Consider the following 143539-nt stretch of genomic DNA (forward strand, 5'->3'; position numbering starts at 1 on the left):
ATTGAAAATTTTAGATGGAGTGTCAAACAAGCAGGCTTCTGTCTCAAATAGTGTCGAACTTCTTGACTGTTGTTGGAACTGCATCCAGACAAGTGGAGAATATTCCATCACATCCCTGGCTTTTGCCTTGTGGTTGGTAAACATGCTTTGAGGAATCAGGAGGTGAGTCACTTTCCACAGAATTCTCAACATTGACCTGCTCTTGAAAGTATTCATGTGATTGGTCCTGTTCAATTTCAGGTCAAGGGTGACTCCTAGGATTCAGTTAGAGTAATGCTATTTAATGTCAATTGGCAATAGATGGATTCTCTCTCGTTGGAGATGGTCATTTCTGGATGCTTGTTTGACATGATCTTTATTTGCTGACACACAGGCCAAACCTGGATGTTGTCGGGTCCAGGTGCATTTGAATACAGACTAATTCAGTACTCAGGAAAACGAGTTATTCTGAACATTGCAAGTACCCCAACATCTGACCTTATGATGGAAGGAAAATCATTGAAGCAGCTGAAGATGCTTGAGCCTAGGATATGATCCTGGTTAACTAAGAGCTGTTGTGGTAAAGTCCCTGCCTCAGAACCAGGAGATGTGGCTTCAAAACCCACTTGCTTTAAAGGTGCATAATAACATTACTGAACAGGTTGATTTAGGAAACTCTCTACCCAGAGGAGCTTCTGAAAAGATGCCCTGGAGCTGAAATGGCTGACCTTCATCATCTGCAAAGGCTTTACTTTGTGCCAGGTATGACTGCAAACAGCATAGAGCTTTCCTAAATTCTTATTAACTCCAGATTTGCTCTTGCTCCTTGATGGTAAACTTGTTCAAATGTTGCCCCGGTGTCAAGGGCAGTCTCTCTCCCCTCTGGAATTCAGCTCTTTGCCTATGTTTGAACCAAAGATGATTTGTGCTCAGGAGTTGTACCCTTGGTGGAATACAAATTGAGCATCAGTGTAGCAGATTGTTATTAAGTACTGTTTGAAAGCACTGTCACATATGCTTTTCAATGCTTGTTTTTCAAATAATTGACAGGAAACCTACAGGGCTGTAAACAACCGGGTTGGATTTGGCCTGATTTTGTGGATAGAGCCTGGGAAATTTCTCACATTTCTGAATGGATTCCAGTGTTGAAATTTGGAGCTGTTTGGCTAGGGGTGTCACTACTCAAAGAGCACAAATCTTTGGTTTTATGATCAATCTATTGCCAAAGCCCCTAACCTTCGCAGTATTCAATATCTTTAGATATTTATTGGTATCACCTGTGTGGCAATGCTGTCGCTTTGGAAAGGTTATCTTGTCATTTTTTTAAAGAGAGGTTATGAAGGCAGAGGTAAAACTACCTACTGAAAATGGCTAACTAAATAATTTAACAGGCCTTTAGGTTGTTTTAAAACAGTTGGAACAACGGAATGAGACTGGCCAGCTCTCATAGGCCAGACTTTCTAGATTTTTTTTAGCTGTAGCAGTCAAAGCTGTTTGGGCTCCCAGGAGATGTGGAAGCTTCAGCAAATGACTCCTAGCTGCTACTTTCTCTGAAATCTCTCTTCATGTTGTTTCCTCCTGGATTGGAGAACTGAATGTAAGGATCTGTATCTGAGTTTACCTTTTTAGGCCAAAATGTGTGTTTATGGCATGTTGCTATATTAGAACAGTTAACTAGTAACAGATACTGTATCTATTATTCTGTTAAGTTTTCGAACAGTTAAGTTGTTCTAAATGCCTCTTCCTTTTGTTTGTATTTTAACAATAGTGTTTAAATAAATAGCATTTTGCTTGACATCGAGTAGTTTGACTAGTCACATTACATCTGGAACATGCATTTCTCATCTACTTTTCAAACTACGAACATGTTAGGGTCTAGGCTACCTTCTTAAAACATTTTGAGGGAGTGTGGTCTGGTCCATAACACGACGAGTATATTGAATTGTCTGAAGATTGGTAACTGTGATGCTGGGGATCTCAGGACACAGAGATGGACTGCTCAGTAGTATTTCGAGCTGAAGTTTGTTTTAAGTGCTTTAGCCTTGTCTTTTGCTGTAATGTCCTATGCTCAATCAATATTAGGCCAGGGGATATATGTGGTGCTACCTCCACTGTTTAGTTCGTCTATCACATTCGGGACTGTCTGTTATAAGATTGACGAGCCTAGATTTGATCTATTGGCTCTGGGATCACTTATCTCTGTATCTCGCATACTACGTTTGCTGCTTAGAGTACAAGTTGACCACGTTTTACCTTCAGCAGGATGACACCTCTTTTTTAGTTATGCCTGTTGTTGCTTCTAACATGCTATTCCACATGCTTCATTAACCAAGGTTTGATTCTCTGGTGGTAATGGTAGAGTGTGATCTGTCAAGCTATGAGGTTACTGTTTATTTGATTATTTTTGAATACAACTCTGCTGCTGTCAATAGCCACAAGGTTTCAAGGATGAAGAGTCTTGAGTAATCATAGAGTCATAGAGATCTATAAGGCTGAAAAATGTCCTTTGGCTCATTGCGTAGTGGTCGCCAAAAGCAAACACCTAACTACTGTAATCACATTTTCTAGCATTTAACCACTAGCTTCAATCACTAGTACACATCTAAATAATACTTAAATGTTATGAGGGTTCCTTCCTTTGCCATCTTTAAAGGAGTAAGTTCCAGGCCCCCTACCCTCTGGTTGACAATGTTTTACCTCATACCTACTCTAAGTGTTCTGCTAGTTACCTTAAATCTATGGTCATTGATCCCTTCATCAAGGGGAAATGTTTCTTCTTACCTACCCTATGCATGCTCCTCATAATTTTATGCATCTCAATCATGTCCCCTCTCAACCTCCTCTTCTGTAAAAAGAGACAAGATGAGTTTAAACTCTATTCATAACTGAATCTCTTCAGTCAAGGTAACATCCTGACAAATCTCCTCTGCACCCTGTCCAGTCTTATCACATCCTTCCAATAATGTGGATTCCAGAGCCGCATATAATATTCTAGCTGTGGCCAAAAGAATATTTTTTACAGTTTCAGCCTCACCTCCCTGCTATTAAACTCTCTGGCTCAACAAATAAAGGTAAGTATTCCATACGTCTTCCTAAACAGTGTGCCCACTTGTCCTGACATCTTTAAGGAACTGGTTACATTCACACTAACATGTTGCTGGTCCTCAGTACTTCCCAGGGCCTTGCCATTCATCATGTATTCCCTTGCCTTATTGTCCTTGTTGCTAGGTCTGCTCTGAAAAAGTAGCCTGTAATCTTGCTGAGAAGTTGGAGGAATGTAACTCCAATCTTTCATCTGAGAGCTATTTTAATTCGCTAAATGGTTTTAGGCTGCCTTCTCGGTGCTTAACCTCCTGCATTGCTCCATCAAAGTCCAAAATATGCACAGTGAGCAGCACATTACCTTTCTTTTAAGCACATTACAATCTTTTAGACATGACATTGATTTCAAGCATTCTAATTTCTGCCCCTTTTTTTGCAGCATTTTTCATGCAGACACATTAGTGTGACAATGCGTGCACAGGTGAATACGTAGATGGGTATGGTGAGTGAGGTAGGTGAACAGTGAGATGGATAGATGAGTTGAGTGGGTGGGGTGGAAAATGGATAGGATGGGCAGGGTGCTGAATAGATTGTGTGGTAGATTGCTGGGTAGTGAGTTTGGTTTGTGAAAAGTTGGGGGGTCATGGTGAGATGCAAGTCATGGCAGGGGGTAGTTAGGAAATTGGCTTTGACAAGGTGCTGGGGTGGGCCAGAAGAGATGTGTTAAATCACAATTGGGGCTTTAGAGTTCAGTTGAATGATCTGAGGGAGTTTGGGTCAGAGGGGGAGTTAATGGTCATAGCAGAGTCAGGGGAAGTGAGGGGGGATTGATGAGGAATCAATACAATTGTGGAGGATTAGTGTAAGTGATAGGGGGTGGGGGATTAAATTGTGTATTACCCAGGAATTAGACATAATTATAATCCAATATTTCCTAGATAACTGTCCAGTTAAGTTACTTGGAACACTTTCAAGTCTCTGACTCCAACACATATTTGGAGATATTTTTGTAGAGTGTCAGGTAGACCGGGAACTGCCCATCCTAAGTTTAAACATTCCAGCCAATTTCCACTGAGTCAGTAATTCAGGAATTCTCAGCAGTCCCAAAGGATCTCTAACTAGCTAGAGACTAAAAGATCTAGGACATAATTTGGAAAAAAAAAACTGAAAATATAAATAAAGCAGCATTTGACAACCCTCTTTTTGGAAATTCAGCTGTAACTATGACTCTTTCCATTCTAATAGGATCATGGCTAATGTAGTACTCAGCCAAATGACCATTCTCCCTGAAGAGTAATTTACATAGTATGAAGTGGTACTCTTGCATTGGCAGTTCACAGTAAAAATTATCAGACATTACTTCAAAAATCCATTAAAATGCCAATGGGGATTTCTCTAAATACAAGAAGGTTGACATTTTATTTAATCTCGTGCAGTAATGGGCAATAGTTTACTGACAATAAATTGCATTGCCCCAGATAACAATATACAGGAAGATTCAAATTTGGTGGCTTTGATGAAACATATTATGGACTGTCAGGATTCTAACAGTATTTATAAGTAACCTTGTTCAAGAGAGCTATCAGCTTAGGGTGCTCACCTTAGATAGCCGGCTGTATCAGCAATTGCAGTCCAGAAAATCTTATACAAAAGCATCTTTGCTGCACTCTAATGCCATCAACATGAAACATGCTGATCATTAGCAGCTCCAATGCCTAGAATGTTTTGTGTACAAGGTTTCTACTCATTTCTCACTTTCTTTCATGCCAGGCCAACACCTATAAGCACAGCAATGTGCACACACCTAATCTAGGTGACAATTCACTTGTAAACCAAGACTTGAGACTTATCAAATTGCTCAAATGGAATCACTGACAGTCAACTGCATACTGTCCAATGGGAGAAAAAATGAATATATCAGTTGGGATGTCGAGCACTAAATTAAACTGCTGCAGTTGTGATCTGTTTAAAACAAATATTAAATTTACTTTCAGATCCGCAAGACTTCATTATCACATATAGTGCATTAATCAACTCAGTTATTAGAAATTTGTCTTAATAGCTAGTAGATTGAAGCATTGATACAAAAAAACCCATTCCTTCTAATTGATATCATGTATAATGGATTTATTTTGCATAGTATTTCTCCTATTTAACTCCAGGCTTTCCTTGCTGAGTTGCTCCACCTCTCAAGTTCCAACTTTCACTTTGTCATCTCTCCCAACATTTTGTTCTTTGCCTTGGTGTATTTTGTTTACCTCTCTGTAAAGTGCTGGATGCATTTTTTACACAAGTGGCATTCAAGAGGGAATTGGAGAGTCATGAAGTGGAAAAGAAATCAAGGTTTCAATGAAAAGTAGGATTTCAGAGTAGCTCTTACAAAGGCAGCATAGATAAGACAGATCTTCTGCTGTGGTAATCCTTTCTGAGTATGGCCTCTTAGCTAAATCTGCATTATGTGGTGTGAAATGAGAAAATAACTACTTTTTTTCAAAAGGATAGTTGGAGGATTGTTACATCTTTTGAAGGCAAGCAATCTGACAATCACTACAAGCACTTCATACGTAGCTGTTTATTCAAGCAATGGTTAAAGTGTTATAGATGAATTGGAGCCAAGGAATTATGTACAGATGGAACTTGGTTTGTACAAATTGCCCATTGGTCTGTGGACTAGCAACCCGTTATCAATGACAAAGCACTGCTGTCTGTCCACAACTGTGGTTGGCTGCCAGATAGCTGAACAGCTTGGGGCTGTGAGCAAAATAATGAGAAGTCTTCATACCTCTATTGGCTCAGGAGCTCCCTCTGTTCTCTGCAGTAAAAAACCACCTTATGACTGAAAGAAACCAAATTATTTTCCTCCAGCAGTTACCGTAAACTGTGACTTTTAATTAATATGTCAAAGACTTTTTCAGAAATGAATGAAATACCCTTTGCTTCTTGCAAACCAGTGGAAGCAACAAGAAAAGGAAGACTGAGATGCAGAATTCTGATCAGCAGATCATGAGAATGGAGGCCATTCCATAGCCTTCCCACCTTCCAGAAAATCATTTATCTTTCAAAGATCTCTTTTTTTATTAAAAAAGCATTTTGTTTTATTAACCTATTTTTCCTAATAGCATGTTGAGAGATGTTATTACACAACTTTGCAGCAGGTGAAACTTGAACCCAGGCCTCCTGATATAGGAGTACCACTGCACCAGAAATGAGACCCTAAGGCACCACTTGGATATGAATTCAGATCCTCTTGTTTACCAGGCAGGCACTTACCCTAACTAAACCATGGCGCTGCCCATCTATGTTTTCTTATCCGGCGTGTGTGCGCACGCGCACGTGTGTGTGTGTGCATGTGTTGAAGGAGGGGATTAGAGGTTAATTGGAGGTGAACTAGTTGTTATCTGCCAATGCTTCATAATTTTTTACACGAGCCAGAGTTGACATACTTGTAATAAATAGTGATTCTTGTCAAGTCCAAAAACCTAGTCTTTGCCTTTTTATAAATCAATCTGGTTCTAAAAGCCAGGGAAATTGAGGAATTCTATATACTTTTATTTTTGGAATGACTCTGACGTACACTGTGTTACCCCAGTGAGACATGACAGGACAAGTGTAAACTCTTACAGCAGAACTGGATGCCCTCATTATGATTGCTTAGTGTAACAGTTAACGGAATGTAATGTACAAAATGAACGTGTGTTGATTGTGAACTTCCCCAGATGCTTGTTTTCAACTTAAGCCTCGAGGTTATATTTCAGGTGATAAGTGCTCACTTCTCAAAGCAAAAATATGTAAATTTTACTTAATTACATAATCTTGACATGCGCATTGCCTTTAATTTGTTAATATTTAATGACAAGCCATGCAACACTTTAAAATATTAATGTACCACAAGGTCACGTGAGTATCCCCGACTGAGTACAGTAGTATTCTGACAAGAAGAGTCTGTCACTATAGATGAGAATATTCCAGAATTTTTATTGGTATCAACAACTATAATGCTGCTACAGCTGTTTTAATTACACATATTGTTTAAAACTTTACATTAAACTGTCAAGATGTGCATCAATACCCTAACAGTGCAACACGTGTGCATGGAAGTTGGAAACCTTGAGGTCAGATTTCAAAGCAGGAAGTACATCTGTGATCCTTTCAATGGCACTAAGGTAACAATACTAGTACGTACAACCCCTGCGCTGTAATAGCTGTTTGTAATTTTTGCTAACACTCATAAAAATGTCAACTTGTCCACTTAAGAAATATTTCAGTTTCAGAAGATGAATCTGGGACGAAGAGGGAAAATACTAAATGTAGACTATGCATGTCCTTATGGTTAACAACAGAAAAGGCTAATTCAAGGCCACCACCTTAAGGTTCTTTAATCCAACCTGTCTCCTAGACATGGTTACATGCAGAACTGGCAGTGACCTAGGGCCATGATATCATATTCTCTTTGCTGGGCAATGATGTGAATAAAGGGGAAAGCAACTACAAAACAAAAAGTGTGGAGTTGTATGTGAAACAAAGTTATCATATCTCTGTCAAAATAATCTCTTATTAATGGTTCTCTTCATTAGGGTTAAAATTCTTCAATCAGCTGAAATTACTAAATTTCCTCTAATAGGAACAGTCTATGTGGTAGCAAAAGACATAAACAAGAGAGGGATGAAAAAGCACTGGAAACATACATCCAGAATCTGAAGATTTAACACAAAAAAATGTGTTTAATTTCTTGATTTACTTCTCTCCTTGTTAAGTCCTTGATTCTCCTTTTTAAAAAATTGACATTTTTCCAGAAGTATTAATGTTTAATAATTGCAGCTACTCTAATCATAACACAGATTACATGATACAATGGAAATAAACTATGGATAAATGAGTTTGTTCAGGACTTCTTTATTTCTTTGCCCTCCAAATCAGGAAAACACAGTGCTGAGCAATGTTCCAAAGCTGTAAGTGTATATTAGCCTGACTCCAGTGCAAATCTAACTTTGAAAGTGCTTTTTATTTTGGCCACATTTTGTGCCAAGAAAACAGATTAGCCATTGAGTTTGGCTTGCTACAACAATTCATTTAAAATACACTTCTCCAAAACTACAGAAAACAAAAGTTTTAAAAATTCATAGCAATTTTGGCCCAGGAATTAAAACATGCACCCAATTTTCCATTACCAATCTGTGTAAGACATGCTTTAAAAATTACAATTTTCCAATTAACCATTTTTACATGTGACTTTTAATGATCAACAGAAGAAAATGCCTATCATACTATTTACAGATAAAGGTAGCCTACCCAGTAGACCAAGTTAAACAAACCAAAAGCTGTAGGGAAGAAAATACGAGCATATGAATCGACTTTGGTGATACGGATGTGTAATCTCCCTTGCCTCCATGCTCCTGCGCGACACTCATCAAAACAGCAAAAGAAACTGGTGCAGTCTTTGCCATCCAGACACTCGTATCCATATTCTTCATCCCTCTCTTGCAGGTGTGAGGCATTGTTCATTTGGACAGCAGATGATCCAGGGCGGATATCCACAGTAGGTGCCTATGATTATCACAAGCAAAATAAATTAATTTGGTTATTGAGGAGAATAAAGCATATTATAAAGAATATTTGTGCAGTTCTCTGCTCTTTTAAGATGCAAGGTGTCCTTGCTGACAAGATTTCCAATATCGAGCAAAATTTGAGTGATTGTAGTTCGACACGGGATTAAGTTTCCTGAACTGCATCTCGAATGTGCCTTGGCCTGACACTTCAAAGGTAACACTTCATTCAGATTTTGTTTTAAAAAGTCTAAGCTGTGTGCACACACCCATAAGAAACAAAATGTAACTCTCTGGCATCAGACAGCATGTCTACTCTTTCAGTATATGTTACTGAGGGAATGCTGTATTGTCAGTGACCAATTCTGTCCTGTCAGCAACATATCCCCTGGACTAAATTCAAGTTAATTAGTATCACTTGAAAATACCCAGTTACTAAACAGTAAATGTTAAGTTGTGCTCACAGTTTCCAAATAGTGCCACAAACACCCACCATCCAACAGTCCTCCTTTCCTTAAGCTGGCTGGTTAGGTATCTGTAGTCAGCTCCATCTCACACAGGTAAGTTTGAATTTTATTGTGAAATAATTATCATTTGTTGTAGGTAGGTTTGAATTTTAGTTTGAAAAACTATTGTTCATTATAGGTAGGTTTGAATTTTAGTTTGAAATAATTATTGATTGTTGCAGAACACCATTGGAAAACAGCACACAGGCATGTAGTGTAATCATGCTAAGCATTCATTCATGAGCTTCACCTATCAAAGTTATACTATGTTTAAAATTCAGTTTCAGAGGTTTGAGAGGTTACATAGATGATTTGGAGTTGGGGACTAAGTGCGGTGTGTTAAAATTTGCAGATGACACTAAGGTGAGTGGTGGAGCAAAGAGTGCAGAAGGCACTGAAAGTCTGCAGAGGGACATAGATAGTCTAAGTGAGTGTGCAAAAGTCTGGCAGATGGAGTGCAATGTTGATAAGTGTGAGGTCATCCATTTTGGTGGGTATAACAGCAAAGTGGCCTCTGTTTTAAATGGTAAAAAATTGCAGCATGCTGCTGTGCAGAGGGACTTGAGTGTCCTTGTGCATGAATTGCTAAAAGTAGGATTGCAGGTGCAACAGGTAATTAAAAAGGCAAATAGAATTTTGTCTGCCATTTCTCGAGGGATGGAGTTTAAAAACAGGGAGGCTACGCTGCAGCTGTATATGGTCCTGGTGAGACCATACCTGGAGCACTGTGTGCACTTTTGGTCTCCTTAGTTGAGAAGGGATAAACTAGCATTGGATGGGGTGCAGAGGAGATTCACTCGGTTGATTCCAGAGTTCAGAGAGTTAGATTATGAGGAGAGACTGAGTAGACTGGGATTATACCCATTGGAATTCAGAAGAATGAGGGGAGATCTTACAGAAACATATAAGATTATGAAGGGAATAGATAAGGTGGAGGCAGGGAGGTTGTTTCCGCTAGCAGGTGAAACTAGGACTAGAGGGCATCGCCTCAAAATAAAGGGAAGCAGATGTAGGACTGAGGTCAGGAGGAACTTCTTCACCCAAAGGGTTGTGTATCTGTGGAATTCCCTGCCCAGTGAAGTGGTTGAAACTACCTTGCAGAATGTTTTTAAGGCAAGGCTAGATAAATTTTTGAACAGTAAAGGAATTAAGGGGTATGGTGAGCAGGCGGGTAAGTGGAGCTGAGTCTCAAAAACATCAGCCATGATCTTGTTAAATGACGGGGCAGCTCGAGGGGCCAGATAGCCTACTCCTGTTCCTAGTTCTTATGAGAGGTTGGTAACGACTATGTCTTGAATCATACATTGAGGGGTTTTTTTGTTTTGTATTTTTGGGCACTTTTGCCCATAAGCCAACAATTTGCCTGAATTTTAAGATGAAATAATAAATGATGTTGTACAGAATTGCCTTTAACAATAAGTTAATGGAGTAATGCTAACTTCCGCTGAAATTTAAGGTCTTTATCATAATATTTAAAAAATTAATCAATCTTTTATGTTTGGCCAGTAAGGCCTGTTGAAGACGTGGAGGGAAAAAGAAACAAACTGCATCTTTGCTACATTCTTCACATTTTTCTGCCTCTCACCATCTTAAACAGGGTTGGGCTGCCTGTACTAGAGAAGAAGGGGTCTAACTTAAGTAGGGAAGTTGTAGCCGGATCACATGATTGATTAGGACTAAAGGTACCATTTAACCACATTCTGTCTCTGGTTGCTTCAATCTTGGACCTGCCAACAATCTGACATGATGTCATCGCATTGCTCCTCAAGTCACCATAGTCATCTGTTTTGTATCACTGGATCCTTTAATTCTGCCACAGGGGACACCATTCACATTTCTCAGGCTGCAGGTCTAAGCTGCATTAAACAGGTTATCAATGACCTTTTTGCAAAGGACCGGGAGATTTTCATCATCTGCATTTTCTTGACATTCGACAGGGAAAAGTTTTAAGTTTCATATTGGTACCTGGTTTCCCTGCATGCCTAGTGTGATTGACTGCACGTAGCATAGCCTTGAATTTCCAACATAATGTACTTGCAAATACAGCTTCCTGTTGGGCATGAAGCAACCTGAATAAGCCTGATTGGGAAAATTAAATAGTATGCTATTATGTTTGAAATAAAAGACAGCCTTGGAATCTTCCCAAATGGGTTTCAATCAATTCTGTGGTAAAACTGAAATTTTGCACAATTCATCATAGTATCTCACAGCATGTATTTATAAAAATATCCTTCCTACTTTCCTGTGTAATAGATGTCTTTTTAGTAAAGTTTTTAATTATAGAATAGATTACTGATTTCAGGCAATAGTAATAATAAGAAAAGCCGAAGGATTCAAGAATAGCTTGATCTAAAATTACAATGCAGTACAATAAGTAACGTAAAAATCAACTTAGATTTTTTTTAAAAATTCCATTATAGAACCATAGAATCCCTATAGGGCAGAAGCAGGCCATTTGGCCCATCAGGTCCACACCGACCCTCTAAGAGAAACTCATCTAGACACCCCCTCCCCACCCAAATAGCCTGTACGTGACTGGGTACTATGGGCAATTTAGCATGGCCAATTCACTTAATCCGCGCATCTTTAGACTGTGAGGAAACCGGAGCACCTAGAGGAAACCCAAGCTGACACGGGGAGAATGTGCAAACTTCGTGCAGACAGGGTATACAAGATTATACAAGAATAAGAATTCAAGATGTTTTGGAAGTTGTAGTTTTATCTGATCTGATTGACATTTGAGATGAAATCTGGCCAATCAGCTGGAAAAAGCAAATTGACTCTGAGGGACAGAGGAGAAAGATTCAATAGAGAACAGAAGTTCTAATTTTTTTTTATTTTTAGGACACTCATCATCTCCTCGAGGTCCATTCACTAAAATAAGTGCCCAATCTTTAATGCATAAATGAGGACAATTAGCATTTAATTATTTTAAATTATTTTTGAGTGATATTTGCACATAAATTTCCATACATAATTTTTTTTTGAGTTTTGGAAGTACGAGAACATCTTTTTTATTAAATTACCCCTGGTTTAAAAGCACTACCTTTAGCTGTGAGGAGCATTAGTATAATGTTAACACATTAAGTATGATTCACTTCTTAATGTTTTTCCAAGAGGTGATGAGTAGCAATTTTAAAAGGCTTTTTTTTGTACTTTTGTTGCAAACTAGAATTCCTCTCTGTTGAAGTAAAGACAAAGCCAGGAAAAAGCAGAGAGCCCTGAATTCACACTGATGCAGGATGGATGTGTAAAGGGATTGCATGTTCATGGGGAAGAGGAGATGGCTGGTGTCTGCAAACTGGAAATTTTGAAAGCAATGAGTTGCAGAAGTGGGGAGAAATTTGACAAGGAGGGGAAAAAATTGAATTGAGATAGGAAGAAATAAAGTTCCACAGAGGAATAGGCAGAAACAATGTATCTCCCCAGGCAGTCCGCTTTGTGGATTTTGGGAAGACAGCAGAAGCAGGCTATAAGGGTTTAGTGGACTATCAGCTGGAAGGTTGTCCAAGGGAGATCCCTAGATGATACGAGGTTGGTGACAGTTGTGGACTCAATGGCTTCAAGCTTGGTGGGGTCTTGGTCTCGGGGAGATAAGAGAGCTAGTGCTGAGTCTCCACAATATAAAGGTCAGTCTGCCAGACAACAACTGCACCCCATTTGTCTGCAGGCTTGATTACAAATGCTGTAGCTGATTTCAAATGACGCTGATAAGCCCTTGCATGCATAAATCAGGTTCCCATCCTGTCAGGAATTAAATCCAAAATATTCCACTCCAAATTTCAAACACTTAATACTGTTATTGTTTATCCTCTAATCTTTCTGATCAGAATACAATATTTAACTTAAACTGCATATTGACATCTTGCTTTGAAAAGAAGTTAAAGATAAAACACACTGGCTGGAGAAAAAAACACAGCCTTAAAAATAGCACTGATGGTTAGTTTCCAGTTACAGAAATCAGATGTGCTTTTGTAGAAATGAAAACCGTCTTTAGAGTAAAGAGTTAATTGTATCTTTTCTCCAAGACGAGCTACTGAGTATGTGCAAAAGGAAGTGTGTCATAGTGGTGGCAGTCAACATGGATCTGGAGTTTCAATAAGACCTCGGGTCCTCTCTTGCTATGACTTGTAAAAACAGTTCTGTTAATATAGCCTGTTAGAGCTCACTGTGAGATTATGAACTTCACATTTCTATTTGATGGCTCACAGTGACCAGAATTATAGAACTGGAGCCAAGATGTGAGAAAAGACTGAAGTGAACTCCAGCAACAGTAGTTGTTAATGGATAAATAATGAGGTCAGCCTAGCAATATGATCCCATCTGCAGTGGTAGGATACCTGAAGATGAGGCATTGACTGGGTGAAGCCATCAAACAGGACTACTTGAACGCCAAACAGCGAAAGCAGCAAGTGATAGATAAAGCTAAGACCTCACAACCAAATGGATCAGATCTAAGCTCTGCAGTCCTGCCACAACCAGTTGTGAATTGTTGTGGGAAATTAAATAACTCACTGGAGGAGGCGGCTCCACAAATATCCCGATTCTCAATGGTGGAAGAGCCCACCGCAAAAGTGCAAAAAAGGCTGAAGCATTTGCCACAATCTTCAATCAAACGTGCTGAGTGGATGATCCACCTCAGCCTCCTCCAATGGTCCCCAGCATTAGCGATACCAGTCTTCAGTCAATTCCATTCACTTAACGTGATATCAAGAAATGGATGGTGACACCTGGATACTGCGAAGGCTATGGGCCATGACAACATTCCAGCAATGGTACTGAAGACTTGTGCTCCAGAACTTATTGGTCCCCTAGCTACGCTGTTCCAGGACTGTAACTGGTATCTACCTGGCCATGTGGAAAATTGCCCAAGTACGTCCTGTACAGAAAATATAGGACAAATCCAACCTGACTAATTACCGCCCCATTAGTCTTCTCTCAATCATCAGTAAAGTGATGGAAGGCATCATCAACAGTACTGTCAGGTAGCACCTGCTCAGTGACGCCCAGTTTGGGTTCTGCCAGGGCCACGCAGCTCCTGATCTCATTACACCCTTAATCAAACACAGACAAAAAAGCTGAATTTCAGAGGTGAGGTGAGAATGACAGCATTCAACATCAAGGCTGCATTCGAACAAGTGTGACATCCAGGAGGCCTAACAAAATTGGAATCAATGGGTATCAGGGAGCAAACTCTCCGGTGGTTGGAGTCATACCTGATGCATAGGATGATAGATAACAAAGTGTGGAGCTGGATGAACACAGCAGGCCAAGCAGCATCTCAGGAGCACAAAAGCTGACGTTTCGGGCCTAGACCCTTCATCAGAGAGTTGTGGTTGTTGGAGATCACTGATCGCTGCTCCATGGCATCTCTGCAGGAGTTCCTCAGGGTAGTGTCCTCGGCCCAACCATCTTCAGCTGTTTCACCAATGACCTTCCCTCTATCATAGGGTCAGAAGTGAGGATGTTCACCAATGCTTGCACAATGTTCAGCACCATTCACAACTCCTCAGATGCTGAAGCCATTCATGTTCAAATGCCACAAGATCTGGACAATATCCAGGCTTGGGCCAACAAGTGGCAAGTAATATTCGCGCCACACAAATGCCAGGCAATGACCATCACGAATAGAGACAATCCAACCATTACCCCTTGACATTCAATGGTCTTACCATCACTAAATGCCCCATTATTAACATCTTGGGGATTATTGTTGACCAGAAACTCAACTGGGCTCACCACATAAACACAGGGCTACAAGAGCAGGTTAGAAGCTAGGAATGCTGCGGCAAGTAACTCATCTCCTGACTCCTCAAAGCCTGTCCACCATCCACAAGGCACTAGTCAGGAATGTGATGGAATACTCCCTACTTGCCTGGATGAGAGCAGCCCCAAAACACTCACGAAGCCGTCCAGGACAAAGCAGCCCGCTTGATTGACACTACGTCCACAAGCAGCCACTCCCTCCACCACTGAAGCTCAACTACAGCAGCACGTACTATCTACAAGATGCACAGCAGAAATTCACCAAAGATCCTCAGACAGCACTTTGCAAACCCAAAGCCATGTCCATCGAGAAAGACAAGGGCAGCAGATATATGGAAGCACCACCACCTCGAAGTTCCCCTCCAAGCCATGCACCATCCCGACTTGGAAATATATTGCTGTTCCTTTACTGTCCAGGTCAAAATCCTGGAATTCCCTCCCTAATGGTCAACCTATAGCTGGTGGACTGCAGCGGTTCAAGAAGGCAGTTCATCACCACCTTCTCAAGGGCAACTAGGGATGGGCAAGAAATGCTGGCCTCACCAGCGACACCCACAACCTACAAATGAATAACAAAAAAACTGAAGCTCACCAGTGTTACAGAGGATTACATAGTGCACAGACAGTGACCCTAGGTTACCACAGCTGCAGCAACAGCACAGTTAAATCCAGACTACTGTAGCCTGCGAGCCTGCCTATCACAGCACAGAATACAGAAGGGTTAGATGAACTCTTTGTTGGGGACATGGCAGGACTACTGCAAGATTACAAGTTCATTAATTTCATAGATCTGCAGAATATATTCTGTTAGCATAATTAATGGTAAATAACAAAATTAATCTTAAACTGGCACAAGGGCAGATACATTGATTCTTGGCCGTGGTTAAGGAAAACATTTAACTTCTCCACTCAAGTTTGTAATGCCAGAGATGTTAAAATAAGAGTAAACAAGCAGATGCATGCTACATTTCGCAATAATGTGAGGCAGATCACCCTGAATGTTATTCCTAACCACTACAGTTCCTTATTTTAGATGGAACTGCATGTGTAGCAAATGCCAGAGTTGCTGAAGTTGGTTCAGCATACCAGGAATTTCTCTCCACTGCAGACATCTGGCCCAAAGATTGCCAATAGGTAATGCAGAACTTCTACTTATCAAAAGAGATGCTTGAAATAATGTGGAGGAGAAGAAGTTGACAAGAACAAAAGTGGCGAGCCACTAGCAGTATTTCTGGACCTTTGCTTGCCTTTTCAAGCAATAATAACAGAGACTCAGGCTGTCATTTAGTGGAGGCTGAATCTTGTTCTCTTACATCTGGGTGACACTGTTTTCAAAGTCTCTGCTGCCTCTTTGAAGAGAATCATTGCTTTGCTTTCTTGAAGAAAGGGGAGATACAGATGCAGCAACAGCCAACCTAAATTTAAATAGAAATTTCTCCCTGTGTTACAGGTCAGAACAGTAAAGGGATGCAGGGACAAAGCCTTATTCAAGAGCAATCACTAATAGAAGCAAGTGAAACTTCAAACATTCTACAATCAAAATGCCACTAATATCGATTACAAACCCACCGACTCCCACAGCTACCTAGACTATACATCCTCACACCCCACTTCCTGTAAAGGCTCCATCCCATTCTCTCAGTTACTCTGTCTGCAGCGTATATGTTCAGATGAAGCCAACTTCGACAAGGGATCCTCCGAAATGTCTACATTCTTCCTCAACCAAGGATTCCCCAGCTCTGTTGTCAACAGGGCCTTCAACTGAGTTCGACCCATCTCCCGCATTCCTGCCCTCACCCCTTCTCTTCCCTCCCGCAACAGCGATAGGGTTCCCCTTATCTTCACCTACCATCCCGCCAGCACCCACATCCAGACGATCATCAGACACCATTTCTGCCACCTCCAGCAAGATGCCAGCACCAGTCACATTCCCCTCCCCTCCCTTGTCCGCCTTCCACAGGGACTGTTCCCTCCAGAACACCCTGCTCTATGCTTCCTTCACCCCCCAACACCTCCCCACAGCCCTACGGCACCTTCCCCTGTAACCGGCAAAGGTGCAACACCTGCCCATTTACCTTCTCCCTCCCCAGTATCCTAGGGCCCAAATATACCTTCCAGGTGAAGCAACACTTCACCTGCGCTTCCCAGAATCTAGTCTACTGAATTTGCTGCTCACAATATGGTCTCCCCTACATTGGGGAAATGAAGCGTAGACTTGGTGATCGCTTCGGAGATCATTTCTGTTCTGCTCACAAAAAAGACCCTGAACTACCTCTTACCTGCCACTTCAATGCATTACCTTGCTCCCTGGGCAACATCTCTGTCTCCGACTTGCTACAGTGTTCCAGTGAAGCCCAGCGCAAACTGGAGGGACAACGCCTCATTTTCTGCTTGGGGACCCTACAGCCCTCCGGACTCAGTTTTGAGTTCAATAATTTTAGGGCCTAAACTCTCCCTTGTCTCAGGCCCCCACCCCACACACCAGGCCCTGTTACCACACAGCCTGCCACTACACACGCCCTGTTGTTAGTCACTAACAGTCCCCATTAACAACTACTCACCCTCCCAGCCTGATCATTAGCAACTCCTCTGTCTGTCCAACTGTCTTTCTCTCTCTTTGGGCTCTATCCTATCACTTACTCCGTTCCCCACCCACCTCCATATTTTCTGCATATAAACTGATGTTTTCCCAGCCATCGTTTTAAGGAAGGGTCACTGGACCCAAAACATTAACTTTGTTTTCTCCTCCACGGATGCTGCCAGACCTGCTGAGCTTTTCTAGCAACTTTGTTTTTTTGACGACCAAAATCCTTTCTAAACTTTACAGAAAACTATCATTGAGAAGGCAACCCTTATTAGGAATGGAAATCACCTTCATTATATGAATAGCTGGGGGAGAAAATAGCTTAGAATCACACTGGGAATTAAATGAACTGGTTATCCAGGCTGCAGACCATACTGCAAAAGCACTTCCATTTTCTGATGCAATTTCAGAGAAGTTTTTGTCTACAGAGAAGTGGCTACCTTACTCCATGCACGTGTTTGCCCTCCCAACAATGACAAGTGAGCCCATGCATTCTGTAGATCCTCCAGAGAGCTGAGAATACTGTTGAAAATTATTGCCTTAACCCGAAGACGGGTAATGGGGGGACTGCAGGTAATATTCATGTAAATGGGGAAATGTGGTACTGTAAAGGAGCTTGGGCGAGCTTACGATATCTTTGCCCCTTTCAAGCACAATTAATATATATTCTTGTAGTAAAGATATAGTGGTGTTAGATAAAAAAAGAACCTGGAGCCTGAATCTGTAGAATATCTTTTTTTCTCACGACTTATAAATAGATAGACTAATAAAGCCTGTTAATTTTCATGAAGCAAGAAGTGTGGATTTCATACTTTTATATCATTTGGTTTCTACGATGGACTTTTCATTGGTAATGTTCATTGCAGAAAGATTAAAAATCTATTTCACAGATTTTCTTCTTGCTTTAAATGGCCAGAAAATAACAGGGTTTTGGGGGAGGTGGGTATATCAAAATGAACAACCTATTCCAGGAGATTATCACCCAGGCACAGAAGGCAAAATATCTACCTCATTATACTGTAAGGAATTAACATTTGCTTTTTCCATTGACTCCAGTAGATGGGCTTTGTGGAGATTTGTTAACGTGTAACATTTTTTGAAGTCTAGAATTTAGCACCATGTCACAATTAAGATATTAAGACAGTGGAACTCACAATGGCACACCCAGTAGGACCTTACAAACCTACAGTCTGTACCATCTCAAGGGATCAGGCCAGTAGGTGTACGGGAAAACTACTAACTGCGAGCTTCACTCAAGCCTCCTGACTTAGAACACCATCACTTGCCCGAAACCCCAGAACAACCTCTTTGTCAGAAATGTGGGAGTATCTACAACTCAAGCACTGCAACAGTTCAACTTGCAGCTCACAACCACCTTCTACAAGACAAATGAAGATGGTCAATAAATGTTGGTTCAAGCAAAACCCTCATCCCACGATTGAAGACAAAGTAACACTTTAGAAGTAATGCATTAATTTAGAAGACTTTGAGACATCCTAACACAGTGAAAAATGATATATATCCAGCTATGCTCACTGTGAGTTATGTCTTTGGCTCTTTCCATTACAACAGGTTATTGCTACTTTTAGGAATATTTACAGTTACCACAATAAATAACTATACACAGACAAGTAAATGGTTTTGAGAGAAGGAATCATGTTCAGTAGCAGTGATAAACACGTAGTTATAAAGAGATAGGAAAAATAATTACAGAATTACAGAAAAGAACCAATTTGTGTATTTTTGTGACACCATCCATGACAGATAGCAGTACTTGGGTTTGAAAACATATCATATCGGCAGCCTGCCTTGTTTCATCAGCTATTAAAAGTTACACGTAGAGCAACACATCGATTGGACAAAGAATTCAAAGCAATTAAATAGATTAAACTCATCCCAAAAGATAAAGGCACGTTTTCCTTGCTATATAACATCAGTATTTTGACAGAAATTGACCATATCTCTGGGAATAAGGTGCACTTTCAAACAAGAAACACTGTTTCAGTAAACAACATTTTATAAAAATAAATATAAGTACCTTTGATGAAAACATCCGAAGAAGCTTTTTTAAGAAACAGAATAAAAATATTTAATGAATACTTAAAGGAACACATTATGATCAAAATGCAATTGAAATACTTTTGAAGGATGTGTAGATATAATTCAGAATCAATAAGTAGCAAGAAACTCATTATAGAACAGGAAACAGATATATGTTGAATGACCTAACATAGCCAATGATGGACTTCAGAGGGCATTTGGATTTGAATGCCTGGTGCTGAATATAAATATAATTATTTATATTTACAAAATGCATCTTGCTACTTATATGATGTACAAGACATTCTCCTTAGTTCTTAACTGAAAAGTCTGAAGGCATGATTACACTCAACTATTTGGTAATAATAATCATCTTATTGTACACTGGTTAATTCTTACGTCAAAGATTGTAAAAACTGATCAAGATCTAATGGTAGGTTTGTAAGGTATGTAGGCAACAAAAAGAAGAGGGATGTTTTGGCAGCAAATTTTAGAATTACAGGCTTTCCACTTTCTCATGATGATACACAGTGAGATCACTAATACTCAAAAAAGATAACTCAATTATTTAATCAAGTGATCACATTTAGTAAAATGGACTGTATTTCCGTTCTAATTGGAAAAAGAGGAGGAGCTCCTGAAGGCAAAAATGTGCAATGCCTATACCCAAAGGAAATAGATCTTTCAAATGTGTGCTATACTTCAGCACCTTTATCTATTTAAAACAAAGAGTCGCATTACAATCTTTGAAGGAGTCAGTGTTAAAGCAAAACACTCTGACAAAGGTTTTGAAGAAGTATTTCTATGCCCATCACCAATTGTAGTGCTGTGTTTTTATCACACTTTTATTTTCAAACATCAATAACAATTTTTAAGAATATTCTTATGATAAGAGTACATACGTGATTCTTCTTCTTTTTGTCTTTGTCTTTGCTGGGCTTTCTATTACTGACAAAATAATGCAAGGTCCCATATTCAATCAGTGCAGCAAACACAAATATAAAGCAAACAGACACAAAGAGGTCCATAGCAGTCACATAGGAAACCTTGGGCAGGGATTTACGTGCGATCGTGCTCAGTGTTGTCATAGTCAGGACAGTTGTGATGCCTGCAATGAAAGCCAGATCTTGAAAATGCCATCAAACTCCCGTAACCTTTATTTGACACAATAACATGCACCCAAGAAGTAGACAATGAAACTTTTCATGCATTTACGTTTTTCACCTTTTTAATTAGCATTACCTTGATTCTACACAAATGGCATGTTATTAATGTGAATTTAATGTAAAGTGCATAAATACACTTCATTTTATTCTGAAACGACATCTTATTGAGCAAATAATTTCCTTCTTATGGAACATTTGATACAGTCACTGCTGTTACTTGAGCTAGTAAATGGTCACACCTTAAAATATATTGGTTGAGATTTAGTGGGAAAGTAAACGGTCCTTGTTATTTTTTCAAAAAAACTGATTTAATTATCCCTGAGGTATGGACTTAGCTTTCCACGTATTAATTGGACTCCGGCAACAACCCAAGAGGATCTACAGACATCCGTCAATGGTCATAAGCAATGGTTAATAAGCAACATAAACAGTCCTTCACAATGAAGAATTCTCACACAGAACAAGCCATTAAGTTGTATGCATTTATTTTTCCTATTTTATAAAGTTTCTAGAGACAGTAATAAAGATTGGGGCATACATAGGTACAGCAGAAATACTGTAAAAAAAGCTTTAAAAATACCTTTTATTGTAGGCACAACTTATGAAACTTTTGTCATAATGGAAAAATATGACAGATAGATATAAAATTATTTTACCCGAACCATCACTTCTTCAGAAGTAGTTATGATCTTATACAGCATTAATTCCCAGTTATATGTCATTGCTAAGACCATTAATTTTAACACTGATATTAGAGCATAAGAAAAGTTCTTAATAGTCGGACATTTCTAATTGATTTCCAATCAGTGGGGGACTTTAACAGTTTACTTTGTGGAGTAACAGAATATCGCTGTCAGCAGCTTTCTGTGTTCATCTATGCACATGTAAGTATAATTTGACAATTGTAATATTGGTGAACGGTGCTGGTTTTGCAATCAGTACAACTGGAAAATTCAGGGCATCACAAACTGAGGTTCTCTATGAATAGATACTAGTCAGCAATGACACAACTAATATTCAAAAAATGGGAAAGAAGCTTGTCTCTGTTTTTAGGCACTGTATGTTTTACTATTGTTTAGAAACGGTGCACATTTTGGATGGGAAGTGTGGTGGATGCTGCCTTGGTTAAGGAGCTTGTAGATTTGACTACTTTTTTTTGCCCGGTATTCTGGGTCCTGTACTCATGTATTCTCACCAAATACAGATCCTCTTCTGCCCTACCCTTCCAATCACACAGTGTCAGTGTCAAAGTTATCATCTACAAAAGTAAGATCAAATGATGCTATATTTTCATCATCACTACCATCATCATTTTTCTCTACTGGCTAGAAAGGTTCCATTTCTTGGATACCTGACAAAAATAGATTAATGTTAGTGCAATGAAGAGACAGGAGAAAGAAACAAGTGTCTATCCACACAGCTTGTGGAATGACAGAAAGTTGAATCAGATAAGGAGCAGTTAGGCAGAGGCCCTGGTCATTGATCACCACCAGAGGCCACAGACTCAGTGATGGCCCATTCCATTGTGGGAAGCACTGTTTTTACATTGGTTTTCCTCAAGTTTATTTCCTCTCTGCCCTGGTATGTACTATTTTCTCTTGAATGAATAAGTGTATTAATGTCCTGTAAGATGTCTGGTTGAGATGGATGTCATATTTGAACATGAAAGCTGTGAACTGTGCTTGCAAAGCTTGTAGCAGTGGTAATTGTGCGAGGTAGAAGTAAAGCCACTAATGTTAGGATTGAATGGCAATTGAAATAAATTTTTGGTAGGTCGGTGATGATGTTTTAGTAAATTGAGCAGAGAATGAGAGTTTGAGGTGCAATTGATAGGATATGAAATTTGAAGATGACCTCACTCACATTGACAGGATTTCTTTCTTAATTGTGCCAAGACCTACAGCATAGTGAAAATCCTTGGATTCGCCTCCTCATGTGATCAAACATCATATATCTTAGCCCAGATTTCTTTTTAAAACTTCCATCATTTCATAGTCACAATTTAAGTGGTGCAGGCTGCAATTAAGTATTGCTAGCCACTCACTATCGCAGGCTTTTAGTAAAGGTCACTAAATGATGAGAATGAGATAGATAAAGAAAATTACAAACAAGTTACAGAATGATGCAACAACAATGATTATAATATGAGGACTTCAATTCCCCTAATATTAACTGGACCATCGGTATAAAAAGGAAAAACAGGATGGAAATTTTGAAGTGTGTACAGGAAAAATTTATTTGGTCAGTGGGTTACTGGAGGAAGAAAAGAGTGGCAAGTATAGTTATGAGGAGTGAAGTGGGGCAAGAGGGTCAAATTTCAGGGAACCGTGATCATCACATATATGTTTTAAAGTAGTAATAGAAAAAGACAAGTAGCAATCAAGCATCAAAAATATTCAACTAGAAAATACAGAAATGACCTTTGAAAGAAAATGAAAGTGGAAAGAAGATACTAAGAATAGATTTAAGGCTGATCTAAAAGAGATACTCAGACATATTTTACAAACACATAACAGCAAAGGATAGTTAAAAGAAAGAAAAAAGTAACTAGGAAACATAATGGAACAATTCATGATGGAAAAAAATAAAAGCAAAGGACATTGCAACAATGCTAAATGAGTGCTTTATATTTGCTTTGAGTAGAGAGGAAAGGCTGTTAATGTAGCAGTAAAGAAAGACAGCGTAGGAGTGTTGAAAATAAATGAAAATGACGAGGAAGCTCTTTAAATGTTCACAACACAAAATAAAATCATCACCACTCCAGATAGGAAGCGCCCAGGTTACTAAATACAATCTTCGAACCTTCCTTTGATATGGGTTGGTGCCTGAGAGTTGGAGAACTAGAAGGGTGAACAAAACAGAAATTGCTAGAAAAGCTCAACAGGCCTGGCAGCATCGGTGAAGAAAAAATCAGAGTTAATGTTTTGAGTCCAGTGACCCTTCCTCAGAACGCAGACACGAAATGTTAACTCTGTTTTCTCCTTCACAGATGCTGCCAGACCTACTGAGCTTTTCCAGCAATTTCTGTTTTGTTGCCTGATTTACAACATCCGCAATTCTTTTGTTTTTTTAACTAGAAGAGTGACTCTTTTCTTCAGAAAAATTAAGTGAGGGATACATTTAGCAACTATAGACCAGTCAACTTAACATCGGTGGTGAAGAAACCATTAGAGACAAAAGTCCAGGGAAGAAAATAATTCACACTTGGAAAAGTATTTCAGAATAAGTCAAAGTCATTGTGAATGTGTTAAAAGCCTCTTTTGTTTGATTAACTTGATTTAGTTCTTAGATGAAGTAATGGAGAAAACACGATGAGGGTAATGCAATTAATGCATACATAGATGTTCAAAAGATGCTTGACAAATTATCATATAATAGACTTGTTAAAAATCACTTTTGGAATTAAAGGAATAGTAGCAGTATGAATACAAAATTAGCTACAGGGCAGAACACAGAGATTAGTGGTGATTTGGTACTTCTCAGATGAGTGGGAAGCATGAAATAATGTTTCCAAGCATTGGTATTAGGAACACGCAATGTTAATATATTACTAACATAAACCTGAGTGTACAAGGCATGAATTCAAAGTTTGCACATTACAAAAGAAAACCTCTGCAAACCATGAGCAGGTCATAATGAACTTCATAAAATACAGACAATGGCATTGTAGATAAAATTGCTCCATTTTAAAGGGGGCATGGTGAAATGGGGACTTGTGTGTGTAAGTACATAAACTTTTGAGGTTTGCAGAGCAATTTGCTTAGAGCTAGATTTTCAGGGCACAGCCTTTCTGATGACGCGGACTAAATTAAAATAATGTGTGTGACCGGGATCCAGAAGTTCTGCCCCTATTTCCAACAAATCCAATTTCTGCCATTAAGGTCGAGGGCCAGAATATGATTGATCTGCCTTGGTACCCATCTATTCCTGTGACTGCTTACACTCTGCCTCTGAGGTCAGCAAGCCCAACCCTGTATCACTCAAGCACAGTCCCCAACTCTGCAGTGAAAAATCACATGTTTCTGGATTTGTCCTATCAAGAAGGTTTGAGCTTATTAGGTGAAATTTAATCAACTTGAGCAATTGGTTTTAATATCAAAAGCTTGCTTCAATGAGAACAAAATCTACAAAGAATTCAGTAGTAGTTATTTGTTACTACAGACTTTGGGTATTGCAGGAACAATAGGCTCATTTTCTCAAAACTTACTTTGAGATACCAAGAACTATAGATGCTAGAGTCAAAGTAAACACAGTACGGAGCTAGAGGGACACAGCAGGCCAGGCAGCATCATAGGAGCTGGAAGGCAGATGTTTCAGAAAATGAAGAAGGGTCCCAACCGGACACATCAACTTTCCTGCTCCTCTGATGCTGCCTGGCCTGCTGTGTTCCTCTAGCTCCATACTGTGTTGTTTTGTCAAAGCTTTTTGTCTTCAATCATTTAGAAGTTGTTGATTTGTGGGAAAGCCAGTGGAGTGCTGATCGTTTCACAAGTGCATTCTGATTGCAACAGGCACGACATGGAGAATGCACTAGTTAATCATCATTACCAGTTAATTGCCAAGCTTTGTTTCAACTTTAGATCAGGCCATTTGACTTTCATTGGTCAAGGAATTGTTTTAAAATATAGAACAGAAAAAGGTTTTGAGCTTTTTTGTTGAGTTGAATCAGGCACTTCATGTGTGCAAATACACTTTCATCTATAAAGAATATGATGTGCCACACTGAGCCCAACTGACAATCCCAAAATGATTTGTCAGCATATTTCTTTGAACGCTTAGGATTGTTCAACAAATGTTTTCCAGTTACAGAATCATTCTAATGTTGGACACTGCAGAGTTTTGCAGGTGCAGGCTGCTTCAGCACAGTCAGCAGTTTGCTTTTGTTCAACATATTCTGCCAGGCTTTGTAACATACAAGCGATATACCAGCAAAGAAATTTATACACCAGATTATGCTGCCAACCAAATTATAGAAACATGAAAATATCATAATAAAAATGACTAGCTTATAGGGAGATATAACTATCCATTTCTACCCCACTTTATAATTAAAAGTGTGACTCAAATTGTATTGCACTTTAGTTCTCCAGCATCGTAGAAGCAAGGGTCTGCCCCGTCTCTTTCAAAGAGCAGGTGGGAGTATAATATGACCGGAGGCAATAATTTGGTTTTCCAGGGCAGGTTGAAGTTTTTCTATTAAGTTCTTGGAACCTTTCAGATAGATCAGCTTTTTTATAGTGAGTATCCGATTTTGCATTAATTATCATGCAATGAATATTAAATACCCCAACCTGTGGAATTACATTAATGGGTACAATTCTCTAAGGTCAAATTGGGAAACATGTATTCACAAATCTGACTACATATACAAAGCATGTACTTGGGGATCATTTCTTCCTCCAAGCTGCTGGCAATTCAAGATTCTTGAGTAGAATGGATATTTGATCACCAAGTCATTTTTTCGTACAAACAATTACAGTGTAGGAGATAACATCTGTCTGGACCAATCAGCACATTAGATATTTAATCTTGCTTGTTGTTTTTAAATGCTTACTGTATTGAGGGTGAAGTCTGACCAGGTAAATCAGCCCATGACAGGTTGCCACACTGGCTGACACCAGCAAATCAAACCATTGAGTCAAAGAGTTGTAGAGCACAGAAACAGACTCTTCGATTCAACTTATCCACGGCGACCAGATGTCCTCAATAAATCTTGTCCCATCGCCAACATTTAGCCCATAAATCTCTAAACCTTTCCTATTTGTATACCCATCCAGATGCCTTTTAAATATTGTAATTGTACCAGCCTTCAGCACTTCCACTGGCAGCTCAATCTGTACACACACCACACTCTGCAGGAAAAAGTTGCTCTTTAGGTCACTTTTAAATCTTTCCCCTCTCACCTTCAACCTATGCCCTCTAGTTTTGGACTCCCCTACCTGGGGATAAAGACCTTGGAAATTCACCCTATTCATGTCCCTAATAATTTTCTAAACCTCCATAAGATCACACTCAGTCTCCGACGCTTCAGGGAAAATAGCCCCAGCCTATTCAGCTTCTCCCTATAGCTCAGACCCTCCAACCTTGGCAACATCCTTGTAAATTTTTGTGAACCCTTTCAAGTTTCACAACATCCTTCTTATAGCAGGGAGGCCAGAATTGCACACAGTATTCCAACAGTGGCCTAAGCTGTACAGCTGTAACACAACCTCCCAATTCCTATACTCAGCGCACTGACCAATAAAGGCAAGCATGCCAAACACCTTCTTCACTATCCTGTCTGCCTGGGACTCCACTTTCAAGGACCTATGATCCTGCACTCCAAGGTCTCTTTGTTCAGCAACACTCCCTAGGACCTTACCATTATTGTATAAGTCCTGACCTGATTTGCCTTTTCAAAATGCAGCACCTCACATTTATCAAAATTAAACTCCATCTGCCACTCCTTGGCACACTGACCCATGTGATCAAGATCCCATTGTACTCTGGGGCAACCTTCTTCTCTGCCCACTACACCTCCAATTTTGGTGTCACCTGCAAACTTACTAACCATATCTTGTACGTTCACATCCAAATAATTTATATAAATGACAAAACGCAGTGGACCCGACACCAGTTCTTCAGGCACACTGCTGGTCACAGGCCTACAGTCTAAAAAGCAGCCCTCCACCATGACCCTCTGCCATCATCAATCTTCTTTGTTACTTCTTCAAAAATCTCAATCAAGTTAGTGAGACACAATTATCCACGCACAAAGCCATGTTGACTGTCCCTAATCAGACCTTGCCTTTCCAAATATATGTAAATCCTGTCCCTCAGGATTCCTCCAACAATTTTCCCAGGCTTCATTCCCTAGCTTATCCCGGCCACCTTTCTTAAATATTGGCACCATGTCAGCCAACCTCCAGTATTGCAGCACCCCACCTGTGGCAATCGATGATACAAATCAGACAAACCGGGTTTTACTCAAAAGGGGCATCAACTCAAAAGGCTCAGAAAAATGCTGGTTAGGTAGAAACAATTGGTATGGAATGGAAGTGAATGGCTATGACTATCACAAGGTACTGGAGGGATCCAGGAAAATGAAGGGGGGAAACTGGGATGTAAAGGGGAGAGTCACGTGATCAGATAAGAGTGCAAAAGGGAGGGTGAGTCTGGAATATTTAGTTTGGAACAAAATGGCACAATTAGGGCAGTGGAGAGACAGAAAGAGCAAATAAACTGAATAAATGATGGTGAGAGGCTAAGGCTGGGTAAGGGGATCTGGATGGCTGTGGAATCAGGCAGAAGAGCAGAAACATTAAGGTAGATGGTGAAAGCTCTGGTATTCACAGAAGGATATTGAAGAAGGATGTAATGAATGCTAGAAGAAAGAAGTGTTGGGGGTTCAAAGTATGCTTTAGAAAAGAAGTTAATAAAATGTGAGGCTGGATGAACACAGCAGGCCAAGCAGCATCTCAGGAGCACAAAAGCTGACGTTTCGGGCCTAGACCCTTCATCAGAGAGGGGGATGGGGGGAGGGAACTGGAATAAATAGGGAGAGAGGGGGAGGCGGACCGAAGATGGAGAGAAAAGAAGATAGGTGGAGAGAGTGTAGGTGGGGAGGTAGGGAGGGGATAGGTCAGTCCAGGGAAGACGGACAAGTCAAGGAGGTGGGATGAGGTTAGTAGGTAGCTGGGGGTGCGGCTTGGGGTGGGAGGAAGGGATGGGTGAGAGGAAGAACCGGTTAGGGAGGCAGAGACAGGTTGGACTGGTTTTGGGATGCAGTGGGTGGGGGGGAAGAGCTGGGCTGGTTGTGTGGTGCAGTGGGGGGAGGGGATGAACTGGGCTGGTTTAGGGATGCAGTAGGGGAAGGGGAGATTTTGAAACTGGTGAAGTCCACATTGATACCATATGGCTGCAGGGTTCCCAGGCGGAATATGAGTTGCTGTTCCTGCAACCTTCGGGTGGCATCATTGTGGCAGTGTAGGAGGCCCATGATGGACATGTCATCAAGAGAATGGGAGGGGGAGTGGAAATGGTTTGCGACTGGGAGGTGTAGTTGTTTGTTGCGAACTGAGCGGAGGTGTTCTGCAAAGCGGTCCCCAAGCCTCCGCTTGGTTTCCCCAATGTAGAGGAAGCCGCGCCGGGTACAGTGGATGCAGTATACCACATTGGCAGATGTGCAGGTGAACCTCTGCTTGATGTGGAATGTCATCTTGGGGCCTGGGATGGGGGTGAGGGAGGAGGTGTGGGGACAAGTGTAGCATTTCCTGCGGTTGCAGGGGAAGGTGCCGGGTGTAGCATTTCCTGCGGTTGCAGGGGAAGGTGCCGGGTGTTTAGAAAAGAAGTGTAGTGTATGAACTAACCAAATGTAAAAAGCACTACCTTTCTGAAAAATCAACTCATATAAAATGGCCAATGCACATGGGCGCTGTTTGCACATGTTTCTGCACAAACAGATTCAACTGTGGGATTTGACGTAGAAATCGAAAAATATCATGAGCTAAATGGAAGCACTCACTACAGACTAAGGATGAATTAGAACAACCAACTCCTAACAATAACAGTCTAACCATATCCCATGAATCATTTAACTCTGAGAAGAACGGCACTTTAAAATCACCAATAAGGATTTTACTCGTAGGTGAATGAGGACCAGGAGTAAAGAGATATTTCGCATGCTGCTACACAAGAATATTCACAAGCCTATGTACCCGAATGTTAAAGATATGGTGACAAAACTGTTATGTAAGCTATATATTCCAAAGTTGTAGGGCGATACCTCTGAACAATTGTCTGATTGAGCTGATTGCTTTCCATGAACATGGAAATGTAAAAATCACATTGGATTGACAAGAATCAGAGAACAGCACACAATTATCATAAGTTAGATTGCCGTGCCATGAAATTTTACTCCCGAAATTACAGTTTTAATACTGAAAAATTCACTTCCTTTGGTCTGAGGAAGGGTCACCGGGTCAACCTGAAATGTTATCTCTGATTTCTCTCCACAAATGCTGCCAGACCTGCTGAGCCTTTCCAGCAATTTCTACTTTTGTTTCTGATTTACAGGATCTGCAGGTTGTTCAATTTTGATTTTTATCTTCTTTGCATATTATTCATTTGGAATAATGATCAATCTTCAGGCTTTAATGCATTTGTTGTAATTAATCAGAATTGTCTAAGGGTCCTAATTTGAAACGTCAATTTTCCTGCTCCTCTAATGCTGCCTGCCCTGCTGTAGTCCTCCAGCTCCACACTGTGTTACATCTAAAGAGCTATGCTATTCCTATACACTATAAATAAACTTTCAGTCATGTATCTATCAACAACAGAGACTGATGACCTCTACCAGCATACTGGCTCCAAGGAAAAAGAGAGTAAGCAAATTTGGTTTAGTTCTACTAGTGATTTGGAAAAAAGTGAGAGTTTCTTATTCATCAATACATTAATTTATCAATTATTAACTTCAGGAAATTATAATTGTACATTTGTGACAAGAATGAGGGGATTTGATGGACTAATGGAGATTTGCGCACAATTCCTTGTGTTTTGCAAAATATTCCATAAACTTCAGTCCATGTAAAACCAAAATAAACGAATACCAAAAAAAATGACGTAAAGGTCATGTGACATTCTTTGGCTTTCACTCAAGATTCAAGAAACCCTACTGACTAAATTATATGTTAAACTTTTGAATGAAAACTTGCATTAAATAGATGTAAACAGAGATCAGATATCTCAGATCTCACCATTTTAGGACTGAATCAATCCAACAGCACAATGACTATCCATCTCCTATACTTACTCACATCAACACAAACATATTGTCTTCCCACCACACAAACTGCAGAGTATTTCCATTTGCACACTTGCATATTATACATGGAAAGATGTGACAGATTTCATATCGACTGTAGTTTACTCAATGCTAACACAGATACCAATACGATCAAACAGAATGCTGTAATCAACTGCAAGGGTGAGGCCATGTTAGTAACAGAATTTTAATTTAGTTATTAAACATAGAGGAGCAGATTTGGTTTACATAGGAGGTATAGCTGTGTGACACATTCTTCAGACAATTTCTTGGATCAGGTAATACCAAGTGTCATGCGCTGAATGGATATACATTATTCTTCTTCATTGATATTATTGAAGGACTGTGCAGGTATCAATCTGTGTCACAGCCTGCCTGCATGGAATAAACATGACTTGGTGAAATGGGAAGCAGTGCAATACACAGTAATTCCTCCCCTGTATACTTATTTTTAAAAGAGACAGTTAGAAGGGATAAAAACTGTTATTGTTTTGTCACGAAGCTAAGTAGTCAGTATGATATAATTACCTAATGATGTTCTGGCTGGTACTGCATCCTTATTGATCCAAAATGATACCCAGGATAAAACAACAGTCAATGTGCAAGGGATATAGGTCTGAATAGTGAAGTAGCCCATTCGTCTGCTGAGATCGAAGTACACAGACATCACAACATAATCTCCTGCAAAAAGATAAAAATAGAAGACAAATCTTTCATTCATAATAAAGAAATATTGGCTTGGAGAATGAATACTACTAACCTCACATTAGGCATACAGCTATCAAATGAATTAAGTGTGGTAATTTAAAGTAATTAGAAAATCATTTCAGTGCCCTTTAAAGGAAATATTGGATTTGTGCAAGCAGGGCAAACAACTGCATTTCCCTTCCACCAATTTGTTTGAAGAATCCTGACTATGACATGCAGTTTAGGAGTTAGAATGTGTAATTCAACATCATCAGATGGAGAAAGTGAAATATCCACTTAAATCTGAAATCAAAAACACAAGGTTTTTTTTTTCTGGTGTGATTATTGGGTATCTAACAGATACATACCACAATATCATCTTCTCCCTGAATCTCTGGGCAATGTACTGATGTAGCATGGCTTCCACTCGAGCAGGCAAATCAGTCAGGAGCTTTGAACTTCACATTTTACACTTGGCATGTTTCAATGTTAGAACTTGTTATCAAAGTTACCCCATAATAATTATAAATATCAATAGCATTGTTATTACCTTACTGTATAACATGGTATAATTTCAAATAATTATAATACTGTTACTATATTTACGATCGAGTTTTCCAACAGGAATATTTCTGTCTACAGAGATGGGACAAAGTAACTTTGGGGTTTTGGAGAACGATTTCAGGTTATGCAAATAAATGGTATACCACAGAGAGGGGACACGCAAAATAGACGTACAATTTTTTTTCATCTATTAGTGAAAAATTAATAAGTTTTTCTTAGATCCTTGCTCGATTTTCTGAGAGAAGTTTTGTCTCCAGTTATATGGTCAGAAGAACATTACACTGAAACCAGGCCCAGAAAGATATCATATGTTGATTTGCAACATCTGTATTTCATAAATTGTGTTCCAAATATTAGTCAAAAATATTCTATTGTTCCCAACTTACTTTGTGATCAGAGAATAAGCAAAATTAGTAAGTAACTTAAACAAAAGCTATACATGGGTTTCAAAAATGGTACTAAAAGAAGGGTCCAGACCCAAAACGTCAATTTTTCTGCTCTACCGATGCCTCTTGGCCTGCTGTGTTCGTCCAGATCTACACCTTCTTATCTCAATGAGCTGATGCAACGCTTGTTTTCCCTTCACTTCATATAGAACTGAAGTGGTAATAGAACATCCAAATAAAACATGACATAGGTCAGCAAAATTGAGATTGCTTAGGTTTTTGTTTGGAAGAAGTAGAAGTCGACTCAAACACAAAAGTGGTAAACACTAACTCACATCTCAGTCAGGAAGTTATCCAGAGATGTCAGCACAAATCTCAGCTGACACTTCAGGATTACTGCATTATCAGAGATGGCATCTTTCAGATGAGATGTTAAAGCAAGGTAATAAATGTGTTGGAGAAATTCAGCAGGCCTAGCATCTGTGGAGAAAGAAACAGAATTATATTTTCAAATTGAAAGACTCTTCTTTGTTAAGATCCACAGGATGATTTTCTACAATATTCTGTACAAGATTTCTGGAGAGGAAGTGGGAAAGAAAATTAGCTGAAAAGAAACAGCAATTAAGAATAAACAGCATCAAATGCTGAGAATATGCAACACTGAAATAGTGGACTCATGCATAAAATTAAAAATCCTGCAACTTTGACACAAGAGACTAGAAAGTGCTTTCTTTTTCTGGAGTGATTACATGGAATTTAATGTCTGTAAAATGAGTTATTGCTATTTTGAGAAAAGAAAAGTTTTCGTATATAGAGTTATTTAAGAATCATGATAGAGATAGAAATAAGAAAAAATGCTTAAGTAACTCCTTGACAATAACAATCTTTTGCTTACTTTAACAATATTAATATGCACTCAAAAACCAGAATATGTTCAAGTTCCACCTCTTAGTAAATGAAAACAACCAAACCAAAAGAGCATTCGGCACTTAAAGGGTTAGCACTGTGGGTTTTCAAACAGGATCAATTCCTGGAACAGCCTGTGTTGGAATTTCTATTCATGTACACCATTTTATTGAATCAAGATACTGTCCTCAAATAGCAATAAACTTAATGTTACTCCGTTGATGTGGAATTTAAAGTTAGACAAAACTGTCAGATTTATGGCAGTTATATTGGAGTAAATAACGGGTGCAATATTCTCCTTTCTCCTAAGGCAAGATTATTTTTTGATCATGGGATGTGTGTTTCACTGGCTAGGCCTTCATTAATTTTTCAGCCTGAACTGACCAATGGGCTGTGAACAATCAAGCGCTTTACTACGTGTCTAGGGTCACATATAGGTCACACCAGTTAAGGGCTGCAGGTTACCTACCTTCGAGGAAGCACTTTAGCGAATCAAATGAGTGTTTATAACAACTGACAGTCATTACATGGTCACTGTTGGGTACTTTTTCTATTCCTGATATTTCTTAAATTCAAATCTCACCATCTTTCATCGTGGATTCAAATGCACAGGCAGGAGCATTAGTCTAGCATTCTGGTTTACTGGTCCAAAGATATTACAATGTTGGCACTACCTTCCCATGTTGTAAATATTCTTCCAAGTTCTTGAATAAGGGTCACTTTCTTCAAACTTCAAATTTCAACGTAATATTTATATTTAAATATACATCTCACGGAATATGCTTACATGAGATCACTAAGGATGTCAACAATGACTTCCTATAGCAAATCTCTTCACATACTAATTGTACTTTATGAAATGACTTCCTATAGCAAATCTCTTCACGTACTAATTGTACTTTTTGAAATGACTTCCTATAGCAAATCTCTTCACGTACTAATTGTACTTCATGAAATGCTTGGAAACAAATCTGGATCATTAACTGATGGACATATATACGATTAACTGATCTTTGCTCAGCAATTTGTCTAACATCTGTTATTCCACAGGGAACTTTAAGAAAATCCTTCAATAAATTTGTTAGGTCATGCTTACGAAGTCATAGATCTTCATCAGTAAAAGATCAATAATTTGAGGCATTCATTCCAAAATATTTACAATGGCAGAAAAGGCAACGGTGTCAATATAATATTTTCAACACAGATGTGCTGTGTAGGTGAATGCCTAAGCTGAGCAATAGTATGATTCAATTTTGACTCAGAGCTATGGTATATCTTCTGAATTGTAGGCAAAGTATTTTAATGCATGAGGTTCTTGGCACCAAGACCCATGGCAACCTTTCACATGCAGTTCTCTGGCCATCGTCTCATTAATGCTGTGATTGATCACATGGCAGGAGAGGTAAAAATTCTTAACGCTGCTGGGATTTTACCATAATTTACCAATGTTACCATAATTGGCATCACATTTAAAGCCCAGTTCCACAACGCCTCAGCTGCTGCAAGCCAGGAACTGCTCTTCACACGGTGGTCCTGCACTGTCATCTCCAAGGATATGGAGTAGAAAGGCAACTTAGCTGCCCAGTTTGACGTTCGATAGGCAAGGTGGTAAAGGACAGCAGTAGAAAGGTGGCAAGGGTATCAGATATATCCGCATGGCCTGAAATAGCAGCCTGAGTCAGTGCAGTGTCTTGTGTGAAATGCCATTGCAGGAAGAAGGTTAATGTTCATCTGTGGTCTACATGGGGAAATGCAACCATTTTATTTCTACTACCTCGTAGGGGCCACCATTCACTCTAACTCTGCCACTGTACATACGCACTATCAAGGTTTATGAAGTTTATATTGACACCGTTGACTTGCTCTATTGCATGCATTATGTTTACTTAGTGACGATCCCCCCATCTCATCCTCCAAAAGAACGCATCCTTTCTACCTTCTGTACTTTCTACTCACTCACTGGGGAGACCTCACTACCTCTCCTGTTCCTGCATCACCACTAACTGCTTTTCTATCCACAATCATCATACACAGTCTATCCTTTTGTCTCTTTGAAGGAAAAACTAGTCAACTCACTGGATAGATATCTCCACAGCACAATGACTGACATACCTGTAATACCCAGACTAATTTCAATTGATTTGCATGACTGGTTATGGTCCAAATCCTGGACTGCACCTGGTAGGACCAGGTGCCACACTAACCATGGTCAGAGCTTGAATGGGACAAGCCTCTTAACTGATTGCGACAGTACTCCTGACTGGCTGAAGTTCCTGTAGACCCCATCAAAGACTGATCTCCTCTGATTTTCACACATAACCAATTGGTTGAAGTACATGCAGTACATATGCTGTAGATGTGATATTTACAAGGAAAGTGCCATGCTGCAGCAGTATGTCCATTTTTTTGACTGTTCAATCCTCCAAACCATTACAAGTTGTTGACTTGACCTGTACAACTAAAAAGTAATACAAGCCAAAGACTTGCAGCTTTCAAATAAATGGTATGTGATTAAGTCCTAAGGAATGAAGCAAAGAGCTATAAGGTCCATCCTGTGTCATTGCATGAGATACACGCATTTGTACTTACAAAACTATCCTGCAGAAACATGTAAATTGTAAATATCCCTAAGATCTAATTTGAAGTTCTGAAGTGCAGTATTGGCCCTAGAGCAGGCAGGGTGATGTAATGAGCCTGGTGATTTGCCCATGCTATCTTGTTAGATGGAGGGCGGAAGAGGATAGTATCCATGGAGCATGAAGGGGTGTTGTAATGAAGACAGACTTATGTGAAGGTCAGAAGAAGCAACTGGCAGACTGCTACCAGCTGCTCACAATGCTGACTATTACACTGGGCATTGAACTTTAGGGGAAACAGAAAAGAATTTGAAACTGCTTCGAAATAAGGCTGGTTGGGCTTATGAGACATGAATATATGGTAGTAAGATTGACATTATTAGTAAGATTCTGAGCTTACCATTTAAAGTTTAAGGGAAATTTGGAATTTCTCTTCTCAAAGTCAAGATTTTGACTTTTTTTTCATTTCTCATCATGAGTTTCAAGAGAACAGCAAATTCTGCCCATACTTCGAGAAATCAGCTGATCCTTCCGTTGTTTTCAAAGTTTAATTCATAGAACGACCACTCATCCCATTATAAATAGTACTCTTTGAGAGCTCAACATTGTAGGACATGGTATGGGCAAGGTCATAGTCTCAGAATCATAGAGATATACAGCATGGAAACAGACCATTTGGCCAACTCATCCATGCTGGCTAGATATCCTAAATTAATCTGATCCCATTTGCCAGCATTTGGCTCATATCACCTTAAACCCTTCCTATTCATGTAGCCATCTAGATGCCTTTTAACTATTGTAATTATACCAGCCTCCAGCACTTCCTCTGGCAGCTCATTCCATACACACACTACAATCTGCATGGCAAAAGTTGTGCCTTTGGTCTGTTTTAAATCTTCCCACCTCAACTTCAACACATGCCCTGTGATTTTGGGCTCCCTTACCTAAGGATAATACCTTGGAAATTCACCCGATCCGTGGCCCTCGTGATTTTATAAACTTCTTTAGTCACCCCTCATCCTCTGACACTCCAGGGAAATTAGTCCCAGCCTATTCAGTTTCTCCCTTTAGCTCAAACACTTCAACCCTAGTGACAACCTTGTAAATCTTGTTAAGTTTCACAAAATCTTCCCGCCAGCAAGGAGACCAGAATCGCACACTGTATTCCAAAAGTGACCTAATCAATGTCCTGTACAGCTGCAACATGACCTCCTAACTCTGATACTCAATGCACTGACCAATAAAGGCAAGCATGCCAAAAGCCTTCTTCACCACCCTGTCTAACTGCGACTCCACTTTCAAAGAACTATGAACTTGCACTCCAAAAAGTCTCTTTGTTCAGCGACACTCCCTAGGACCTTACCATTAAGTGTATAAATCCTGTTCTGATTTTCCCTACCAAAATATAGCACTTCACATTTATTTAAATTAAACTCTGTCTGCCACTCCTCAGCCCATTTGCCCAGCTGATCAAGGTTCTGTTGTGCTCTGAAATAACCTTCTTCGCTGTCCACTACACCACCAATCTTGGTGTCATCTGCAGACTTACTAACCTCCGACATTCACATCCAAATCATTTACATAAATGACAATAAGCAGTGGACCCAGCAGCGATCCTTGCAGCACAGTGCTAGTCCCAAGCTTACAGTCCAAAAAGCAATCCTCCACCACCCACCTTTGTCTCTTACCTTCAAGCTAATTTTGCATCCAAATAGCTAACTCTTCCTGTATTCTACATGATCCAAACTTGCTAACCAGTCTACCTTGTTGAATGCCTTATCGAAGTCCACTTAGGCAATGTCCACCACTCTGCCTTCATCAATCTTCTTTATTACTTCTTCAAAAAACTCAGTCAAGTTAGTGAGACACAATTTCCCACATACGAAGCCATGTTGACTATCCCTAATCAGTACTTGCCTTTTTAAATACATGTAAATCCCATTCCTCAGAATTCCCTCCCACAACTTAACCACCACTTGTGTAAGGATCACTGATTTATAGTTCCTTGCCTTTTCCTCACCACCTTTCATAAATAATGGCAACCTGTTAACCAACGTCCAGTTCCCAGCACCTCACTCGCAGCTACTGATGATACAAATATCTCAGCAAGGGGTTCAGCAATTGCTTCCGCAGCTTCCCACAAAGTTCTGGGTGCAAGCACTAGAATGTTTCTGCAAGATTTAAAGATCTGCACAATATAGAAGAAAGATACAAAAATCTTGCTTGATGGACACTGCAAACTTTGTTTTCCTGAGAAATATAGAACATAGAACATAGAACATAGAACAGTACAGCACAGAACAGGCCCTTCAGCCCACAATGTTGTGCCGACCATTGATCCTCATGGATGCACCCTCAAATTTCTGTGACCATATGCATGTCCAGCAGTCTCTTAAATGACCCCAATGACCTTGCTTCCACAACTGCTGCTGGCAACGCATTCCATGCTCTCACAACTCTCTGCGTAAAGAACCTGCCTCTGACATCCCCTCTATACTTTCCACCAACCAGCTTAAAACTATGACCCCTCGTGCTAGCCATTTCTGCCCTGGGAAATAGTCTCTGGCTATCGACTCTATCTATGCCTCTCATTATCTTGTATACCTCAATTAGGTCCCCTCTCCTCCTCCTTTTCTCCAATGAAAAGAGACCGAGCTCAGTCAACCTCTCTTCATAAGATAAGCCCTCCAGTCCAGGCAGCATCCTGGTAAACCTCCTCTGAACCCTCTCCAAAGCATCCACATCTTTCCTATAATAGGGCGCCCAGAACTGGACGCAGTATTCCAAGTGCGGTCTAACCAAAGTTTTATAGAGCTGCAACAAGATCTCACGACTCTTAAACTCAATCCCCCTGTTAATGAAAGCCAAAACACCATATGCTTTCTTAACAACCCTGTCCACTTGGGTGGCCATTTTAAGGGATCTATGTATCTGCACACCAAGATCCCTCTGTTCCTCCACGCTGCCAAGAATCCTATCCTTAATCCTGTACTCAGCTTTCAAATTCGACCTTCCAAAATGCATCACCTCGCATTTATCCAGGTTGAACTCCATCTGCCACCTCTCAGCCCATCTCTGCATCCTGTCAATGTCCCGCTGCAGCCTACAACAGCCCTCTACACTGTCAACGACACCTCCGACCTTTGTGTCGTCTGCAAACTTGCTGACCCATCCTTCAATTCCCTCGTCCAAGTCATTAATAAAAATTACAAACAGTAGAGGCCCAAGGACAGAGCCCTGTGGAACCCCACTCACCACTGACTTCCAGGCAGAATATTTTCCTTCTACTACCACTCGCTGTCTTCTGTTGGCCAGCCAATTCTGTATCCAAGCAGCTAAGTTCCCCTGTATCCCATTCCTCCTGACCTTCTGAATGAGCCTTCCATGGGGAACCTTATCAAATGCCTTACTGAAGTCCATATACACCACATCCACAGCTCGACCCTCATCAACCTTACTAGTCACATCCTCAAAAAACTCGATAAGGTTTGTAAGGCATGACCTACCCCTCACAAAGCCGTGTTGACTGTATTTGATCAAGCCATGCTCTTCCAGATGGTCATAAATCTTATCCCTCAGAATCCTTTCTAACACCTTGCAGACAACAGACGTGAGACTTACCGGTCTATAATTGCCGGGGATTTCCCTATTTCCTTTCTTGAAGAGAGGAATTACATTTGCCTCTCTCCAGTCCTCAGGTACGACTCCAGTGGAGAGCGAGGATGCAAAGATCTTCGCAAGTGGCGAAGCAATTGCATTTCTCGCTTCCCAAAGCAGCCGAGGACAAATCTGATCCGGGCCTGGCGACTTGTCAATCTTAATGTTTGACAAAATTTTCAGTACATCAGCTTCCTCTATCTCTATCCATTCCAGCATGCACACCTGCTCTTCAAAGGTTTCATTCACTACACAGGTCGTTTCTTTCGTAAAGACAGAAGCAAAAAACTCATTTAGGGCTTCCCCTACCTCCTCAGGCTCCACACACAAGTTCCCTATGCTATCCCTGATCGGCCCTACTCTTTCTTTGACCATTCTCTTATTCCTCACGTAAGTGTAAAATGCCTTTGTGTTTTCCCGGATTCCTTCTGCCAAGCCTTTCTCGTGCCCCCTCCTGGCTCTCCTCAGACCATTTTTGAGCTCCTTCCTTGCCTGCATGTAATCCTCTCTAGCTGAACTTGACCCTAGCTTCCTCCACCTTATGTAAGCTACCTTCTTCCTTTTCACTAGAAGCTCCACCGCTCTCGTCATCCAAGGTTCCTTTATCTTACCCCGTCTTGCCTGTCTCAGAGGGACATATTTACTCATCACTCCCAACAACTGTTCCTTAAACCATCTCCACATGTCTATAGTTCCCTTACCATGGAACAACTGCTCCCAGTCCATGCTTCCTAACTCGTGTCTAATCGCGTCATAGTTTCCTCTTCCCCAATTAAATATCCTCCCATTCTGCCTAATCCTCTCCTTCTCCATAGCTATGTAGAATGAGAGAGTGTTATGGTCACTATCACCAAAATGCTCTCCCACCACAAGATCTGATACCTGCCCCGGCTCGTTTCCGAGCACCAAGTCTAGAATGGCCTCTCCCCTCGTCGGCCTGTCAACGTACTGCGTTAGGAAACCCTCCTGAACACACCTTACAAAAACAGCTCCATTCAAATCTTCTGCTCGAAGGAGGTTCCAATCAATATTAGGAAAGTTAAAGTCACCCATTACAACAACCCTACTGCGTCCACACTTTTCCAAAATCTGTCGACCTATGCTTTCTACAATCTCCCTGTTGCTATTGGGGGGCCTGTAGTAAACCCCTAACGAGGTGACTACTCCCTTGCTGTTCCTAATTTCCACCCATACTGACTCAGTAGGCAGATCTTCCTCGACAATGGAAGCTTCTGTAGCTGTGATACCCTCTCTGATTAGTAGTGCTACACCCCCTCCTCTTTTTCCCCCCTCCCTATTCTTTTTAAATGTTCTAAACCCTGGAATATCCAGCAACCATTCCAGCCCATGAGAAACCAAATATCTGTGAAGGTGAGAGAGCTGCAGGAGGTTTCAAACACAGATGCATTTTTCCATGAAGTTGAGCATTATCTGCATGAAGTTGCATCAGCTTACATGGAGATTGGCTGGTACATAACGTTCTAGCTATTACGTCATGTATGGCAACTTAATGTTACAAGAGAAGTAACTATCAAGCTCAGATAGGAGTTGTGAAAGGCACCTGCTACACCTCTCAATAATGGAGCTACAGCAAATATGTTAACTGTTTTGCAATAAGCCGTCTTCAATCTCGTGTCCAAACTAGAACAGCTCCAAAGAACTTTTACTGGCTACGTTCTTTGATTCAAAATCACAAGCAATATTACCATTAAAAACTGTAAAATGAATCTAATTGCTCACTGTTTGCATTTGTCAAGTGCACAATGTTGAATGTGAACAGTTTTGTTTCTCATTCTCTCCTTTCAAATGCAGGCTGCATTGTTTCCTAGAAACCTGAACAATGGCACTTCATGATAGTTATACAGGGACTGTCCTACACACACACACACACACACACCTCCACCCAGTGGACGAGAGTGATCGGGTACCAGAGAAAACGATTGAAGAAATATGGTCTCTTGACCCTTCAGTCCTACCAGTCCATGCCGAATATGATTCCAATCTAAATTTGTCCTACCTGCCTGCTCCTGGCACATATCCCTCCAAACCTTTCCTTTTCTTGTACTTTTAAACATTGTAATTGTATCCCCATCCACACGTTCCTCAGGAAGTTCATTCCACACACAAACCACTCTGTGTAAACTAATTGCCTCACATTTTGTTTGATCTCTCTCCTCTCAAGTTAAAACTGTGCCCTCTGGACTTGAAAACCCCATTCTAGGCAAAAGACAATTACCATTTACTATATCTATACCTCTCATTATTTTATAAACTTCTAAAAGGTCACTTCTCAACCTCTTATGTTCCAGTGAAAAAAATGCCCCAGCCTATCCAGCCTTTCATTATAACTCAAATGTTCCAGACCTGGAAACATTACGGTAGATCTCTTCTGAATCCTCTCCAGCTTAATAATACCTTTCGTACAACTGGGTGACCAGAATTGGACACAGTATTCCAGAAGAGGCTTCACCAATGTCCTGTATGATCTCAACATGGCTTCCCAACTCCTATACTCAAAGGAAAGAGCAATGAAGGCAAGCGTACTTTTACCTTTTTAACCATTCTGCCTATATGTGATGCAAACTTCGAAGAATTATGTACCTGCACTACTAGGTCCAGCTGTTCTACAATACTACTCAATGCTCGACCATTAACTATATAAGGCCTATGCTTGTTAGTTGTACCAAAATGCAATACTTTACATTTATCTGGATTGGAGTCCATCTACCATTTTTCAGCACACTGACCCATCTGATTAACATCCCTGTATAATCTTAGGAAACCTTCTTCACTGTCTAGAGTGCCACAGATTTTTGTGTCACCTACAAGCTTACCAACCATGCTTTCTATATACTCAGCCAAATCATTTATGTAAATAACAAACAAAAGTGGACCTAGAACTGTTCCTAGTGGAACACCGTTGGTGACAGGCCTCTAGTCCGAAAAGTAATCCTCCACCATTATTCTTTGTCTCATGCCATTAAGCTAATTATGTATCCAATTGGCAAGTTCATCCTGAATCCCATGCGACCGAACTTTACTAATTAGTCTACCATGCAAAACCTTGTCAAAGGCTTTATTAATGTCCAAGTAATCATCTATTACTCTCTCTCTCATCAATCTTTTTGGTCCTCAAATAACTCAATCAAGTTTGTGAGACATGATTTTCTTCACCCAAAACCATGCTGACTGTCCCCAATAATTTTTTGTCACTCTAAATATCTATAAATCCTATGTTTTAAAATCATTCACAACCAAAGTCAGGATCACAGGTCTATAGTTCCCTGGATTTTCCTTACAACCTTTCTTAAACAAACGTACCACATTAGCCACCCTCCAGTCATCAGGCATTTCATCTGTAGTTACAGATGATACAAATATTTCTGCAGGGATTCTCACAATTTCCTCATTTCATTCCCACAACTTTCTGGGATACATCAGATCAGGTCCTGGAGATTAATCCACCTTTATGATCTCTAAGACCTCCTGAATGTCCTCTTCTATTGAATTGAATCATTTATTGCCATGTGTATTCAATATAAAATAAACTGAAAATTGAGTTCTGTCGCCGTGCATAGGCATCATTCACATTAACTTAGAATAAAATAATTTTTAAAATCTTAAACGGAGTCCAACTTTTCCTTCTCTGCTACTGCAGTCCCACTCTAGGCCTCCCAGGCCATGCCATGACACCGGGGCCAGGCGCTCACTCCACACAGAAACAAGCATCCTGCTCTATGTTTCATAAGCCGACTGACTGACACTGTAGTCACACTCCCTCTGAAGACACTGCTGCCACTCTGGAGCCCCTCGAAGCAGCCTTTCCACTGGAGAACTCTCTTCATCAGGTAAGTTTGAGAAAAGAAAGGGGAAGAAGGGTAAATAGAAAGAAAAGAGCGAAAAAGAAAAATAATGCAGATGGGGAGACCAAGCCTGGACACAAGAGCCCAGACACTGTCTACTCCACGGTCACCATCTTGACTAGATGTAAATTGTTTTTAAAACATCAAAATTTATTTTTCTGCATTCTCTAGCCTCCATTATTTTCTCCACAGTAAAAACAGATGCAAAATATTCATTTAGTATCTCTCCCATCTCCTGGGGTTCAACACAAAGATCTTAAGAGGCCATGCCATCTCTCTTTAGTTACACTTTTGCTCTTAATGTATTTGTAAAATCTCTCTGGATTATCTCTAACCTTATCTGCCAATGCTATCTCATATTCTCTCTCTGCCTTCCTGATTTCTTTCTTAAGAATGCTCCTGCACTCTTTATATTGATCAACAGTCTCAATTGAACCAAGCTATCTATACCTAAAATAAGAGTCTCTTTTATTCTGGACTAGAACCTCAATATCTCCAGTCATCCATTATTGTTTAATCTTACCAGCCTTATCCCTCACTCTGACAGGAACATAGTGCCCCTGAACTGTTGTCACCAAACTCTTGAGAGCCTTCCACTTGTCAGACATCCTCTTTACCTGTGAACAATCTACTCCAGTTAACTTTTGAAAGTTAAAAACCAAAAGAACTGCGGACGCAGTAAATCAGGAACAAAAACAAAATTGCTGGAGAAGCTCAGCAGGTTTGGCAGCATCTGTGAAGGGAAAAACAGTGTTAACATTTCGGGTCCGGTGACCCTTGAACTTGTTCTGAGGAAAGGTCACCGCATGTGAAAGGTAAACTCTGTTTTGTCCTTCACAGATGCTGCCAGACTTGCTGAACTTTTGAAAGTACTTGCCTCATACCATTAAAAGTTGCCTTACTACAATTAAAATCTTTAACTTTTATGGAAGGCTTACTCTTTTCCAAAACACTGTGAAAACATTTTCAACTGGAGAGCCTAGTATTTTGTTTTTTATTTCACATTTCTTTTGAAAGAGGTAAACACAGCTGCAGGCATTTGCTGACAAAAATGGTGGGTCAAATGATAAAACCCTAATCAGCTACTTTCACTGAGTACACAAGAGGACAAAGGTGTGTCAGTCAATGCTGCTGATCAACTGCAAGATGCAGCTTGCAGCCAGCTGATCACATTTGTTGCTGTAAGGAAAAGGCTCTCTCAGTTCAAATATGATTACTTTGGCAGGAATATGATATGCACTTCAAACACATTTAAGAATTATATCATACATGAGTTTCAGAGTTCAAACACCATGTTCTGATGCCAGGATGAAGCATGATGGCATATTAAATACAGTACACAAGTATTTTGTTTTATTCTTCAGAGAATGGGGGCAATTGCAATGTCACCTATCCTTAATTGGCTTTCAGAAGCTGATCATCTTGAAGTCCTGCAGTCCATGTTGTGCAGGTGTTTCCACAATGCTGTTAGGAATGGAGTTTGGATTTTGATCCAGTGACAGTGGAGGAACAAGCAATGTGGTTTCAATCTGGATGAAGTGCGATTTGGAGGGAAACCCACAGGTAGTGTATTCCCACGCATCTGCTTCCCTTGCCCTTCTAAATGGCAGAGGTTTTGGAAGGTGCTGTTGTTGGTTTGATACAATTCATTTTACACACTACTATGGTTGTTCATCAGTGGCAGAAGCAGTGAATGTTCAAGTTGGTGGATGCAGTGCCAATTCATATGATTGACAAATTAAACATTCATTGCATCCACTACTAACGTCTAATCATTTGGATTGTTCATTCTCTATGGTACCAAGCTTCTTTGACAGCAGAAAGTAGAAGTAATCACTCTCCTACCTTGTGCTTTGTAGATAGTAGAAAGGCTTTAGGAAATGTGGAGGTAAGTTACACACCTCATAATTTCCAGTCACTGACCTATTATGAAAGTCACAGTATTTAAATGGTTCGTCTAGTTCAGTTTCCGGTCAAAAAGTAACCCTCAGGATGTTGACAGTTGATGATTCAGCAATGTCAATCAATGCCAATTAATGTGAAGGAGAAAATATGAATTCTTTATTGTTGGAAAAGGTCATTGCCTGTCATGTATGGCATGAATATTACTTGTCACTTTTTAGACAAAGCACAGATGTTAGCTAGGTCTTGCTGCATAATGGATACAGACCAATCCAGGATCTGAGGTTTTATGAATTGTTCCTGCTGTAATAAAATGTACTGCATCTTTCAAGGACACACTTTAAAATGCTGTCAATCACAGTATTAATGTACGAGTGATATGCAGTAGTCCTTTGATTCTCAATTCAATCTAGTTTTGTCAATTTAGATAATTTAGTTTGCATCAAAGGATCCTTAAGCCATGTTGTCTTGTTGCGCAACTACAAAATTCACTTACATTTGTTTGAATCTATATATCTGGAGGCAGATTTTCTGAAGGAAAAATTATTGAAACAATAAATAATTGTCATTTTTAGTGAGCTCCTTCAAATTTACTAGTTTTTTCTTCGTTTGTTTTCTTGGTGCTCACTCACTTTGCATCTACTTAAATTCTAACAGCACCTGTGTCTTGCTTTGTTTTACCTTTTGGCATTCTGCCAGCACACTAAGAACATGCAGTCTGACATACTTAGAGTCCTTGCTGTTCAGTGCAGTCACAAAGCTAAGTATTTTATCATGGTTGTCAGCAGTGATCAGTTAAAGGACATGTTGCTGTGTGAAACCATGCTACACCAATGTTCACCATCAGCATGTGACAGAAGCTTAAATAGCAAACATACCGTACATCAGCCAAACGGCCGTGACTCAAAGTCAAAGAGTAGCTGATCTCAATTATGTCATGGGGACTGTCATCAGTCAGGATTACACAATTAGTCTAGGACAGCATCTGATCTCTGTCCATGGGCTTGGATACATTCAGACAGTGGTATAGAGTAGTCACAGTCAGGAATTTTGTACCATTGCAATCCAGACAGTTGACCACGGTCAGGTCTACTGGGTCCAGTACAACTAGTCTAGGGATTGGCCGGAATAAAGAAGGGAGGTGCACAGAGATCAGTCTGCGATCCAGCCACTTATCGGTTGAGACTGCTCATCCAAGGCAGTCAAGGGAATGTGCCACAGTTAGTACTTGAAATCTGCTTATTAAAATTGAAATGGGTAACAGGGCAATTTTAATGAAATGATATTGTAGCAAAACTACACCATTTCAGTCAACAGCTGAGTTCACCAGCAGGGTTAGCTCATGATGCTCTTATAAATATTGCCTGTATATTTGCATTTATGCAGTGAGGAACAAAATTGAATGGAGGAGGATATTCTTAGATCAACAGGTTTCCAATCCATTTGTAGTAAATCTACCAATGTGACCAATGAAAAATAACAGGATAACATTGCCAGAAAATATTTTTGTCATGAATACACTTGTAATATTTTACTGGCAGGTTTCTAACATCCATGAACATTCACAACAGACAGAAGATCCTTCTCTGCTGAATTGCTTAATAATAACAATTGTTAGGTTTTTGAATCAATGTTTTTCCAACTATGTCCATGGACTATGTGAGCAGATTAGAAACAAATTTCTCTGATCTGTGTTGCCACAATATATCATGCTTGCCACCATTAATTAAGTCTATGGTCATTGTATGTAAGCCATGAATAATGTATTCCAAATGTCTTGCAGCATCAGCATAATTCTGTTCATCTAAGCTTCGTCTATATCTCTAATGGCGCAGGAAGAAATTTGTGCCTGACAGATAAAAATACAAATATCACAAATAACTTTTCAGCACTGTAGCATTAAGTGACTTGTATGATTTAGTCTTGTCGTTTGTTACCTGCACATGAATAGAATGTAGTCGGTGAATGGAATGTTGTGGATTATCATGAACTATAAAATTGCTGTTGGAGGAGCAGATAGGCACATCTATGTTATTATCAAGAGCCTGCACTTCTGGAAATTCTGCCACTTGGCTGGAAATTCTGCCACTTGGTGAAAATCTGGACTCTTTCCAGTGCTTGAAAAAATCAATTCTGTTGGCAAAGAAAATTTTTGCTTCTTTTTAATGCATCGGTGCACAAAAGATGAACAATCTGACAAACATCATCAGTGATGGCTTGGGATGACCCAATAGGACAAAACTGTAATGCCCTGATCACCTTCACATTTACAGTGCTGACCCTTGATGGAAATTGTCTTGGGGTTATTCCTGAAGAAGTTCAATGACAGCGTGCCATAGAATGCATAGACAATGAAGGTAGATTTCTGCAAACAAAACTAGGCTTAATATATTGTTCTTGGCTGACAATGTCTCGAGGATAACTGCACCTGCCTTTCTTCTCTCCTCAATAAGTCTGCACTGTCATGGGAATTCCTAAAGGAAATGTCACATTGCACAATTAGTTAGGGTCTCCTTGATAACTAAGTCAGTCTGATATTATACGAGAACAGAGTGCTTTGTAATGAAGCACAAGCAGATTGACTCAAAACAGTCCAGACCATTCTAAGCTGGTGTAGTCTTCAATGAAATAGTAATTGAATGGTGCAGGAAGAATCCTTTACAGTCCATGGTGAGTCTTATTTTGCTTCATTGTGATTGATTATTTAATTGATCTACCAAAGTTAATTTACTCTGAATGGACAGTCCTTTTCTTCACCTATTCTGATAATGAACAGTTTTGAACTGGAGCTCCTACAAAACATACAATACCGTGGATGCAGAAAATCTTCAAAATGTCATATTTGTCTCAGAATATTAATATTGGAGAGGGAGAGAAACAGATATTGCCAGATTTGCTGAATATTTCCAAATCTTTTTGGTTTTATTTTTGACCTAGAACTTATTTATTTGTCTAGTGCTAGCCAGTGTTGGTGCTTTATTGAATTTACTATGCATTGTGCTAATGTTTTGACCACCAGATTTTTAATATTTCCACTCATCTACTCAGTTCAGTGCTCAACAGTAATTCCAGCACGTGAACACAAAAACACACTGTGAAACGTAATTGTGATTTTCCAGCTAAATGCTAAATTCTGCACCATTTGGCATAGAATATGTACTATACATGACACCCACATATGGGATGCTTTTGCACTCATTTATGCCTCCGAATGGGTTCTGGAGTTAACCAACTTATAAGCCATTCAATGAATTTTAGAGGCAGTTAACAATTGTCTCTGCACCAGGATTAAAATTATTTGATGTTTAGTAACTTAAAACTCCAGATTTACTCAAATGCTGTGTTAATCATTCGAAGAATGTATTTTTCTCTGACAAGGACAGAAATAACTCGCAACACTCAGCTGATCAATCAGTATCTGTGGCAAGAACATATAAGTTAATGAGTAGGTTCTTCATTGGATTTTTAAAGCTCTTTGGAAGGATCTGTACCTAAAATGTTAATTGACCTATATAAAACCAAAATATCACAGAAGATGCTGGAAATACGCAGCAGCAGAAACAGGATTTGTAGAGAGAGAAACAGAGTTATTATTTAACATCAATGACCTTCCTGGCTTGCTGAACATTTCCAGTAACTTCTGTTTCATTAGATTTCATTCATCTGCTCTCTCAACAGACATTGATAAATCTTTTGACTGTTTTCAGTTTTTGCTCTTTCTATTTCGTATTTGCAGAATTTTGTTTTTTATTCATTCACTGGATATGAATATCAATAGCCAGGCCAGTATTTGTTGCAACTACATTATTGTGGGTCTGGAGGCCACACTAGGTAAGGCTAACAAATGTCCTTGTCTAAACTGCATTGATGAATCAGATGGGTTTTTCATTTTCCCGACAATCTGCAATGAATTCATGGACATTATGAAACTTTTAACACCAGATTTTTTCATTTAGTTGACTTCAAATTCTACCATCTGCCATAGTGGGAATTGAACCTGGGCTTCTGGACTAATTGTCCAGTGATAATACCAGTAGGCCATCGCCTTCCCTGAAATAGGGATTAGTAGTTTTGTTTTATATTTGCTTAGCTTTCTCACTAACATTACCAGTACTGTCATTTTAGAACTGGCACTTGACAGCCAGCTTATATCAGCATATACAGGTATGACTGACAACTGGAAAGATATGTATAGTTTTCAAAATTGTGCAAATTAGATATTATTGCTGGAAAATTCTAACTGCAAGTATTCCAGCAATTCCTTCAGTTGAAAAGGCTATAATTAGGTCACAATTTTCCACATGATTTATGAATACAACATATTTTAATTCCCCACTTCATAAAAATGAACTGAATCATTTAATTACTCCTTCATAACTGTGCTACTATCTAGCATTTCCTCTGGGAGAAGTTTTAGTTTGGGTTATGTCGTGCAGATAGAACAATTCATTTGAAACTCATTGTAGCATGAAGATGTTTCACTAAACTGAACATAACAGTTTTCCCATTAAGTACAGTGTTATTTGGAACTGTATACAATTCTTTGTTAGAAATACAGGGAAGAAAAATTACTTTTAGCTACCTCTCTATCACTCACCTTTTTAAATCTATTTGCTTCTTTGAGCTTCCAGTAGATCAGCCTGCAAATATGGAACAACCACATATTCTTGAGCCTGAGAAAACAGATGTAACTTGACAAGCATTTCCATGTCACATTTCAAATCATGAACAATACCCAAGAAATGGCTGCTATTGTTGACATTAGACTTCAGATGCCCGTCTTGTGAAGTAACCTGAAAAGAAATTCTTCATTTCTTTGACACTGAAGCAAGAGGCAAGAAATAATTTGGGTTTTGGAAGCAATGTGGAATAAGGGGGCCATTACTAGATCAGTAATGCAGAACTTTAGGCCTTTTCTAATGACATGGGTTCAAATTGCACCAGGGCAAAGTGAAATTTGACAGATCAGCCATGATCCTACTGAATGACAGTGCAGACTAAAGGGATCAAACATCTTGTTCCTGCTTCTAATCAGATCAGCCAGAATCTTATTGGAAAGCAAAGCAGGCTTGATGGCCCTACTTCTGCAAATGTATGATTGTCGCTCAACTCCATTAAATGAGCAGATAAAACTACAGGGAATCAACCAAATCACAAATTGAGGAACAGTTGAGAAGTAACATGTATAAGAGTTAAAAGCTTTTATGTACCTGTGAGAATTATTGAGAGTGTAGTCTTGGCTTTACAGATATGAAAAAATTGCTGGGTTATCCAGTTGTACATGCATCGAAGGAGCATGGCCAGGCAAAATACCTGAATTAGTCTTAAGTAATCCTGTCAGAATGAGATCAAGTATCTGGTTATCCTCTGCTACCTGCATACCACCACATTTCCAGCTTCTGCCTTAGATGTGCAAGAACCTTTCCAAACATTTCAAACTCATTAGACCAGATGTTCCAAACCCACTAAGCAAGCCATGTCAGAAAAGCAAAAAAAAGCTCAGGTGTGGACAATGCAATTTCAAAGCTGCAACGCCACTCTGCCACCTATTGTCCAGGTTGGGGAACATGGCACAATTGGACCAACAATTTGAATTCCTGCTAGAAATTCAAGTTTCCTTTCCCAAAAGAGGTGGTTTTCTGTGGCTGTAGGAACTCTTCCAGATAAATCAGGCTGTGAACCTAATGGGTCAAGTTCGCTAGGTAAGTTTAAAACATCATGCCTATGTTCCTCATATTGCCCTTCTCCTCTCCATAGCTCTTCTACTCCTTCCATTCAACTCTCATGTCCATTAGCATCCCTATACCTATCCTCCAGTATCCAAAACTTATTGAACCAATGAGCCATGTTATCCATCTGGAAAATCAATGAAACAGCCCTAAAACTGACACAAAAGCAAGCACACTTTGAAAATCTTTTTTTTGAAGAAGAAAATTGCTCATCTTACAGCTTCTTCAAACTGATAATCAAACACAGACTTTCATAACGTTAATACAACTAACTAATTAGTGATAGGCAGGGATACGACCACGACACCACACGAGCCCCTGTAAGTAATGAATCTAAACTTCTAATCTTGCCCATATTGGTCATGAAAACCCAAAGCAAAAGACATAATTTATTATAGCTTTAAAACAACCAAACCAAGTTCGGGCCTCTTCCTTGCAACTACGTAGAAGTTGTCTACATGGCTGAGTCTGTTATCCATTCTTGGTACACAGTCAAGCATCTTACAACTATAATCAATAGAAGCAAGCTGGGCAATAACTTCACTCATGAGTGCCAACACCAAGAGGAAAATCCAGCCTAGAGCATGTTAAGAACAAGAATAGCGAAGACAGTGGCATAGTGGCAAAGTTGCTTGGCTGGCAATCAGAGGCCTAGCTGCTGTGAATTAAAATCTCACCATGGCAGCTGGTAGAATTTAAATTTGGTCAATAAATCTTAAATTATAAAAAATTGGTCCCCAATAATGGGCTTTGAGACAGCTATGATCAAATTGTGTAAAAGTCCTTCTTGTTTCCTTCAGGAAAGGAAATCACTCAATCTTACCTGGTCTGGCCTACATGTTTCTCCAGATCCACAGCAATGTTATTGATTCTTCACAACTCCTTGAAATGTCTTATCTTGTCACTCAGTTCAGGGACAACTTGGCCACAGCCAAAAATGCAGATTTTGACAGCAATGGCCATATTCCATTAAAGAATAATAATAAGACCGGGTCACTCAGTCTGTCAAGGCTACCCTGTTTTCAATTAGAGACTAGCTGATCTGTATTTTAACTCTGTTTTAGCTTTTGTTCCAATTTTCTAAATATTCTTGTTTCAGTAGTCAGTTATGTTCAACATAAAGATTGGCGATGGTGTGGATCTCAATTTATTCCAAATGTATGGAGGATTTTCAGTAGGCTGAAGAGAATAGTGTTATCCTGTAAAAAGCCAACTGTACAAACTGTCGAAGTGTTTGATGATAGTTCACGCTGCAGAAAATATCACTCGTTATTCTTTGGGAAACAGGTATTTGCATGCAAAATTGTACTTCTGTTGTCAGGAATTGCTGTCATATTTATACAGTGTTTATAGGAATGTTGTTTATAAGCATTGTTTGGGAGAACCTTCTGGCTTATGAGACCACTGGGTTCTCAAATCGATCCCTCATGATATTACTGGATCCATGAATGCCCTGCTATTTTGAAAAGATCTATGTACTCTACATCAAATGGATTCTTTCCCCCTTGGAAACTGCTGAAGTTGCCCTCTTTCATAAACCTGGCATTTATCATTTCTATGACAAATCTCTACACTATGTAGCTAACTCCCCACTGATATGGCCTGGAAATATGCTGTGTAATAAAAAGTTAAAGCTGTTATGACATTCAGAGTGACTGGGAAACCAATATATTTGTGAAGGTGGTCTAGTGACCAGCCTGCAGCAGGTGGTATAGTTCATTCACTGCATTTCTTTTGAAGTGATAATAATAGATTTACTCAGACATGGGATGCCAGAAGAGTTGGTTAGTTTACCCTCTGATATTCCCATACACTTGGAGGTTGTTTCTCCTCATAAATTGTTTCTTTTCATCTAGGATATGAAGGCCAGTTGGAATCCCCAAAGGAAATTTCAGTCTCCCATCTTGGCTGGTAACACCTGCTGCAACGACTATAAATAGGAGTGTAGCTGAGCGTGATTGGCAGAATTTCAACTTTCCATCAAAATAAAGTTTTTATAATGCTCAAAGTGGCAATATAGGTTGTTAAAATACTTAGTGGGATAAATTGTGGTAAAATTGATACAATTCAAACTGGGGGGAGCAACCTTTAATTTAATCTTCAAAGAAAGCTGGATAATTCAAAATAAATATTCCATCACACAAGGATGAACAAGACACTGAGGGAACAGTGTGCTACATCACATATCGAACCTCAACATAGGCAGTTGCCCAAGGCTGGAATCAAACCTAGGCCCCTAGCACTGTGAGGCAGCAGTGGTAACCAATGAACCACTGTGCCATTTTGTGGTAAGTTATACATCTCCTGGTTCCTCAAAGCCTATCCACAACTTGAAAAGTATTAGGAGTATGATAAAATATTCTTTATATGTCTTGATGGTTGTAACTTCATCAAAATTCAGGAAGATTGACACCATGAAAGGCAATTACAACCAGTGGCTGACATTCCACACCACAACCCAAATTTTCTCTCCCTCTACCACTGGTTCACATAATTGCAGTATGTACCACCTACATGACTCATTACAGTAACACGCCAACAATTCACTGACATGGTACCTCCTAAATCTGCAAACTCTACTAAGGAGAAATACAGGAGCAGCAGGAGCAAGAGAACATCACACACTTGCAAGTAAACAAGATAACAAAGTGTGGAGCTGGATGAACACAGCAGGCCAAGCAGCATCTCAGGAGCACAAAAGCTGACATTTTGGGCCTAGACCCTTCATCAGAGAGCTCTGCAGAGCCTCTCTGATGAAGGGTCTAGGTCCGAAACGTCAGCTTTTGTGCTCCTGAGATGCTGCTTGGCCTGCCTCGTTCATCAAGCTTCACACTTTGTTATCTTGGATTCTCCAGCATCTGCATTTCCCATTGTCTCTGAACACACTTGCAAGTACCTGACCAAGTCTCACATTCTCCTGATTTTGCTTTATCATTGCTGGAATGAAATTCTGAACTCCCTCCATACTGTGGGAGGACCTTTACCACATAAATTACATGCTACATTTTCAAGAAGAGATTTGCAATCACCTTCAAGGGCAACTAGAGACAAGAAATAAATGCTGGCCTTTCCAGTGATACAACATGTGAGTGAATACATTTTAAAACAAAATTTTCCAGCTCTATCCCTATAGCCCCAGAAATTTTCTTTTTGACATACACAGCAATTACGTTTTAGAAGTTAATATTGAACCTGCTTCTACTTCAGTCAGGTATTTCAATTAATAACTTAATACGCAACAAATTCTCATCATTTCTGTCGAGTTTTATCAATTATTTTTCAATCTGTCTCTTCTGGTTACTGATGACGCTCTAGACATTGGGAACCATTTCTCCTTATAACCTCTGTCAAAAACCTTCAATTTCAATAATTGTGTAAAGCACCTCTTCCTACAACTTATACCTGTACAGTGCCTTTGACATAATGAATTGTCCCAAAGCACTTCACAGGAGTGAAGAGCCATGTAAGGAGATATTTACACAGATTATCTCAAAGGTTTTTTGAAACAGGTCAGTCTTAAGAAGTGTCATAAAGGAAGTAGAGTGTGCTCCTGAGATGCTGCTTGGCCTGCTGTGTTCATCCAGCCTCACATTTTATTATCTTGGAATTCTCCAGCATCTGCAGTTCCCATTATCTCTCATAAAGGAAGTAAGCAAGTTAGAGAGGTGCAAGGTGGGTAGTCCAGAGCCCGAAGCTTAGACAAACAAAGCATGACCACCAATGAGGAAGCAATTAAAATTGCATCAGAAGGCAGAATATGAGGAGCATTGCTACCTCCAGGGGAACAATCCCAGCTTCCGTGGTTCATCAGTCAAAAGAGCTTATTAATCTAAACTAGGTCCAAGCACTTTTGAGGCATGTATTGATGATAAAATAATGAGGAGAAACCAAAGAATTTAAGTATACTGAGATTCCTTAATTACTAAGTAAATTATGAATGCCGCCTCCCAAAATTCAAGACACAAACTGCTATGGTTCAAAAAGGCAGCTCACCATGATCTTCTCAAGGACAATAGTGAATGGGAAATAATTATCGAACTCACCAGTGATACACAAACCCCATGAATAATTATGAAATCATAATGTACCTTGGTGATCTTGTCAGTTTAATCCTTTACAAGAATCTGTTACATTCTTTTTTTAAAAAAGACTAATCAGGACATGGAGCATCACTAGCAACACTAGCATTTATTTCCCTTGGACAATGGTGTTGACCCACCTTCTTGACAACTGAGTCACTTCCTAGTTCATTTTAGAAGAGCTAAAGACCTGACTACGTGAAGAATTCTTCCCTAAACAACATTACCAAACCAGACAGGTTCTTTACAACAATCCAGTCATTACACGGTTAGGATTACAGATACATTTTTAAATTGTACGTTTATTTCATCAACTGAATTTAAATTCTCCAACAATCTCTGTTGGATTTGAAAGAATCTCTCTGATTTTCTAGTCCAGTAATATCTACCATACCAAACCCTTACAATTAGCACTCTATTAAAATCTAAGTAAATATAATTAATTAGTATTAAATTGAACATGATTTCTTCTCTTTCTGTCTAATAATATTGTTTTGATTGACTATTTTTGTTCAAATATTGAGTGGAGCAACATTACTGTGGAAATTGTTTGCAAGGGTTGCCAAAAAACAAAAGAAGCTGAATAAATATCAGTATGGCTAGTCATTAACCCTGCATGCATCAAACATATTATCACTCCCACCAAGCAGTTCTGCCAATAATTACACCAGCAGTCAACCCTGAATGAAATATTACTTAGAAATGCATTGAAATTCTCAATGGCATGCTTAGAAGGATTTCCAACAGCCTATTGTATCATGCAGTTTAAAACAAAAGAATACGGGGACAGAGCAAGAAACTGAGACAGAAGATCAAACATGAACTTATTGAAAGGTGGAGCTACTGCAGGACCATGTGGCCTACATCTGTTCATATTCCTATAGATATTTGCTCTTAGCTGTCTGCGAAGAAGTGGATCAAGAGAAAAATATCGCTTTCAAAATCATGGTCTTCTGTGTCATTAATTAAAATGATCAATCTACTTATGACTAACCATAACATTACATTCTGAAGATCACATGTATCATCCAAATCAGATTTCCACCTATAAAGGCAAAAAATTACACTTGCCTTGCAGTAGGATAAAAATAATAGATTAATTTATTTATCAGTAGATTTCATTGGACACTGCTTGACACAAAGAATGTCTCTTCCTTCAAAAATATATTTTAAAAATCAGTGCACAAGAGAGTAACTGTTTTCTCTCAGAGAAGATTTTTCATATAAATCATAGATCTTTCAGATGATGCACTAATTCACAGATATGCATAACTATAATAGCATTATAGAAAGAAGCAAGCAGGTGTAGGCATAAATATTATCATGGATCTGTTGGGATGAATGGCTGATTTGGGCTGTAAATACTAAGTAATGCTATTTAATAATAATTCAGAAAACATATGCTACAGCAATGCTACCAATTATGCTACTAACTTTGGTCATGGACCCAGCTGGAGTTTGTACAAAGAACAAATAACAAAGAAAGTTACAGCACAGGAACAGGTACTTCGGCCCGCCATGCCTGCTCTGATCGAGATCCTCTGTCCAACCTGTCAACTATTTTCTAAGGGTCTGTGTCCATTTGTTCCCCACCCATCCATGTACCTGTCCAGATAAATCTTAAAAGACGCTAATGTGTCTGCATCTACCACTTCCGCTGGCAATGCATTCCAGGCACCCACCACCCCCTGTGTAAAGAACTTTCCACGCATATCTCCCTTAAACTTTCCTCCTCTCACTTTGAACTCATGACCCCGAGTAATTGAGTCCCCCACTCTGGGAAAAAGTTTCTTGCTATCCACCCTGTCTATACTCCTCATGATTTCATAGACCTCAATCAGACCCCCCCCTCAATCTCTGTCTTTCTAATGAAAATAATCCTAATCTACTCAACTTCTCTTCATAGCTAGCACCCTCCATACCAGGCAACATCCTGGTGAACCTCCTCTGCACCCTCTCCAAAGCATCCACATCCTTTCGGTAATGTGGCGACCAGAACTGTACACAGTACTCTAAATGTGGCCGAACGAAAGTCTTATAGGATCTTGTAGGATCAGTGTGAGAAAGAAAACATAGAAGCATAAAAAATAGGAATGGAAGTAGGCCATTCAGCCCTTAAAGCCTGTTCTGGCATTCAAAATGTTCATGGCTGATCATCAAATTCAGTACCCTGTACCTACCTTTCTCCATATATCCTTTGATCCCTTTATCTTCAAGAACTATATCTAACTCATTCTCAAAAATATTCAAAATATTGGCCTCAGCTGCTTCCTGTGGCAGAGAATTTCACAGGTTCACCACTCTCTGGGTGAATAAATTTCTCTTCCTCTCAATCCTAAGTGGGTCACAATGTGTTCTTAGATTATGACCCCTGGTTCCAGATCTCCCAGTCACCAGGATTATCTTTCCAGCATTAACGCTGACTAGTTCTGTTAGGAGATCACCCTCAATGTTATAAATGACAGTGACTATAACTCGAATCAACCCAGTCTCTAATCACGGGTCGGTCCTGCCAACCTAATACTCAATCTGGCAAACCTTCTTCACATTCTCCCCATAGCCAGAACATCTTTCCTCAATTAAGGAGATCAAAACTGCACTCAATACTCCAGGTATGGTCTCACGAGACTCAGGCACAATGTCGCTATGTAGGGCAACATACCATTTGTTTCCTTCGTTGCCTGCTGTACCTGCATGCTTACTTTCAGGGACTGATGTACAAGGACACCCAGCTATCCTTACATCTTATCCTTTCCCAATCTATCATTATTCAGTTAATAACCTGCCTTCCTGTCTTTGGTAGCAAAGCAGATAATCTCACATTTATTCACATTACCCTTTATCTGACAAGCATTAACCCACTCATTTACATTGTCCAAAACAGTCTGAAGAATCTCTGCATCCTCCTCACAGTTCACTCTCTCACCCACATTTGTGTGGTCTGCAAACCTGGAGACATTGTTTAGTTTCCTCATCTAGATTATGTTCATGAACATCTAGGAACCTCACTGTGGATGCCTGTGAAGTACCACATAGAAAAATATTAATTGATTCCTAGTCTTTGTTTCCTGTTTGTCAACTTGTTCTCTGTCCATGTTTGCATACAACCCTGAATCTGATGTGCTTTAGTCACAGAGTGATAGAGATATACAGCACAGAAACAGGCCCCTTGGTCCAACTCACCTATGCTGGCCAGATATGCTGAACAATTTTAGTCCCATTTGCCACCATTTGGCCCATAACCCCCTAAACCCTACCTATTCATCGACCCATCCAGATGCCTTTTAAATGTTATAATCGTACCAGCCTCCACCACTTCTTCGGGCAGCCCATTCCATACATGCATCATCCTCTGCGTGAAAAGGTTGCCCCTTAAGTCCCTTTTAAATCTTTCCCTTCTCACCTTAAACCTGTGCCCTCTAATTCTGTTCTCTCTAACGCTAGGAAGAAAAAAATGTCTATTTACCCTATCCATGCCCCTCATGATTTTAGAAACCTCTATAAGGTCACCACCCAGTTTCCGACGCTCCAGGTAAAATAGCCCCAGCTTATTCAGCCTCTCCCTATAGCTTAGACCCTCCAACCCTGGCAATATCCTTGTAAATCTTTTTCTGAATCCTTTCAAGTTTGACAACACCTTTCCCATAGCAGGGAGGCCAGAATTGATTGCAGTGTTCCAACAGTGGCCTAACTAACGTCCTGTACAGCTGTAACACAACCTTCCAATTCCTATACTCAATGCACTGACTGATGAAGGTATGTATGCATATCAAACACCTTCTTCACTATCCTAACTACCCGTGACTCTACTTTCAAGGACCTACGAACCTGCACTCCAAGGTCTCTTTGTTTAGCAACACTCCCCAGGACCTTAGCATTAAGTGTGTAAGTCTTGCCTGGATATGCCTGGATATGCAACACCACACATTTATCTAAATTAAACTCTACCTGCCACCCCTCAGGCCATTAGCCCATCTGATCAAGATCCCATTGCTCTCTGAGGTAACTTCTCTGCTGTCTGCTAGGCCTCCAATTTTGATGCCTTCTGCAAACTTACCAACCATACCTCTTATGTTTACACCCAAATTATTTCTATAAATGATGAAAACAGTGGACCCTTCTGGCACATCACCAGTCACTGGTGTCCAGTCTGAGAAGAAACCCTCCACCATCACCCCCTGTTTTCTACCTTTGAGCTAGTTCTTTATCCAAATAGCTAGTTCTCCTTCTATTCCATGTGATCTAACCTTGCTAACAATTTCACATGTTAATCTCTTTTGTGGGACCTTATTGAATGTTTAAGTAAACCACATTCACTGGTGCCCCTTATTAACTCTACTGGTTCCATCCTTGAAAAATTCCAATAGATTTGTTGAGCATGATTTCACTTTTATAAATCCATAGACTCAGTCCAGTCTTGTTACTGTTTACCAAGTGCTCAGCGACCAAATCTTTTAGAATGGACACTGCTATTTTCTCAACCACAAATGTCAGTCTAACTGGTCTGTTATTCCTTGTTTTCTCTCTACCTCCTTTTTTTAAATAGTAGTTACATTTCCAATCCATAGGAAATGTCCTGGAGTCTATGGAATTTTGAAAGCTGACCTTTAACACTTCCACCATTTTTAGGATCACTTAAGTAGTCTGGGATGTAAATTATCAGGCATGTTGGCGGGGGGGGGGGGGGGGGGGGGGGAGTTATTGGCCTTGAGTCCATCAAATTCCCCAAACGACTTCTCTACTAATACTACTTTCCTTCAGTTCCTTCCTCCCACTAGTCCATGTGTTCCCCAACATTTTTGCAAGGTGATTTGGGTCCACCTTTCTGAAGGCAGAGCCAAAGTATGTATTGAACACACCTGTTTGTTCTCCATTACAACTTCTTTTGTTTTGTTTTCCTCTTCATATTCTTGTAGAAGCTTTCACAGTCAGTTTAAATGATGCTAACAAGCTTATTTTAATGTTCTATTTACCTCCCACCCCACCCCTTTATCGCCTTTTCCCAAAATCTAAACTGTTTCCAATCTTCAGGTCTACTGAATTTTTTGGCCAATTTGTATGCTCCTTCTTTAGATCTAACATTATCCCTTATTGCCTTTGTTAACCATGGTCAGACAACCATGTCCATTTTCTTTTTGAACCATACAGGAATAAGCAGTTGTTGCAGTTATTCCATCAACTCTTTAAATGTTTGACAAGGTGGCTCAGTAGTTAGCACTGCTGCCTCACAGAGCCAGGGACCTGGGTTCGATTCCAGCTTTGCGCGACTGTTTGTCTGGAGTTTACACAATCTCCCCATGTCTGTGTGGGTTTCCTCCAGATGCTCTGGTTTTCTTCCACAGACCAAAGATGTGCAGATTAGGTGGACTGGCCATACTAAACTGCCCACTGTGTCTAGGGTGGGAAATATAGGGATGGTGTAGGGGGTAGGCTTGGGTGGGATGCTCCTCAGAGGGGCAGAATGGCATGCTAGCACACTGTCAGGATTCTATGACAAATTGAATACTGATAAACAAGGAAGGTCTGTTCATAGATTTAAGTCAAAAGTCAATATTGGAAGGCGAGTCACTTAGCCTGGCATCAGTTGTTGGTAGACTCTACAACTACGTACAATGTACTTTACATATCCTTGTGATTGAAGCCAATCTGCTGCAGATCCTGTTTCTTTCCTGTGACAAATAATTATTCAGATGTTCAGCACCACGGACAGCTGTTCAGCTGGCACGCAACCAAAGCAAGAACATATACACGGAACAAAAACAGCCTTTCACTGTGCTAACCGTTTATGTTACATCGGTGACATTTTAATAGCAAATTTTACTTAAATTAGTACATTATGGTTGGGTACAGTGTTATTCCATTATTGCTGGTTTAAAGTTAATTTATACACAAAATCCTGCTTTCCTAAATGATTGCCAAAATTGAGTTTTGGAGTTGCGATTCAGTTTTTCCGTAATTAGGAGATAGCATAAACAATCCAGCAAAAAAGAAACAACCAAGATAAATTAGAAAAAAAAGAAGTGCAGCTGGGAGCTATTTTCTGAAATTGCTATTCAAGTACAAAATAAACAAGAGAAATAGAGCAGAAAGTTGGAGGGGTTCGGTTGTGGTGGAGGTAATTGAATTCTTTCTAAAGATTTCTGTCTCACATCACATTGCAGTCTTAAAACATTTCTTGAAAAACCTATTACTTTAAACAAGCTTTTGTTCACCTATCCTAATATTTCTTTCCATGTCTCATTGTCCAGTTGTTGTCTCACTGCATCTCAGGAACATCTTCCACATTAAGGATGTATACAATATAGATTATAGTAGTTAACAGGGAATTTTATTCTTCAGTGAACATGCACTATAAATTACATAGCAACACTTAACAATGACATGGACATATTTTTAAGGTTACTATTATCAACTATGATAGGGAACACGGTTTTTAAAAAATCTAAAATAATCTTCACACAGAAATTGATACACATTTGCCCGTTTTTAAGCATACATAAAGTAAATTTAACAACAACTTACGGCATGACTGAAAAGAAGCAATGCTTCAAGATTAAAAAGATGTTTACAGTACTTTCTAAAATTAGCTATATGTTGGCTAGTTATACAATTCTCTCAATCTCACTCATACAACCCATTTTCACACATCCTTTATGAGCTCTCACATTGTGTTAACAACTCCACACCAAACAGGGATTTTATTAGTTCTATTAGATTACTGATTTATTCTAAAACACTTAACCATCATCATTCTCTTCAGTATATTCAACGCTTATTTTTGGAAGTTCAATTTTTTAAAAGTATGGTCATCCTGTTCAGACCACAAATCTTTGTCCTCCATCTCTTTGTTATTCTCTTTCTCAGGCTAAACAAGACTTTTTCCTTTATTCATTCATGAGATGAGGGTGTCACTGGCTAGGCACCATTAATTGTCCATCCCTAATTGCCCAGAGAGCAGTTAAGAGTCAACCACATTGCTGCGGATCTGGAGTCACATGTAGACCAGACCAGGTGATGATGGCAGCTTCCTTCCCTAAAGGACATTAGTGAACCAGATGGGTTTTTCCTGACAATCAACAATGGATTCATGGTCATCGTTAGATTCTTAATTCCAGATATTTTATTGAATCCAAATTCCACCATCTGCCATGGCAGGATTTGAACCCAGGTCCCCAGAACATTATCTGGATCTTGGGATTAGCAGTCCAGCGGTAATATCACTAGGCCATTGTCTGTACAACACCAAGTTATTCTTCTATCACATATCATTGCAGTCATACGACTGATTCTGTCCACTTCCATGAAACTGCCTGCCCCTGCCACTCATTACACTCCTTTATCATTTCCAAGCTCTACTGAAGAAATTCCTTATTCCTTGGTTTCCCACCTTTCATGAAAGCTTCAGCACAAGCAATTGGAATCCGCTCTCCCAGCATTTCTTTCCTTGCTGACTGACATTAATTCACAAATGCAGACCGGAAACAATTTTAAAATTTGCACCCTCCTATTTGAACATCTTCAATATCTCATCCTTCTCTGTCTCTGTATTGAGCTCCAGCACCACATCCTGTAACCAATCCCAGTTTCTCAGACTTCAAACTTTAAGGTATTCCCGCCTTTAAACTCATTAATAATGATCATCATTTTAGCTACCTAGCCCCCATTCACTGGGATTTCCTTTCTCAGCTATAATGAAATCACTCAACTTTCCATCTATTTAAATTAACTGATTGATTATAAGATGGACTCAATGAATGGTATTTCATGTTCTATTCACCACCATCTGCACTATCCATAAGACACAGGGGCACAATTAGGCCATTCAGCCCATTGAGTCTATCTGCCATTTGATCATCACTGATATATTATTCAACCCTTTCTCTCGCTTTCTCCCTGTAATCCTTGATCCCCTTACCAGTCAAGATCCTATCTATCTCTGCCTTAAATACATTCAATGAATTGGCCTCCACAGCCTTCTACAGCAATAAGCTTTGCAGATTCATCACCCTCCGCCTGAAGATATTCCTCCTCATCTCAGCTCTAAAGGGTTGTCCCTTAACTCAGAGGCTGTAACCTTGGGTCTAAGTTTCTTCATAGCCACTTTTTCCAGGCCTCTGAGTATTCTGTCAGTTTCAAACTCTCCCAGCCTTCTAAACTCCATCAAGTACAGACCAAGAATCCTCAACTGCCCCTCATATAACAAGTCCATTACAAGAATCATTCTTGTATACCTCTTATTTGTACCACTTCCGTTTCAGCACACCATTCCTTAGATATGGAACCCAAAACTGCTCATAATATTCCAAAGGTAGCCTGACCAAAGCTTGAGATAGCTTCAGTAATACATCTCTAATATTACATCTTAGCTCTCTTCAAATGAATGCTAACATTACATTTGCCTTCTTAACAGTCAACTGAACTTGCATCCTAACCTCAGGAGAATCGTGAACTAAGGCTCCCAAATCCTTTTGTACTTCATGTTTCTGAAGCCTTTCCCTCTTTATCCTTCCTACCAAAGTGCATAACCTCACACTTTCCCACTTTGGGCAAAGAAGTAGCAGCCGGAACAAAGTCTTCCAGTCTGTCCAAGTCCTTCTGCAGGCTTTCAACTTCTTCAACACTACTAATCTCTCCAACTATCTTTGTTTCATCTAACCTAGTAATAATACCTTCAGTTCCTTTGTTCACTTACAATACAAACAGTTGCGGTCCGACAGTGACCCTTGTGGAACTCCACCAGTCACCAGCTGCTAGCCTTAAAAAGACCCTTTATCCCCACTCTCGGCATTCTGTCAGTCAGCCAATCCTCTATCCATATCAGTACCTTGCCTCTAACACCATGGGGTCTTGTGCTATTTTGCAGTCTCCTGTATGTTACCTTGTCAAAGGCTTCCTGGAAATCCAAATAGATCATGTGCACCGGCTCTCCTTTATCCAACTTGATCATTACCTCAGGCATTTGTTGGGCATGACCACCCATTTGATTAAACCATGCTGACAAAGCCCAGTTTTACCATACATTTCCACGTACTCCGCAATCCCATTTTCAATAATAATCCCTAAAATATTACCAACAACTGATGTCAGGCTAAGTGACAATACGTCCTTGTCTCCTGCTTCCCTCCCTTCTTAAACAGCAGTGTTACATTAATGTCTGGTATGCTGCCTGACTCATCTACAATCTCCTTCAGAACTGAATGTAGTCAATCTGGTTTAGGTGATATATTCACCTTCAGACCCTTTATCTTCCCTAGCACCATCTCTTTAGTGATGGCCACTACAGTCACCTCTGTTGCGTAGATAACCAAGTGTGAAGCTGGATGAACACAGCAGGCCAAGCAGCATTTCAGGAGCACCAGTTGCTGCTTGGCCTGCTGTGTTCATCCAGCTTCACACTTTGTTATCTTGGATTCTCCAGCATCTGCAGTTCCCATTATTTCTGATACAATTTTAACCTCTGTTGCCTAACTTGCTTGAAGTTCTGGCATGCTGCTGCCTCCCACTGTGAAAATTGATAGGACGTATCTATTCAGTTTCTCTCCCCTCTCTTTCTTCCCCATTACAACTTCTACAGTCTCATTTTCCAGCATTCCGACATCCACCCTTGCCTCTCTTACATTTCATACATCTAACAAAAAAACTTGCAATTTTCTTTCATGTTACTATCTGGCTTACTCTCACATTTTATCTTCTTCCCCTTATTGCTTTTTTAGTTATCCTCTACTAGTTTTTAAAGGCATCACAATTCATTGGCTTTCCAATAATCTTCATATCATTGTATGCTTTCTCTTTTACTTTCATGCTGTCCCTTACTTCCCTTGTCAGCCATGGTTGCCTCATCGGCATGATTCTTTAGGATGTTTCTTCTTCTTTGGTATGAATTTACATAGGTAATAGCCTGATTCTTAGAAATGGAATGAAATTGATAGAGTGATATAGAGTCTGTGCTTAGAATCTGTTGGATATAGTTGAGTAGCCACAAAAGATTAAAAAAGACCCTTGATGGGAGTTATACACGGGAATCGTAGCATGGGGGTATGGGAATATAAAAAGAAATAGAAATGGCATCTAAAAAAGGCACGATTAGAATAATCATGGAGGACTTCAGTATGCAGGTGGACTGAGAAAGTTAGGTTGGTCGTAGATCCCAAGAAAAGGAACTTGTGGAAGGTCAGCGAGATTTTATTTTGGAGCAGCTTGTGGTAGAGCCCTCTAAGGAACAGGTAACTCTCCAGAATTACCCCCAGAAACTTCTGCCAATGCTGTTCCACTGTCTTCCCTGACAGGTTCCCTTCCAAACAACTCTGGCCAGTTCCTCCCTCATGCCTTCATAGTTGCTTTTACTCAATTTTAATACCATTATCTCTGATTCTATCTTCTCCCTCTCAAACTGCTGGTTGAATTCTATCATATTTTGGTCACTGCCCCCGAGGTTTTCCATCACCAGAAGCTCCTTAATCAAGTTTGCCTCATGACACCTCTCAAAATCCAGAGTTACCTGTTCCCTATTGGGCTCTACAGATGGCCACGTCTGTAATCCTTAAAATTTCGAAGAATTTGAGGTCATCTGAATAGAACATACACAATCCTGACAGAGCTTAGCAGCGTAAAATCCTGACCATCTCTCACGGCTAGGGAATCAAAACGGTAGTATCAGAATATAAAATCAATTGTTTTTTAGAAATTGGAGATAGTTCTTTATGTAAGGAATGGGGAATCTTAAATATTCTCTACCCCAGAGAAACAGTGGATCCTCAGTTGTCAAGAATATTTGACCTAGAGGCTGATGATTTTGTTTTATATGAAGTGAATCAAGGGAGGTGGCGACGGGGAGGGAAAGTGTAATTGAGGTAAAAGTTCAGCCATGACTATCGAATCAAAGAACTAGATTATCCATTTCTGCTCGCGATTTGTTATGGTCTTCTCTGCACAAGGGTTTGCCTAATCTGAAAGTGTAGGAAATGTTATAACTGTCAGGGAATATTGGCTCAGAAAGTAACTGGTTGAAAAGAATTAAACATTGTAGCCTTTCCTGGAACAGTGGATCGAGGAATGACTGATATTTTAGTTTTCCAGAATAATAAACATTTTGTTTCTAAGGAAAGCAAAGGAGGAGCCTTTGAGATGTGAAGCTCACTATTTTTGTTTTATTTCACCATTAGTAATCATTTGTTATACAGAATTCTCATTCCTTTAATAACTGATGGCCTCTTTATTTATTGCACAATATTGGAGTTGGTGAGCTAGATTTAAATTTCTCAAATTTGATGGATTATATTCCATGAATTTGTTGACTAAATTAGTAAAGAAAATAATATTTTAAAACTTGATTAGAGTTAATAAGATCATTAGTTTCAAAATCTGTAAAGTGGTTAGTTTAATAAAAGCTTGTGGTGAGATAATAAGGGCTCAAGTACCATCGTTGCTTTCACGTGTATATATCATCAACGTGATTGGGTGGATTGAAGGATGTATGAGAGAAAATGTAATTGACTGAAATCTGAAGGAGCTCCTGATTTTAAGGAATATCCAGTATTGATTATTCAATGTGAGCATGTAGATGGTAAACAAGGATGAACCAAAGAGGAAATTGGAACACGAGTCACAAGGTTTACACAAAAAATATTAGGGTAATATAATTCTCAATTTATGTATGGATCAAATCTGATACTTAGGACTTACTCAAATAAGAACTACCATCATTACCAAATGGACAGCTATGGACAATTGTAAACAGTCCAAAGGGGTTACAAATTTCCCTTGTGCATTTGCTTATGACTCCAGCTGCTAGAAATGAAAAAGTCAGAAAAATTATTTCGCTATCTTCAACCAAGACCCAAGGGCTCACAAATGTGAACACTGTAGGCAGCATGCTCACCTTAAGCGGCCTCTCTTACTATCAGTGAAGCTGAGTTGACAATTTTAAAATCAGCAGAGACACTGTCTGCCTATTCATACACTTGTGACATTGATTGACTTACCTTGTGAATGTTTCTGTTCAAGCTAACATCGTATGTAGCAGGCATTCCACGCAGCGACATGGAAGTAAATTTAAATAACAAAGCTCTCTTGAGTTTTTCCAGTGAGCAGCTCCACTTCAACGAATGTTGTGGAGGCAGCTCTTGGAATTGCTAGAAGCAAGTACAGCTGCCACTAACATTAGGTAGAGAACCTTGTTACAGCCTAGGGAGTACAATTAGTGAGCTTGCCCAAGTTTGGCTGTTGAAATACAGGCAACCGTGGGAAGGTTAGAAATTTGAGTTTGCAGACAAATTGGTAACAGGATAACCTCTCCACTATTATTTCAATTTATCCAGCAGAAAAAACAAGGCAAGCAAATAAAAATATAATTGTCTACAACGTTAGCATCTCTTTATCAACATAATTCATGAGTAATAATTTATATAGCCATGGCTGTTCAATAATAGAACACTGAGAAAAATAGTAGTGCATGGTCTCTGGCAGACTGAAGGCAGCACTGCTGACCAGTTCGAATGGTCTCGTGGCATAATGTATGCCTGATCAATGAATCACCAGCAAGAATATGCCCATAAATCCTGAATTCAGTGTGGAGAGAGAATAATGTATCATTATTTCCTACACATTAGTGTATTAGTGGGAGGGACTGGGTTTCATTTACAGCTTCACAAGTTTTAAAGTAAATACAGATTCTGTCAGAGAAGCGCCTTGCAACCTGAAATCAGGACCAAATTGTAAAACACAAATATATAATAATTATCAATCAAAAGACCATGTAAATTCAAAAGCAAGATCTGGACAGCACCCATAAAAGCACACTACCAGCAGCATTTATGTAAATAGTAGTTTGACATAATGTTGTCTGTCAGATAATCAAAAACATTTCTACAAGTAATAAACAATTTTGGCTACAAATGCCAAACGGATCTTTTTAGTAACAACAAGCAATTTCCATGCTTATAAAGAGCAGACTTCTCTCTTATAAATATGACAGGCAAATAGTTCTTATACAGATCACCACAAATACCTGGTTTCCGTATATCTGTTTTTCTTCTGCTTAGTCCATTGAAGTATCTAAACAGCTTGTTAAATAAATCCCAGATGGGAAATAAAAGAGGGCAATATGAAAAGTAATTTAAGTGTCAGTTTAACTTAGATAGTAGCATTGTTACTTCTGAATTAAAGAAAACTTTGTTCAAGGTCCATTCCAAAGCGTGTGCATACAATGTAAATCGACAGTTCACTGCAGCACAGGAAGGCAGCCAAGTTGAGAAAGCTACTGAAGTGTAATTTGTGACTAGGTCATTCTTGAAAACCTGATGGAGTCAGGTCTGCAGACTAAATAATGGAGAGAAATGTTGACGTCTGTACTGCCTTAGAGTTTTAGCCTATCCTTTAAAGAAGGAAATCTGATGCCCTCACCCTGACAGACTGTATGTGATTTTGTACATACAGCAAAGTGGTTGACTTTTAGCAGCCCTCTGAAATGGTCAAGTGAGTCACTCAGTTGTGTAATTAGGGATGGATAATAAATGGTGGCCCTGTTAACAACATCTACATCTTCATGAATGAATTAAAAAGTCTCTCACCATAATGATAGACAAAGCTATTTTAGGTCTAATATTGTTTCATGAAACAGGGTTAATTGGTAATATAAAAATAGACGATGTACTGGGTAATATGACTATAACATAATTTGATTCCAGACTTGCAAGTTAGGGACTGGAGTATTTTGCTTCCAGGCACCAACAAGAACCTTTAGCTCAAACAGAGTCAATTACCTAGGAATGACAGGTGAGCTGGCTAAGGTTAATTGAGTAAAATGGACCAAAAAAAGACAATAAATAAATAACAAGAAACATTTAAAGTAACAATTCAAGGTGTTCAACAAAAAATGTTCCACCGAAAAGAACAAATGTTCAAGAAGAAAGATTCACTCAAGTCTCATTGAGGTCTTAGATTAATATAATAAATGGTGCAAAAAAAATGAAAGTTTAGGAATTGGGAGTGTTTTAGAAATGAACAACTGGCCATCAGAAAATTTCAAAAAGAAGAGATAAAAGATGGAATTAAAGTTAACTAGCTAGAAATATTTTTTTTTAAAGACATAAGATTGTACAAAAAGAAGCATTGTTAAAGTAAATGTTGGTAACTTACAGGTAAAAACAGGAAAAAATTATGCTGAAGATTGTGGAAATAACAGATGCATTGAATAAATACTTAGTGCCTGACTTCACATTAAGATAACTTAGTGGGTAGCGAATAGGCTAAGAGTAAGAAAAATATTAAGTATTTAATAATTAATTAATACCATTGGTGTAAAAGTGCTGGAACATCTTAAGCGAATAACATATATCAAAATTCATTAACTGATGGCCTGCATCTTAGGTTCTAAAAGAGACAATTGCCAAGATAATGAATATGCTGAATATAAGTTTTCTAAGATTCTCTCGACTCAAGAATAGCCAAGCAGATTGCAAGTTAGCAAATATAATAACACTGTTCAGTAAAGGAGAAAGACAGGCAAACAGGATGGTGAAGAAGGCATTTGATGTACTTGCTTTCATTGGTCAATGCATTGAGTGTCGGAGTTGGGGTGTCATGTTGCAGCTCTATAGGACATTGGTTAGGCCACTTTTAGAATACTACCTCCCAGCTACAGGTACAATGTTGTTAAACTTGAAAGGATTCAGAAAAGATTTACAAGGATGTCGCCAGGATTGGTAGATTTGAGCTATAGAAAGAGGCTGAATAGGCTTGGGCTTTTTCCCACCTTGGAGCATTGGAAGCTGACAGGTAACCTTGCAGAGGTTTATATAACTATGAGAGGCATGGTTTGTAAGAACAGACAAGATCTTTTTCCCAGGGTAGGGGAATCCAAAGCTAAATGGCATAGATTTCAGTTGAGACTGGAAGGATTTACAAGGGACTTGAGAGACAATTTTTTTTTCACACAGTGGTGGAGGAGGGTACAATGACAACATTTAAAAGGTATCTGGATGGTAAATGATTAGGAAGAGTTTAGAGGGATAGGCACCAAACGTTGGCAAATGGGGCAAGATTAATTTAGGATATCTGGTTGGCATGGATGTGTTGAACTGAAGGGTCTGTTTCTGTGCTCCATAACTCTGCCTCTACAATTGGGGAATACAGGTTTGTACACCTGATGATGATGATCAGGAAAATGCTGGAATCTATTATTAAGAAAGTATTATTAATGCATTTAGGAAACCTTCGTACGATCAAACAAAGTCAACATGGTTTTCTGGAAGGTAAATAGTGTTAGATAAATTTATTATAGAGCTAACTGATGGCGTAAAATAGATAAAGGGAAAGTAATGAGGGCAGCATATTTAGATTTTCAAAACAAATTCAATAACAGGGCCACATAAAAGTTAGACAGCAAAGTAAAGGTACATGGAATTGGGGTAGGTGCATGAGTAGAGATAGGGGATTGACTAACAGACAGGAAAAAAAAGGGATGAACACAGCTTCTTACAGTTGGCAGGGTGTGATCAGTGGGGTGCTGCAAGAATTCGAGGACCTCAGCTGCTTGCAACTACACCCTAAAATTTTGCCATATGGGCTCTATAACTGATACTGCCCGGCATGAATTGCCAAACGGTAGAGTTAGTTGCTACAATCAGTTTTTGACTTCACATAAACCTTCGGCTGTGTCAATTGGGAGGGACTATGGTGCAAACTCCTCAACATTGGTACCAAAAGTAATTTGCCACCATCCACAGCTTGCTATACAATGGCATACAAGCAATAGTCCTTACCAACAAATCTGATGCAGATTCAAAGAGAGGTCAAGCAACGAGTATCATCACACCAACAAATACTTTCCATCTTCCTCACCACAACAGTTTGCCTCATATCCATAAAGCAGCCGGCTGATGTAGAGTTAATCTGCAGAATAAGCCCTCCTTACTTCCAGTACCAATGTCAAATTGCAGTATTCAGACAACACTTACACTTGTGCTTACTCAGAGGCCAAGCTCCACACTATCATCACTGCACTTACAGCTGCATGATATAATGTATCTTAAGCTAAAAATCTAGAAAACAAACATCCTCTAGCAAGCTGACCACTGGTTCCACACCTCTACCCCTACTTGCTTTAAAGATCCACAGTGAGCCATTGGACAATGTGGAACAATCCTCAAATCTTGGCGGCATTCTTCAGTGGGGGCAGACATCAATAATGAAACTCAACCTTGCCTTCAGTGTGCCAGTGCAGTCTTTGGCCATCTGTAGAAACGAATGTTTAATAACAGACCCCAAATCCAGCATGAAGCACAAGGACTACAGGGAAGCAGTATTGCCAGCTACGCATTGGATATCAGATATTTGAAACATGTACACCAATATTACCAGTAAAACCTCTGCAAAACCCTGTAACTCCATGAGAAAATTGGCACTTCAATAATTAATGTTCTTTCTCAGGACACCAATAACAGTAATTCGGCAATGTTTATGATCGAATAGCTTTGTTGGAAGAGCCACATCAGTTTCATGACTTCCAAAACAAGTATCTGACAATGAGCTTCATCACTGCAAGCGACTTCCAGTTCAGGAAAGAAAACGCTTCAATGAGGAGCTCAAGCCGGCCTCAGAAAATGCACCATCCTTACCAAAAATTCGGGGAGCTCCAGCTCAAGGCTACTCAAACTGCAAAAGAAGTCTCTGCTAAGGAGCCAAGCATTTTGACCTTCCCCAATGGGCCCTGATGAAGGTCCATGTTTGGAGGCAGAATCACTGGATCCAAACTGTTATCTCTGATTTCTCTCCACAGATACTACCAGACCTGTTGAGCTTTTCCAGCAACTTCTGTTTTTGTGTTTAACTTCCATCATCCACAGTTCTTTGGGTTTTTATTTGGGCCCTGTTGAAGGCCCATACAGTGGTGGAATCACTGTCTGAAAAGACAAGCATCCCAACCTCCGAATGACCTCATTTTGTGATTCCCCAGCTTCAGCAAACACCATCTCCAGCAAACAACACTCAAAAAATTTAACATTGTCCAAGACAAAGCAACACATTGGTTGGCACCACATCCATAAACATATATTGCCTCTACTACTAACAGTCAGTCACACTGTGTACAATCTACAAGATACACTGCAGAAATTCACCAAGGCTCTTCCCAAACCCATGACCACTATCATCTAGGAAGAAAAGGGCAAGAGGTACATGGGAACTCTACCACCTGCAATTTCCCCTCCAAGGTACTCACCATCCCAACTTCAAATTATTTCTCAAAATCCTGGAAGTCCCTCGCTAATGGTAATGTGGGTTTACCTACAGCAAATATACTGCAGCAGTTCAAGAATGCAATACCATCTCGAGGACAACTAGAGATGGGCAATAAATAGACTGACCCAGCCAGCGAAGCTCACGTGAATGAACAAAAGCACCTGCTCATCTGTGGTAGGGTTTGTGGATCCAGTATCGGACTGGTTAGCCACCTGAAAACCCACAAAAGTAAAGTGGACCAAAGTCTCAAGAGATCCCAAGAATGCCTAAGAAGACCGCAGCTAGTTTTGACCAAGAGAACCACATACACATCCAGCAGAATTTTTATAGGCCCTGAATGATGCGGGCTATGGTAGAATCGAGTGAGGAGCTTCTCAAAGGCAAGAGCAGAAGGTCCTATTTTCCAATCAAGTGTTCAATAGTGTGATAGTGTTGTTATTAAGTCACAAGAGATCTATTTTCTTTATTAGTTTGCATTACCATTTCATTATTACTTGATGTTATCTTAATAATACGCAGTTTCTCATCTTCCTACTTAAAAACTGGTTTAGAAACATTCAATTAGAAACCTGAAAACCCGACATCTAACGTAAGGTTGGTTAGCTAGCAACCCCAGTGCACTGATAGCTCCAGGCCCCAAGGAGACTTTCCACATTAAGCAGATGTTCACCTGCACATCTGCTAATGTTGTTTAATGCATCCCCTACATCATGGAAACCAAGCGGAGGCTTGGGGACCGTTTTGCAGAACACCTATGCTCGGGTTGCACCAAACAACTGCACCTCCCAGCCACGAACCATTTCAACTCCCCCTCGCATTCCTCAGATGACACATCCATTCTGGGCCTCCTGGAGTGCCACAATGATGCCACCTGAAGGTTGCAGGAACAGCAACTCATTCTGCTTGGGAACCTTGCAGCCCAATGGTATCAATGTGGACTTTGTAAGCTTCAAAATCTCCCCTCCCACTACCGCATCCCAAAACCATGTCAGCTCGTCCCCGCCTCCCTAACGTGTCCTTCCTCCCACCTGTCCTCTCCTCCCACCTCAAGCCCCACCCTCATCTCCTACCTACTAACCTCATTCTGCCCCCTTGACCTGTCCGTCCTCCCTGGGCTGACCTATTCCCTCCCTACTTTCCCACCTACACTCACCTTTACTGGCTCCATCCCCATCTCTTTGACCTCTCTGTCTCCTCTCCATCTATCTTCTCCTCTATCCATTTTCTATCACCTCTTCCTCTCTCCCTATTTATTTCAGAATCCCTTTCCCCTCCCCCATTTCTGAAGAAGGGTCTAGGCCCGAAACATCAGCTTTCCTGCTCCTCTGATGCTGCTTTGTCTGCTGTGTTTATCCAGCTCTACAACTTGTTAACTCAGGTTCGGTATCTGGGTGGATTGCCACCACAAATTAATGCCCTGTGACACTGCAATCACTATTAACAGGCAAGGAGGAATTCATTTTCTCTGTACTACAGTTTTATCATCAGGTCAGTCAGGTTTTGTAGGTCAGTTGTCAACTCATCTTGTTTGTGAACATGGTAACCTTTGAGAAATACAGTGAGGAGTCAGGATAATCCCAACAGGTCATGGGATGGGAGATTTTGAAGCTTCAAAGTCTCCCCTCCGCTGACCACATCCCAAAACCAGCATGGCTCGTATCCACCTCCCTAACCTGTCCTCCCAAATATCCAATCCTTCCACCTTAAGCTCCACACCCATCTCCTTCCTACTAGCCTCATCCAGCCTCTCTGTCCTGTCCGCCCTCCCTGGACTGACCTATACCCTCCCTAGCTACCCACCTACACTCCCTTTACTGGCTCCAACCCCGCTTCCTTGATCTGTCTGTCTCCTCTCCACCTATCTTCTCCTTTATCCATCTTCTATCTGCCTCCCCCTTTCTCCCTATTTATTTCAGAATCCCGCTCCCCTCCCTATTTCTAAAGAAGGGTCTAGACCCAAAATGTCAGCTTTCCTGCTCCTCTAATGCTGCTTGGCCTGCTGTGTTCCTCCAGTTCTACACCTTGTTATATCAAACATATGGGAACATTCCCATGGATATGAAAATTAGGGACATTGGTTGAAGTCTGCAGATTCTAAGGTTGTAGGACTAGATCACAGGCCAGGCTTCAGATGACTTTCCATACATTGAGCAATTTGGTGCATGCAAACAACAAGGCTACTAAAATCTTGTACATGACAGAATGAAGAAGAAATCCAGTCATGGGTCACAGTCAAGAGGTGGATGTAGGGCAAACCTGCACCCAACACATGAGCATCCTGATAAGGGTTCAAAGTGCAGCTGGACTTTGTTAACACTGTAAACAAAAACACAACACTTCTGTCCTCATATTTCTTCACAGATCAGTACTTCAACATTAGATGTTTGATTGACTTAACCTAACAATTGCCCTGGCATTGCTGGGGTAAACATAGAGGAGGAGAAAAAAATGGAAGGCCCAGAGACATGGGAAAGACTAAGCTCAAAAGACTGCAGCGGTGAATGAACAAACAATGCCTGGAGGAGTGCTGGGGTTTTCAGTGCCAGTGCAGTGTACCAAGAGAGGAACTGGAAATCATGGGCCTGGAGGATGAAGATTTTTATTTTGCCCTGGATTGGCAGTGGGGTTCAGAGATGTAAAGAGAAACAAAAGATTTGTTTGTGTGAAGATCTATCACTTTTAACTAAGGCTTCATTAAGATGTTGGTGCTTGAAGTGCAGCTGGTAGTAAGAAATTGGAGGGTCTCTCATGAAATAGCAATTGATATCTAAGAGTTCAGAATGAAGTTGGTTTAGTATCATCTGTGGTGGATGTGTACTTATCCGATGAAAACCTATCAGGGGTTCATATTCTCCTAGTTGTAAAGAAAAGTCAGCAAGCAGATGGTGCACAAGCTGTTGAGTATTGTGGCTCCTGATGAAGAGTGTGAAGTGATACCTGTCTCGTAAATATGATGCCCAGGCGTCAAAGTCCAGAAGGTCCTGGTAGGAGGCAGAATGTCCTGCCTGTCTGCCCTTAAACTTTGCATTGCATTTTCAATCCACTGAGAAGAAAAATAACCTACCCCCAAATGGATATACCTCACACTTTTAGGGCCAACAGAACATTAAAAGTAACAGGGCTCACACTGTATGTGGCACAAAGGTTATATCATATTGCAACTTGGTTATTTTTCTTGGGTTTTGCACTTATTGAAGTTTCTCTTTCAAGAAAACCTTGTGCTGGTCTTCTAATTGCTTTCAGTAAAGGATATTTAACATTTTAATTGGACAGAGGTATAGACTCATGCCAATGAGAAGTTAAACTTCTGTTCGATCAACCAGAAGGTTCAACCAATGTCACTTTGTTATTAAAGATCAGAGATAATGGGAACTGCAGATGCTGGAGATTCCAAGATAATAAAATGTGAGGCTGGATGAACACAGCAGGCCAAGCAGCATCTCAGGAGCACAAAAGCTGACGTTTCGGGCCTAGACCCTTCATCAGAGCTCTGATGAAGGGTCTAGGCCCGAAACGTCAGCTTTTGTGCTCCTGAGATGCTGCTTGGCCTGCTGTGTTCATCCAGCCTCACATTTTATTCACTTTGTTATTAAGCCTGCTGATAAGGGTGGTGCTGTTGTAGTCTGGCATACTGACCTCTATCTTGCAGAGGCTGGCGCCAGCTCTCTGATACCTTCTCCTACTTTCCCCTAGACCATGAACCCCCATGACACATCAGGCCATAAGTTACTACGGTAACTGATTTCATTCATCCGGTGATGTCCCCCCGTCTCTGCTTCCAAGCTGATATTCCCCCAGCCCTGCACAGCTCGCTTCTACCTCCTCTCAACAATCCACAAACAGGACTGTTCTGGCAGACCCATTGTTTCAGCCTGTTCCTGCCTCACAGAACTCATCTCTTCCTACCTTGACTCAGTCTTCTTTCCCCTGGTCGAATCCCTGCCCACGAACATCCGTGATTCCCCTGCACCTTATGCCAGTTTCAAAACTTCCAGTTTGCTGGTTCCAGCTGCCTCCTATTTACCATGGATGTGCATTCCCATTACACATCCATTCCCCACTAAGAGGGTCTTAGGGCTCTCGCTTCTTCCTGGAGCAAAGACCTGAACCATCCCCACCCACCATCACCCTCCTCCGCATAGCCGAGCTTGTCCTCACCCTCAACAACATGTTTTTTAACTCCTCTCATTTTCTTCTTGTAAGAAGGGTGGAAATGGAGACCCACATTCTGAAGAAAGGTCTAGGCCCGAAACGCCAGCCTTCCAGCTCCTCTGATGCTGCGTGGCCTGCTGTGTTCATACAGCTCTACACCTTGTTATCTCATGGGCCCTAGTTATGCCTGTCTCTTCACAGGGTATCTGGAACATTCCTTGTTCCATTCCTATTCAGGCACTCACCCACAATTCTTTCTCGGATATATCGATGATATCATCGGTGCTGCTTCCCTCTCTCGTCCAGAGTTGGAAAACTTTATCAATTTCGCCTCCAATTTCCATCCTGCCCTCACTTTCACCTGGTCTATCTCTGGCTTCTCCCTTCCCCTCCTCAACATTTCTGTTTCCGTTTCAGGGGATAGACTGACTACTAATATCCACTACAATCCCACTGACTCCCACAGCTACCTGAACTATATTACTTCACACCCTGCTTCCTGAAAAGACGCCATCCCATTCTCTCAGTTTCTCCGTCTCCATTGTATATGCTTAAATGAGACCAACTTCAACAAGGGAGCCTCCAAAATGTCCGCCTTCTTACTCAGCCGAGGATTCCTGAGCTCCGCTGTCGACAGGGCCCTCAACTAGATTTGGCCCATCTCCCGCACTTCTGCCCTCACCCCTTCTCTTTCCTCCCACAACAGCAATAGTGTTCCGAGATAATGGGAACTGCAGATGCTGGAGATTCCAAGATAATAAAATGTGAGGCTGGACGAACACAGCAGGCCAAGCAGCATCTCAGGAGCACAAAAGCTGACGTTTCGGGCCTAGACCCTTCATTCTAGGCCCGAAACGTCAGCTTTTGTGCTCCTGAGATGCTGCTTGGCCTGCTGTGTTCGTCCAGCCTCACATTTTATTATCTAGCAATAGGGTTCCCTTGTTTTTATCTCCAAACCCACCAGCATCCACATCCAGAAGATCATCAGACACCATTTGCACCACCTCCAGCAAGATGTCATCACCAGGCACATATTCCCCTCCCCTCCCTCTTCTGCCTACCGCAGGGACCATTCCCTCCAGGACATCCTGACCCACACTTCCTTCACCCGTAACACCACCCCCCCACATAGTCCTACGCCACCTTCCTGTGTGACCAGCGAAGATGCAACACCTGCTCATTTACCTCCTCCCTCCCCAGTATCCAAGGGCCCAAACATACCTCCCAGGTGAAGCAACACTCCACCTGCACTTCCCAGAATCTAGTATACTGAATTCACTGCTCATAATGTGGTCTCCTCTACATTGAGGAAACTAAATGTAGACTGGGTGACTTCTTCACAGAACGTCTAGATTCTGCTCACTAAAAAGGGGCTAAGCTACCTGTTCCCTGTCACCTTAACGCACCACCCAGCTCCCTGGCCAACATGTCTGTCTCAGCCTTGCTGCAGTGTTCCAGCAAAGCTCAACGCAAGCTGGAAAAACAACGCCTCACTTTCCGCTTGGGAACCCTACAGCCCTTCGGACTCAATATACAGTTCAATAATTTTAGGGCCTAAAATCTCCCATGTCCCAGACCCCTATCCCACACACTAGGCCTTGTTATCCCATAGCCTGCCATTACACACCACCTGTTATTAGTCACTAATAGTCCCCATTAACAGTTATTCACCCTTCCAGCCTGATCGTTATCAACTCTTTGCCCATGGTATGTGAGGGTGTGCAAGCTCGATGGATTAGTCATGGGAATTGCAGGGTAACAAGGATAGGGTTGGGAGATAGGGCTTGGGTCTGGGAGGTATGCTCTTCAGAGGGCTTGGCAGCTGAATGTCATGCTTCCACACAGCAGGGTTTCTATGAAAGCTTCATGGTCACCATACTAGTGGGGGGGAAGCTTTGTAGACTGATGACCAAAAACATTATCAGTTGAGGATAATAAGAGACATGAATCTAATGAATGAAGTTGAGGTTCAGATCAGTTACAACCTAAATGAATGAGAAAACAAGCTTGAGGGGCTGAGAGGTAAAGTCCTGCTCTTATATACAGTTCTGTTACAAAACAGTTGTTTCATAATTAATGGCTAATGCTGCACGCATTTTCTGTCATGCCATGATTAACCAGTTTAAATCTCTTTATATTGCTTTTTTACCCCATTTGTGGGTCATTTTGACTTGAGTACTTGCCAATTGAGGAACTCTTGGTAAAACAATTAAACAAATCTGGCAGTTGAATTTCAGACTCCTGTTGTAAATGAAAGTCATTGACCTGAAATATTAACTCTGATTCTCTCTGCAGATGCTGCCTGACCTACTGAGTTTTCCACTCTTGTTAATTTCAAGTTTCCAGCATCAGCCATTTTTTTTGTCATAATGCATTTTGAAGTTATTTGAAGTGAATCTACTCTATGCTTCAGCCTTATTATAAGTCTGTCAGTAATAACAGTAGTTGTTATGTATTCACCTTCAATTATAAAGCTCCCTGTGACAACACAAAATCTTTAATGAAGCCTCCAGGTGTATCCTGGACCCTGACATGTTTTTGCATATCCCTGCCTTTTTCTTTCTTCAGGCACTTCTGCTATGGTGCATATCTCATTATAAAAGTGAAATATTTGACTGCTAGGAAAAATGCTATAATGAGCAATGCATGAATAATAGTAATGATCAGGCAATTATTACCAAAAACACAAAATTAACTTCAAGGAAAATAAAAGATTTAGGAGTGAAGCTATGTGTCAAAAAATTCTCTTTCATTTATTCAACATTTGCCTTCAGATCTAATGCTGATCAGAGCATAATTGTATGATTTTACTACTCAAGTAAATTGTGAAGATATAAGAATATAATATTCAGTCCACTGCGACGCAATGAGTGAGCACAATGCAATCGACTTAACAGGTACAATAAATTTTCTCTACCATGAATGAAAAACAACACCAAACTGGAGTTTAGCGAGGACTATATATGACATTTGTACACTTTAAACAAAACTTAACGTAATTGCTTCCTATCAAAATGTTTCGTGTCCACCTTTCCAATGGAGAAATGAAACAAGTGGCACTGAACTCTGCATACAAGTTGGTTAACATGCAAAATTAAAACCAAATAACTTCTCCAGTAGAAGAGAGCTGCAAAGCCCATTTTCAGATTCAAGATGTCTATTGCAAAAGAAAATCACTAAATTGCTGATCTCGGTAAGAAGGATGAAATAAAATAACTTCAAATTAGATTTTGTAATCAGTCCGAAATGTTATGACTTGAACAGTGTGTAGCAATTGACAACCTCGTACTGGGATATTCCAATTGCATTTTAAAAACAGGTCAAATAAAATTATTAGAAATACACAACAAATCGTTTGCAAACAAAATATTTTTAACCCTAATCAGTTTGGGAAATAATTGTTAAACTGAAGTAATAAAATTGAAATAAAACAACTCAGTTCTCAAAACAAATTTTGTTACTCTGATAATAGTGATGTTTTGGGTTTTATTTAAATCTAACTATATTTACGCTGAAATGTTGCCACTATTCATTTTGGAGCTGGGAGAGACATGGACATTTTTAAAAAGTCCTCCCATTCACTGAAATCACAACACATAGCATGGGTGCTGATATGGATCCAAACAAATAAAAAATTCATGACATGTAAAGGAGGTAAAGGAGTTCTGTTGGTAGTATTGAAAAAATATCAAATACCAGTGGAATACTAAATAGAATTCCAAATCATTTTCTGTGCACAGCTCAACATATTCATTCACAAATAATTAAATAAGGCATAGGCAGATTCTTCCTCCCCTTGAAGTTGCAGCCTATATATTGTGCAATTCTACCTCTGTATAATAACTTGCATTTTCAAGAGAATCAATTGTTTCATATTCCAAAAACACTTGTTAAAATAAGTAACTACACCCAGATTTCCTCTTGTAACTGGGCCTTATCACAATGTTAGCAGATAACAAATTATAACAAACATTAGCTAGGAGAAAAAAAATGAAATACCAGAGAGTAAATAAAACTGAAACTATGACAGAATAGCAATAATAGACTACATCTGCATTGCACCAATATGCTGAGAATGACAGGCTAATGAAACCGTCTTGCTATTTTCAAGTACTTGGCAAAGGACTTGTGCAGCCTTATTACTACTTCATTTTAATAAATTACATAATACGAACTGTAAATGCTGCTAAAACTTTTCATATCTTTGCTGAGAGGGTAGAAAGAATGCAATGAGCTTGCTTGCACACTAGACAGTATTGTTACATTATGAACAGCTTAGATCAAAATCACGCAGATAATTCATGGTATAATGGGATGTAACAGCTCTGATATGTTGCCACATGGCTGATTAGTTGAATGAGGATTTAAAATTAATATTGAGGCATAATTTGGGAATAGGTGGCCAAAAAGTTATACAATAAAAAAAGGAGCTATCACTGGCACTGACACAATGAGCAGGTTCTTCCCAGCCCCTGAATTATACGGGCTATAGTGAGAAATTTGGCAAAATTTGGTAAAATGTCCTGCAAAGTCCTTCTTGACACCAAGATCAAAAAAAAGATGCATTTTCAACCAAATGTTGGATGTTGAGAAATTTTCACAAGTGACTGGCAAGAGGCCTATTAGGAGGGAGTATTCTTTTATCACCCTCATTAGTATGTAGTTTCCCTTCTCCCGTTGCTGTATGGAAACTGGTTGTCTGAATATTCCTTTCAAAAATTCAGAGAGAATAGCTGGCGATTCCAGCTCATCTCTTGTTCCTCTAGACCTCCATCTTGGGCACCAATATCTCATAGCATGTTCCATGGGCAACAACCACAAGTGCTTCATGTCCACAAATGTTAGCATGCAACACGTACCAGCCTCACTGCACCATTATGACACGTCTCCAAACAATGAACAGTATGGTTCTGCACTTCAATGCTGCATCTTTAAGTATACCGGCACTTTTCATTGCAATGCTGCTGCCAGTTAACTCTAAGTGCACTGGCAGGTGACCAGTTCATGGATTGGACTACGGTGCATCTCAGGGAACCTAACTTGCTATCTTAGCCTTCACTCATTTGATCCTACCTCAATGCTCACAGCATCTCTGCTTTGCCTTTTGGAGCTTGTCCCGATCAGCTAAATGTAACAGGTTCTCAGTACTTATATCCTGACTTGCCATTTAGTGCAGACATAAAACCAAGCAGCTCAACACGGCTGTTCACAGTGATCAGTCAATAGGAAGGGCAATTTTCTGTAAGGCACTGTGCTATGTCAATCTTACACCTGTACCATTTGTCAGCCATTACACATCAAATGCACTAAGTGTGCTTCAAGCAAATTGCCATGTAACAAAGTTTAGGGAAAGTATTGTTTAGGCAACATGAAGAACTGAAGGTCAGACACCTCACCACTTGTCTCGGCTCTTTCTGCCCTACTGTGGCTGCTTTCTCTTGGAATACAACTAAAAGGAGGAATTGAGCATGACTCAAGCAGTTGGCACAACTGCTGGCTCTGGTGTAAAATAGGGGAAGGGTGGAGAGATATCCCAACGAGCGAGTGAGTGAGCAGATAGTGCAGAGGCCATTCAGAGTTAGTAGGGTGGGGATATTTGGTGGTGATCGAACAGAGTAGCTGTTTCATGAAACACTAAGTGGTAGACCAAGAGCTTTGGCTGGAGATGAGTACAATAGCAGAGGTCAAATGTGTGTGAGGCAACAAAGTGAAGATGGTGGCCCTTACCCTGGTAAAAAGGAGAATGTCAGTGTTCCTCTTGCAGCATTTTTTGCAGTTCAGACAGCTGAGAACGCAATGAGCTGGGTGCCAACCTTGAACCAGACTAGCAGGGTCTGGTGTCATAGCTGGTGGTTGGGGAACAGGATGTTCCACACACGCATCATCCCATTCACCAGGACCTCCAAGTACCCTTCTACAATATGGGGCAGTAGTATTTATCATGTCTGTCGTAAATGTCAATAACCATGAGGGGCAGCTCTGCACTGACATCACTTGAGTGGGTGCACAGCTTCTTAAATCTGGCATCAATGCCCAGAATCCAAGGATGCCTCCACAGAGGTGAATACTTCTGTCCATGCAAGTCGGAGACTTGAGCTAGCATCAGATAGGAGAGACAGTGGATGGGTGCTGTACCCAGTCAGTGAGATGAGTTTGGGGTGATGGTGAGACAATTCAACAGGCCTTGTTGAGAGAAACTTTGGATGAAATTCAGCAAAAATGATATTCTAGTCGATTTCTAATGAAATTCAGCCCAGTGTCATTGGATCGCCCCTGATTTGTCAAGACTATTTTCTTTGGTTAATTTCAAAACTGCCAGCCAGTCCAATCCTGCCACCCAGGAAAGCTCAATTAGCATTCTTCAAAACAATTTCTCTTGTCAATAGCTTCCAGAGGAATTGTCTTGAGTCAGAAAATGAGAGATAACCCAGGCACAGATGAGGAACAAATTTTATTATCACTAAGGCCCACTGAAACACCAGTGATAGGGAAGAAGTGTAATTTAACACTGTACTGGCACTGGTCCAAAGGATGCAACATTAAGAATGCACACTAAAAGACTAGAGCTAGCCCATTGAGAGTATCACTCAAAGCATCAGTGATGGATTGGTGCCAACCCAGAGGATGTAACATATACAGAACTCACAACCTAAACCAGTTCGAGTGTCATATAGGTGGGTTTCCATCAAGCTGATACTAGTCTGGAGCAAAGATCAATCAACAGCTATTAAATAAACCAGAATCAGCCTTTGGGGACTGTAGTAGTGAAGACTGACTACAAACTGCCATTTGTCCAGTGAGAAAGCTAGTCAGGAAATTCACTTAAGTTGGCACTTAAATCACTCAGGAAATGCACTAATATATAACAGGCCTATAGAGACATGGGCTGAATAATGATTTCTTGCATATGACTCACTACTGTTTGTAACAATCTGTGTGGGGCAAGGTTCCGCATACTCCAGATCCCATCATTGCAATGTAAGGTTGTATAACCTGTCAGTGCCAGCGGTTGTGCTGGTTTACCTGTGCTAGTGCTCATAGCATGTAGCAGCGTAAGTTGCATATTACACAGCATTTTAACTATTAACATCCCCTTTCCAATTCAAGTTTATCAATTCCACAGGTTAACAAATCTATCTACACATAAAACAGGAGATGAATTGTCTGAAGGGCCACATAAAATTATGTAGAATTTGGTATATTTAAAGCTATCTAAAGATCTTTTCTGATCAACAAAAGAAATTACATTTTTTTGTCAACAAAATCAGTTCATGGGACGAGGGCATCACTGGTCAGGCCAGTGTTCATTGCCTAATTATCCTCAATTATCCAGACGGCAATTATGAGTCAGCCACATTGTTGGGAGTTATATGCAAGGCAGACCAGATGGAGATGGCAGATTTTCTCCGTAAAGGACATCATTGAGCCAGGTTTTTTTTTCAATGACAATTAACATGGTTACCATTGCGTCAGCTTTTAATTCTACATGTTTTTAAATTGAATTCAACTTCACCACTTGCCATGGTGGGATTTGAACACCAGTCCCCAGGACATTACAGTTGCTTCTGGATTTACCACTGCCATTACCTCTAACATCTCCCCAAACCTACACCACCTTGTTTAGTTTACGTCACTACCAAAAATCACAGGACTGTTGAGTATAATTAGCTGCAAAAAAATGGATTATCCATCTCAACACTGTAATGGTGTTTGATATATATTTTGATTAGATATCACAAAAGCAAGGTTATGTAAAATAGATAGATACGTGTGTGTATTAATGATTTATTTATGTAAATTTGTAGCTCTATGTTCTACGAACAGTCAATAATCAGTTGATTTAAAAACTCAAAATTTTTAAGGTCTAATTTTAAGCTTCATTGAACAAATCAACCTGTGAATACTACAGTCTTGATTAAACAATATAGCCTTCTAAGAATAGAGCTGTGAGGAAAAAGCTGCAAGAAAAGTAAATACATTCTGAAGATTTGAACTGCAAGTGAAGTTATTGGAACCATGATAGCAACACTGACTGTAATATGATTCATTGTGGGTACTATGCCAAGCTGTAGCATTCACTGCTTAGAAATACTACCATATAGAGATAGTGCAAGAATTGCAGTGTGGTGATATTATATGAAACGGAAATGATGTGAATTTCTTGATGCACACCGCGTACAACCATCAGAATTCCCAAGATGAATAATTAAATAATAAGGAATTCTAAATTAAAACAGATGTTTTTAATTGAGCAATCAAATAATTAATATTATAAGCAATGCAATAAGGCCAAGACTGCCACAAAACAGGTGGTGAGTGTAAGATTTGAGTCCGAGTCTAGAATTAAAGGACCATATTAACTGTCTTATAGCAAGGGTATAACTCAAAGGGCTCAGTACCAAACAACTAAAAATTAACCAACATGCATTTCTTTCTTAGATAATAAAATGTGAGGCTGGATGAACACAGCAGGCCAAGCAGCATCTCAGGAGCACAAAAGCTGACGTTTCGGGCCTAGACCCTTCATCAGAGAGGGGGATGGGGGGAGGGAACTGGAATAAATAGGGAGAGAGGGGGAGGCGGACCGAAGATGGAGAGTAAAGAAGATAGGTGGAGAGGGTGTAGGTGGGGAGGTAGGGAGGGGATAGGTCAGTCCAGGGAAGACGGACAGGTCAAGGAGGTGGGATGAGGTTAGTAGGTAGCTGGGGGTGCGGCTGGGGGTGGGAGGAAGGGATGGGTGAGAGGAAGAACCGGTTAGGGAGGCAGAGACAGGTTGGACTGGTTTTGGGATGCAGCGGGTGGGTGGGTGGGGGGGGGGCGGAGAGCTGGGCTGGTTGTGTGGTGCAGTGGGGGGAGGGGACGAACTGGGCTGGTTTAGGGATGCTAAATCTCCCCTTCCCCCACCGCATCCCTAAACCAGCCCAGTTCGTCCCCTCCCCCCACTGCACCACACAACCAGCCCAGCTCTCCACCACCCCCCCCCCCCCCCCCCCCACTGCATCCCAAAACCAGTCCAACCTGTCTCTGCCTCCCTAACCGGTTCTTCCTCTCACCCATCCCTTCCTCCCACCCCAAGCCGCACCCCCATCTACCTACTAACCTCATCCCACCTCCTTGACCTGTCCGTCTTCCCTGGACTGACCTATCCCCTCCCTACCTCCCCACCTATACTGTCCTCTCCACCTATCTTTACTCTCCATCTTCGGTCCGCCTCCCCCTCTCTCCCTATTTATTCCAGTTCCCTCTCCCCATCCCCCTCTCTGATGAAGGGTCTAGGCCCGAAACGTCAGCTTTTGTGCTCCTGAGATGCTGCTTGGCCTGCTGTGTTCATCCAGCCTCACATTTTATTATCTTGGAATCTCCAGCATCTGCAGTTCCCATTATCTCTGCATTTCATTCTTGCAATCTTATTAATGTTTTCCATTCCACCTTAGCAAAACCTATTTTGCACAACTGCAGCATATTCAAATCACATGGAGTAAAAACTGACACAATCTGTGAACATCATGAGAAATCTGTGTATGATTTCTATCATGGGATTGGGGCCGGTTACTGAGTATCAATGTTAAGTATACATCAGTGAAATGGTGGGGAAAAGGTAATTAAAAAATAAGAAATGCAACCACTTTAAAGGAAGCGGATATTCAAAGCAATCTGTTAATTACCAAGTTTCTGTATTATGAGACAGTTTGATTGTTTATAAGGCCAGAGGGGAATGCAAATAAATCGAGTGATTGTCATTTGCTTACACTAACAAATGATTGCAAATTAAAATTTTATGAAAATGACAAACAGCTTCTGTCTGATTAATAATGAATTGTTTCAGGTGAGTCAACTCTGGTACATGCTCTTCTGAGTGCATAATCCAGGTGACAATGAGACAAAGGCAAGCAAAGCATTTACAATTTAAACCGTAAAGGTTAGACCAAAGTGATCGACTGCATCACAAATAAAAAGAGTAAAGATAAACTCTAATCATGAGAGACAGAGGTAGGTATATATATATATATATATATATATATAGTTTGGATTAAAAAGGAGGACACCATGATAAAAAGATTCTTTTTACATTTTCTCAGTGTATACTTAAATTTGCAACTCAGCATTGATTGAATGTGATATTAATTATGGCTCCAATGTTACTTTTTAAAAAAAAATGTTGGATTACAGCACAGTGTTGCAAACCGAAAACATTCAAACTTTGTTATCTTAAGGAACACAAAGTTTTATGGGTCTATTGACAGTGGAAAATCACATTAAATTCAGGAAGATTTTCTTTTGGTTCACAAACATTGGGCATAATTTAACCTAGCCTGATTCAGAGGTAACTATGATGCCTGGGCACACTGACCCAGGATTTTACCTGTAAAGTCTCCTAGAAGTGGTAGCATCTCTCCAATTAGGTTAAAATGCACAAGGAAATTTCTGGTGAAAGTAGCAGAATGTAAGTGAAGGTTCAGTGATTTAACTGTTTAAAAACCCAAAACTGTTTAAAAAGCCTCAATGTAGAGCCTTGCAAAACTTGTGGAACAAGGTTGCAGCATCCAAGGGATGGATCTTTCATTCTTACTTACTTTATGGCTGATTGAGGGTTCCAACATTGGGAGGTGGGATGGGATGCTGAAAGTTCAGCTCCTGTCCTGGTCTCCAACACTGTCACTCTCCCACCCTCCCACGACAACCATCCCGTGATCTTCATCCTCAACTTTAGCCTGGCATACCTTGAAAACCCTGGGCCCCTACTGGATGCATTTCTGATAGGTGACATCAGATAATTTGGCACTGTACAAGGAGGAGTGGTCAGGACTTCTGGCAGCATGGCTCTGAAATCTGAATAGGCCCAATGGGACTAAGTCCAAAAGGGACATCATCAGGCCACAAGCATAGTACTGATAGGGGGCTCTTTGTCAACCAGGCAAGAATACCAGGCCAATTAAATTCCACCTACTGGATAGCAGGACTGCACATTAATGGCAGACATTCCACCATGATTTGATTTTTATTTAATTATTCCCATGTGGTATGTGGGCATTTGCTGCCCATTACTAATTTCACTTGAAAAGATGGTGATGAATTGCGTTCTTATATTGCTGCAGTTCTTTGAATGTAGGTATTCCAATAGAACTATTAGGGAGGAAGAGTGTTCCAGGGTTTTCATCATATGACAGTAAAAGAATAACAATATAGTTCTACGTTCAGATGGGCTGTGCATTGAGGGGTTAGTGTGCAGATGGTGAGTTCCTACATGTCTGCTACCCTTGTCCTGTGAGATTTAGAAGATGCTGTCGAAGGAGCCTTGTTGAGTTTCTGCATGTTGTATATGGCACATGCGGCAGCCCTTGCTCATTAGTGGTGGATAGAATGAATGCAGAAAGTCGTGGATGAGGTACCAATTAAGTAAGGTCCTTTATCCTATCTGATATCAAGCTTCTTTACAGTTGTTGTTGCAGCTGTGCTCATCCAGGACAAGTGCAAAACATTCCATCATGCAAATGATTTGTGTCTTGTAGATGGTGGACAGATATTGGGGAGGCAGGGAGGGAGTTATTTTTCTCGGGATTTCCAGCACCTGACATGGTCTTGTAGCCATAGTATTTATATACTTGGCCCATTTCAGCTTATGGTCGATGGTAACTCCCAAGAAATTGATGGTGGGGGATTCAGCAATGGCAATCCTAATAAACTCAAGGGGAGATAGTTAGATTCTATTCTCAGAAATTATCAATGGCCTGGCACTTGTGTAGTATGAATGTTACTTGTCACTTAGCAGACCAAACCTGGGGATTATCCAGTTTTTGGTGCACATGAAGGCAGGCTGGTTGAGCATCTGAGGAGTCACAACTGATGTTGAACATTGAGAAATCAGCAAATATTCCCACATCTGATTTTATCATGGAGAAAAGGCCGTTGACAAAGCATTCATGGCTTGGGACTGAGATCACAAACCTCTAATAACCACAACCATCTTTCTTTCTGCCAAGTATGACTCCAACCAATACAAAGCTTTCCATCTGATTTGGCTCCTTAATGCCATACCCAGTCAAACACTGCCTTGAAAGATAGTCACTCTCAGTTTACTTCTGGAGTTCACTCCTTTGGTCATGGTTGGATAAAGCTACATTGTCAGAAGCCAAGCAGCCCACAGAAGCCAAAGTGAGCATCAATGAGCAGGTTCAACAAGAGCTGTTTGGTAGCACTGTTGATGATTGCTTCCAACACCTTGCTGAAAATCAAAAGTAGACTGAATGGGTAGGAGCTGGGTTGGATTTGCGCTGGACTTTTGAGGACAGGACACACCTGGGTAATTTTCCATATTGTTCAGCAGTATCAGTGTTATAGTTGTACCAGAACAGCTTGGCTTAAGGTGTTGAAAATTCTGGAGAACTGAGGTTTCAATATTATTGTTAGAATGTTGTCAGAAACCAAAACCTTTGCTGGATCTAGTGCCATGAGCCATTTCTTCATATTGAACTGAATTCGTTGAAAATTGGCATCTATTATGCTAGAGACCTTCAGCAAGATCAGCCATTAGTACATCTGTCTGAAGATGTAAGCAATTTGGCTTGGTCTTTTTGACTGATATTCTAGGGTCCCCTATCATTGAGCATGCCAGTTTTGTACAGTCTCCTCCAGCCCACCACTATTCACGACTAAGTGTAGCAGACTGCAGAGCTTAGATGTAATCCACTGGATGTAGGATCACTCAGCCCTGTTGCATGCTGCCTCTCCTGTTTAGCACGTAAGTTATTATAGAATCTCAAAAGTACAGAAAGAGGCCATTCAGCCCAATGAGTCTGCACTGGCCCTCTGAACAGCATCCCACCCAGACCTACTCCTTCTTCCTATTTCCAAAACCCACATATGCCATAGTTAATCCACCCAGCCTGCACATGTGTAGAGTAACATGGCAACTTAGGATGGCCAGACCCCTAAGCTGCATGTCTCTGGACTGCAGGAGGAAACCAGAGCACCCAATGGAAATTCAGCTGTCCCGTGTTGCAGTTTCACCAGGTTGACATCTCATGTCTGCGTATGCTTGATGTTCCTCCTGGCATGCCCTCCTGCACTCTTCTTTAACGTAGGGTTAATCAGCTCGCTTAGTAGCAACAGGAGAATGCGGAATATGCCAGCTCTGAGTTTCAATACAGTTTTGCTGCTGCAGATGGCTCACAACACTTCATGGATGCCCAGTCTTGCATTGCTAGATCCGTTCAAAGTCCCATTTAACATTGTGTCATGCCACATAACAGGATAGAGGGTATCCTCAATGCGAAGATGAAACTTTGTTTCTATTGAGATTTTGTAATAATCACTGACTGATAACTGTCATAAACAGATGCATCTGCAATAGTTAGATTAGTGAGAATTAAGCCGAATAGGTTTTTCTACCTTGCCAGTTCCCTCAACACCTGCTGCAGACCTAATCTGGCTGCTGTATCCTTTAGAATACAGCCAACTTGGTCAACATTGGTGCTTTCAAGCCATTCGTGGTGATTGATACAGATGTTCCCCACCCAGAGTACATTCTACAGCCTTGTCATCCTCTATGTTTCCTCCAAGTCTTGTTTAATATGGAGAAACACTGATTCATCAGGCAAGGGTGAAGTACGTAGTAATCAGCAGGGACTCCCCTTGATGTTCGACCTGATGCTATGAGACTTCATGGGGTCGCAGGCACAATGCTGCAGACCCTGAGGGCAACTCCTTCCCAACTATATACCACTGAGCCATTAGCTCTGGTGAATCTGTCCTGCCAGTGGGATGGGCAATAGCCAAGGACAATGATGGTGCTGTCTCAGATATTGTCCATAAGTTATGATTCTCTGAGTCCGACGTTGTCAGACTGTTGCTTGACTAATCTGTAAGACATTGCTCCAAATTTTGGCACAAGGTCTTAGATTTTCATTAAGAAGATTTTGCAGTTTAAACACGGCTAGGTTTTCTTTTGTCATTTTGAGCACCTAGCTCAATGCTGGGTGGTCCATCCACTTCAATTGCTTTTATTAAGCTTTCCAGCAGTTTGTTACAACTGTGCGTTTCCCTCCTTTCAATGAAGAATGCAAACTACCATATCTTCTACAGATAATTGTTATGTTATAACATTTGATTTGTCTATCATTATTCATGATTTGTAACACTACTTTGGAAATCATTGCCAATGTCCACCTTAAAGGCAGTGAAATATAATCAATGTCCAAATCATTTTCACTCTCCATCCAAGATAAAGTTTCAGATATGGATGATACTCATTGATTTATTATTCTTGACTTTTCATTCAGTTCCATTAGTTTTATAACATATCAACACATCTCATGTCAAGTCTGCAGATGCTTATTACATCTGACAACAAAGCAAATCAAACATAACTCACATAACTTCAAAGAAAAAGGTGTATTAAACTAATATGATTGATACCTTACATCACGTACATTTGTTTAAAGTAGGATCCATTTCCTGATGGTTTCCTGTAGTTTATGACCGTGCTAGATGACTTGCACACTCCCAAGGTAATATCTCAGCTCACGATGACAAATATTTCCAGTTGCAAATACCAAGATTTATCAGTAGCAGAATAAAAAAAGAACTCAGCAGGATAAGCCATCTGGTTACTAATGTTCTGCCAAAGTAAATATTCTCCACAGTTCTCAAAATTCTTCTGTTACAGTAAGCACAAACATCAATAATATGACTTCCTGATGGAGGAAGACCCATACTCCTAGCTGTCAGTTTTAGAAAGTAACTTACCAGAAGTAGTCCTGACGAGATCCGTTGTATTTCTCAATCCAAGAAACGCAAACTGATAAAGCCTCCAAAAGCGAGGCTCTCCAAAGATAACAGAACGATATCTTGCCCACTGATATATTATTTCATCTTTGGGGTAGCCATCTAGAAATTAAATTGCAAAAAGCTTTTTTTTAATTACTCTTCTATTAAGTCAGCACCTCTTGAAATTGAATGTGCAATCTTTTATTTGGTAAGATACAAAATTTCATGAGGAAGAAATGGTAGCCAAATCTCCACTTTCCACAGGCCATGTGCATTCCCTCCCATGAGCACTATTGCATTGTTCAATACCCAGAAGTAAGATTAAACTAAACTAGATCATAACTTCAATCATAAGATCAAAATGCAATTAAAGATGAGTAATCCCATTTAGCCCATAATGCTTAATCTATTTCCAAAGACCCTGCAGTCCTATGATTAATAAGTTTAATTCTTTCTTACGAGTCTGAAGTTTTGTCTTCACTGCTCTATCTGGAAATTGCTCATTCTTTTTGTAAAGAAGTTCTGAATATCAGTCCTGAAGATAACCTTTATTTGTTGAACTTGTGCACCAGTTCAGCTACTCACACAATTTAAGGTAAGACTGTGGATATTTAAAAGTTGAGCGTTGCTGACAAGATCAGCAGTTATTACCCATTCCTTTCCTTTATTCATTCATGGGATGTAAGCATTACTGGCTAGGACAGCATTTATTGCCCAAATCTCGTTGCCCTTCAGAAGATAATGATAGGACCTTTGTTTTGAGCCACTGCAGTTTCATTAGGTAAAGATGCTCCCACAGAATAGAGGTTCAACTATTTTGAGCTGCATTTCAAAGGCCTGCCTAGCATGATTCTTTTTTTTTTGCAGAAGGCAACACTTAAAATATGGCTAGTGCTTAGTCCACCATCTTCTAATGTACCCATGAACTCACTGCCATAACGCAGTAGGTGCTTGGCTGCTAAAATTGGTGTTCCACTACATAAAGCTCTGCCTTTGACTAATCAATAATGAGCAATGGCAATACAGGTCAAACGAACAACCGTGCAAGAATTGAAAAGAAACTTGTGAGCATTAATGTTCTCATATAACTGCCATTGTCCTAATTAGTAAAGTTTGAGGATTTTTGAAGCACCGTAGAATCGTGGTGAGTTGATTTTGTATCAATTGATGGCACATTTTGTAACCACAGAACACAATTAGCAGAGGGGTCAAGATAATGAAATGTGAGGCTGGATGAACACAGCAGGCCCTGCAGCATCTCAGGAGCACAAAAGCTGACGTTTCGGGCCTAGACCCTTCATCCAGAGGGGTCAGTTGTTTACACAAATAGATTGAGTGGATTGCTATTTTCTGAATGGTAACATGCTTCTTAAATATTGCATACAAATTAATCCAACCAAGGAAATGGAGTATATTCTGTCACACTCCAAATGGGTGCCCCGTGGGTGGTGAAAACAATTAAGAAGGCAGCAAACAAGCTAGCTATGATGTTGCATTTACAGCCCTGAATTGGTCAAATACTTACAGCACTGATCAGTAGTGACAGTGATATATATATTTATGATGCATTGGTATGGAGTAGAACTGTTTGAAAAGCAAAATTATACAGTATTCCAATTGTAAAGGCAATGAACGCTATAAATTATTTGGTGCTGATCACATAATTTCACATATGTGGAGAACAGCTTGTTTAAACAATGACAACGGACTATTTTAAACTTGTCAGGGAAAAGGGCATACAAGGGCTCAAGAATCACAACACTACAAATATGCAGTTCAGGTCTAGATAAGGCAAGAAGCAGGAATTATGTCAGTTCAGCAAGTTGATGATCAGAAGAGGAGAGAAACTTTGGGCATGTAAGGATATTATTATCATCCCAGCCTGCAAGAAACATCGAACAGCATGCACACATTGAAATATATTTACATAAAGTGATAAAAACGTAACAATACCTAAAAATGAAAAAATATAGAATATATAGGTGAATAAAGGTAAACAAATTTTTTTTATTTATAAAAATTGGCTTGATATTGTTCAGAGATGGTAGGAACTGCCGACGCTGGAGTTTGAGGTAACAAAGTGTAGAGCTGGATGGACACAGCAGGCCAGGCAGCATCAGAGAAGGCAGGAGAGCTGACGTTTCAGGTCTGGACCCTTCTTCAGAAATGCTCATGTATGTGCGCATGAGCAATCTGACAAAATCCAGGAGTGAGCACACGCAGTCGGCATTCAGCACAGGATCACTTGTTTTGGACATATCTTTAAAACAAAAGACTTACCTGGGCCTAAATGCTGGTTACCAACAGCTGTCCTAGTGCTGGGAAACCATGAAGGTCATGGATAGGCTTGTGATTGAAATGGCATGCATTTTCCCAAAAATTCATTAAGGTACATACCATTAAGTTATGTTCCCACTCTTCTGGTGCCTGGTGTCTGATGACATACTTCCAAATATCAGGAGGCAAGAGCACTGAACAAACCTTTTCCCTTATCCACTTGCATGACCCCAATCTCTTCCCTGTTATGCCTCCCAACCTCATGGTTCACGCCAGGTGCAGACAGGGAGAAAACTAGCAACATCTCTTGACAAGCATAGCTATCACTAATAAAGAACAACATATAGTTTCCATTGTTTTACGATGAAAATGTTGAATTATTGGTACTGACAATATTCCTGCAGATTATCGTTTTTGGTATGCTACATACATTACAATGTCTACTTTAGGGAAATAAATAATCTGAAAAGTAGTGAAAATATTGAATTCTCTCCCTAATAGCATTGCGAGTCAACCCACAAAAGGTAGACTGCAGAAGGCAGTCAAGAAGGCAGCTGACCACCACCGTCTCAAAGGCAAGTAAGAGCGGGCAATAAATTCTGGCCAGCCTGCGATGCCCACATCCCACTAATGAATAAAAGGAAATAAATATGTGAAGAAGTTTGTAAGTACATGTCATATCAACCTCTTTGTGACAAACACTCTTTTAAACATTCTGCAATGCTCTAACAAATGACGCTGCTGTTTTATATATTAGTAAGTAAATTATATGTCATGAAGCTATACATACAACTCGAAAATACCAAAGGGCATGAGTGTTCATCCATTGGGAAGTTATGTAGTTGTAGCTGGCATTCAGCTTCAATTGTCAATCTAAAAATAGTAAAAGCTCATTTTAAGTGTTGAAATAACTGAAAGGGCAATCTCATGACAGAAACAGTAATTACATAGAAGTATATTCACCCATGTAAGGTATATGTGTGTCAGGCGTGAATCAAAGACAGAGATGCATGTAACTATACATTTAAGACATGGACAACAACTAAAGCTTATGTACTGAGGATAATTTATAAGATGCAAAAAATATACTTCAGAATACAAGCTGTGGTGTTTTAAATGTGCAAAATTTACATGATGGAACAGTTCAAACTATTCATTAATGGTGAATACTGTTTAGATAAAAAGAGCATAATTGTTGTCATAATACCACTAGCAGTGAATCACAATAAGTGTTGTATTAAATTATCAAAGATAAATTTAGTCACATTACTGATCTTATTTCCGAGATTTTCCACTAAAGAAAATGAGACTGTAAATGTCAATTCGCTTCATGGCTACTCAAATACCTTAGAACACCGCACATGAAATGTGTTCATAACTTCCTTGGAATTTAAATAAAATTGGTGTGCATCTAAAACTAAAAGGATAATAATCTCCCAAAACATCAATTTACTACAAGCAGCATACAATATTTCATTCAATATTATTTATGAAGTGCATTTTTGAAGTGATCGAATAATTCAGATCTATCTGATTTCAAACCAAAATATCTAACCATTGGCAAACTATTCATAGCTGTCTTTGGGAATACTTAAAAAAAAGCATTACAGCCAGATAGCTCTCAACAACACTCCACTGTGGTTTAATTGTTGAATGGCGTGTTTAATTAGCAAAGATGGAGAGAAAATATATAATAGCTCAAATTTTGCTTCCAAAATAACAACAAGCTAAATTGCACTCACGATTATTCACATATAAATGATCCAGTAGCTTGTTGTCAGAAACAGATATTTCGTGAAATGCAAATCATCACATTTCTGGGCAAATTTGTGATGCTTCACCATTGACCTTGCAAAAATGACCACTGGCCCTGAGGCTCCTAGTTACTTTTAGGAATATGCTGGCTTTGGAAAATTAAGCTGACATTTAATGTGTAACAAAAAGTAACAGCATATTTTTACAACTGAAATAATGTTGTGTTATCACTTAATGCCAATCAATATCTCTGGTCTAGAAAGGGAGCAGCTTAAACTGTTCAGTCACAATCCTGCATACAATAAATTCTTGCACAAAGCCAAAACATTCACATTTGACTTTTTTCTTACTTCACGTTTCTGCATCTTAACATACTTTCTCCCATTTTTATTTCTTGCTCCATAACTGATTGGATTGGAATTCATCCAATTTCCTCATTCATCAGCCTCTTTCTTAATCTTTAAGTCATATTGATTAAAGGAATTAAAGGGTCTCAACTATCACCAAGATCCCAGGTACTTTATTGTTACTGTACTTTCAGCAACTTATTTTTAACAAATTAAAAGGATCAAGGCACAAAGTCTAACTAATGATTCCTTACCCAGAAAAATCTGGGCCAATGATTTCGTTAATGCATTAGCGTGGTAGTATGTTTATGCGTGTAAATAAGATTTCCGTGAACTTGCAATGAAGTCACAGTACTAGGTCAGCAGGAAGCTTGAGGAAATACATGCCCAAAGTAATCAGATCTTGAAGATTTGGTTATTGATTAACTTGGTCATCATCAAGTTTTGCAAATAAGAACTACAATTTTTGTTTCCTGAGGGAAAAATCACTCATTACAGGGAGAATGCAGCAATTAGTACCTTGCAGCTCCATTGGCCAGTGTGACTGTAAAAAGCAGTGAGCTAAGCCTGGTCTTGTCTTGAGTGGATAGTGACCCACGTGCATTTCTACCTGGATCATGCTTACGAGCAGTATCACTGGCTAATTCTTTTGTCTCTATCACAGGAACTTTCATCCCAAGTGCAGTGTCCTGATTGCCAATCTGATCGCCCCTGATTGTGATGCAATCAGCAACATTCCTGATCTTAGGAATGTGAAATTCACAAGATTCTGGACTTCTTTCATACAATAGCTAGAAAATAATCTCAATTTCAAAGTACTGTTCAAAGCAAATAATTATGTGCTCAGCCAAACTCATCTGCTATCTTCTCTATCAGAATAGTTATAAGAATATCATATATATCATAACAATAACATAATATTTACTGGTTCTAAAAATAAGCAAATAAAATAGTTGTGTATGATAACAATTTTAAAAAGTGCCCTCAATGGACATGTAGATTAAGTTTTTTTTCCTTATACTGCACCCAAATATTAATAAGTTAGCATAAATTACCTTAGTGTGTACAATATTCTTCCGTCATTCCATATCCGAAGCATTCTATTCGGAGTCGTTATCCAATGGGCGTCAGCCTTCTTGGAATTTCTAAAGAATGTGTCTGGTATCCATATTTTGCCAACCATGTTGCTGTTGAGTCTGAGGACTTTCATCGTGCTATTAAATTTGAGACGTCTATCATACCACGTTTGGGCAAAAAATATGTCAATGGTATACTCCTGTTGAATGAATATAATATCAATAATATTAATATTCAGAGACAATGGTTCAATAACATACACAAAACCTCTGAACCATCTTTCGCATAAAATTTTAGTGTAAGAATTTATAAATCATGGAGTAAACTCAACTGCCAAGTAATTTAAAACAGGGGAGATGGCATAGTGGTAATGTGACTAGACTAGTAGCCCAGGACACCAGGCTAATATTCTGGGAACATAGATCCAAATCCTACAGAGAAATTTAAATTCAACTTCTAAAACAAAAACCTGCAATTAAAATGCTATCGAATGCTGTAAAATCTCATCTAGCTCACTAATGTTCTTTAGGGAAGGACAACTTTACTTGGTCTGGCCTATATATGGCCCCTGACCTGGAATATACGGTTTACTCTTAACTGGCTCTGGGAAATTAGAGACATGCAACAAATGCTGATCTAGACAGCACATAAAATGAATGATAAGGAAGTAAGGTCATTGGCCTGGAACAGTGATCTGGATCATATGCTGAGGAGATAGGAAGGGTTCCCAACTCTCCACTGTAAATATCAGAGGTGAGTGCATCTCCCATGGGCCTTCAGCCTGCGTTTTGGCCTGAGGGCCATGTCATTACTATGGCCCTCTTCAATCAGTTGCCAACAGCTCTCCAGTACTGGGAATAATGGTGTAGGAGTAGCAGTCACTTCCAGTACTACAGCTAGGTCCAGGGGAAGGTATGTTGAACTGGATCAGATAGCCAAATAAGTCTACAAACTTGTCAAATGCCAACCTCACAGATCAAGGTGAAGGGGCTGGCAGTTTCAGGAAGGTGAATGGACATACTGAAAATCACGGATGTAGAGGGGGATGCAGGGAGAAGAAAGAATCTAAAGTTGACATTCAGCACTCAGAATGAAGGCCTGCCCCTCCTGACCAAATGTTTTACTGGCCTAAGCATACAGAGATAAACAGGTCAGGGTGCATTTTGGGTGTTGCCCTCTCCTGGTTTCTATTAAATCTAAGCAGCAATAGGATGAAGTCTTTAACTGGGTATAGTTACCTAATTAAGGGTGTGTTAACTAGACAATGAATGGGTTGGTTTCATTTGAATAATAAGTCTGTTGACCCAAGATAAAGAATGGTTCTACAAGGACAACAAGTAGCAATCTTGAATGTACATGGAACTGTTGTTCATACTGAGCTGCTTTTACACTAATGCCTTTTAAGTCAGATTCAAAGCATTGAGCATACTCAAGCGTGCTTTTGAAATTCAGATTAAATCCAAATTCAATGACCAGCATCAGCACTGCAGATGTTTTCTCAATTCTATAATATGTAGAATTAGTGATGCTGATTGGGCAAAATTGACTGTACAGGTAACTGTGATGTTATTAATAAATACTGCTTTTCTTCAAATAAGGTATAGAGTACCTGCCTTCAACAATTTTAGCAAAAGTAAATCACACTAGAGGAGTTACATCCCAGTTGTCACTAATTCCATCTACTTTTTAAACCATGCAATGAGTGAAAAAAAGGAATTCCACATCCTGTCAATAGGGAAAGATCTTCTTCCTGCTGTTAATGGAAATCAAATTAGGCACTTTCTTTAACAGGAATCCAGTAAGGAATGTTACTTTTATGCCTTGGTGTTGAGATCAGAATTGATTCTTTGGTATTTCATCCTATAATTAATATGGCTTAATGTCTGTAGACATTAAAGTTGAAACATTATTTACACTTCTATGTCAAACAAAATCTTCATATTCAGGTTTGTAGATGAGTAAAAGGTTAGGAGAAATTTGCCCATTTGCAGTTAAACTGTTATTGGTCAATGGGACATATGGCATCCAGACCATCATAACTCGGAGCAAATCTTCCCAAGGAACTTCTCACCTCATTAATTTATGCAGCTGGGTGCTTGAGCCCCTTTCCCCAGGAACTGTGTGGCCAAAGGAAGAGAAGTAAAGTCATAGAGTCAAACAGCACAAAAACACACCCATCCGTCCAAACAGTCCATGCCAACTATAATCCCAAAGTAAACAAGTCCCATCTACTTGCACGTGACCCATATCCCTCCAAACATGTCTAATTTGTGTACTTATCTAAATGTCTTTTAGACATTGTGACTGTACCAGCGTCTATCACTTCCTCTGGAAGTTTATTCCACACACAAACTACTCTCTCTGTGAAAAAAACACCCATTTTAAAAAAAATCCTTGTCCTCTCACCATAAAAATACATCCCGTAGTCTTGGAATTTGCCCACCCTAGGGAAAAGATACCTGCTATTCACCTTATCTACACTCCTCATTATTTTATAAACCTCTATAAGGTCACCTCTCAATCCCCAATGTTCCAGTGAAAATAGCTGCAGCCTCTCCAACCTTTTCTTATAATTCAAACACCCCACTCCAGGCACTCTAGGTAAATCCCTTCTGAACCCTCTCCAGCTTAATATTATCTTTCCTATAACAGGGAGACTTCTGGTATCATGAACTGCCCCTCCCACGATGATGCTCACTGTGATTACCAAACCTTCTGCTCCATAACAATTCTGTGTTGCTATGATGTAGCCCAGAGGAAATCTCTCTCTCCCCTTTTCGCAGGCAGGGACTTGGAAGTGTTATTTGATGGGGTGGTGGAGAGGAGGACAATTATTTTTTGAATAGACCATCACAAGAGGTCAGACAACCAGACACAGCTAACCTGGGCTTAAGTAGTTTAGAAAGAAGGTCAATGACCTTCTGGTCTCTGCAAGAGTAAGTGCCACCATCTTCTCTGCTCCCCCATACTCAAGGTCTACACTCACTCTAACTCTGCCACTACACAAGTGTCTCATAGACATCAGGATCATGGACTACAACTTTCAGAATTGCATGCATTGTGTCTATTCAATGGCTCTTGGCCACGTCATCCTCCTAACCCCATGTGCTTTGCATTCACTCATTGGGAACACCTCATTACATCTTCTCCTCCTGCATTACAAATAATTGTTCTTCCATCTACTATCACCATATGCAAGCTCTCCATTTATCTCACTGCAGGGAAACCTGGCCCTCCGCCAGCCTGGACTGATATCTCACCAGCACCTTGATTGACCTACCTGTGATCCCTGGACCACTTTCACCTGACCTGTAGGACTGACTGTGGTCCAATCCCTAAACTGCAAGGACATAGATTCCCAGGTTCTGCTAAGTTGTCGCACCTGACTGATTGCGGACAACCTTCTAGTAGGAATTGGATAAGTCCCTTGACCGAATATTGCAGTACCCCCGATGGATGGTTGCCCTCCATCATACCAACATGGACTGCTCCCCTTTGACTTTTACACTTGCCATTTGTTTCAAGCTTGCATTGACTCATAAAATGATGGCACATGCTGCAGGTCTGATGTAACAGTGTTATGCAGCAACATGCCCATGTGTCCATATTGTGGTCAGGCAACAGCCTAGTGGTATTATCTCTGGACTGGTATTCCAGAGACCCAGATAATGTTCTGGGGGCCCAGGTTCAAATCCCATCACGACTGATGGTGGAATTTGAATTCAATAAAAATTGTCTGGAATGAAGAATCTAATGATGACCATGAACCCATTGTTGACTGTCAGAAAAACCCTCTCACTAATTTCCTTTAGGGAAGGAAACTGCCATCCTCACCTGGTCTGGCTGACCTGTGACTCCACAGCAATGCGGATGACTGTGAACTGTGCTCTGGGCAATTAGGGATGGACAATGAATGTTGCCTAGCCAGCAAGGCCCTTAACCCATGACTGAATAAGGAAAAAAAAAATGTCCAATCCTGGTCTTACTAATCAATTGCCTGGTCAGTGCTCCCCATCATCAAAAAAACTGACTTCCTCTTCCTTTCCTAAACTCAATGCAAGCCTGGGAGATTGGCAAATTGTAACTGAGTGCCAAAGCCCTTATACATTTAGAAGGCAGTGCTAGCCACACAGAGGCTGGCAGCCTGAAAGTCAGCTTTGAAGTCAGTGAGGGTGCTATAACAATGCAATGTGAAGTAAATTCAGGCTGGCAGCTTCAAGTAAGTGGCAAAGTAAGTGATCATTAAAAAGCAAGCTAAGAGTCATAAAAAGTATATCCATTGGTGATGCAGTAGATATTCTTGTGTCCCTGTGAGCAAAGTGACCTGGCAGATGCATTTAAGTTGTAGGTGTCCCTAAGCTCCAAAGGGTTGAAATACTGAAGTGGTGCCCAAGTTGCTCTGAGAGCAGGCATAATGATGTAGTGAAGCTGAGTCTGCTGATGCATGGATAAAGTGTTGAGGAGGATGGTAACCACGGAGCAGGCAGCAACTTTGTTGTGCAGAAACAGCTGGATAATAGCTGGAGCAAACAAGTGAAAGACTGCATCCACCAGACACGCACATTGATTTACCTGCAAGGCATTTGCGCTGTCTAGGCTCTCAGTAAAGAAGAGCATAGTACGAAGTGACATATAAAAAAGGCTTTTTGGGTTTTAATGAGATGCAAGTGCACAAAACCAAGGTAGTTGCTGCTCAGTGGTGAGATTCTGAAATAGCCATTTCCCTGTTCGTGGGGAAAAGGAAACAGGGAAAGTTTTCACAACATTAAGAATCAAAGTTTTCACTCACGTCGTACTTTCCCATCTTTCTTTTACTTATTTATGTCACACCAGAGGGAACAAAATTCTCACAACAATAGTGTGACATAAAAATCAAAAATTCAAGAACATTATAATTTTACGTTAATGTAATGCATATTAATATTTGTAAGTAATACTGGTTTCCCACTTATTGCATACACGTGATACTATATAGCTGGGTGTGATACATGTGTTAAGAGCACTTCTTCCTGCCTATCATCAAATCTGTTAGGTTGAGGCACTAAAGGAAGAAACAGTTGGCCCATTTTACTGAACTAAGATGAAACAGGAGGATTTATTTCCCTATAACAGGCAGTGAAGCATTTTAAAAAATATATTTGTTGGGTTCTTTATTATGGTTTATGGAGAAATTCTTGGTTCCTTCTGAAAGAATTGGCCGAGAAGACAATCTGAATTGAAACAAATCGGCAGAAGAGATTTTCAAGAGATAGATATTCTGAGGAGAGAGCCGAATGCTGTTCTTATGTATGATGAGAATTATTTAATGTCACTAATATTGTGAAGTAAGCTAAGTTCAGATCATTATTAGTGATCTTCACAGATGGCAAAAGCATAGAAATAGAGTGATTGAGAATTGTTTCAATAATGAAGGCGACATTGATTCTCTGCAATAAATATTTTATGTATGTACAGACTGAGATTATTAATTCCTGAAAATGTGATTTGCGGTAAAAATCCCAGCAAATCTGTGAAGATATCCTGCATGTGCATTTAGTTAAAAAATATAATTTAAGGTAAGTATTATACAGAAGCTGCACAGAGGAGTTTTAAGATCTTTTTAAAAAATATTAAAAATTTTAAAAGTTAATGTTTTGGGTCTAGTGACCCTTCCTCAAAACTGAGAACAGTTCTGAGGAAGGGTCACCGGACCCGAAATATTAACTCTGTTTTCTCCTTCACAGATGCTGCCAGACCTGCTGAGCTTTTCCAGCAATTTGATTTTTGTTCTTAATTTACAGCATCCGCAGTTCTTTCGATTTTTAACATCATAAACTCCTTGACAGTTCTCTCCAGCATCCTTTAATCATGGTTCCATGCCATAATTATGGCATAAGAAGGCCTCAAGATCTACCTGAGCCACCATCAGGATTTTGCCCATGCCACTGATTCGATCAAGGCCACATTCTAACCAAATGAGAAAAATGGTCCCTACTTCATGGATAGGAACACAAAAATGATTATATAATGGTACAAATGTTCTCAACTACTGTTGAAATCCAATTAGAATTTTGAAAAGCCTGCTTAAAAATGGGTGACTCAAGGACAGAGATGATTGATTGCATTGGATCTTTAGTGAAATGAGTCAGTGTGTACAACACAGATTGCAACTACAATTGTGAGTGAGGTCCCAACTCAACCATTTCAGTAACAGCAAACAAGCAAAACAGGACACCAAATGCATCCTTACATGCAGGGATAAAAGCTCAGAGGAGTTATGTCTTTTATATTGTTCTACATTTAGTAGCAAGTTACAGAATGCTTTAGCATTTTCTTGATCATGGCCCAGATCAAACCCCCTCAAAATATATCAAGGAGATAACCAAGAACCTTTTTTTAAAAATTTCATTTAAAGACAAGTGTAAGCTGTTGTGTTCCAGATTTGACTGCACTGGTCCACTACTAGGCTTTAAGCAAAACATAATTTATTCTTGCAATATAGCTAAAACACAAACAAAAAAATAATTAGCATAACTTTAACTCAACTGAAATATTTCATTAAGTAATATATTATTAAACTAATAACCATCGACTGTTCCAATATAGCAACATCCCATAAACACACCCTTAGCAAAGGCAAATTCAGCAAAACAGATTTTCCTCACATGCTATCTCTCCTCCAAATCAGGAGAAAGGAAGATTGAAAGAACCAATTAAGTAGCAGAGAGAGAATTCAAGCTTATTGCTGCAACAGAGAAAGATCAGTATCTATCAGCTTCAACAGCCAACTCCAAACCACAATGGAAAGCAAAACTAAAACCATGGATCTGCATGAGCCTGACTCCACCCACTCATACTCATTCATTTCTACTTTGAAAAAAAACCCTCAGGGAGCTCAAAGCTGTTTACCCACGACTTCTGAAGCAGACATTCTGACATCACTGTGGAAACACCTCTCTACTAGAGAAACTGCACAAAACAAACATTTCTTAAAGCCACCGTACTATAATGCTTGGCTGGAGATACTATCTTACACAAGGCACAAAGAAGAAATAATGGAATAAATGTTATATACACAGCAACATCCTGGAGTATATCCAGTGCTAAAAGGGAGTTTGCCAGCATCTAACCATAAAATCCACTTGTAGCCACATTGACACCATAGCACAAGGAGAGGTGACCAGGTATTTGAGCAGAGACGTAAAGGCCACATAAATCAGTAAATTAGACTTGCCATCTACAGCAACATCCATAACCAACAAAAGATGACATGTAAGATTAGAGCAAGTAGGCTGCTAGTAGTCTTCTGTCTTCATTGGCGGGTCTCAGAGATATTGTGTTACTATTGCTTTTGCTGGGTTTGTGTTCCACACAAACCTCCTTGCACCCTTTTTCCATTTAACTCTATCACTGATCTCTTTTTAGTCTCTTTGAAATATAACTCCCCCTTATATGCCATATTATTTACCTCAAATATTCCTCAAGTTTGGATTTTTGGGTACTCTTTGGGTAAAGAGCACTTTCCTAAATTAATATAGGGAATTATTAGTGATTATCATATATTTCTGATCTCTAACTGAGTTTTCCCATTAAACAGGAACTATTTTTCTATTTCTACCTGAACATGATCTTAAAGACTGTTTAACTATCAACCTTTTCTTTTGTAGAAGCGGGGTCAATACTGTATAAATTCTGTACAAACATCTGCATATCATGGAAGATGTGAAATTTTCAAAGTATAGACCAAAATGTTTAATTTTACAGCTTAGCAAGTTCAAAATTTGTAAAATGTCACACAGTTCAATATTCTAATTAAATCATTGAGGATTTATAGGAGTCATTCCAGGGTTGAATAAAGTAGCATTAAGTAGAAAAAAACTGAATGCGCCTGGGCTAATCAGGTGATGTGATAAGTATCTGTAGTTGAGAGCTGCATCATAGCCTACTTTCAGCTTCACAGATTATCTCGTCACTTTATACCTCCACTTATCATCTTCCAAAGCTGTACATGGCACATCATCTATTTATACCATGAAACATCTTGTCCACCTCTTAATATCACATTATCAGAATAAGTCTTCCTGTATCATTAGTTCTGAACGATTGGGTTAGCCCTATTTCTGAAATTCTGTATTCTACTTTATCTCAAAATAATTAATCATGCCAATCTTTTTTCTTAGTAATCTACTACAATTTAGATCCAATAAACTGTGATAAAGGTCATTATCGTAGTCTTTCAATAAAAAAAAACTTTGTGTATTAATTATCATGAAATATAGCTTTCATATCAGAACATTTCAAAATATTTCACACAACAAATGGCCTTTCTGAACTACCAACTGTTGATGTGCTGGTATATGAAGAAAAAGTGAACCAGTAACTTCTAACAAATAGCTGTTAATTAAAATATTCAATTACATTTTGACTGGACTGTTTGACCAACCACATCAACAAATTACAAGCTGAGTGTTAGACTTCCAGCCTATTATTCCACACGTAGATACACAGTAATCAAACTAGCCATTTTAAAAAACTGCAGGTCAATGATATCAATGCACTTAATATTTGTTACTTTGGATGCCTAGGCCTGATAACATGTATGCTTCTTCACAGAGCATTATTTTGCATTTCTTTGGCAAAATGATACATTTGTCAAAAAATGTAAAACAAACTACCTACTCTTTTGTCAGAAACCATTAAGCATCAGGCTTAAACTTGAAATCCAATCGGAAGCAGCACCTGGTGGCAAGTGGGATGGACTTGTATTGCCCACATTCGGTGATGTACATACAGGTTCTAAACAATAATTCATGCTGCTTGCTCATGTTAATGCTACTCATTTGCTTATGCTTATCAAAGGGATAGTTGAGGGAGCTAAGTATCCAGGAGACCACTTAAAGGTAGAAGCAATTTTTAAGGAGGAGGTCACATTTTGGTTGCAGACTCAAAAAGAATTTAGCTCAGAAGTCATTGAAAGTGGAAGCAAGTTGACACCTAGATTTTCCTCAATGCAGCAACTGGACAGCAAAGAAATGCTCAGTTTACTAGAGAGCAGGAAGACCTCTATGCAGCTTCTTCACAGTGAGAAGAAATTACTGTGTATGTGAATATGAGGAATATTGTACCAAGGGTCAAACTGTGATGCTGGAAAGAAAGACATATGATCTAACTGGGTTATTAATAATGAAAAGCCTCCCTCATTCATTCATAGAATCTCAAAATCCCTACAGTGTGCAAGCAGACCATTTTGCTCATTGAATCCATGCTGACCCTCAGAAAAGCATCCCAGACAGTCCTACCCCCACCCCCCCCCCCACCCCCACTTTATCCCAGTAAATGTGCATTTCCCACAGATAATCTACCTAACTTGTACACCCTTGGACACTGTGAGCAATTTATTATGGTTAATCAACCTAACTAGCACATCTTTGGACTGGAATCAAAGGTGAGTCAATGGCTGTGAAGCAGTGCTGACCTCTGAACCACCATGTCACCATGTGCCTGCTCAGAACACATTGGATTTTACAAAATTATACTTAACGAAAACAATGTGGGTCTCACTCATCAGTCGGTAAGCCAGTGAGAGTCTTGCAGTGCTCTTAAGAAGGGCCTGCAGAATGAAGTACCACGCAAGATATCAGTGACAGTGGTCAGCCTTCCCTGGGGTCAAGCATTGTGGGTGGGATACCCAATCAACTGAGTGCTGCTAAACAACCAGAGGCCTGAAGTTCTACAGTATGGCAGCGAAACCGGATGGTACTGACTGTAGCCAAGCCACAGTATCGTTGCTAGATTCCAGGCCATATTTTACTGATGGCAAAAAGGAGATTGTAAAGTGCGGGTTGGTAGAGAACTGAGCTATGCGGATGGGGTGCCGAGTAGCAATGATAGGTGGTTGGTTCTCAGTTGTCTTTCCCTTCCCCAATGCTGAGTCTTTCAGTCAAGCGCTGAGTGTCATTTGGATGAGAGCTCACCAAACCTTTACAACCCTACTACAGGTGGTCATAAGTAACCCACATCAGCTACCCACAAAGATTAAGTGAAAAGGTGACAAGCAATCCATCCGCCATTCTCCACTAGCTGACCCATCAAGTGGATGATATTAAGCATCGCCTATCACTTATAACTGACAGAGACAGAGTCCTTCCTTCAATGCCTCTTCTCTAATCATTACAGCATATCAAAGTAAGTTCCCTCTCCATGCTCAACACATTCACAACTAATACAACTCTCACTTACAAGCAACTTCAAGTTCACATCCAGACTGCCAGTTGTTCTGTCTAACCAGACACATATTCCAAACACTTGAAAATTCTCAATAACACTTTCCCTTCGTTTTTGCAGGAAAAGATAGTACAGAACACAAGTCTAGAAACCAGTGCGAAAACAACCTGCCAGAACCTATCATTTCCCCTTGAAGAGCATATACCAGCCATTGTGAGAAAGGGCAGGAGATGTCACATATGGTATTTATGATATCTTTATTCCTATATCCTCCCTCATTCAACAGACTTTTTAAAACAATGCTGATGTTTTCAACATGCATTCATTACTTCCTTTTTTTTCTCTGATGCCACATGTTAGTCCTTCTCTGTCTCTTTCAACTCTGCTATTGAAAATATCAATACCCCCAGAACTCGAGCAAGAAAAGAAGTCCAGCATTCCATGAATGCATGGTCAATTTTTCTGACTCTCAGATGCCAGCTCAAATTTTGGCACCATTGGAATTTTAAAGGGCAAGATTGAATGTGATGCCTGCATTTGGTGATTTTCAAGTCTGCAGGAGCTCAAACAGAAACAGAGCCCCACAGGCCAGATTGCCAAGACTAAGGCTACACACAGTGCTTTTGTACAAGATCATGATACAGGCTTGGGGGTTTGTGCTGCTGAAAAAGGCTGAGGAGTATTATCACGATCAAGTGAGGAAGGATGAGTTGAATCCTCCTATTATAGTCAGCGACAACAAAGTTTTAAAATTATTTTTAGCACATAGCTAAATCACACCAATTAAAATGTAATCCTAATCACAATTAGTGAGCCAATTACAAGGTTTTCTTAAGCCTGAGAAAAAGGAATTTTACTATTTACTAACCCCAAGAAAAATAACGAAACATGATATCTAACACCATTCAAACAGAGGCTTAAAGTTTAAAAAGGATCAGTATAATAAGAAGCTTAAGAAAGTATAGTTTAAAAAGTCCTTAATGTCCTTTAAGTTTTACAGTTAAGCATGAGATCATCTGTTTTGTTGATGTATTGTATCCACAGCAGTTGCAAAATTTGCAGTATCCCTGAGCTCTCACTGAAGAGATGATCCACTAGTTTGCCTCAAGTTTAACACTAACATTCAGTATGAAAGGAAACTGGACAGAATGAGTCTTCCAGTTCTCACTGTTACAAATCTATCTTTTGCCCTTTCTCCATCTGCATCTTAGCCAAACAACCACTGAAATATTTCAAGTGTGTTTTCCCAAATCTGTTTTCATTACCTTTCCAAACTGGCAACCTTCAATGTCTAATGTGTGCAACTTTGCATGAAAGTGTTAATTAAGCCGGGACAAGTGGGTTTCTTGATGCCTGACCCAACTGACCATTTCAGCATCTTTTAAATGTCATTTTTATTTGGACAATTTGACTTATGTCATATTGGTTTCCTGAAATTGCCTCAATTTGTGGTGAGTTGATTACTGCAGTCATTTCAGGTCCACGTTTCTTCCATTTTTAAGACTATATTAGTCCATAAATTTTTCAGGTATTAAAATCAAATGATTTAAGTTGAAAATTGACAGTCCATGTTCTTGCAATTATCATAACAGGCATCTATCAGAAAATGCCTGGTGCATTCAGAAGCCTATGAGAAAGCTTGTTCCCAATGTTGAGGAGGAAAAAGCAACAAAATTACAGCTGTTTTTCAAGGTTTAGTGCACAGTGTCTATTCTACCATAGATTAAATGGTCAGATCCGTCAATCCACTAGTGTTGGAGCTTCATGTTGGCTTTGATGACTTCTATGGCAGGACAAGTGATTGCCATTTTGGGTTTTGGAGCACCCTGTTGAAAGTGGCTTTCTGGATGTTACCTTATTTCTGCACGTACCAGCAAAATCTTGCTCCGAATGATGGTGTGCTTGCTCACTCAACTGACATAGCACCAGCACTGATTGGTATCACACAACTAGTGAACACAAACTGTTGCAGCCCACACTAAGGTTGTTCAGTCTGAAGCTAGTCTCTATAAACTTAGAGATGCTTGAGATCACCTCCCAAGTATATTTGAAGTTTCCTCAATGGAAGTTCTGAAGCCTCCCATCACCCAAATTGTAACCACTACAAAAACATTTTTACAGGAGCACAGGCATAGGAAAATGAACATACCTGACAGCTCCAAGGAGTTGAACGTGGGTGATTAATCATTTTTTTTTACCATACTGTCATTCTTTGACAATATCCATTTGTTAAAGTTAGTGATTGTCCTTCTGGTGAAATGGAGAACAGGCTAATAATGTTAGACTAAAGGAATGTAATTGAATTATGGTTATAAAGAAATTATATGACTGTTGTTGAATGCAAGGCCTCATTAAGGTAAAAAGCTTTGCAATGAATTGGTCTCTGACAGCTCTGGTAGGGAGGAGTTGTGTTAGCTGTTATGTTAACCATTCATCGTCGTCCTCCACCTTATCGTCTTCTGTTTTCTTCTCCTCATTCAGCACTCATTGTTGTGTAGCTAATGGTAAAAGCTGGTTCGTCAAGATATCAAGGTTTTGTAGCATGTAACACGTGAAGAGAATTATGTATATGTACTCAAGCATATGCTGCAAAGCTCCACCAGGACAAACTAGTTATCACAAATGTTGCTTGAGTAGTTTTCTTTTTCTTGATAAATGTTCCTTTTAACAGCATAGCCCTCATACTTGGTTATGTTTTACAGCTTTGTATGAAATGCTGGACATTACCCTTGTCTCCCAATTATCAGCCTATAATTTAGTAGCCTTTTGGAATAAAGGTAGAACAGAGAGCTGGCAAAAGATAAAGACTTATGGCTCACAATGGGTCAGCAAAGATGAACCTGCCCAATGAGTGTTTATTGACAACTTCAGCAGTACATTTAAGGACTGGCGGTGCCTTGACTTTTGGCCAGGCTGGTGCAATGATCTGTAAGAGCTTTACAGTTCCTTTGTATGTTGATGGTAAAGAGTTTGCTTGACATTTAGCATCATGTTGTGTTGTGTATGATGAACATACGGCAAGAGAATCATTGGAAAATAGAAAATTTCGAGTGGATCCTGCCAGAAACATCTTTTATATGAAGTATTCTTACTTTTATATGTTGCCAGCATAACTCTGTCTTGAGGGCAACATTGTCAATATCTGAAAACAATGTATTTCTGATCAAAAATGTGCAAATGCTTCCCTGCTCAGTTGGAGCTTAGGAACATTAGCACCAGAAAGATGGTGACTGCAAGGTCAGATTTCTAGGTAGAAATATACAAGTATACCAGTAGGCTTGTTCAGGTGTGATGCACAGAACTGCAAAGGAACACCGACTTAAGAAAATAAAATATGAAATTTCATCAGTCACAGCACATAGGAAACATGAAATTTCACCTTGAGTAATTTGCCAATTCTGGAATCTTGATTTACCCTGTGCTTGGATTTTGGTTTTCTATGCTTCGATCAAAAAGATAAAATACCCAGCAAACTCATAAGTCAAATATAAAATGTGGATTGCAATATTACATTTGATTGTTGCAGTATTGTAAAAACTGATCCATTATCTTTCAAGAAACTGATGAACTCCATTCAAATGGACATTCAGTTGTTAATTTAAAACCACAGCATATAATCACACTGGAATGTAAAATTTAACACTTAAAGTTACAGAAATCATCAAACAAACATTAAGATTAATATTCATACTACTTACCATATTGATAGCATTCACTGGACCAATGCTATTTATATACATGTCAGTACCAATTATTGTTGGCTTCACTGGAACAAAACATTGTAATTTATTAGCATTTGACCTCTTATTCAATTGCAAGTAAATATAATCTTGAAAAATATCAAGTTCAATTCAAAAATGAAAACATGCATAAATGGAACCTCAAGTACACCTACCTCCTATGTCAGGTCTGAGTTTATTGTCATACCCTTCCAATAAATTGTTTAAAATAAGAGTAACGTCACTTTCATAAACTTTTGGTGTCAATACCCATGTTTTGTTAAGAATCAAATCTTCATAATCTTCATCATCACTTTTTCCAGAACTTATATAATTAAGAGAGAAAGCATACAAAGGAGAAAAAGACACATTTCAATGGAGAGATACAACAAGAGAAAAACATTCTTTTTTAAGAAACTTACTTCCACAAACCAGTTATGTCAGAATTTCTTCCCACAATTTTCACATTACATCTGTTCTGCCACACAATTTATTAACACAGCCAGAACAGACAGGAATAATAAAGATAAGTGAGAATGCGACTACTGATGGTGAGATTGTTTTTAAAGAGTACTTCATTTAATATTCAAATTACAACACGGATATGGTACATTAAGTAATTTAATGTAGAAGACGTAGAATTATGACAAGATTTTTTAAAAAATCTTCACAGAATGTCACAGAGTAGGCCAGCACTTATTCTCCAATTTTCTTGCTATCCCTGAAGGTTTTATTCTTAATCTGTTCATGGGGTGTTGGCATAACTGGCTAGATCATCATTTAGTACCCATCCCTGGTGGTAATGGAAGCGGTGGTGAGCTGCTTTCTTCAACCGCCTCTGCCCTTGGGTTGTAGGAATACTCACAGTGCTATTAGAAAGGGAGTTTCAGGATGTGGACCCAGCAACTTTGACACAGATATAGATGTTATTATGTGGATATTATATGAACACTATACTAGAAGGCAAACTTGCTCAGCAAAAGCCCTTGGACTGAGGTTTTCAGATGTGATAAATGGTCACAGACAGGACAGTGTGGCTGAAACGAACACAAGTAATAGGACCCTTGCCTTCATAATTACCCAATAGATTTGACATTCTTTCAGCTTGTATGGTTGTAGAATCAGAATCTGAACATTTCAAAGAGAAAACCTGATTCTTGAGAAGCGAAGGGGTGAACAGTTAAGAGTGGTAGGTGGGAACCTGGAGTTTGAATTATAATCATATAAGCTATAATCTTATTAAATGGCAGTGTGGGCTCAAGGGGCAAATAGCATACACCTATTCGACCCAGGGGCAGCACAGTGACACAGTGGTTAGCACTGCTACCTCACCGCAGCAAGGACCCAGGTTTGATTCCAGCCTTGGGTGACTGTCCGTGTGGAGTTTGCACATTCTCCCCACATCGTCCCAGAGTCCAAAAATGTGCAGGATAGGTGGATTGGCCATGATAAATGCAAGGTTACAAGGGTAGGGTAGGGGGTTTGGATGCTCTTCAGAGGAACAGTGTGGATTCAATGGGCTGAATAGTCTGCTTCCACACCATAGGGATTCTATGATTCTATGTTCCTATGTGGTGAAGACTGGTTTGCTGTGGGGACACCGAATGCAGGTTGGGTGATGCATTTATGATACATCTTCCTTCAGTCCACGGGCATATGCCTAGGCTTCAATTGACTGATAGTTTTGATTCTTGACTTGCTCTCACACTGACTTCTCCATTCTCAGCTTACGGCAGTATTCTACCGAATCTGAGGGTAAACTGGGGGAACAGCTTCTCTTCTTTCAATGAGGCACATTGCAACCTTCACAAATATCATGAAGTTTAGTTATTTCAAATCGTGGTCTGTCCCCTATCTTACTTCTTTTCCATGCATGCAATAATCTTAACCTTGTCCCTTCTTATTTTTTTTTGCAATTGGACATTATTCTGCTTACTACAACTGTTTTTGACATACGCTTTGCTTTACTTTGCCTGACACTACTTATTCTGGCTCCATCATATTAACTTGTTTCCTATTGAATGTCTCCCATCTTTCATTATGCATCAGACTTCCCACTTAGTAATAAAATAGAAAGTGCCAGCAAATACTCCCCAGGTCACGAACCATATGTTGAGAGAAAGAGAGGTCCAAATTTTACATTTACAAATCAGGACTATTAGTGTCCCTCATTCAGAGAAAATCCAGTGTGATGACATCAAGTCTCAAATCCAAGGTCAACGCATTGATTTCCTGCTCATCACCTGATGTGAAACAGTGAGTAGGTCAACATGGGAGGTCATCCGTTGGGTGCTGTCTTGTACCCATCAGGATACTCCCCTCTGTGCCTGCCATCTGGTCAAAGCAAAACACCCTCACAACTCTCCTGCAAAGGTGCCAGATGCATCCAGGCAGCCAAAGACCCTGAACTTAACAGATAGTGGAAGTCATTACCCTTTTCCCCTAGGTGTTCACTACTGAGTTCTGATGCTGCTGGGAATGCTGAAACACTGACCAGATTGGCCAGCAGCTCTTGAGGCCAGGACAACTTAGTCTGAGGGGTGAAATGGACCATGATCTGTTAAACTGTCCACCGCATGTTACTGTTGCCTTTAAGGTGCTCACAACCAATCTTCATATGCATCGTATTCTGTAAAATCCAGCCCAAATTTTAAGTTCAAGTCAATGACCTTTCAACAAAATGTTCAATAGACATTCGGTAAAAGTCCCATATAGGGCATTATCTAAAACTAAAGCACATGGAATTGAGGGTCATGAACACAGAACTGGTTGACAGACAGAAAACAAAGTAGGAATAAGCAGGTGTTTTTCCAGAGGCAGGCAGTGACTAGTGGGGTATCACAGGGTCATCAACTATTCCCCATGAATACCAGTGACGGAGATGAGAAATCTATGTGTAATATATGCTAATTAACAAATAACAAAAAGCTGACTGGGAGGTTAAACTGAGCGGTTAAGTTGGTGAAAAGGGCAAAAGGAATGGTGAAATGATATGAGTACAGGAACAGGGGTGTCTGCTGCAACTGTACAGGCCCTTGGTGAGACTACACACGTAGTATTGCACATTTTTGGTCTCCTTAGCTGAAAAAGCATGTTCTGGCAATGGAAATTATCAAAGGTTTACCAGACCGAATTCTGGAAATACAGGACTAATGAACGAAGAGACATTGAATCCGTTGGACTATATTCACTGGAGTTCAGAAGAATGAGATACGGGGGCATCTCATAGAAAACCATAAAATTCTAACAGGACTAATAGGGTAAATGCAGGAAGAATATTTACCAATGAGCAGGGAGTCCAGAACCAGGATTCACAGTTCAACAACACAAGATAGGCCGTTTAGGACTGAGATGAGGAGAAATATCTTATCCCCGAGGATGGTGAGCCTGTGGAATTCTCTGCCACAGAAAGCAATTGATGCCAAAACACTGAATATTTTCAAGACGGTGATCAATATTAGTTACTAGTGCTAAATGGATTGACGAGTGTGGGGATAAAACGGGAACATGGTACTGAATTGTATGATCAACCATGATCATATTGAATTGTGGGGCAGGCGAAATGGTCTGTTCCTGTATTTTCTATGCTTCTGAGTTTATAGAACAGAACTGTTCTCTCTTTTTTTCCTAATATCCCAAAGGACCTATAAAATGTTATATTTCTAACATTTCCTGGTTCTCAAAACAGATAATTGACTTAAAACTTCCCCTCTGCTCTTTTTGTCTATGGGAAATTTAGTTCTAAAATATTATTCATGCTTTTTTATTTGTTGCTGTTTTTCTTTACATAACATTACTACTTGGACATATTTCATACAACATATAAAAGCCCTTCAAAGTATTATTAACTGCCCAATATGATTTCATTCTCATTACTGGATATGTCTTTTCCACTGACAGGTCAGACCCGCCAGAGGTTAGGAAGCAGACGCCTTGACAGTCTCCAAAATTGATTCTGGACCCCATGAAATCTCATGGTATTAGGTTAAATGCAGAAAACAAAACTTCCTGCTAAGTACCACCAGTGCTGTCCCTCCACCTGCCCCACCTCAACTGATGATCTGTTGAACACCACTTGGAGGAAGCACAGAGCTTGGTAATGGAATGGAACAATATGTTGGGGGTGGATGTGCTGGCTGCCATAAGCATCACCAAGTGTGAGTCAATAGCACCACCAGCAACAAGCCGACCAAGTCCAAAAGGGCACATGTGCTGGACTGGTTAGATCATAGATCATGGAATCCCTACAGTGTGGAAACAGGTCCTTCGGCCCAACAAGTCCACTATGACTCTCAGAGCATCCCACCCAGACCCATCCCCCCTATAACCCACCTAATCTACACATCTCTGAACACTACAGGCAATTTAGTATGGCCAATCAGCCTGGTCTAACCATCTTTGGACTGTGGAAGGAAACCAGAGCACCCAGAGGAAATCCATACAGGCACAGGGAGAATGTGCAAATTCCTTACAGACAGTTGCCCAAGGGTGGAATTGAGCCAGGGTTCCTGGTGCTGCGAGGCAGCAGTGCTAACCATTGTGCCACTGTGCCACTCCAATTTTCACATTATTTTTAATCAGCCAACTCCAGGGCATGTGAGACATGCCTTTTGGACAGGGGCGAGGCAATTGCCACTGCTCCAAAAGAGTCCTCTTAACCTGTGGGAACTGGCAAGGAAAACAGCAAGAGAGGAAAAAAAATCACTCTATCCTCAAACTACATGTTGCAGTTGCATTGTCATTTCATATCTGCATCCTGCTCATAATACATGGCTCTACCATCATGCTGAATGTCTTCAAAATTATCTAACAATTCAAACCTGGACATCCAAGGGGCACTGTGGGCCATGAGCAGCAGCAGAATTGCATTCAGCCACAAGCTGTAGCCACACGGTCCATCATAGGCCCCATTCTACCATTACTGTTAAGCCTGGAGATCAAAACTGGCTCAGTGAAGAGTGTAGAAGAACAGGCAATGCACAGCACCAGACACATAAAACTGAAGTGTCGATCCAATGATGCTATAACAAGGAATTATCTGCATGCCAAGATTATGGGAACAGTACAAAATAAACAGCATTATGTGATCCCTCAGCCAATGTATCAACTGAAGTTCTGCAGTCCTGCCACATTCATTCATGAACGGTAGCGGATAATTAAACACATGACAGGAGACCGCACCTCTACAAGTTTGATAATGGGGGAGCTCAGCACATCGATGCAAAAGACAACGCAGAAGCATTTGTACCCATTTTCATTCAGAAATGATGAGTAGATGATCCATCTCAACCTCTCACAGGTCCCCACATCAGAAATGCCAGTCTTCAACCAAATCATTCATTCCATATGATATCAAGAACTGGCTGAGGCACTGGATACTGCAAAGGCTATGGAATCTGAGAACATTCTGGCATTGGTGCTGAAGACTTGCTCTAGATGCTTTAGAACTAGTCACACACTTAACCAAGTGGTTCCACAGCAGCATCATTACTGGCATCTATGCAACAAATGTGATAATTGCCCAGGTATGTCTTGTACACAAAAACAAGACAAATGTAATCCCGCCAATCACTGCCCCATTCTACTCTCAATCATCATCAAGGTAATGAAAAGGGTTATAACAGTATTATCAAATGGGACTTGGACAGGAATGAACTGTTCACTGACTCTTAGTTTGGGTTCCATGAGGTCCACTTAGCTCCTGGTATTAGGATAGCCTTATTCAAACATCAGCAAAAGTGATGAATTAGAGAAGTGAATTAAAAATACTGCTTCTGACATCAACGTAGCATTTGATCAAGAATGACATTGAGCAGCCGTGGCAAAACTGGGGTCGAGTAGAAAACTCTCTATTTGTTGGAGTCATTCCTAGGAGAATTTAAGATGGTTGCAGTTATTAGACATGATTCTAGGATATCACTGCAGGAGTTCTTCATGATTATGAACTAACCTGACTACCTTTAGCTATTTCAGAAAGCAGGCATTTAACAATCACCTTTTGATGCTGAATGGCATTATGATCACTGAAAACCCCACTGTCGAGATCCTGAAGGTTTCATTCAGCAGAAAGCAAACTTGACGAATCACATCTGTACCATGGCTGGAAGAGCAGTTCAGAGGTTAAGTCCGCACTAAGCCGATCAACTAATGCCTGGGATACTCTCCACTTGCCTGGATGGTTGTAGCTTCAACAAAGAGCAGCACAGTGGCTCAGTGGTTAGCACTGCTGCCTCAGAGCCAGGAACTCAGGTTCAATTCTAGCCTCAGGCAACTGTCTGTGTTGAGTTCGCACGTTCTCCCCATGTCTGTGTGGGTTTTCCCTGGGTGCTCTGGTTTCCTCTCACAGTCCAAAAATGTACAGATAAGGCAAATTGGCCATGCTAAATTGTCGATAGTGTCAAGGGATGTGTACTTTAGGTGGTTTAGCCATGGGAATTGTGGGGTTACAGAGTAGGGGGTGAGATTGTTGTGGACTTGTTGGACTGAATGGCCTGTTTCAACACTGTATGGATTCTGCGATTCTATGAAAACAATCAAGAAGCTCAATACCATTGAGGATATAGCATCCCCCCTTGATGGACACCCCATCCACCAGCTTCAACACTCAAATCCTCCAACACTGACACACAGTGGCTATCATCGCCAAGATGAACAGCAGTAATTCATCCAGACTCCTTCAAAGGCAACCTACTACCTCCACCACTGCTTAGGACAAATGCAGTAGATGCAGGGGAACATCACCACCTACAAGATTCCGTCCAAGCCAACTGAATCCCGGCTTGAAATATATGTGTAAAGTGTCACTGGGTCAAATTCCTGGCACTCCCTTCTTAACGGCAGTGTAGACATCCCTACACCCCAAAAAGGCAGTTACTTCACCTTTACCAGCTTAATTAGGGATTTGAAAGAATAGCCAGCAATTCCCTCATCCGATGAGCAAATGAAATAAAGACCACTCACTATGTTGCAAGTGAATTTCAAGTGACAGTGGAAGTTTTAAATTTTTTTTTGTAAATTAGAATGTAAGTCTTGCATTTCATATAGCATCTTGCATCATCTCATGAAATCTCAAAATATGACACAGCCAGTGAATTGCAGTCACAGTTCTGATGTTGGAATTATGACAACCACATTGCACACAGCAAGGTCCTACAAACAGAAATGAGATAATGAGCAGATGATCTAACTGTAGTTGAGGAAAGGATTTTGATCAGGAAAACAGAGAACACTGCTGTTCCACTTTGAAATAGTGCCAAATGATCTTTCACGTCTACCCGAAAAGCGAAGATGAGGCCACTGTCGAACGTTTCATCCAAAAGGCAGCGTCTCTGAGAGCACGGCCCTCATTCCGTACCATATTGGAGTGTGGAATGTTTTAAAATTTCTGGTCTGGAGCATGTAATTGCCGTACAAGACATAGATTTAAGATGTGGAATAGTCAATGAATATGTGACATTACTTTCAAATGCATGCTTTTATTTATCAAGACAATTTGACAACTTAATTGATTTGATTTGAACACATCTAAGAAACCATCTCACCATATGGACTTATTACAAGAGTGTGTAGTAGGTACAGTCACTGAGTTAATTGTATGCCAAAAATGATCTACTATCTTCATGCTTGACAGGCACCTTGACGTTAATACGCGATCATGCAACAATTTAAAATTATCAGCAAGCAAAGTTTAACATATATAAAAAATATTCAGGATTAAAAATCAAATTATAAGTCCTAGTCCAAAGACAACACAAATCAGTAATGAAGGAGGCAAAACACTGCATTAGATGGGTCTGTTATTTTTGTAACATGATGGGGTTGAAAATAATATAATTATATATTTTCATTTTTGAGTACTGCTTAGTTATAAGGTTGTTCACTATTTTCACGTGATTTTTTTAAAATTCAATTCAAGGATAGCACTTCCAAAACATGGTGGATGGTGGGGTAAAGCATTTTTTAATTATCTTTTCTTCGTTCTCTAACATTGAAGGTTTTTGCTACAAAGGAAAAAGCTTGCCAACTCCTGTATGAGGAATTATTCTTTTTTTTAAAAAAATGCATGTATTATGGCCGTAGGCCATGGATTGCCAACATGATTTAGAGTACAACTGCATTGTGTAGAACAACTTTTCTGATTTCATCCAATCAACAAAGGTAGAACTAGTGTCTAATCTAAAAGTGACATGTCATTCTCTCCAATTCCTACAAGAGGCTATGAATATTTTTTGTAGTTCCCTGCTAGCCACTACAATAACTGCCTCTACAATGGCTATCTTAGCATAGCTGAGAGACTAGTCAATCCAATGTCAGTTAACTATAAAATACAAGTACAGTATATTTGCCAATATTATTTGGTACCTGAGCTCTTTAATCAGAATGGAAGGATATCTGTGTCACCTTACTTTGTTTTCAAATGTTTCTTCTTTAATTGTTGGACAGGCACACATGAAATATTTAATCTCTCAAATTTGCAAAGAAACCAGAAGCAATATTCATCAATCTCACACCACCGTCCCTACCACCAATAAACATGGGAATCTCAAACATCCCAAACATAGGGGAACAATGGCACAGTGCTATTATCGCCACACAGTCAATCCAGGAACTCAACTAATGTTCTGTGAGAGATAATGGGAACTGCAGATGCTGGAGATTCCAAGATAATAAAATGTGAGGCTGGATGAACACAGCAGGCCAAGCAGCATCTCAGGAGCACAAAAGCTGACGTTTCGGGCCTAGACCCTTCATCAGAGAGGGGGATGGGGGGAGGGAACTGGAATAAATAGGGAGAGAGGGGGAGGCGGACCGAAGATGGAGAGCAAAGAAGATAGGTGGAGAGGGTGTAGGTGGGGAGGTAGGGAGGGGATAGGTCAGTCCAGGGAAGACGGACAGGTCAAGGAGGTGGGATGAGGTTAGTAGGTAGCTGGGGGTGCGGCTGGGGGTGGGAGGAAGGCATGGGTGAGAGGAAGAACCGGTTAGGGAGGCAGAGACAGGTTGGACTGGTTTTGGGATGCAGTGGGTGGGGGGGAAGAGCTGGGCTGGTTGTGTGGTGCAGTGGGGGGAGGGGATGAACTGGGCTGGTTTAGGGATGCAGTGGGGGAAGGGGAGATTTTGAAACTGGTGAAGTCCACATTGATACCATATGGCTGCAGGGTTCCCAGGCGGAATATGAGTTGCTGTTCCTGCAACCTTCGGGTACCTTGGTTTGAATCCTGCCACAGCAGATGGTGGAATTTTAATTCAACTTTTTAAAAATCTGGAATTAAGAATCTACTGATGATAAAAACTTGTCATATAAAGCCATCTGGCTCCCTGATGTCCTTCAGGGGAGGAAATCTGCAATCCTTACCAGGTCTCGCCTACATGTGACTCCAAACCCACAGCAATGTAATTGACTCTTAGCTGCCCTCTTCAATGGCCTTGAAAGCCATTCAATTCAAGGGCAGCTCGGGACAGTCAATAAATGCTGGCCAGCCAACAATGCACATGTCCCATAAATGACCATCTTTAAAAAAAAGACTGCAGATTTCCAAGGATGGTAAACCAGTATTCTACGTCAGACACATTTTATTAAAAAAAGACTTTGCAGCACGTTTTCACCTGACGTTCCATTATATTGCGAGCATCTGTGCAACCTGGATCGAAGGAGAGGCTCACTGTATGCATACAACTGTCAAGCAAAGCATTTACACCTGTCTGGGAGCCTGGGTCTGTGCAGTCACACACGTTTGTGCAACTGGGTCTAAGTAGGTAAATCCCCAGTGCACAACTGCATGTGTTGTGTGTGAGAAAGCATGTAAGATTGCACTGAATCTGCCTTCATTTGACACACTATTTATGTGCAGCGATGGAGAGGAACTATGACCTACATAAGAGGACATACACGGTCCTGACAAACAGGGAAAAGAATGCTGCAACAGACAACCTTTAAACGGAAATCCAGGAGGCGACAATGGAACAGCACCATTGTTTCTAGCTTCGCGTAAATTAATGTTTCAAGCAAAAGAGAGAGGCTATGCGGTTAAACGCTGTGATTCGTTTTCCACCATATAGATGAACAATGAAACCTGAATTTTGCCCACAGGCAAAACGACGAACAATATGGAATTAAGGGTCGTTGATATACCTAATACAGACACAAAACAATAACGCCACGTTTAAATTTAAGCAGACCTGACGACCCATAACAACGTAACTCTGTAACACCTGATAGGAAGCTAATGCATTCTTATGTGATGAAGAATGCAAACGATGCAGTATTCGCTGATTACAGGAGGGAGAGAAAGAGTTCCAATGTGATTGTATTTCCAAGACGGTGATACACATGCAAAATGAAAGGCGATGTACAAAAACTTACCAGGATGGAAGGCACGCGATCAGAAATGTCCAGAAGATCACTTTTCGGAGAAATGAAACGTTAATTGTCGCGATGGGACATTGGAGATGTATTTTGCGAGAAGCCATCTCTCGTTTCATCTGTGTCGTCGACTCGGTCCTCTCACCATGAATATCCACACAGGAACAGGGCAGCACAAGATAGCTTGCACTTGACTCTTAGCGAGAAACAAGCGCTCGGCAGCCAGCTGAAGGCAACTGAAAACGTCAGATCAGACAGTCCAACCGTGTCCCAGGCGAACCATGACACAATTACAATTGGAACAAGTCGAGAAATAAGTTTACTGCGTTTTTAAACCTAGCACTTTCATACAATTGTTATTGCAAATCAATCCGAGAGTCACAGTGGGATAATTAACCCATTGGAAAGCATCAAGGCATGTCTCTTTGTCCTGCTTTTAGAAATGGTGTCTTTATTAAAAGTCTATATTTACCTTGACTCTTTTTTTGTTTGTTTGGAATTGTGGCATTAATCCAGAAATTAAAGACACCCTCTGTTTGAAACCAATCAAATCCACGATAGCCTCTGTGGTAAATATATCGTCACAGTCCCCAGTGTAGTCGGAGGCGCTGCTGATCTAGTTGCATTTTTTCAGAGCTTGATATAACACATAGCTGCTCTATCTGTAATGGATGCGTTTCCCAGTGAAGATTAAATAAACGAGCTAGAAAGAGACAGAAGTACAGAGGGCGAAGTGTGTCATTGAAAATTCTTGTAATCCAAGTTTAGATATTTTCTAACTAACGTGCTCACAGATGTAATAACACACCTCGAGAGAAGGTGGGGCTTGTATCTGGGCTTTCTTGTGCAGAGGTAGGGGCATGAATTTACAGCTCGTAATCCAAATTTAAATTGACTCTCCCAGTGCCAAACGATCCCATCCCAGAGAGCGTCAGGAGACAAGCAGCATGGTGGTTTTGTTACATGTGATAACTCAGGCTATTCGCAAACGTAATCCCTACAAAAATCTGTGCCAGCCCAATTACTTACGTGGTAAACGGATTCGCACTTTAGCGGCCTAACCCAGTAGTGGCTGACATCCATTGGAAGTGGACATTTTCAAGTGGAGTACTATTATCTCCATCGCACAGCTGTCCCAATGACAAACAAGAACAGAATGAGGTTGTTCATTTATATGGAGCTGATTCTATCCGCCCCCCCCGAGCCCTGTTCTCCAAGAAACATTCCCATTTGCAATTTTTGACTGAGGCGAACTTTTCAATTTGAGCTGATCTGCAGTCATGAAAATACATTCCATGGCTTTACTGATTTTAAAGTTAACAAATTCACTACAATGACAGTTGTTGCCATTATATTCTCCCAGATCACAAACTTCTACTTATCACCTGGGATGAATAAGTTGCATTATTTTAATTAATTTTGGTTTATTAAACTAATGCTCCGTTTTAACTCAAGTTGCCAAAGAAAGATGCTGAGGTCACACGTTTTACTGTTTTCTCAAGGAGTCGCAGATGCTGTGGTAACATGAACTTTTTCATGCAAGATACAGTGTGGCACTGTGCATGGTGATGGTGAAGCCTTCAACTTTCTGTCACAAGGCTGACCCAGAATGTCTCCTGTTCTTACTGCCTTCTAATGGCGTGTGCTGGAAGAGTTTACTCATGGATATTCAATCTTTCTCATTGGGAAATGAACAAATTTCCTTGCTGATCAAGTCCCCAGGTAAAATTCAAATCAAAAATTTCAGTATCAGAAACAAGAACATTACCAACTTTAGAGGAAAACCTCCATGATGACACATCTATAATACTAGTGAGGAATTCTTCATCAATATTTGCTACTCTACTTTTAATATGTATCATCCCATCTATGTGCAAATCTCTTGTTCAAAACTCTAAAGATAACTTCAAGAGTAACACATTGACGGTTACTACTGCAACAGATGCTGTGTTACATTCAGTTGCCATGAAAAGAAATGAACATGGAGCTAGATGGAATAGCAAGCAATGAATTATCCTTTCCCCGGATTACTAGGCACCATCCATAAGGACTGCAGCATAAGCATCTAAATTAAGTAGAAGGTGCACATCACACGTATCAGGAAAAAAAACATAAGTTTTGCAATGTGGAAAATCTGAAATTCATAAAAAAAACACAATGGAAACAATCAGTAGATCTGCCAGCATCTGTGGAGTGAGAAACAGTTAAAGATAAAATCCAATCAATTAATTAGGCCAAACCATAAATTAGGAAGGGCAAGTTTGAGTGACTTATGCTTAACAACTAAACCTTAAGACATTGATTGATTTATTGTTGTCTCATATGCAGTGAAAAGTATTGCTTTATGTGCTATGTAGGTAGATCGTACCATCCAGAGTAACAGAACAAGTGCAGAATACAGTGTTATAGCTGCAGAGAAAGTGATTGGAAATAACATTTGCGAGGTCCATTCAAAGTCTGATAACAGCAGGGAACAAACTATACTTGATTGGATTTGTAAGTGTATTCAAACTTTTATATCTTGTGCCCAACAGAAGAGGGTGGAAGGGAGTATAAACAAGGTGAGAGGGGGCCTTGGATTATGTTGGCTTCTTTCCCGATGTAGCAGGAAGTATAGATGGAGCCAATGGATTGAAGGCTAGTTTGCATGATGGACAGGAATTTGTTCATGACTCTCTAATTTCTTGCATTGTTGGGAATAGCAGTTGTCCTAAGATACTCTGATGCATCCAGTTAGGATGTTTTCTATGCTGCATCTATAAAAATTGGTAACAGCCCTTGTGGACATGCTGAATTTCCTTAGCATCTGAGGAAGTTGAGACAGTGTAAAAACAGAAGTTGCTGGAAAAGCTCAGCAGATCCGGCAGCATTTGTGAAAAAAAAGTCAAGATTAACATTTTGGGCCAGTTACCTTTCCTCGGAACTCAGTTTTGGGTCTATTACTTTTCTTCAGAACTGAGTTTTTCCAGCAACTTCTATGTTTGTTCCTGACTTACAGCATCCGCAGTTCTTTCAGTTGTAATTTGAAGTAGAGATGTTATTGTGCTTTCTTGATTGTCATGTCGATGTGGGTGGACCAGGACAGATTGTTGGTGATCATCACTCCCAGGAACTTGACTCTATCAACTGTCTCCACCTCAGCACCATCGATACAGATATGGGCATGCCCTCCCCTCCACTTCCTGAAGTCAATGACCAGGTCCTTCATTTTGCTGACATTGATGGAGAGATTGTTGTCTTTACACTGTGCGACTAAGCACTCAATTTTGTTCCCATACTCTGTCTCATCATTGTACTTTTGTATTTAAGATATAAACTGTGATGGCTGGATTCTAAAATTGTCTTTGTTCCTAGAAAAACAAGATCTAAATATTATTAAGTTAACCAACTTTAGGCACATTTAAGTCATCATTGAACAAGTATATGGACGTACATGGAATAGTGTAGGTTAGATGGGCTTCAGATCAGTATGACAGGTCGGCACAACATCGAGGGTCGAAGGGCCTGTACTGTACTGTAATGTTCTATGTTCTATGTAACCATTTTTTGTGATGAAGATTGGGAACTGAATATCCAAGGATATTTGACATTTAGAAAGATTAGACAAAAAGAAAAAAAAGGGGCAGCATGGTGGCTCAGTGGTTAGCACTGCAGCCTCACAGCGCCAGGGACCCGGGTTCAGTTCCAGCCTCAGGCAACTGTCTGTGTGGAGTTTGCACATTCTCCCCGTGCCTGAGTGGGTTTCCTCCGGGTGCTCTGGTTTCCTCCCACAGTCCAAAGATGTGCAGATTAGGTGGATTGGCCACGCTAAACTGCCCATAATGTTCAGGGGTGTGTGGGTTATAGGGGGATAGGTCTGGGTGGGATGTTCTAAAGGGCGGTGTGGACTTGTTGGGCTGAAAGGCCTGTTTCCACACTGTAGGGAATCTAATCTAACAGAAACGGAATGATATTCTTAATAAGGGATGAGATCAGGACATTTGTAAGAGAATCCTAGATTAAAAGATCAAGATATAAAAATAGCTTGAGTGGAACTCAGGACTCCCCAGGGGCAGCAAACATTAGTAGAAGTTGTTTGTTATGACACAAACTGTTGTATAAATATTGGGCATGATATGAATAAGAAAATTAGAAATGCATATGGTGTGCATGATACAGTAATAATGTGTGGTCTCTAAATTCACGTAAACCGGGCAAATGTAGAGTGGAAGATGAATTAAGGTAGTTATGCTATAACGCATGTTTTATTAACACAAACTGACAATAACGCAACAGATGAATAGTGGACACTGCCCAGATAATGCAAACTTTCTGTTGTGCAAGTACAGTGATTTTCTAAAGTGATTTCCTTATGATACGATTTTCTTCGGCAATTTTCAATAGCACAATTTTCTTAGCGTGAGATTATGCAAGAATGCAACTATCATGTAATAGGAGAACTATCAGATCTAGAGTGACCATGAATTGGGTTTCTGGAGCTGAATGTTGAAGAACTGGATAGGGTTCAAGCTATTTTAGATTTGATATCATATCACAAGAAAGCTAATTAATAACCTTGCTGTAAATGAGCCTTTGCAGAATAGTGATGATAATGTGATAGAATTTCACATTAAGTTTGAATGTGTGTAGCTCATTCAGAAATTAAGATCTTAAATCTGATTAAAGGAAATTATGAAGGTATGAAGGGTAAAATGGCTATAGTGGATTGGGAAAATACACTAAAAAATGGAATGGTTATGGCGAATACTTTAAAAATTGTTACATGGCTTAAAACATGCCTATAAGACAAAAACACCCAAAGGGAAAGGTGAATCAATTCGGACCAAAGAAAAACATTAAAGATTGCATTAGATCAAAGGAATTGCCTTAAAAGAATATCTGAGAAGGACTGGTAGCAATTTACAACCCACCAAAGATGGGTAGGAAACTGATAAAAGAAAGTCAAAAGAGAATCTGAATGCAAGTTAGCAAGTAAAAGTTTTTTAAAGCATATGTAAGGAAGAGATTAGCTAGGACAAATGAGGACCTATGACAAGTGGAGACAGAGCTGGAGAACAGGGAAATGTCTCCACAGAAGAATATTCAGGGAATCTCCCAGAAATATTATGCATCCGAAGATTAGTGAAACTGAGGAACTCAAAGCAATTAGCATGAGCAAAGAGGCAATATTTGAAAAATGAACTGGATCGAGGGTTGATAAATCTCTTGCAGAAGAGTGTTGAAGAAGATGTCTACTGAGATTGTTGTTACATTGACGGTCGTCTTTAAAATTCTATAAATTCTGGAAAAGCTCTTCCGACTGAGAAGTAGCAAATATAATCACACTGTTTAAGAAGACTGGAAGAGGGAGAACGGAGAACTACAAACCTGATCGTTGCCATGGTTATTAGGAAATATCTTGAAGTCTATTAAAAGACTTTTAACACTCATAGAAACTGACATTTTGAAAAAATGGTAAAACTGGGCAGAGACAACATGGATTTATGAAAGGCAAATCATGCTTCGTGAACATGTTGAAGTTATTTAAGAATTTTACTTATAGCATAGATAAAAATAAATCAGTGAATGTGGCGTATTTGGTTTTTCAGAGACTTTTGACAGAGTCCTTCATAGGAAATTAATAAACAAATTAGAATGCATGCATTTGAGGGTAATACGATGGTACGGGTTGATAATTAATTATTGGAAAGCAGAGATCAGGAATAAACAGATGGATTGTTACTAATAAGAAACAGGGATGTCTTGCAGCAGTTTACAGGGCCTTGGTGAGACCACACCTGGAGATTTGAGCGAATTTGGTCTCCTTATCTGAGGAAGAGCACTCTGGTTATGGAAGAAATGCAGAGAACATTTGCCAGATCGGTTCCTGGGTTGGCAGAACTGAAGAGAGATGGGATTGGTTAGGACTATATTTCCTGGAGTTTAGAAGAATGAAGGGGGAATCTCAGAGAAATCTATAAAATGTTAACAGAACTAGGCATGGTAAATACAGGAAAGATATTCCCAATCACTGAAGATACCAGAACCAAAGAATCACAGTATAAGGATACAGGTTAGGCCATTTAGGACTGAGATGAGAAATCTCTTCATCCAGAGAGTAGTGGGCCCGTGGAATTCTTTGCCACAGAAAACATTTGAGATCTAATCATTGAATGTTTTCAAGATAGATTAGATATAGTTTTAAGGGCAAAAAGGATCCAAGGGTTTGCAGGCATTACAAGAACAGGACACCAAGTTGTATGATTAGTAGCCATAATAATATTGAAAGGCAGAGAAGCTTCAAAGAGCCAAATGGTCCACTCCTGCTGCTACTTTCCATGCTTCTATGTTTCTGTGGGTTCTGTAAGAATTAGAACTAGGAGTATAGCTGTTCACAATCTTTATAAATTATTTGAATGTGGGACAAATTGTAATTTTGCCTGATTTGTTAATGACACAAAAATAAGTGAAAATGTAAATTGTGAGGTGGATGCAAAGAGCCTTTAAGTTGTCTTGGACAAGCTACGTGCATGGACTATAACATGTTAAGTGGAGTATTGTTGAAGAGTAAAGTTTTCTCCTTTGACAGAAAAAAAGGCATAAGTAAAGGATATTTCATAGTTGATGGAAGGTTGGGAATTTCTGGTGTGGTGCCCAAACGGACCTGGGTAACTTTGTTCATGAGTCACTAAAAGCTAGCATTCAGGCACAGCAAACATTTAGGAAGACAACTGGCTCATTGGCTTTTATCACAGGGAGATTTGAATACAGAGATAAAGGTGTCCTGCTGCAACTGTATAGAACCTTGTAAGACCATACTAAGTGTTTAACATGCAGTTTTTGATTCTTTATCTGTGGAAAAATACACTTTCCATAGAGGAAATGCAATGGAAGTTCATCAGAAATGCCATTAATGCTGGAATTGCGCTATAAGGAAACATTGAGGAAATTGAGTCTGTATCAATAAGAACTTAAAAGCTTGACAGATAATCTTATTGCAACTTAGAAAACTTTTAAAAGGCAGAAAGAGATGAATATAAATATGATAACAAGGTGTAGAGCTGGATGAACACAGCAGGCCAAGCAGCATCAGTGGAGCAGGAAAGCTGACGTTTCGAGCCTAGATCCTTCTTCAGAATTCATTTCTGAAGAAGGGTCTATGCCCAAAACATCAGCTTTCCTGCTCCTCTGATGCTGCTTGGCCTGTTGTGTTCATCCAGCTCTACACCTTGTTACCTCAGATTCTCCAGCATCTGCAGTTCCTACTATCTCTGAACCAATATAAATAAGATGTTTGGTCTGGTTGGCGAATCTAAAGTCAGCTGACTTAGTTTCAGAAAATGTTACAAACTATTTAAGACTCAAATGAGGAGGAATGTCTTCCCTCAGACTGCTGTAAACCTTTGAAATTCTCTGTCCTAGAGGGCTATGGATCCTCAATTGTGAGCTAGTTCAAGACAGAAATTGATCCATTTCTGGAGAGCAATTATATTGTTGATGTGGAGGTGATGCAAGAAAGTAACGTTGATGTAGATTATCAGATATGATTTTGTTGAGTGGCAAAGCAGGTTCAATCAGCTGGATGTGTTCTTGTGTTGAGCACTGGATGGTGGAGCAGACAAAGAACTACTCACAGCATAGATCATGCACTGAATATACTTTTCTTGACAATTCAGGTAATGTTCTTGTGGCTGTTGCTATCTCCTTTGTCTTGTGCCCTTTTTATTGCACAAACAGAGAGAGATCCACCTTGCACACTTGTCTTTTAGACAATCAGCATTCAAGGTCTTTTACCTTTTCTTGTATGTAAGCTTCTTAAATCCTGACATAAATCCCCAGAATACCTTTATCTTAGGCCAATTAGAGTAGGAAAGAAACTGTTTCCTAAGTTTTCTCACTCTATTGCACCACTAAGACAAGTTTCTAATAAACTTAGTTGTTAACATTTAATAATCAAGTAAATGTTAACAATTAGAATTGGTAGCCTAATAATCCTACAGCCTATCTTAAGAGGTTACAAACAGGTGATGGAAGCTAAGTTAATTGTCAATAAGGGCAGGAGCCAAGCAAATTTTCTGCTCTGAAGGAGCTTGGACAATATCTGCTTTGTTGCCATGAGGCATGAGTGTGCATTGACCCCTGACGCCAGTCTTGCTGCCAATCATGATGACTGACTGGCCAGCAGAATGTTTCCTTGTGATAAAGTAATTGTATATAAATGTGTTGTACTTGGTGTGAAGCCTTTGTACATGGATTGCCTTGTTCATGGTTCTGGGTTGTGCATGATTTTGTGGGACAATGTTATCCTTTGCTGCAACAGGATATAGGGCCTACATGTGGGACTGAAGAACCTTACAATGCCCTGGAATTTAATTTAATTTAATTCAGAAAATATATCATTTTCTCATCAATGACAGTGAATTAAGTATCACACTGATTCAAAACCACATCTTCTCTTTGCAGAGTTGTCTTATAGGCCTTACCTGTTTAAAAAATTCAGGAGTTACATAATTGGCACATTAGCAAACTGCTTAGGAAATTCCTTGGAAGGCAGAAGTGCTTTGTCTATGCAGACAAGGTAGTTCTGATGAAAGGGCATTGACCTAAGACTTTACCTCTGTTTTTCGATCCATTGATGATCAGCTGAGTATTTCCAGCTTTTTCAGTTTCATTTTAGCTGTGAAGCAGTTATGTATGAAAACACAATCAGCTATGATGTTCTTATTTTCCTGTTAGCCGCAATTGCTAACAGAAGTGACCAAGTAAGCTGAACTTTCTGAAGATCAAACATTGTATTCTGATCAGGCAGCATTGTCAACCTCAGTGCATGACAGCAGAACATGTATAGGAATGGGGGAGGTTTTAAATGCAAAGCAATAGAGTAATTGATACAAAATTCATTCAAGCATTCCACATGGAACAGGAGGTTCTTGCATAACACTGCATAATGACCATGAGCAAGATGCTCACAGTCCCACAGGTAACCAGCACCCTCAGACAAAAGTTATGTGTTAATTTAAAATTGTCCAAGTTTCAAGTTACAATAAATTATATCAATCATTGAGTGTCTACAAACTCGGGAAAGGTTTGACTACTAACATTTAAAAAACAAAATTTATGCTTGCTATAGTCTGCTCTTAGATGTTATTTGTCCTTGTCCTTTGATTAACCTGTCAGGTGAGGAAAATATGCAAATCACTGTTAAACATTTGAATCTAATTAAGTCAAAATTTATTTGGCTAAGCTTTATTTATCAAAAGTATTTACATTGTCAAGTTCCTGGCTGCCATGACAGAATGTAGTTTCAAATAGGAGTTTCAATTATTGCTAAGATACCTATTAATCTGCCATTTTCTTTACATTTTGGATTCGGGTTCAAAAATCGCAAAAATTAACTCATTCGGTTTATTTATGTCAAATGTTTTGAATCAATGCCAAGTTATGGAGAATGCTAAGTATTATCTTTTATTGATTTAACTTCAATGTAAATTCTTGTTGAAAACAATTCAATTTCAGCATGAAATATTTGGCCTTGCGCAATGATTTTTTTCAGATCCATTAGAGATGGCTTTTAATTCACCAGTGTATCACTGGCTGGATTTGTTTGATTTTTCTACCTGATTCCCCCTTGAGAAGAAGGTGGACTGAACCACTTCAGTTCACTTGATGTAGTTCCACCTTTTAATGCCATGGAGAGCAATTTCCAGGATTTTGACCCAATGAGTTGCGAATGGTGCTGAACATTGTGCAATCATCAGCGAAGATACCCACTTCTGACCTTATGATGTTGGGGATGTCATTGATGTAACAGCTGAAGATGGTTGGACCTGAGAATGGCCTACAGTGATATCCCAGAACTGAGGTAGGTTAACCCCTAACAACCACAACTGTCTTCCTATGTGCTATGTATAGCTCCAGCCTGCAGGGAGTTTCCTTGCTGATTCCCATTGACTTTAGTATTGCGAGGGCCCCTTACTGCCAAACTCTGTGAAGTACAGCCTTGATGCCAAAGATTTCCATGGCTAGTCCAGTTAATTTTCTGATCAATGGTAACCTCCATGATATTGTTTAGTGTAGGATTGTTGATGGTAATGCCATTTAATGTCAGGGGTTTAGATTCTGTCTTATGGGAGATGGTCATTTTTTGGCATCTGTGTGGCATGTATATTACTTGCAACTTTGTCACTTGTCAACTTGCAAATTGTCAACTCTCTCACGTTGCCTCTGGAATTCAGCTCTTTTATTGATGTTTGAACTAAGGTGGAAAGGAGGCCAGGAACTGAGTGGCCCTGACAGAACCCAAACTGGCCATTTGTGAGCAGGTTATTGCCAAAGAAGTGATATGAGAGCGCTATTGATCATTAGCAGCAAAGTGACAAGTATCCAGTATAAACTGAGAGCAGTAGTTGACCTGTTTGAATTTGTCTTCCTTTCTGTACAATATATACTTGGACAAATTTGCATATCATCAGGTAGATGCTAGTGTTATATTGAGAAAGCTTGGCCAGGGGCACAGCAGGTTGTGGAACACGTGTCTTCAGTACTAATGCATATGAATGGTGTTAGGGCCCACAACCTTTGCACCATCAGTGTCTCTAGCCATTTTTGATATCGTGTGGAAGGAATCAAATTAGCTGAAGATTGGCATTTGTAATGCTGGGAATCTCTGAAGAAGACTGAGCTGCATTATCCACTCAGTGCTTCTGACTGAAGATCGGTGCAAATGTTTCAGCCTTGAATTTTGCACCGAAATCCTGGGCTCCCCTGATGTTGAGGACGGGGATGCTTGTGGAGTCAACTCCTCCAGTGATTGGTGGGGGCTTTAAATCTGGTGAAATTTAAATCTGATCTGTTAGTTTTGGAACCTCTTTGCCCCGTCTATCACTTTCTGTTTACACTGTCTGACACACAAGTAGTCCTGTTTTGTAGCTTCACCAGGTTGACACTTCATTTTTAGACATGCTTGGTACTGTTCCTGATATGGCCTCCTGCACTCTGTGGTGAACCAGAGTCGATTTCCTGGTTTCATAAGCTACATGGATGACATATTGACCCATTTGGTGACAATGAGAAAACATGCTCATAGAGTTCATGCAGTGTCAAAAGACTTACACAATATCATAAAAGCAGTTCAATTTTCCTTAATGTAATATGGCCACCACACCCAATGCAGATGTAGCCAATGATATTAGCTGGCTGTAAGAGGACAGGGTGCAAGAAACGTCTACAGAAATGGTCAGTGATACTGCCTTGCATCTCTTTGCATGGCACATTCTTTATGCAACTCATAGATGGTATTTACAGCATTCACAACCCTCCCAATGCAAAGTGTGCATTTTCCAATGAATATATTCATTTCTTGGGACACATAATTGACAGACATGGGATAAAGCTGGATCCTAAGAAGACAAAGGCAGTTAAAGTGATTCCCACTCCAAAATTAGCTCAGAAATTGACAAGATTTCTAGACATGGTGAACAAATTGACAAGATTTCTAGACATGGCGAACAAATTGGCAAGATTTCTGCCTCACTTGGTAATGGTGACTGAATCCTTCAGACAACACAAAAAAAGCAAAAGACGGTGCTTGGAAGACAAGGTGATATCTGAAATTCCATGCCATAACAATCCAACCTTCCAAACCTTATAGTTGCAAAGGCTTCAGCTACAAGCATTAGAGCAGCGCTCTTTCAAGAGCAAACTGATGGATGTTGGAAACTGATATGTTATTCCTCTAAGATATTATCTAATATGGAGATACATTTTGCTGTCAAAATGAAGAAGGCCATCTGGGCCAGTGAGCTTGCAAAATAAAAATGAGGCCTACATCCTTACTGAAATATTCTCATAAAAATGGACCATACACTATTGGTCTCCCTGTTAAATGACAGAGTTGGCAACAATATCTCCACAGATACAAAGGTTGAAAACGTATACAGAGAGACCAGCAAATAACAGTGGATATCCTCTCGAGAGAGAGAGAGAAACTACCAACAACTTAACAATATCTAATGAAGCATTTATTGGTAATCTTGAAACATATGCTCAGGCCACAGTGATAGAGTTGCCAACAACCCAAGCCTAAATCAAATCTGACATGAGCAAACAAAGAAACCCAGAAGGTGTTGCCATTCACTTGAATTGTAGCAGGCATTGGGAAGATTAAAGGTCCAGTGGGTTAGCTACGAAAACCTATTTTGAGCAATGACAATATTTCACCATTACAGATGACTTGTTGGTACTTGACAATAATCTGGCCACTGCATTTTAGTTCAGAGATGAGATCCTAGGCAAGGTGCACCAAGAACACTTGGGCATTGCGAAGTGCAGAGCCTGGCCTCAGTCATCAGAGTGGCAGCCAGGGATATCAAAAGATCTAATTTGTGCTATTATAGGCCTGAACACAAAGAGCAACTGATCCCTACTACTTTCTCCACTAGACCATGAGACTGAATAGGAACTGACGTTTTTGAATTCATTCATGAGAGATAGGCATCACCAACATTTATTTCTCATCCCTAGTTACCCCTGAGAAGTGCTGATGAGCTGTCTTCTTTAATTGCTGCAGTGTACATGCTGTAGGATGGCCTACAGTGCACTGAGGGAAGGAATTCCAGGAGTTTTACTCAGTGATAGCGAAGGAGAGGTGATATGTTTTCAATTCAAGATGGTCAGTGACTTGGAGGGGAACTGGCAGGTGGTGGTGTTCCCATCTATCAGTTGCACTTGTCCTTCTCGATGTAAGTGGACATGGATTTGGAAGGGATGTCTAAGGATCATTGGTGAATTTCTGCAATGCATCTTCTGCTGTGCTACAGACTGTTGATGGTGGAGGGGTTGACTGCTTGCGGATGTAATGCCAATCAATCAGGAAGCTTTATCATGGATGGTGTCAAGCTTTTTGAGTGTTGTTAAAGCTGAAGTGGGTTAAGAAGAGATTTACTAGGAAGTTGCTGGGTATGGAATACTGAGAGCTATAGATAGAGTTCATGGTAGCTGTCTCTTACCTAAGAATGTAAATTTCATGGTTAGGGGGCACGTTTATAAGTTGAGAGGAGAGAGATTTGAAAAAGACATAAGAGGCAATTTTTTTACACAGAGGGTGGTTTATGTGTGGAATGAACATCCTGAGGAAGTGATGCACATAAGTACCACTACAACATTTAAAAGGGATTTGAAAGGATATATGTTTGGGAAAGGTTTAGAGGGATATGGGCCAGGAACAGCAGTTGGGACTTGTTTAGTATGGGATTATCTTTGGCATGGACTGGTTGGACTGAAGGGCCTGTTTCCATGCTGTATAATTCTATGACTCCATGAGTCCCGCAGGGGCGAGTGTTAGGATCAAAACTATTCATGTTATACATTAACATTCTGGATGAAAGAACTGAAAGCACTGTTGCAAAGTTTGTGGATGACACTAACATAGGTGGACGGACAGCAAGCGTTGAGAATGCTGGGAGGCTGTAGAAGGACTTGGACACACCAGGCAAAGAAGCAGCAGATGGAATACAATGTGGGAAAGTGTGTGGTTATGTACTTTGATAGGAAGAGTAGCTATTTTCTAAATGGGGAAAGGTTTCGGAAATGGAAACACAAAGAGATTTGGCAGTACTCATTCAGGATTCTCTTAAAATTAGCCTGCAGGTTCAGTTGACAGAGGGGAAGGCAAATGCAATGTCAGCATTCATTTGAGAGAGCTTGAATACAAGAACAGAGATGTCCTGGATGTGAGTTTGCTCGCTGAGCTGGAAGGTTAGTTTTCAACCTTCCAGCTCAGCGAGCAAACTCACATCCAGAACCTCAACCTGAGCTACAAATCTTCTCAAAACTCGCTAACAGAGATGTCCTGCCAAGCCTATATAAGGCTCTGGTCAGACCACGTTTCGAATAGTGTGAGCAATTTTGGGGCCTTTTATCTTAGGAAAGATGTGCTGGCATTGGAGGGGATCCAGAGGAGGTTTACAAGAGTGACCCCAGGAATAAAAGGTTTGCCAAATGAGGGATATTTGAGGACTTCAGGCCTGTACTCGAAGGAGTTTAGAAGGATTAGGGGATTTGATTGAAAATTATACAACATGGAGAGGCCTGGATAGAGTGAATGTAGAAAAGATGTTTCCATTTTTAGAAGAGATGGGGACTGGGGGCACAGCCTCATGATGAAGGGATGACCCTTTAGAACTGAGATGAGGAGATATTTCTTCAGTCCTTGCAAAACCTGAATCAGGGGGTAGCGGGGGGCAAATTCTCTGCTGGTTAGAGTCATATCTTTCACATGGAAGATGGTTGAGGTTGTTGACAGTCAGTCATCTCAGCTCCAGGACATCTTTGCAGGAGTTCGTCAGGATAGTGTCCCAGGCCTAACCATCTTCAGCTGCTTCAACAATGACCTTCCCTCCATCATATGGTCATAAGCAGGGATGTTTGCTGGTGATTGCACAATGTTCAGCACCATTTATGATTCTTCAGATACTGAAGCAGTCCATGTTCAAATGCAACAAGACCTGAACAAAATCCAGGTTGGGCAGACAAGTGGCAAAGAACATTCACACAACACAAATGCTAGGTAGCGGCCTTCTCGAATAGGAAATAATCTAACCACCGACTTTGACTTTCAGTGGGTGTTACCATCACTGAATCCCTCACTAACAATATTTTCCTGGTTACCACTGACCAGAAATCTTATAAATGCAGCAGCTACAAGACCATGTCAGAGACTAAGAATCCATAGCAAGTAACCCACCTCCCGACTCTCTAAAATCTGTCTATCATCTGCAAGGCACAAGTCAGGAATGTTATTGGAACATTCCCCATTTGTCTGGATGAATGCAGCTTCAACAACACTCAAGAAGCTTGATACCATCCACATTAAAGCATCCTGTTTGGAGCAGACAAGTTGGTTTAAGAATATTGAGGTGAAAGGAAGGAAATGACAGGAGCGTTGTATTTCAGCATCATAGCTGAAGCAGTTATAGGTTTTGGAAATGGGTTTTAGTTGTAAGTCACTCCACATGAATCAGTATTTTGCAGTAATTATAACTATGGAAGACCCTGTAATAGATGACCAGGAGTAAAACTGTCAGACTTGGACCTAAAAAACAGTTAATCTTGGTCATTGCCAAATGGATCTTCCAGGGCTTTCAGCCTGTTAAGGGCATCTTGATGTATATGATCAATAACACTACACTGCGCCCTTGATCACTCTGATGTAACTTCTTACATGTATTGCCATTGACTTATTTGTTAAATACATAAATGATAAGGTTTTGGAGTAGATCTGTAGCTCGGGTTGTGGGTGTTGAGGTTGGTTGGATCGCCGAGCTGGTTTGTTGTTTTGCAGACGTTTCATTACCATGCTTGGTAACATCCTCAGTGCAGCCTCCAATGAAGCATCAGTGTGTTTTCCCACCTGGTTTTTAAACTCTGGAGTCCATTGAGATGGATTGCCTCACTTCCGGTTTTCCTTCATCGTGGAATGTATATGGGGTCAAGTTCAATGCGTTTATTAGTAGCATGATTTTTTTCCTCTTTGTTTTCTTTTCTCACAGTCTCTGCAAATGGTCTTGTAGATGACATTGGTCCTGTCCATGGCGGGGAGTGGGTCTTCAGTTCGGGTGAGCAGTTGTCGTGGGGTTGACATGGGCTTGTGTGCCACCCTGATGCCCAGCGGTTGTAGGAGTCTTGTGGTGAGTTGTGCCGTGTTCCTGATGTAGGGTACTGTGCTGAGTGTGTCGGGGCGGGTAGAATCTTTCTGATGCTGTTCTTGTTGGCATCTTCTGACCCAGTTCTTTGGATATCCATTATCCTTAAATGCTTGGAAGAGGTATTCTTCTTCCCCCTGGCGTAGTTCCATGATGCTGCAGTGCGCTGTTGCCCTTTTAAATTGTGTTCGCACGCAGCTTCATTTGTGTGTGCTGGGCTGGTTACTGTTGAAGTTCAATACCTGGCCTGTGTGTGTGGCTTTTCGGTGTACTTTCATTTGCAGTTCAGGAATGGGAGCTGTTTGTTCTTCTCCTCCTCTCTGGTGAATATGCTATTAATAAATACATTGAACTCGACCCCACATACATTCCACTAGGAAGGAAAACTGGAAGTGAGGCAACCCATTTTAATGGACCCCAGGTTTAAAAAACCAGGCGGGAAAATACACCGATGCTTCATCGGAAGCTGCACTAAGGATGTTACCAAGCATGGTAATGAAACATCTGCAAAACAACAAACCAGCTCGACATACCAACCAACCTCAACACATAAATGATAATTTCCTATATACTTCCTGTACACTTTTGATTTAATGTTGGGGCTATTTTATCTGCCAATTTCTGAGGCAAACCATTCCATTTGTTCCAGCCTATACCTCCTTGTCCAATATCCAGATGTTAATGTCACATTTCAAAAGAACGTGAATATATTGCTGTGATCCAAATCCCATCAGAAACCCAACAGTCTTAACTATCTGTGTTGCCCTTGAAATAGCTGCAAGCCATAAAGCTGTAGAGTCATACAACACAGAAACAGACCCTTCAGTCCAACTCATCTGCGCTGGCCAGTAACCCAATCTAACCTAGTCCCATTTGCTACCATTTGGCACGTATCCCTCTAAGCACTTCCTATTCAGTTACCCATCCAGATCTCTTTTAAATGTTGTAATTTTACCCACCACCTCCCACACTTCCTATGGCAGCTCGTTCCATACATGCATCACCTTCTGTGTGAAAATGTTACCCATTCAGGCCCTTTTTCGATCTTTCCCCTCTCACCTTAAACCAATGCACTCTCGTTTTGGATTTCTCATCTTTGGCTATTCACTTTATTATTTTCCAATTTCAAAAGAAAGAACCATAAATCCCATTATATCAATTTAGGGCATCAACAAAATCAGCATGAGCACTTCAGTGCTGAAGAAGGATAATACCCAAATTGTTGACTGCTCCTTTCCTCCAGATGCTGCCTGGCCTGCTGTGTTCTTCCAGCCTCCTGTTTGCCTCTTTTCAACTCAGTACTCTGTTCCTGCTTTCTCCTCATATCTTTCAATCCCTTTAGCCCTAAGAAATATATTGATCTCCTCCTTGTAAATATTTAATCTTTTGGCCTCAACTGCTTTCTAGATTTTAGAGGCTCACCACACTCCAGATGAATACAAAATTATCATCTTAGTTCTAAAAGGTATCTCTGAAACTAAGACTGTGACCCCTGGTTGTGGACTTCTCCAGTTTTTGACAAAAACCTTTCTGGATCTACCCTGTATAATCTTATTAGAATCTTCTAAGTTTCTGTGAAATTCTACTCCCATTCTTCTAAACTCAGTGAATATATTCAGGACCAATCCAATCTCTCCTCATACACAAGTCCTGCCATCCTATGAATCAATGTAGCCAAGGAGGGAATTCCAGAGCTGAGGGAACAGAACAGCCATAATCTGGAATGGTAGAGTGATTAAAATTAGGCGTGCTCTCCATCCTGAAGAGAGAGGTGTACAGATATCCAGGAGAGTTGTGGGTCTGGAAGAGGTTACAGAGGGATGAAAAATGGGGGATTTGAAATCAACAAATTGATTTTTTTTTCCATCAAGGCACTCTTATTCAGGAGTCAGTGTCCACCAGCAAGCACAGGAGTAACAGATGGATAGAACTTGGTAAATGTAAAGACTCATGCAGCAGATTTTTGAATGACTTCAGAATTGTGACAAGTAGAATTACAAGAGGGTATTGGATGAATCAAGACTGGAGGTACAAAACAGATAAGTAAGGGTTTCAGTAGCAAGATGAAACTGAGGCACAATCTGAACCAAATGATTATGGGGAGGTGGATACAGCCAGTCTTAGTGTTGGTGCAGCTATGTGGGCAAAGCTCATCTTGAGGTCAAATATAAATGCACATCAAGATTGCGAACAGTCTGATTCAAATTCAGATAGTTACCCATGAGAGGGGTAGTGTTTGTGACTTGGAAATGGAGTTTGTGATGGCAGATGAAGCCAAGATTGTCCAGTAATTAGTTGGAAGAAATTTCTGCTCATCTGAAGCTCTATTCTGTATCTAGTCACAAAAATCATTGCTTGCCTTAATCAAAATGTTCACTTAAATAAATTTCAAGTTCTACCTACTGTGTTGCAATTAACTTTAGTTTTAATTGAAGTCAGTTGTGGAAATTGGCCAATTTTACAACTGAACCTGAGACTTTTATACATTTACTTTAACGTACACTTTTTGAAATGCTTGTTTCTGTATGACAATGTACTTAAAGCACAAAGTAAACAGCAAAGGTGGCACGGGGGTTTTCCATCAACTGATGTTGCAAGTAATTTACAAGAAATGTTAGCATCCCACAATTACTTTTAAATGGTTACTAAAAAGTGATTCTCATCAATTTCCCCAAACAGGCTGAGGAAGTATTTGTTTTTCCAGAAACATTCTGATGAGGATCACCAATGCTGAGGATTCATGGGTAGAATGACAAAGTCAAGAATAACCTTTAAGAAATAGGTAAAAATGAATTAAGGAATAAGGAGAAAAAGCTCAGTGGTAAGCACTGCTACCTTACAGTGCCAGAGTTTGAATCCAGCCTCGGGTGACTATTTTGCACATTCTCCTCGTGTCTGCGAGGGTTTCCTCCAGGTGCTCTGGTTTTCTCCCACAGTCCAAAGATGTGCAGGTTAGGTTGATTGGCCATGCTAAGTTGCCCATGGTGTCCAGGGATGTGTATGTTAGGTGGGCTAGCCATGGGAAATGTGGGTTTTAAGGGATAGGGTAAGGGGTTGGGTATGGGTGCAATGCTCTTCAGAGCGACAGTGTGGACTCAGTGGACCAGATGGCCCGCTTCCACACAGTAGGAGTTTTATGAAAGTCTTCTATGAAAGAAATGAAATAGTACTGGTTATTTCATTATGTGTAAGAAAATGTCACTGGCCTCATCTTACTCACTGACTCATTTCTTCTCTTGGATAAGCCCTTAACTCCTGTTGTCAATATCGTATCCATTACCATTTGAAATGCTGAAGATGGGGCATTATTCATTACCATTGAGTAATTGCATAACCCATTATCGGGTAATAAATATGATCATGTTAGCTCTTAATTTGCGGCTTCCTTTGCTTACAATTACAACACATCGTTCCATTAATCCAGCTCTGTGCAATGTAATTCTCTGCATCTAATTTGTGTCATGATAAAAAATATTAAAGTTTCTTTCTCTCTTAATGTTGCTTGATCTGTGGATATTTCCAATAGTTTTTGTGTTAATTTCAAATTTCCAGTACTCATATTTGCTTCTGTTTTCTCTAAAGCCGACATTATTCTTCATTAAATAGAATGAATCTTGTTCTTTGCTACATTTACATTTTAAAAAGTTTTTTATGAGTTTCTTTGTACTGCATGTGTAACAGCACTATGGGCCATATTTACGATTTATCATCGATGCATAAAACTAGTGTGACAGATCAACTCCTTGAGACTTAATTTTCATTTGTCATGAGACAGAAAAAAAATTAATCATAGGGTGTTATTGCCATATATTCTTGAGTTTTATTCTATTACAAAAACCCTTCATATTTCACATTTCTTTGAAAACTTATTTATTTAAGGATTGTGAATAAATGGATTTGTTTCAAAGTTTGTACAAATATCTGGAGTAGTTTCTTTAAAAGAGACCTTTGAGAAGTCTCTGTGGATGTTGGAGATTTTTTTTCAACTCAACACCCTGGAAACTGTCTGACTGGTGATAACTGCTTGCTCTGCTTCAGACTCCACTGGGGCTGTTTCAATAGTGATTGGCTTGAGGAGGTTTGCGTTTTTAACTGGTTTTCAGTTAGGAGGCAAAAGCTTTTGAAGAACAGCTACCATGCTAATCTCTCCCATTTCCGAATATATTTGTTTCCTAAGCGTGACTGAAGGAATATCTCCATATTGTCTTTCCTGAGTAAGCTGTGTCCGTAAAGACGCCAGAATGAACCATACATTACTGATGACTTGACCAAAGATGCCTAAACATTGCAGTAGCAAACTTCAAAATGTTCTACGCTCTATCCTTTTTACCTTGAAGAATAACCCATTCAACCAGTGTGTTTTCCAAGAAAACATTACAGCAAGTCTTTATTTTTCTCTTTTCCTGAAAAGTATATGTGTTTGCACTTGTGTTTTGGCATTATTTTGAGCAATAAGCGTTATGCTCCTATATTACCAAAGGTGTACAGTAACCAATTTTTTTTCCCCATTGACTATGTTTTGTTCTGATAATAAATCGATACTATGTTTATTAAGAAAATTGATAGCTTATCTTTTTGCTTAAAACCTGACATTGAAAAGATATTTAATTGATCATCATGGTAACTGGAAAAGCTATTTTTATTTTATTCGAGCTAGACAAACACAGCAGGGCAGGCAGCATCAAAGGGGCAAGAAAGCTAATGTTTCAGGCCTGGGCCCTTCTTCAGAAATGGGGGAGGGGAAGGGGATTCTGAAATAAATAGAGAGAGAGGTTGAGGCAGTGATGGAAGGTGGATAGAGGAGCAGATAGGTGGAGAGAAGATGGAACGGTCAAGGAGATGGAGTCAGTAAAGATGAGTGTAGGTAGGGAGTTGGGATGAGGGTTGGTCAGTTGGCAAGGAGGGGTGGGTAGGTGGGACGGAAGATGGACGGGTCAAGGAGGCTGGGATGAGTCTAGTCGATGGGAAGCGGGGGTGCGGGTTGGTCAGTGAGGTGAGAGGAGCAGATAGGTGGGAGTAATGATGGACAGATGAAGGCGGCAGGGACTGTTAGTCCTGTATCATGTGTGTTTCCTGGTACTCCAGCTTCATTCTACTTTTATCATAAACACCTTTTTAAAAGCCACTGTTTAATTTGTTTCTAACCACTCTATAAGGCAGTGCCAAATCCTAAACGCATAAGTGAAAATAACGCAGTGTGAAGCTGGAGGAGCACAGCAGGCCAGGCAGCATCAGACGAACAGAAAAGTTGGTGTTTCGGGTCCACACCTCTGATGCTGCCTGGCCTGCTGTGTTCCTCCAGCTCCACACTGTATCATCTGACTCCAGTATTGGCAGTGCTTACTATGAGTGAGTTATAACCTCACATATTTGGAAAGATGTTTTTCCTCACATTCCCTCTGGTTCTTCTGCTAAACACCATACACATGCATTCTTATGGTTTTGCCCTTCAATTGTGTGAAGTAGCTCCTCTTTATTTATTGTATGTAACTCCTCATAGATTTTAGTGCCTCAATAATCTCCTTTTAACTTTCTCAGCGTAAGAAAGGAACCACAGCTCCTCCAGTGAATCACTGTAACTAACTACACATCCTTGGAAACAGAAAATTTCTCCTGCAGTTTCTCCTAAATTGCAGTTCTCAGATTCTGATACGATTCATTGTGTTATATCTCAAGCTGGATGAGATCCTTGAAACATAGAGGTCATAAATGTACAGATTTATTGGCCCAGGTCAGTTGTATTGCCCAGGACGTGTATCAGGGACCTGTAGAAGTTTTGACACACTGACATCTGTGAGAATTGTCTGGGAAGTTTTAACATTGAATGGACAATTCTCCTGCGATTTTGGACCCTCTGCAAGGGTCTCATACTGTGAAAGTCAGGGACTTTGGACAGATAGAATCATAGAGATATACAGCACGGAAGCAGATCTTTCAGTCCCACACACCCATGCCGACCAGATATCCTAAATAAATCTAGTCCCATTTGCCAGCATTTAGCACATATCTGTCTAAACTCTTCCATCTAGCCATCTAGATGCCTTTTAACTGTTATAATTGTACCAACCTCCACCACTTCCATTCTATCCATGCACCACCCTCCACATGAAGAAGTTGCCCCTTCGACCCTTTTAAATCTTTCCCCTTTCACATTAAACCCATGCTCTCGGGTTTTGGACTCACCCAATCCCAGGAAAAGACCTTGTCTATTTACTTTATCCATGCACTTCATGATTTTACAAACCTCTATAAGGTCACCCCTCAGCTTCCGATATCCCAGGCAAAATAGCCCCACGTCTATTCAGCCTCTCCCTATAGCTCAAACACTCCAACCCTGGCAACATCCCTGTAAATATTTTCTGAACAATTTCAAGTTTCACAACATCCTTCCTATAGCAGAGAGACTAGAATTGCACACAGTATTCCAATAGTGCCCTAACCAATGTCCTGCACAGCTGCAACATGACCTCCGAACTGCTATACTCAATGCACTGATCAATAAAGACAAGCATACCAAATGCCTTCTTCACTACCCTATCTACCCATGACTCCACTTTCAAGGGACTGTGAACCTGCATTCCAGTTCCGCAATACTTTCTCAATAGTTGCTCAGTAAATGTTAGACAAAAAATGCTCGGCAATCTATTGGGTGTCTATGCAATTGACTTCCCACAACAAACATTCATACTGAACCCCCCACTTCCTCCTTATACCCAGACAATCTCCTGTCACCTGACTACCTCCGTGACCCAACCTAACTACACCTCTAACCTGACTCAACTGGTCACCAATCTGACAGGTCCTCAAACACAATTTGACTACCAATGCTCATTTACCCACTGAATAAACTAGATGAAAAAGATCCAGCCAGAAGAATAAACCGGTGTCACAGAGGACAACAACGTGAGTTTAGTCGCAAGCCAATAATGATCGCTTCTCTATGGAAAACCCAGGCCATTAATTACACAATAAGTGGAACAGTGTTTAAGCATGAGTTTAACTAGTGCTTATAATCAAACACCAATTTGTATGCTCTGATGCTTTGCAACGTTGAAATCAATATTCAGTTTGATTGACTCATTTTAATGTAAATTGATATTACAATATACTTCTTTATTGTTTGAGCACAAATTATTTATCAAAATATCTATGAATAGTAGGCTAGAAATGATGTTATTACGTTTTGGT

General features: G+C 40.1%; 1 protein-coding gene across 2 annotated transcripts; it reads right to left on the bottom strand.

Moving 5' to 3' along the window:
* Positions 1–6989: 6989 nt before the first annotated feature.
* Positions 6990–121397, bottom strand: LOC125458506 (gamma-aminobutyric acid receptor subunit gamma-2-like). Of its 2 annotated transcripts, none has more exons than XM_048543826.2 (10): positions 120672–121397; positions 110488–110636; positions 110291–110358; positions 96368–96588; positions 94001–94083; positions 90913–91053; positions 30957–31109; positions 20363–20568; positions 19459–19482; positions 6990–8565 (listed from the first exon to the last, which is right to left on the bottom strand). In XM_048543826.2, exons 1-10 carry the CDS (start codon positions 120788–120790, stop codon positions 8290–8292), a joined length of 1440 nt encoding a protein of 479 aa, XP_048399783.1. In that variant the 5' UTR covers positions 120791–121397; the 3' UTR covers positions 6990–8289. The 2 variants fall into 2 exon arrangements, with proteins under 2 accessions (XP_048399783.1, XP_048399784.1); XM_048543827.2 differs by having other exon boundaries at positions 8408–8565; positions 20363–20408; positions 120672–121373.
* Positions 121398–143539: the final 22142 nt, after the last annotated feature.

Source organism: Stegostoma tigrinum, chromosome 13 (assembly GCF_030684315.1).
Source record: "Stegostoma tigrinum isolate sSteTig4 chromosome 13, sSteTig4.hap1, whole genome shotgun sequence".
In the NCBI taxonomy this organism is placed as follows: domain Eukaryota; kingdom Metazoa; phylum Chordata; class Chondrichthyes; order Orectolobiformes; family Stegostomatidae; genus Stegostoma; species Stegostoma tigrinum.

Bases quoted from the DNA above. Each gene is read 5' to 3' on its own strand.
- LOC125458506 (XM_048543826.2), bottom strand. From the start codon at position 120,790: ATGAAACGAGAGATGGCTTCTCGCAAAATACATCTCCAATGTCCCATC. The intron at 110,637-120,671 runs GTAAGTTTTTGT...TAATTATATAAG, and splicing joins ATCGCGTGCCTTCCATCCTG to TTCTGGAAAAAGTGATGATG. The intron at 110,359-110,487 runs GTAGGTGTACTT...GTTTTGTTCCAG, and splicing joins ACTCAGACCTGACATAGGAG to TGAAGCCAACAATAATTGGT.